This window comes from Centroberyx affinis, unplaced genomic scaffold (assembly GCF_046629955.1).
Source record: "Centroberyx affinis isolate AG114_WGS23_722 - 3 ecotype Tasmania unplaced genomic scaffold, CSIRO-AGI_Caff_v1 ptg000367l_1, whole genome shotgun sequence".
NCBI lineage: Eukaryota > Metazoa > Chordata > Actinopteri > Beryciformes > Berycidae > Centroberyx > Centroberyx affinis.
Genome location: NW_027279038.1, coordinates 1 through 141,090, shown reverse-complemented (window position 1 = coordinate 141,090; position 141,090 = coordinate 1). Strand labels below are relative to the sequence as shown.

Below are 141,090 nucleotides of genomic sequence, written 5' to 3'. Positions count from 1 at the left end.
TTTCACTTGATTCTACAAAATTATTAAATCCATCTTGTAATACAGCTGCATTGGGCACAGTTGAAATTAACTGACCTTATTGACAGATTTTTCACTTGGTTTAAGAAAGTTAACAATTTAGGACTTAATAATAGATTAAATGACTTGTTAAGATGGACTTTTTTGCAGTGTAGACAGATTACAAGGCAATCCTAAAGCATGTCTCATCTTCAAAAGCCAATAGCAAACAACTGCAGGTGATACGCTACAAAGTTAAACAAAAACACCTCAACCCAGCCATCTATCAGTTCCCATAATATTCCTGTGCTGACGAGGCCCAGAGGGCTGTACCAACCCTTCGAACATGGTACTGAGGAGCCGCTTAACAAACACCTGCTCCTCATAGTGGTGGAAACTGGCCAGCTGAGCCCCCAGGGCCTGGCAGAAGAAGTCTGCTTCCACCCAGGAACGCTTCATCAGGACTTTCTCATCGTGGAACACCTAGAAGAACCACACATACTGTCAACTCAGGGTTACTACAGGCCTTCTTCAAACTAGATGAACCACACATCACTTCGGATTAGATGGACCACAGACACTGTCACTAAGGCTGTGGACACACTAGGAGACTTTCCAAACCCTAACTAATTTTGCATCACATACATATTGACAGATTTCACAGATTTATTCTCTCTCAGTCATAAATATGGTCACACTTGATGATCACACTAGATGATCAGGCAAGGATGGGGCATCACACGCTTCACCATGTAACTGAGATTATCCTGCTGACTCCTGAACTGACGTCAGGACTTCTTATCGTGCAGAAAGTCATGCGATCCAACATGAATCAACATGTATTAATATGCACATTGACGCAATGTGCATCACTGGGGGGAAAAAAGCACAGAAAAAACACAAAAAGGGAATTTGGGGAATGCTGTAGCTGGAGGGACCCGGCTTTCAGTGAGAGCTGGAGGTGCAGAAAAAAGGTAATGGTAGTTACGCTAGTAGCTTACATTCATTGTAGGAGTTATTATCCTTGTATTACTATCATTAACATAACTTTTCAATATAATACTGTAAACTCGTCTCTCATTGGTTATTGGTGGTTTCCACTCTTGGAATTCCCCACACACAACCAAAGGACCCGTCCAGATGCCAGGTCGTAAATATCAAAGATGTTTAATATGATCAGAACTGCTCAGATCAGTCTGCCAGTGTATCAGAGTGGTTAATATTGAATCTGTAAATCCTTCACAGCACAGACCATGACTTAGTGAATCCTAGTATTGATTTACTGTCCACATTCTATAGGCTTCTGATCGTTAATAATGATTGCTGCAGCAAGAGGATGACATGAGGGAGGAAGGTGGATAATAGGAAGAGAGATAAGAAGGTTTAAGTAGAGAAATAGACAGACAGACAGACAGACAGACAGATAGATAGATAGATAGATAGATAGATAGATAGATAGATAGATAGATAGATAGATAGATTAAAATCTCTTCCACCCTGCCGGCCCCACTGGTGTGTCTATTATTACAAACGCATGATGTGCAAGCAAGCTTTGTTGAAACGAACAGAACTTTATTTTAAATTCTAGTCAAGATCCCAAGGTTTCCAAAGATACCAAATATGTCACACGGAATTACAGGGAAATGTGTACAAATGTGTTGCAGTCTTTGGAAATGTGTTCACATGATATCTACATTTTTTTCCATTTGATGTAATGGCGCAGCTGTAAAACAAATGTTGACGAAATGACTTGGGCTTTAATATTTCACTCAATATAAGCATGATATAGCTTCAATAAAGCGTTGGAGTGAGCAGATACAGAATAGCTATGTGACATTGTCGTACAGTATGGAAAAAAATATTTTTTATAACTTTGAAGCTACGTAAGGGGAAATTTAAGGGGTAACTCAGAGCGCAAGGGGTTAAGGAGACATGAAGCACAAAAGCTAGATCAGAGCTGTGAGTCAGGACAGAGGAAAGAGATGAGGATAGAGGATGTAGAGACAGTCTGATCTGACCTTGAAGCAGTGCAGCAGCCCAGACTGTGATTCCCAGCCTGGGGGACAGGGGGCGTAGGCGTCGATGTGGTGCTCCGGCAGCTGGACATCCTGGTAACTGCTGATGCTCTGCTTGCACACTGACAAGGCCTTGTGGGAGTTGCAGTCTTTCACCTCCCAGTGACCCAGAGCTGGGCCACCTGTCATGGCAACACAGCCACCAGCACTGACTGGAAGTTGGGGAGGGAAGGAGTAGGCAATAATGGGAAAGGTGATGAAGAGAGGAAAAGATGGATATTAGAGAATACACAGAAAGCACGACCACAGTGTATTTATTCATAGGTAAAGCTCTAACTTTCCTATCCATTGGCTACCTGGCTGGTGTTTGTTCCAGTTGGTGAAGGTGAGTGGCAGAGAGGAGCCGTTGTGACTGAGCCAGCTGTACTCTCCTATCGTCATCTGGTCGTCGAGGGCAATCCAGTAACGCACGCTGCTGTTGGCTCCCCTCTCATTCAGTAAACTGTTGACAAACGCCTGCTCAAACCTGTCAGTATAAGGAGAGGAGAGGAGGGGAGAGGAGAGGAGAGGAGAGGAGAGGAGAGGAGAGGAGAGGAGAGGAGAGGAGAGGAGAGGAGAGGAGAAAACTGAGCTGAACTCAACTGAACACAAAACAGTAGGACAGAATAAGTTGAAATGTTGCCACTCAATTGATCAATAAATCGGTCAGCCAACCTGTTTTCCACAATAAGGAGAGGAGCCTTGCAGTAATATCCCATCAGTGCATCATTGTAGCTCTGTTCATGGCTGGTCACCATGTAGCAGGAGTGACCATGGCGCTTCCAGCCCTACAGGACACAGACAGTGTGTTGAGCAACAGCAAAAAACACAAAAAAAACAAACTTTATCCATCAGTAATATTTTATGAAGTCCGGATTTTCTGTAATTTCCAAGAAAAAATGTTGGCTAATATGTTTTCTCTGCAGACTAAACACAATAAAACACACACATGTGCGTGTGTGTGTGTGTGTGTGTGTGTGTGTGGAGGGGGGACGTTGGGGGGTGTTGGGGGCAACGGTCTAGCCATTCATGTCTAACAAAGCCCATCTGTGAAGCAAAACTCATACTCTATGAGTGTCTGCATATATGTGCGTGGTTATGTGTGTATGTGTGTGTGTATGTGTGTGTGTGTGTGTGTTGGGGGTGGGGGTGGGGGGGTATTGGTTTGGCATGTTTTCACAAGTGGTGTCCATTTGGCCTCCCCAACCCCCCCTGAACTTGGGGACCAGAAGCCTATGCCAAAACTCACATGAAGAAGGAATCCACAGCAAAAAAAACTCTTTTTAAGACTAGAGTAAGAAATGATTCTGTGTGCTGATGGAGTCATTTTATCAACAAAACCAGACTAGAGGAAACACCTTACCGGATCAGATCGCGCACTTTACCAAATCGCACAACATAGAAAATGTAGAAGCTAGAAGTGTAAAATGTAGATATGTAACAAGTAGATCTGCCTCTAAAACCCTGGCAAGACTCCTCAGAGACTGCTTGAACACGTCCACTGATCCTCTGCCTTCCGGGCCATTTTCGCCCCCAAGTGCCAGAGTATTATCAAGTAGCCCTATGAGTCAAGCGTTTGATATTCTTGTAAACAGAGTCAGGGAGCAGCATGAATGCCAGACAAAACGTCAGCAGTCCGGTGAATCAGCTCATTGTGCTTCTGAAGAAAGGATGGGCCGACTCGCCCACAACTTGAACTCCGGCGGGCGCGTGGCTCCTCCTGGTACACGGCCCGATATGTATGGAGCTACTCTAACTGCACAGAACAATTCTGCCCCACAAAGTTAAGCAGCAGTACGTTCAATTTTGGTCCAAAACAGAGTTGGTCATTTTTCTTAATCGCTGTCAGGTCAGAGGACGGTAAAAGAATTACCTCTGACCAAGTCAACAAATCACCACATTTTCAAAGATTGCCTTACAAGTCATTTGGCTCAGCAAAAAACTAAGGGCCATTTTTCTGAGTTTTACTCTGTTTACACTCTGAACAGTTACTGCCTTTTGCCTTTTTAGAGCAGAATTCATGTCAGCATTTTTCACACTAAAACAGCCCCTTAAAAAAAGAATGTATCAAATATAAAGATGGCAGTTTTGTCGTTTCTTGGAAGCAGAGCTATTTTACCAGTCTTATCAGATTATCTTGTAGATTACATGTTACGTAATAATGTAATGTGATTTTTGCTTGCCACCCCCTCTCCTGGGAGGTCAGAGCAAAGGTTCAGCTACAAAACAGCAACCTAACAGCAACTAACCCTGGATGGCAGGGACTCCTTGTCTTGCTCAAGGACATTTCGACAGTTCGGATGCACACAGGCGCTTGGTTATTATAATATTAATAATTTTCTGTATCTCTTTCTATTTTAGTGCATGCGTGTGTGTGTGTGTGTGTGTGTGTGTGTGTGTGTGTGTAGTGGTGTTCCTACCTCAGGACAGCCCTCGTCCCATGCTCCAGCGTGATGATAGGGAGTTTGGCTTTCTTTCCTACACACAGCAGGCAGTCGCTCGTCACATGACGCTAACAGCCAGTTACCTTCCTGTGGAAGAGCTTACATTTTATTCTCAGAGGCACAACACCTGATGGATGCATACACACACATACATACACAGTGTCATGGGATCAATTCAATTTCAATCCACTCGATGGAGGAGGTAAACTCACACTACTGTATCTTTTGTAAGATACTATAATCATTTAATTTCTTGCACCCTGACTTTCCCCTTAAAGTTCCCCTTAATTAACTTCAAAGTTACTTTTTGTGTTTTTCATACTGTACAAAAATGTCACATGGATATTCTGTATTCCAACATTTCGTTGCGGCTATAACATGCTAATTTTGAATGAAATATTCAAACCCGAAATGCCAATTTGTTTACATCAAATGGAAAAAATCTAGATATCTTGAAAATCATTTTATACACATTTCCCTGTAATTCCACATGACATATTTGGTATCTTTGGAAACCTTGGGATCTTGACTAGAATTAAAAACAAAGTTCTGTGGGTTTGAACAAAGCTTGGCCATTCAACATGCACTCTCACCTTCCTGTCTGCCTTGGCACAGAGAGTCCCGTCAGTCAGGTTGTGAGGCGGGTGGTACTGGTGCCAGAGAGTGAGAGTAACTGGCGAGCCATCAGACCACTCCACAGCTGGCGACAATGCCCGTGCCCTCAGACCGATCCACACCTCTGGACTCTCCCCAGAGACTGCAACACATGGATATGCACACGCAATATAGCATTCACACGCACACACACAAAATGGTGTTTAGCATCCACTTGGTGTAAAACACAGAACTTACAGTTAGCCAGGAGGTTGAGCAGCAGTTCCACCTCAGACAGCGAGTGGAGGCTGGTGAGGTTTGCCCCCTGAGAGCCACAAGCCTGGGATGAATCCTCCCAGGATCCTGCCTCTGCCTCTGACAGCACCCGGTAGCAGAAACCATTATGGGCCAACCAGCCCTCTGGACACACCGTACTGTAATATTGCCAGTTCTCTGTAAGAGGATGAGGGGAGAGGAGAGGAGAGGAGAGGAGAGGAGAGGAGAGGAGAGGAGAGGAGAGGAGAGGAGCACATTTTAAAACATGAGCTCCAACAAACATTGTTTTGGTCTAACAGCCAGCAGTGCTGTAGAGAGAAAGGTCAAACGTTCACTCCCCAGGTGCAGTGCAGCTGTTGCGGTCTAAAGCCACAGGAGCTACAAAAAGCCTCTCACACATTCTGCACTTTGACTTATAATTTATTTCCGCTATAATCTAGGACAACTTTGAGGAAGGAGGAAGACTGTCTGGATGTCTAGTGTTCAGACAAAGTGTGTGTTTGCAGCATGTGTGCAGCACCTGTGTGTATGCGTTCTCACCCAGCGGCTCGGCTCTCCGGGTGTCATTGGGTGTCTTCTTGCAGATGTAAGGCAGAGCAGACTCACAGGAGAGGCTCTGCCAGTGACCCTCGAAGGCTGAGTTGTACACTCCACACTGCCTGTTGTCCTGCAGCGGGCTGGGAGACAGAGCTGATGGGAAGACAGCAACAGGAGGGGCTTAGTGTCAGGAGCGGCGCTGCACCTCCACGTTTTATTTTAAAATTGTAAAAAGAGTTTTTTTCTGTATTAGGTCTACATGGACCCGAAATAACAACTTCTGTTGTCATTTGAGTAACTAAAAAAATCAGTCAAGCTGTACCTACAGTCAGGTACAGCTTGTAAATGTGCTGTATAATATTTCTTGGCAAAGAACAAAAAAAAAAAGAAGAAAGAAGCATTTTTTTAATTATTATATATATTACAATATACTGTATTAAACAATTATAATAGTAATGCATGTACATGTATACATTATGCACGCTGTTATGCATGCAGATCTGAATACATCTTTACATACATACAAACAAAGATAAATACATACGCTTACATACATATCCATGTTAAAATGTCATCACATTAAGAGAGCCACCACCCCTCACTCAGCCCTGGAGTGAACAAGTAAAGGCTCGGTACCTGTGGTGAAGTTGACCAGGGACAGAGGTCCTCCATCGGACCACTGCCATCCCCGCCCATCCTTCAGGTGGTTCAGTCCGATCCACACCATCACCCCAACATCAGCCAGTCGATCTGACACAACGTAAATGGTGCAAAAATTGTGTATGAGTTGTGAAAATCAGCTAGGAATGTAACTTCATATCTAATTTCGGAGGCAAATTATTAGCAGGCCTCTAGTGTGCGATAACTTTATTTCATTTTGTTTCTTTTTATATGGAATAGTAAAGACAGAGTGACAGAGAGAGAGAGAGAGAAATTAACATTGTACAACTCCAAATCTCTGCATTGTTCAGAGATTAGTTCATTACTGTAGGTGACAATGACCAAAATCTTGATGTCTCCCCACAGCCTAGAAATGTAAGTGGCAGAAGTCATACTTTCCCACTGAGCAGGAAAAATATCAACAGGAGACTCTGGCATGTACTGTGCCTGCATTACATCAGGTGGACGAGCTGCTTGTATTCTGGTTTGGTGCCTATATGTTGCTCTACCAGCTGGGATGCCTACCTCTGATGTACCTGTGCTCTGCCAGGCTGGTGATGCTCAGCAGGTTTCCACCTTGGGCCTGGCAGGTCGACAGCGCTTGGCTCCAGGTCAGGATGGTGTACAGGTTGAACTGGTAACACGCACGCAGCTCCTGGTTGGAGTCCCAGAATGTCTCACAGCTTGAATCTATAGAGCCAGGAGTTAAGAAGAAAGTAGAGATCTATGTGATAAAGGAGGAGGTAAAATGAATCAATATGTGATACGTGATTCTTTCCAGTGTTCAATCAAATTGCCCCTGAAAAGGACCAAAATGCCCCTAAAAGTCAGATCAAGGGGGAAAAAATACTCTCTGAAAAAAAGGTCAATTTCTTACCCCGGTGTGTGTGTGTGTTTTACCTTGAACTGGACAGAAGCCCCATCTTTCAGCATCATCATAGCGGGTGGTGGTGGCGCACCACTGACGATGGTCCTCGCGCCCCTCGGCTGTGCATTCTGAGTACCACTTGTTGTTGTATTTAAACGGCAAAGCACAGGGCATGCCATGTGCATTCCCCAACAAAGTGTGGATATCTGCATATAAAACACACCCGGAATGATTTTAAATGAAATAAATAGAAAACGATCCCATGGGGAGAAGTCAGACAATAACCAAGGTAGACATTTTGTTGTGGATGAGCGTGTCAAATTCATCGATGAGCTGTTACATGAAAATACAAAAGATACACAGGATTTTTTTCACTGAAATCTGCCTACCGTCATATGGGTATGAGCAGGGCCCCTCTCCAGGTGTGTTGTACCTTCTCCACTGGTGGTACGAGTTTTTCTTCACCACCACCAAACGGCCCGCCACAGCCAGCTTCATCTGGGACGGCCCGTACAGAGAGTTTCCATTGCAGCGCCACCACAGCGTGCGGAGGGCCATGTCGCACTCGAACGTGCTGAGCGGCTGCGTCGCATCGGAGGCGTTGACGCCCAGGCACATGCTGGTGCCCAGGTTGAAGAGGCGGTGGCGGGAGACCCACTTCCACAGCATGCGGCGCGTGGGCAGCTCGCAGTTCTCCAGCACCAGGTTGGAGCGATCCACCGTGACGCAGCGCTTCAGTTGAGAACTCTCCAGGATGAACAGACCCTTTTCTGGAAAGGGATGGACGAGAGACGGGGAGAAGGGAAAGCAGATGAGATGAGGGGAGGGGGGAAGACAGGAGGAGGTTGAGAAACAAGGAGGGGATAAAAAAAAGAGAGGGAGGAAGTGGGGAATTTATGCGTAAATGGAGCTGGGTGATAGATAAAGGGATGAATGGATGGATGGATGGATGTGAGGGGGTTTGTCTTGTGTGAGCAGAGGGATAGATGGATAAATCATGGCATATCACCTCAGTAGGATGTAAACAGCCTGATTTTAAACCATGTAAAGTGAGAATATTTGTACTATCAGCTATCACATAACCATTCAGAACCAGTCGACTATTAGACAGAAAGATATCACCCTTGTTTTAGATGCCTTTCCACCAAAATGGAGTAATGGAGCTTTAGCGAAGGTTCAGTCAGGAAGACTATATTTTGCATGCTTATGCTGTAGTTTCACTTGTCATTCCATACTGCCATTCACTTCTCTCACGCATGCTCACTCATTATTTCCTTGCTGTCTTTTCCCGGGCTGTCAATTGAGATATCAGCTGTTCACATCAGCTGGTCACATCTATCCAATAGCACAGCGACACATCTCTATCGTTAGCCTATCATTTTGCTGCTGTCTTTTTAAATATGTCTCTCTCTCCGCTGTAGTCCATCCATGCTGCTGTTATGCGCACCGCTCCACCTCCCCATCTCCGCCCAGTCTTCGCAGATTCATCAGCTTCATCAGCTTCATCAGCTTCTTCACTCATCAACCTCACCAGCTATCAGTTTCAGCAGAAGTCATCAGCCACCATCACCAGTGTCTGGACTCCACGGGGGGATTTAACTTGCTGCTGCTCAGGGCTGGTGCCCCTCGATTTCAAAATCTCCCTGTAGAGTCTAAGCGCCAAAGACTCTTGTTAAGTCCTAATTCTCACCAAATCATCTGTTATAATAAACTATTATCTTTACTTTATTTACTTGTCTCTCCTGATTGAAATATTGTAGCCAGATGAAAGCCTGGAGGAGAGTGAGGGGCCTTTGTTTTCCGAAGTCAAAGGGGTCTTCGGTGTAACTGGATATACTAACAAAACAAAGGATGTATATATGCTCCGACTGGCTGATTACACATCTGAGGATATAACCTCTTTCTTTATGTCACTCATGCACACCAAAGGGAAAAAAACAGGCTGCATGTTACAGTACTAGATCAAAATTAAATGTTCATGTTGCCTGTTTTGGAAGTTTATACTAGAAGGTATAGCATAGCTGTACAGGACATTAGCAAAGCATTTTGTGTGTGTGTGTGTGTGCGTGTGTGTGTTGTGTGGTTAATCATAAATTATTTCAAAATCGACATATAACTATATTTTAACATATGCTATCTGCAACATATGCAAAATCACTTAAATAATCATATTGATGCTAAACACACTGAACTAGGGCTGGGCAATATATCGATATGGATATCATAATATCGTGATATGGCATAAGTGTCTTTTCCTGGTTTTAAAGGCTGCATTACAGTAAAGTGATGTAATTTTCTGAACATACCAGACTGTTCTAGCTGTTTTATTATTTGCCTTTACCCACTTAGTCAATATATCCACATTACTGATGATTATTTATCAAAAATCTCATTGTGTAAATATTTAGTGAAAGCACCAATAGTCATCCCTACAATATTGTCGCAATATCAATATCGAGGTATTTGGTCAAAAATATTGTGATATTTGATTTTGTCCATATCGCCCAGCCCTACTTACAACTGAACATTTAGCCCACTTCGTAGAAAATACCAAGATATATATCGTGTATCGCTATTCAGCCTAAAAATACCGAGATATGATTTTTGGTCGATATCGCCCAGCCCTGCACTGAACTGCATGGTAATATAAAATATGATAAAACTTTTTTTCAAATAAGATTCCCTAATTTGTTTCAAATCTCATTTTATTACAGATTTTAAGTATGATTTGCTTTTTATCATTAATTTAGACAACAGAATAGTAAATCATGGTAACTCCATATGATTCTATTGAAAGACAGTGATAATATGGTTAGTTATGCACAGTATCCAAATGTTAAATAGGTATAATAGTATAATATGCCCTTAATTTTGCATGACTACGATGATACAGTAACGTTTATAACTCAGGATAACAATTATTTTGAATATCTAATGGAGATACAAAGGGGGGGGGGGGGGGGGTACTTAAGACCCAATGCATTTGTATTTATCCCCAATTTTGTACAAAGAGAATCCGCTTTTACTCAGTTTCTAAGCTGTCCTAATTTCCAGGATAATAGAAATCACCAGCAAAATGAACAGGACATGCAGGACACAAACTGGGGTCCGGGAACCACCAGGGGGCCCTGAGAGGGTTTCACCGGGTCCCCAGCAAAAATGTGGAATAGTTTAATTTCACTGTTACTTCATGCACTAGATATTAGCACAATGGGAGCATGTATTGGAAAGATCATTTTGCTTAGAGGTTTCACTCTCCCCGGGTATCTCCCCACCTACAGTAGAAACAGTTACATAATTCTGCACCGTGTTAAGAGCGTAAAATCGTTGCAGATGGGATTATTTGGGACAAAATCTTATCAAATGGTGTAATATGGATTTATATGGGGTGGGTGGGTGCTTGGCATGAAAAGGTTTGGGGACCTCTGTGCTGCATCAGGAGCCGGATGACTTACTGTAAAACTCCATGAGCTGGTTTTTCTCCAGGACTTCATCTTCCTCATTCACACAGACGCAGCTTTTCGCCAACAACACGGCACAAATAGTCGCCACAACAGCCACGGAATCGATGCAGCGAAACAACTGCATTATCATTTCGACGACGGGATGCAGTATTGTGGTGCAAAGGTCCGCACATTCCGAGATTCTCAAAGTATATTTTCGGGTTGTTGTTTTGCCCTCATAGGAAACTTTCCGCAAAGTTTTTAGAGGGGGAATCGCGACGTCACGTCTGACGGAGCCGCCGCTGCTCTTCGGTCTGCATCTCTGCAGTGAAGAAACACACACTCCTCACTGGTAGAGCCGCACCGAAGCTTTCTGCTTTTCAAAGAAAAAAATATAACGGCTTCAAGTTGTTTTCGGAAAAAAAAAAAGAAAAATAAATATACATACTGCCCATTGTACAAGACTGAGTGAAATGTATTATTTTCATCGTCATTATCTCATGTCCTGATAGAAGTATTCTTGGTACAGAATTTACAGAAATAAAATTATTATTATTAGAAGTGGATAATATGGTTTCGTCGCAAATGGGGTCTAATTTTTGTTAAAATAAAATCCAAACTTGAGTCATTATATTTGACCTTTGAAACACACACACACACACACACACACACACACACACACACACACACACAAAACCCTTTGTAGGGCATCCAGTAGAGTTCCAGGAAGTCCCCATGAAAAAATGTGTAATAGTTAAAATTTACTACTATTTTAGAGTATGGCAAAGAGATAATGTAGAGGGATGACTGCTTTGGTTACAGGTTTTACTGCCCCACCTACAGCACAGACGGTATCTTACAACAAAAATCCAGGGGTTTCTTGGAACTAAATCTTATCGAACTGGGGTGTGTGGTCCAATTCTTATCTATTTGGGGGTCGTTGGCATGAAAAAGTATGGGAAACCTTGGTATAACCTGTAAACTTACAATAAGAGTTGACCCCATAGCAATTAAGCATTGTGCCCCAACACAAAATTAAGCATAAATGCTTAAAGCATTTCAAAATAAGGCAAAGTTCAACTTTATTTATGTGCCATGCAGCTCAAAAAAAAAAAAACACCTCTCAATTATCAACAGTCTCAGTAATCAATGTCCAAGGCTCAGCCTTGCTTTACAATAAAACAAACAGAATATTTAACAAATCATAACCATGGACCTATATATTTACATTAATTAAAAAACAGTTTTCAGTAGTACACCACTCATACTGTAGAGTCTGTTTCCAAGCTGCACCTTACAGTATGTTATTTCAAAACTTGTTGGATCATGCAACAGGAAAATACAGTGTTCAAACTGTGCACTTGCATCACACAGTTGTAGGTGAATAATTCACCTTACAGCAGCAAAATCATCAAAAGTGTATGTCTGTGATTAGTTTCAGGACATTCATAGTGTTGTCTACTGTCTTATAACCTCTCTGACCAACACAGAGATTTGTACAATGTTCATATCTCTTTCTCTGTGTCTCTCTCTCTCTCTCTCTCTCTCTCACACACACACACACACACACACACACACAAACACACACACAAACAAATGCACATATACACATCCAGTGCACTCAGATGGTGGTTTGCATTGCCTCCATAACATGCTGTCACTTTATCGTCAGAAGTGATCCATTGTGATAACCTTTTCTCTCCCTGTGTTCCTATAAGTTACATTTCTGAATGTTGACGTTGAGCTTCTGAACAGAGGGTTGGTTCCCTGAGGAGAGAAGAGACACATGAAGAGGTCAGAGGTCATAATCACTTCCAACCAATAGCCAACTTCGAACGAGAGGACATTTAAAATCCAAGGTGCAAGAAAGAGAAAAGATCTCACCGTCTGCCATTTTGCCTTTGCCCTTTCAGCCTCAAACTTGGCCACCTCCTTCCGATCGTGGACTGATACCAGCAGCTTCCACACACCCAGAACGATCAGGCCAATGCACAGGATGGAGAGGGAGACCCCCAGAATAATCATGGGGATGTTGGGGGGCTCAGGGCAATCTAGGGAGGGAAGGAGGAAGAGAGGAGACAACATAAAAGTGGGAAGTAGATCTCTTTTTAAAACATAAGGGGTTGTACCTGAAACCATAGACTTAACTTTTTTTTCTCTGTTCTCTGTGTTGAGCTTACCATACATCTGGAGATTGTAGGCGGTGGTTAACATGTCACTGGCTACTACAGTGAATGAGATGAGGCAATCATTCTCAGTCTTCAGGGTGCATTGCGTAGACTGGCTCTTGTCATATTCTGAAAGGAAATGTGAACATACATATCTATAAGGAAGGGATGAAGGCATGAATCCATTGTGTATCGCCTTCCCTCTCTGTATTGTGCTAAGAACGTAAGAGGATATACTCGCCTCTGTTTTGCTGTCAGTGTGATTTCCATATCAAAGACTACAATCTGGTGTGTGTGTGTATGTTTTTTTTATGTGTGCATGTGTGTGTGTATGTCCCACACCACTGTCTTTCACATCTGAAGCCTGAAAATCTTCTGTGATAATCAGATATACCTCTCGGCTTGCACAAGTGTAACCGGGTTCAAAATAATCCCCTCTATATAGGAACCCGAGGTCTTTGCCTATTCATTTACACTACAATAGCACTGTCTGTACGACAAGGTAAATAATATGTTCCCCATTGTCTGGTGTTGGCTGAATGGACATGGACGGTGTTCTGTTAGAGAGGGGGCGCGGGCTTCAGAGAGACACCCGAGTCGATGCAGGTCGGCATTCCTCCAAATCTCTGACCCATGGGGAAACTTAGCATGGCCCTCTGTTGATACCTTTATCAAAAGAACTGTGCTGGGAAAACAAACTCCAGCGACATCGAGCATTTACAGTACAGTTAGGTTACAGTTAGGATCATGCTAAGAGCCTGGTCCATGTAGACTTACAGTCAGTCCGCTATGGTAAATCTTTCTACTCTTACTTTCAATGCACATACAGTAAAATCGTAACGTTTTCTATTGTTTTGATCAGGTGGGGTAAAGATTTCCTACTAAAGAAACCTGTAGATTTTGCTAAGAACATAAGGCATTGTTTCAGAGTAAGAAGCTAACTCTATTTCATCATTTCTAAAGAGATGAATCTTATATTTGAAGCTGGCTTGAGATTTATGTGTTGTTGTGCATTGTCCCTGTCTAAATAAACTTAAAAATAATTATAACGATGGTCTCAAATGCCAGTACACAATAAGGTAGGCTTGGGAGGCATTCACCTGTTGTTGTGTTGATGTAAATTTTAGGAATGCTGCACCTTTGGACGCACACCTCAGCGCTGTCCTTCACTTGGAGATGGCACTCTATGCAGGTCCTGGGGAGAAAACAAGCGGACAAACAAACGCTCATTTTTTTCTCTCAGAGTTCTCGTCTCTTGGGAGGGTAAGGTTTGATGAGGCTTTATAATCACTGATACAGAGAAATCAGAGTCTTGGCCACTTATCGGAGTGTTCCCAAGGCTTCACTCGCTCCCTATCACCCGTCTACCCTTTAACAGCGGTGTCAAATGCACCAGCCCTGACAGCTGCTTTACAATGGAGAAAGGAAATCTTTTAGCCCTGTGTTGGGGACATTAGTTGTCTTTTGATGTCACCTGGAATCTGTGGACAAATGTGAACAAGAGGCCCAGAACATGATATGGCCGTACTTAAAAGAACAGACAGATCATGTGGTTTAAGGAGACAACATATTATACCTTTTAGTTAAAAAAAAAACAACAACCCAAGAATGACCAAGGCAAAGCAGACAGAAGCTTCTACATTACAACCTTGTTCACCTTTAAGAGCTGACGATATGAATGTGTTCTCACCTTGCAGAGCTGCAGGTGTCTCCGCATGTGGGACACTTCTCACACTTGTCCCCAAAAGCTCCGGGTACGGAGCACACACACCGGCCGCACTCACATTTCCCCCGGCCGCTGCAGACAGCTCCGTCCTCCGACACACACGCCTCAGTGCTGGTGCTGCAGTTGCAATACTCCCCCGTCCAACCGCTCTGACACACACACTCCCCGCAGTCGCACTGTCCATGTCCTACACACATACACACACACACACACACACACGTTCATACATACATAAGGCTCACAATACACATTGCCAAATACCAAGGGTGGAAGTAACTAATACACTATTTTTTTTAAAGTAATTTTAAAGTAATTTTACTTTTACTTAAGTACATTTTTGCTGAAGTATTGTCACTTCACTACATTTTAAATCACATCCATTACAGAGTACAAATTTTGAGGCTTTCCATAAGCATCAGAAACTAGAAAGTCGTAAATTGGCCAATTGTGGAGCCATTCACAGTGAACGGTCTGTCAGCAAAGAAGAGTGCAATCTGGTTTTGCTTTGTGCACTTTATTTTGTAATTTCAAAATTTTGTAATTAAAATAATCTAGTTAGTCTAGAACTCTGTCCTCTCATCCTTTTAGAATTCCATGGGAAATATCTCATCTAACAATGGTCTCTTTTCTAAAAAGCAACTCAGTAAATTTTACTCCATTTTAAATGAACTACCTTTTTTACTGTTTACTTTCTTTCTTACTGTTTTACTTACACTTCCAGTCAAAAGTTTTCTTTATTTTTTTTTTACTATTTTCCACATTTTAGAATAATAGTAAAGACAAAACTATGAAATAACACAAATGGAATTATGCAGTGACAAAAAAAAGTGTTAAACAAATCAAAACTATCTTATATTTTAGATTCTTTAAAGTAGCTGCCCTTTGCCTTGATGGAAAGGCAAAGGCTTTGGAAAGAAATTCATACATAGGCATCGACTTCACTATTAATATTTGTCTAAGAAACAAATTTCAAGCATTTAAGCTTAAGCCTTTAGATCATGATCAGCCTTTAAGATAATGAAATCAATAGTCAATTCAATCAGGTGTGTCCAGACTTTTGACTGGTAGTGTAAGTAGTTTTTTACCCCGGTAATTTTACTTCACTTACCTATTTCAGCAAGGTAACAGTACTTCTACTTGAGGAGGATGTTTTATTACTCTTTCCACCCCACATGATCAGTAATACTGTGATCCAGGCTCTCACCTCCACAGAGCTCCCCACGGAAGCGAACGCAGGAGTAGTCGTTACACTCGCAGTAGGGTCCGTAGACGCGTCCAAAGCTGGATGCCTGACACACACACTGTCCGCAGAAGCAGTCCCCCTGACCGCTGCAGGACTCGGCCTCCTCTGTGGCACGGCAGTTGCTGCTCAGAGCGCTGTCCTCACTGCATTCACACTGCGGGCCCAGGTACCCCGGCTGACACATGCACACACCGCACTGCAGAGCCCCTCGGCCCTGGGTGCAGAGGCTGCTGTTGGCCTCGGAGGGCCGCCGGCAGTCACAGGAGCACAGGGACTCCAGCTCCACCTCCAGACTGTCCTGGAAGCCCACCGGTTTGAGGAAGAAGCGCCGCGGACCCAGCATGCATTCTGTCAGCTCCACGGACACGTTGAACACTACCTGAGGAGCAAAGAGGCGGTGGGGTCTTTTGTTTGTTTGTTTGATAATCAAATATAATGCACAGCTATCAGTCATGCACTCATTAAAATCATTGAGGACAACACATTAAATTTCCAAAACTTATTTTCAGTGTGGTTTTAAAAGACAAGAAGGCTAAGAAAACATGTCATTGGCTGACCGAGAGTCACAGAACATACCATAAGAAAACACAGATAAATAATTCTATACAAAACAGGCTTGAAAAGAGCTTATTAATTACAATTTTCCATGCAAATATCAACTAAAAATTTGAATAGCTCCCATGAGTGATATTAAATTAGTGATTTACTCTACAATATTGTAAGTCCTTATTGTAAATCCTGGCAACCTATGATTTGTTTTCATAAAGGCAAATTCAATCCACCAGAATTGTCCAATTGTCATTCAATTTAATACCACAGACCAGATAGAGAATACAATATAGAGAGGATTTGGATATCTATATGGATTATTTATATATCTATATTAAAAAAAATGAACAGACCGTGTCTCCAGCTTTGATGTTGGAGCAGCGTTTCAGGCCAGGGAAGACTGTCCCATCCGGGCAGATGGCTGTGAAGGACATCTGGAGTTCCTCTGTGTCTCCGAGGACCTCCAGTTCGATCTCTGAACGCAGTTCCTGGAAAACAGCAGACAGACAGATTGTAGCCCCCTGTAGGAGAATGCAGTTTGAAAAGTAAGGTGTGGTACTGAGCAGAAGTTGCTCCTCCATCATACACTCTAAGACAGCAAAGATCACAAAAACAAAAATCTAAAAACAATATATTGACTTGTTTTATCATTAAGCGGGACCTGTCAGGGCATTTTAGGTGGAATCATCAGACCGCACTGACCTGTAACATGTTGAGACTGTTTGGAAACTCCTATCAAGCTATTTCTGTATAGGTGAGTCATCATCCCAGGTGTGCTGGGGTGTACACAGCACCCGAGGGAAGAGTGACAGCTGACCTCAGCCCAGCTGGAGGATAGACTGCCTGTTTGACTGACTGACTAACTAACTAACTAAATTGACTGGGTGCTAACAGAGGGTTAGCTGTGTGTTTCCCTTCCCATTGTACTGTGTTGCCTATGTTGCTAGGGATGATGTTTAGAGAAAATGGGGAAACGTTTACAGGACACACCCAACTAAAGATTCTGTGGAATTGCAGTACTGCACGCAAAGGTACAATATATATTTAACTCTTCTTCACTGAATATGTTGTATGGTAGTTAAAATAAGGTGCCCAAAATATATATCTACTAAATAACAAACAAAAGTAAGAAATACCAATCAACAATATACCCCTCTGTTTTTTTCTCTTCAGAACAACCACTAACTGCGTTCAGTGCAATAATAATAGGGATTCCCCTTCAGTGTAGTTAACATGGCAGAGCCTAAAAGTGGGTGTAAAGGATGTATCTGATGAAGTGATTAGAGGACTGCAGGCTTGCCACCAGTCACTGCCGCCAGGGGGGATTTAGACAAGAGGAGATGAAGTGCAAGAGCTAGACAGACAGAGGGGGAGAGAGAGAGAGAGGGGGGGGGGGGGATCAAACAACTGGGACAGGCATAGACTTGCTGTTAAACACACTGATGCAAAGGACAGGCCCAGAGCCGGGAAGAAAAAGAGAGAGATAGGAAGAAAGTGTGAAACAGGAAAAGCGAGAGAGTAAGAAAGAATGGAGAAGACAAGGCTGAGTCATATTGGCTCTAATGAAAGAGAAAGAAATGATGTACAGAGGATTGATTCATGTATGTTTGATGTTAATGTGTCACATTTTTGTCTGAAACTCTTTGTTGGGGCTTGCCTAAAAAGAAACAACGTCAATTTCAATTAGATTAGCCTAGTTAAATAAAAAACAAAATAAGAAGGTTATACTGAATCATAATGGCAGCATTTGTTTTTGTCCTACGTCTTACAACCTGCACATACAGCCTGCCCACACATTCAGATTTACTTTGTTTATTTACTTTGTACGCCGTTACAATCAGCTCCAGGATGTTCCGCGAATCTGTCGCCAGGACTCCAACTGTGGCGCCAGGTATGAGATTTGCATAGTTCTATGAGAAAAACACATAACAGCAAAAGCACAGTTAGAAATGCGGGCGGACTTGGCTCAGTCCCGTAGAGGAAAGAATACCTTGGCAAGGAAAGGGGAAGAAAAGAAGGCTTGTTCAAACAGGTCCAATGAGAATGCTGCTCAATGAATCAAATATGCTAACCTCAGTGACGTTGCACTCAGAGAGAAACATTTCCTTTTTTACAGTTCTATAGTTTGAACCTATAGTACTTGCTGCTGGGTTTCCCCAGTGTCAAATGAATACCGCTATGGGAAAGAAGGCTCACCTCATAGTTGTGTTTCTGGTTTTCTGTCACAGCAAATATTAGCAAGATGTTGTTCTCCACCAATTTATCAATCAGCTGTCCAAGAGTTGGGTACTCCTGGAAAATTAGGTAAAATTTCAACAATTAAAAATGGAAGGCAGTGATTTTTCATGCTGAATAATGAAAGAGACATTTGATTATGAGTTAAGGTCAAATGTTTTTTTAATTTTAATTCCACTTGTTTTATACTGTTGTATCCATGCATATGTATTGTATTCACACTTTTGTTTATTTGAGCTTTTCCTTAGCCTTTTGATATGTAAGAATCATTGTTTACTGTACAAATGTGACTTATCTTATGAATATTCCTATTTGTCTTTCATGCTGTGGGCCATGACAAAGTGGTCCTAATTTTTATATTTTTATTGTATCCTGTTTTTAAACTTTGCATTTGTTTTGGATTTATATTGTGTTTTAGTGGGACCCCAGGAAGAATAGCTAACACCCTTGTGTACAGCTAATGGGGATCCTTATCAATCAACAATAAATAATACAAAAGAAAAAAAACAAAAAACATCAAATGAACTATTACTCAGTTGAGGGACATGAGCCTCTGTGAGCTTACCAACATGGTGGACATGGAGTATTCGTTGTTTAAGTCCAGATGACACTGCCCGTCATTGGGAATCACAATGCCAGCCATCTTACTGTCCATCCCAAAGTGTGAGTCAGCATCACTGACGAACACCAGCAAACGCATCGAATCATTCCTCCAGCCGATCTTGTCCTATCAAGAGACATTAGATATCTTTTAAAAGCAGAGCAAACCCAGGAGGGATTTCTGACAACTGACAAGAGGTTAAATGACAAGAGCAGGGTGTTACTCCATGTCCCAACACAAGACAAAATCACAAATTTGCATCCTTAGTTGACAAATTCCTGTTGTTTGTACAGACTGTAAGCAAAATTATAAAACTTTCTGATGCATTGCATGTCTTACCCCACAAACCACTGCCTGCATGATTGCATCAAAGCCACACTCCAGCAAATCAATATTAGCAGACACCCGCTGCTTGGAAATTATCTGGTTGAACTTGTCGGTGCTGCTCGTCAGCGACAGTCCATGTCTGTAGCCAAATGTTGGCGGACAGTCAGAGTCTACACCCCTGTGACACACCAGAGGTCAGGCATGAGCATTCAGAAAATACCATTCTGCAACTGCAACAACTATTGTTACAACCTGACCTTTCAGATTGAGATTCAGAAATAGTTCCATATAACATTGCAACCTCAACCATAAGTCTACAGAGAATGTGGTGGAAGATGAGTCACTGGTTCTGTTTTAATTTTCACAGCTGAATTGCAGCCTACCTGCAGGGGTTGGCCAGGTCTTCCTCTGTGATCTTGATGAAGGGCAGCATGGGTTTCTCCACAAAAGATCCAAAGCCCAGGCGGAACTTACTGGTGAGTTTGGCCATCTCTTTAGACAGAGTGGAGCCCAAGTCCTTGATCATCTCCAGATCATCGATCATGGATGCTGAAAGGTCCATCAGGTAGTAGATATCCACAGGATAGTCCTCTGTCTGTTGAACTCTGACCTGGAAGGTCATCTGACTGCCTGCGCAAAAACAAAATAAACAGCTTATTGCTGTCTGAAAATGAAGAACGGTTTCTGGAGACAAATCATCAAAATGCTTCAGATTGCGTACCAGGCCGTAGCTTGAGAGTCATTTTCTGCGGGGAGATCTGGGTGCTGTTAGTATTATTGTCTGACTTCTTCCCGATCGGGCGATCCTGGAGGATCTGGCCGTGGGAAACAGGGAATTCCAGCCGGTCGCTGACACATCCCTTCTCCCGCAGGCTGTCTGGTGTGTCACATCTCTTACTGACAGAGAACCAGTCGGTGAAATTCTGAGAGATGGAAGAAAAAGTCAAAGGTTTAGCTGTCCACAGATTGAAGACTGAGTTCACTTTTACTGTGCAAAGCTATGAATATTTAGTTACATTATAATATGCAACTGTATTATCGTCCGAATGTGCAACTTTCCAACCATTGTCAGTAAAAGATGTTTTCTCTGTAGTTTATTGCATACCAGCAGTTCAAAATCAAAGTCAATTATTTCTGAATTTATGATCATGGTCATCTTACACATGTGGTTTCATAAAGCCAAATGTAGCTGCCTACCTCCTGCGAGCACCAGGCACAGTGAGGACTGAGCTGGAGACAGTCGTCACAACTCACAGCGCTTCCAACTGAGCATGACCCTGCACGGGAACAGGGAAAAACAGAGGTGACTAAAAAGCAGAACACTGAGATGCGTCGACATCTATAGGGAAGTCTCATCTTAAAGGCTCTCAGTGGAAAATAACTCAATAAAAATGTCTTAAGTTCTTATACCTAATTAAAACATTATGTCTTGTGGTTTGTTTATAATGTGATGCACTGATTAACATCTATGACCCATTTAACTCTCATGATGAAGTGCAGTAAAAAACTTTTAGGCGTCCTTTGGTTCATAATCTAATAAAGGAAGATAACATTGTTTGATAAACAGTGTTATGAGCAATAGGAACACATTAACCAATCACAACTTCCAAGAGGAAATATTTATGGGCCGCACTATGAACGAGAAGCTGTCATTCATTTTTTTCAGACATTGTAAATCTGTTGCCCTTGACTTTTAAATAAAGCAAAGCCAAACAAAACTCTCCTTACCCTCCACGTTGTTGATCCAATACCGGAGAATTAGGCTCAGTAGTACAAGCCCCATTAGTCCGCGCGGTTACTGGTTATGAGGAAAGATAATGTAAACAGTTCAAGGTGTCTCATATTTACAGGAGTCTAAGTGAAATATAAGACAGTGTTAGACCAAAAGCAGGCTAAGAGAGAGAGAGAGAGAGAGAGAGAGAGAGAGAGAGAGAGAGAGAGCGCTCCAGCCTACCTGGACAGGAGGAGGTGAGTGCTGCTTTACCTGTCCTGCCTCTTAAGTTGTGTTCACTTCCGTACAGGTGAGAACACTGGAGGTGCAAACGAGGCGGGCGCGAGGGGTGTCATTTGAAATCGATATCCAATAACTGTATGGGAAAATAAATGTGGCTGCCTCGATTTTTTTATTTTTTATGTAAACGACAATGATTCCATTTTTTTAAGGATTTAAAAAGGGAATAGATAGGCTAGAGAGAAAAATATTTTTCCGTAATTAAATGAATCCAAATTGTAAAAAAAAAAACGGGACAGCAACCTTGAGCTGGGAAAAACTCAGTGGAAAAACAAAACAATGTATTAATGTTAAAGGCCACGGGTCAACTATAACGAAAAATCACCTATTCCTATGACATTCCTTCAGGGATTTATAGTGTGTCTGTACTCAGGTAGTGAGTTTACAGTGACCTTATCGTACTATGGTAGGCTACATTATATTTTATCTGCAATAGTAGGCTATCACCACACTTTTTCTATAATAATCCTATGGGATATAATATAGGCCTATAGTTTGTGATGATTAGTCTCATTCTAAAATGTAGGCTATTATAGGATTACTATAGGTTCGTTTTGGTAAACGGAAGGGAATATCACAAAAACCTACAACTGTTTTATTCTGTGCTTAGATTAATGTTGAATGTAGGTTTCAGTCTAATAAAATGAATTCCTGGACTGTGAGAAAATGTGAAACATAAAATACAGACAGACCACGCCATAAGCAAATATACCCGCGTTACTCAGCATAACAGAAATGTTAATCTTTAACATGGCCAGCATGGATCATTGTTGTAATGTCTCAAGACAGTTTTTCAGCTTGACGATTAACACGAGACGAAATAAACATGGCATGATATGAAAAAAGGAGACTGCTACTTCTTCTATTATACCTGCAAGTGAACATTTCCTGATATAGCCTACTCTCTCAGAAAATCTTTCTGCACTTAACTGTGTAGTAGGCTAGGTATAAAAACGTAGCCTAAACGTAATGAGGATTATGGATTGCACTGTGTGTGTGTGTGTGTGTGTGTGTGTGTGTGTGTGTGTATGTACATCACGGGCAGCGGGTGTGGAGCTGCATGCGTAGGTGTTGAACCACTGACAGCTGCGGTACAAATTTCCCCGCTTGTCCCAACTCAATGGAATCTCCTAATTCAGCACCACACCCCTCTGAATCTCAGTAAGCCCCATCTGTTACCCCAAAACCCCCCTCCACAGCTCTTCTCATCTCTCACACCCCCCTCCCATTTCATTGCCTGTCTAATTTTTTTTATTGACACCCCTCTCCTCAATTCTCTGTATATATGCTAATTCTTTGCACTTAGTACTTGCAGTGCCCGTCTTTGTGAAATTGCCTCTGACTCTTCTACTTTCATTATAATATAATATAATCTCAGTTTAATTCCTCTCATCTTCTGTCCTCAGTCTACCTGTGTTTTCCTCCTCTTTTCCTCCTCCCCTCCCCTCCCCTCTCCTCTCCTCTCCTCCCCTCCCCTCTCCTCTCCTCTCCTCTCCTCTCCTCCCCTCTCCTGTCATCTTTCACAAACCTTCACCTCTCCTTTCTTGACATCTCCTCTTCTCTACTCTGTTCCCTTCCCTTCTCCATCATATTTTCTGAATGAACAACAGCAATATATCAGTACATCTGAGACAATCAAACACAATGAGCCCATCTTTTTTTTTTTTTTTTTTGCATGTCTCATTATTTAAGCGATGTCAGGTTGTGTTATTTCCAGTTTGAGTCTGTGGGTTGGATACTGAAAGTCTAATTAGATGCCATAGTTACATCCCAAAGCTAAAAGATCTCATTTGACTCTAACTACTATTTTGAATTTTAAACTTATATTAAAATTAAATCAAGATTTTCCATAAAAAAAAATCTGTCAACCATGTTATATATTCCCCACTCCATTCTTGTATGCTCATTTGAATGGGATTTCTAAAGGAAGTGAGTCCCATCAATAACCAGCAACTCATAAACTATTCTTTGTGGTCAAATTCTTCCCCAGTACTCCTCAAGACGTTCACATTTACTATCCATGGAAATGGAGGTGTTCCATTAACCCCAGCTCACCTTCAGGGCCGTCCTCTGATACCATGCTGTCCCTTCTGAGTCTCTCTTCCTTGTCATCAAGTGAAAAATGGAGAGAAATGGAGACGCATCAGTCCAGTACCTTCAGTTATATTGTATCCCCGCGGCCAGAGTAACAGTAAACCTACTGTTACACAGCCCTTTATGAAGCATGGCGCTAGGGTGACCCTACTGCCCATGCTCCCCGGCTTGTGTGTGTGTGTGTGTGTGTGTATGTATGTGTGTGTGTATGCGCGTGTGCATTCAAGTGTGTGGGTGTGAGAGTGGGTGAGTGTATGTGGACCCATTTGTACGTGCATATTGGGGTCATGTGTGGGTGTTTGTACAAGCTCCAGCTTGTCTGTCCCTGTGTGGATGTGCATGTTTGTGTGTGTGTGTGTGTGTGTGTGTGTGTGTATGTGTATGTGTATAGGGGGTAGGGGGAGGCTGTGATGATAATGAGTGACAGTAACAACTGCTCGTTGCAAGACCTCTACAGCAGCCAGCTCCTTTATAAAGGAACAGGCAAAGAGACCGGACTGATGTGCTAGTGTTGCGCTCTAGAGGCTAAAGCTGGTGTAAACAGCAATACAACTCTCCTGCCTGCAAATGCTAGTCTTTGTGATTAGTTCTGAGTGTATATGTGTGTATGTGTGTGTGTGTGTGTGTGTGTGTGTGTGTACATGTGTGTACGTGTGTGTATGTGTGTGTGTATTTACTCAAGTTCAGTTAATTTCTCCAGTGAGGAGGAGGCTGGCAAGAAAAGGAGTGTCAGCACAGTAGGCTAATGCAATCTCCTTTCTCCAGTGGTATGGCTGGAATGTGTGTGTACACATGCATGTGTGAGTTTAGGTAACAGAGGATAAATAATTGAATAATTGAAGATTAAAGGTAGACAAATAGAACGAGGGGGATACACAGAATAAAAGGATAAACATGTCATAAGCAGCTTCATCAGTTGTACACATGCACTTAGCCTCCACTGACTGGCATACATACAGTACATAAAGAAGGTTAAATGGATTGATCAGTGAGCACTGTATAATGTGAGACACTTGGAAACTCAATGAAAGATTACAGCAATGCAGCAGTACTACAAATTTATAGTCCTGGTCAAACCAGGTTGTTCTCTTTGTAATGATGCCCTTAAATGTTCAGATGCACCTTGGCTACAAGATTTATTGGCCCTGGCTTAACAACATGTAGCATGCTATTTAGTGCAGTACAGTTTAAATCTGTCTGTTAGCCTGTCCACCTGTCTGCCTTTTTCCTCTTATCAAAGAGTGGCAGAGTGGTTATTTAATATTGAGCATTACCAGTAATAGCAGTCAATATACTTGCATCTTCATGGAGTGTTTTTTTTATCTTCTTATTAGTTGGGGATACAGAAACACATTGAGCATGAACCGCCATTTGCTGTACCGTAATAAATGAATGACATTGGATATTAGAGCAGGCCGCCCCTCCTCAAGTCTGTGGCCCTAATATGACCTTGGACTCTCTCCAGGGATTGTGCCATGTGTCCCCTCAGCTGTGGAGAATTAAAAGAGACTGAGAGGAGGAAGAAGGAGAGGAGGAGGAGGGCAGAGAGAGAGAGAGAGAGAGAGAGAGAGAGAGAGAGAGAGAGAGCTTATGTTCATAGGGTTGATGCCCTCACAACAGGCATTTGATTGACATCTCTGTGTGCACAGAACATGTATGTAGTATATTCCTGGAGGTGGGGATGGGGTGAGTAACAGTGGGTGTGATGGATAATCTTGCACCCCGACCGTTTTGATCCCTTTGACTGGTAGGAAATAGGGGCATGGTGCCTTTATGTCTCCGGGATCAGCTGCGCTAAGTCTCTGAGCTTAAGAAGGAAGATCCGGTATAAGACTGAAACTACAAAGGCTGTGTGCTGGAAATAGTGCCAGAGAGGGCTATAGGTTACAACTCTCATGTTGCACGTGTTGTCTTAATCACTCATCTGATCTTATGTCATGGATTGCATGCATACGATCAAATATAGGGTAATCATACACAAGGATATTCAAACTTGCAAATATGTTCTGATTGAAAATACTGTATGCTGGACAACTTTGAGTCACAGCACCCTCTGCTGTCAACCTAGACACATTTAGAGACTAGACATCAGGCTTGAAATGTGTCTACTGTTGACAGCAGATGTTTTACATGTTGCCAGTTTAACATTTTGCAGTGTGCATGCCTGGAGGTGTGGCCAGCCAGAAAGTCCCAGCCATAATAGTGACACCTAGTCTTGTTAAAAGCACAGTTAATGATAGCAGTGAAAATATGCAACAGTCATAGCAACAGAGTGGGAACAAATGAAGAGACCAGTCATTTACTTCTCTGTTAGCATGAGTCTTTCTTCGTTAAAGTTGACAGGATCCATGTCTGAGATAAACAAGAGTGTTGTCTCAGCACTGTTTATTCCAATGTTTTCAAAGGAAAGAGCAAGGAAAAGATCGATAGAGATTTAGGTGAAAGTGACAGGGAAAACAATGAGGGTAACATGTACAAGAAAAATGTTTTTTTTTCTTCATTTTTACGTTTTTCATCAGCAATAAATGTACACAATGGGGAAGCACATGCAGTAAAAGCCTGGCTATCGTGTGTACTTCCCCAAAGTGAACATTTATTGCTATTATTGGTTTGGGAATGCACCGCGACCTTACAGCTTTCACCCTTTTTTCTTGACTGTGAGGTCTCATCATAGTGTAGATTTCTTACATCAGCCAGACATGTAAAACAAAAAAAAGCAAACATAAAAAGTCACATTTTTTCTCTCTTGGCCATAAATTTATATAATTTACAATTCTTTTTTTTTTTTTTTTCAGTCATCCAACCTTTGAACGACATGCGGTCAGAAACTGCCCCTGTTAAAGTCAATCAACACACATCCACAAAGTAATTGAACTTCTATCAAATTCCCATTGCTGTGTTACTAATGAAATATCACTGTTCTCAAACTACTTCATAAATAAACTTCCTTTCCTTAAATCCTGCATTTATTATACAAGTGGCGAGAATTGAGTGAGAGTAGATTTTCTACTTATTATCTATTATCTATCTAGTAATATTGTTGTTTGGCATTTATTTAAGCTGCAGTATTATCGAAGAAACCAAAAATTCAGATTTGGTTAAATCCCAGCCTTATTTTGTAACTGTAGCAGTGTAACCCAAGATGGTGGCTTTTTGTCATTTTTCTAAAGAAAACAGAGAAGATGTAAGGGACTGTGGTGTCTCACCTAAGATCTGCCTAGGATACCATAGGCAGGAGAATGCACCAAGTAAATCCATTCATTTTTTCATTAATTTTTTCCAAGCACCTTGTAAACAAACTTTATTTTAAGGAGAAGCTAGTTAGTTTTCTTACTTTGGGATCGCTAAAATGGAGCATCACAACAGAACAACACTCAACATGTTAAAAAAAGAAAACAAAACAAAACACTATGAACAGGAGCAATGACAAATAAAGATGAGGCAAAGCACAATGTTTCTTTGAGGACCAAGAAGAGAAATATTGCATGTGGGAGACATAAAAGTCCTATTTAGCCAGCTCCTGAGCATGGCTTTGTTCTGCTTCGTCCACTCTGGTGAAAAGGGCTGTACCTGCAAACCCTGCAGCACCAGCAGACACAGAACCATGAGGTAGATCACTGGTCAAACTGACCTCTAGAGCAAAAACCTCCTAAAAGATGCCCATTCTGTGTAAAACTTGTAATTTCATAAAAGTACGGCTCTTGCTTACTGCCATGTCTTGAAGTAAAAAACAAAAACAAAGAAAAGAGAAAAATATGGAATTACCTTGCTCTGAGCTTGTCGGTTCTCATTTTCTCTGTATTGCAGTTGGACTCTCATTGTCTTTATTGCTACCAGGAGACTAGATAGCATAACACTCCATTGATATCTTCATGATTTCACACACATTGTGATCAATTAATGAAAATATGATACCATGTCAAGATAACGTTCAATGAAAAAGGTAGGAGAATGTTTGATGTGACATAAAGAAGGCACCTTTTCCAATAATAAATTCATTAATTTTCTAATGAAATGGTTGTCTGTATCAGTTGTCAGTGCAGTTGAAAATTAATTGATTATGCAAGCTACTTCATGACAACTTTCAAAACCAAAATGAAGCAATTTTGAAACTTGAAACTTCAGTGCAAGCAAGGTTTTTCATATATCACAAATAAACTAACTATAAAATCATAGAAACCTTGGGGAAAAATATTTCAATCTCATGCATTTTGAATATCACATCACACTTGGGGTTCCTCTGGCATTTGTTTGAGAATCCTTGGAAAAGAGAAAAAGAAGTACATGTTTGTTTCTTATCAAAATAAATCTTGTTTTTTCCATGATTAGCCAACTGCTTGAGTCCATTTACACTGTCCTCATTTTCCACCACAAAAGTTGGGGCTGTGCAAAAAGTTCATGTGTCTGGTCCAATCAGAGAAGGCGATGACTAGTTATCACTGTGATGTCATCGGAAACTGCCCACATCCTCTGGCTCACAGAGGGGTAATCTAGACTGAAAATAAAAACACAGCAAACATAAGTGTCAAAGCAAAGACTACAGACTATTATAACCAGCAACATTCAAATCCTAATATCTCTAACAAATAAATTGCAGCACTACATTCAATGACAAATGTGTTCCATGTGTTCTTAATAAACCTATTAAAAAACCCTCCTTTTTAACAGAGCCTTTCCTTAACTTTGTGTTGATTTTATTTCTTTGTTTTTATGTGTTTGTCTATAAATGTTCCATTTTAACAAGGCCTTTCCTTTGTGTTTAATGGGTCTTTGTTGGTGGTTTATTTGACCAGTTTTTATGCACTCAGTATTTACTCTTTAGCACTTTGAGATTTACTTGTAATGAAAACTCCATTACAAATAAAATGTATTAGTACTATCATGAAATAATTGATAATAACCATGGTTGTTGATATGTCCTCAACATTTATTGCACTTGGTGAAGAAAGTGTTCCAGATTCTGAATAATAAATGATACTATGTGGCAATAATGTTGATGCTGAAATATACAAACTGCTGGCATTTAAGTCAAGATGGCCTACATTCAGAAACTGGAGCATACCTAGGATTACTTGCTGTGTTGACTGTAAGGAGACGAGTTGTTGGATGAATCCACTTGCTGCTGTGTGCCATTTTCCTGAAGAGCAAAACAGCATCTCTCATTTAGAGGCTGATAATGACTATCTTCACTGTTTGCACTATGGTAATTGATAGTTTTACAGGATGAACAGTTCACAAATAAACTCAAAGCCTCTTTAATGGAAGTGTTGGACTGTCATGACATGTAATTTTCTAAAGCAATGAAAATAAATTACTCAGATTCTTTTTTTATAAAGATATGATATGATGTATCATATCATATGGTGTATACTGTATATAACATATGCAAAATGTATCATTTATGCAAGGGGAGGTAGAAGTTGAATGTGGTGGACCTAGAGGAGCGCTCAATATACTTACAGCGGCTGCCTGCATGGGCGGGTACTGGGGCATGTAAGCTCCTTGCACAGCAGGGTTGGCAGCAATATACTGTCAAATTGGGAAAAAATATTTTTTTTTATTCCAAATCAAAAACGATTGCACGTTCATATAGTCTGGACTGAAAGACTACCTTGTTATACATTAATTTTACACTAGGTATAATCAACTTATAGCTTATATTCATACTTCATACATAGGTTGACACAATAAAATATTTTATTCACTGTGAATATCGTGACATTTTGCATCATATTAATTAAATGGCGTTCGGTCCTTATGTGTTTGAGCAATCTCTATGTGTGTATGGTGATCTAGGATATATCCCAGAATGCTCCTCACCGCTCCACTGTTTCCCAATGACAGATGGCCCATCTGCTGAGTAATCATGGCTGTGGGGTGCAGTGACATGGAGGGATCCACAGAGGGAGACATCACAGCAGCCTGCAATAAAAGGGAGCTTAGTTTCTATCATATTTAGACCACAGCCTTGTACAAAGTGAATTACAGTTTGAATCCACACATTCTGACATACACAAATAGCACATACAGTCTGAAAAAACAGTGGCAAGTAGATAAGAGTATAAATATCCCATGACTAGTTTAAAACGTAAGTATGTAGATTCAGCTAGGAAAAATGGAGATTTTCTCATTGAGAGCTTTGACAAAGTGGAATGCTGCTCATGAATAATGCTTTTATAGCACAAACTCTGTGTGATAATATATTAGTCTGAGGTAAAGTATTCTCTAATGCTTCTAGTTTCCAACGATGATGAATGAATGATGAATATGTGAAAAAGTATGAAGCTGTCAGCTCTGGTTCTGTTTTCAAATGGGGTATTCCTTTAAACAAGATGCCCTTTGGGAATATACCATTTCCTAGTCAAAAGTGGGGGAGGGGGGAAATCAGCACAGACACTTGTTCTACTGGAAACCATCTGTTGGAAGAGTCAAACAGCCCAAGAGTCATAAGACTGTCTCTGCTGCAGGCATTTCCTGCTGGATCCAGAGAGGAGAAGGGAGGGGCGGAGGCCAGTGGCTGTGTGACATTTTAGTTGTTCCATTGCTACAGTCTGATGGCACACATGCACAGAAAACACATTCAGTCTCTCTCTCTCTCTCTCTCTCTCTCTCTCTCTCTCTCTCTCTCTCTCTCTCTCGCTCTCTCACAGACACACACACACACACACACACACTGGCAATTTCCTAGAACTCAGCTCTGTCTTCTTCTCCTACGTAGTGGGAAGTTTTGGAAGTTGTTGGTTTAACACTGTCAGCAGAACAGGCTGATTAAAGTAACACTCTCTGCTTTGCTACGAGCCCAGAGCTTCAGCTGTAGCAACAGCAGCACACGCCCATTTCCCTTACACAGAACAGGGGGGGGGGGGGCAGTGCTGTTGTTCCCTTACCGGGTGTTGCATGATATATGGTGGATGTGCGACCCAAGAATGACTCTGTACCTGAAGGGAAAGAAAAAAGACAGAGAGAGATGGGCAGAGAAAAGTAAAATCATTGACTTGTCTTTAATGAAACATCTCACTTAAAAACTACAGAGAGAGAACCTTAAAACTACACTAGGCAAGTTTTTTTTGGTAAAGAAAAACACTGGTCTTATCAGTCAAAATGACAAATTAGGGCTGCAACATCCCATCCCCGTTAATTGAGACCCCACAGATTCGCCCTATTTGCCCAAATTCGTTTCAGGTGTCGGGTATTGTTACTGGTAGGGGAAATCTCCTTGACGCACAGGAAGTGATGAATCGAAATAGCGAAATACAAAACTGTTTCCTAAACAGCAGTGAATAAGTGCACCATTCAGAGAAACCTAGACTCACAAATGATGGCAGAACATGCTGTGAAAAGATTTTTTTTACCCATCTCCACCCCTTCGAGCCACAAAATTTAGGCCTGAGGATTGTGCAGCTTTCTGATGTCGCGTTACATGATTTCTGGATGTAATTAAGTCCTTCAAACTTTTCAGAAAATTCAAACAGTTATCTGCTGCTGCCACTTGGGGCTCGCCAAAGTGCAAAGTTGCCTAGTGCAGCTTTGACTCAGCCAGATAAAACCACCTACTCTTGCATCTACGACACCCGCACAGGCACACACACACACCCACACATGAGCACAAATACAACCACACATACCACCTCAAAGATAACAGAGAGAGAGAGAGAGAGAGAGAGAGAGAGAGAGAGAGAAAGAGAGAAAGAGAGAGGAGAGCGAGCAAGAGAGAGAGAGAGAGAGAGAGAGAGAAAGCGAGAGGGATGGTGATGATTTAACCCCAATTCTAGCTCTCGGACATGTTTACATAAGCACAGTGTAAACAGTGTGACTAGTGTACATAAGTACAGTTGCAGGCCAATGGAGTCCAATTGATTGTGTAAACCAACTTGTTAGAGAAGGGATGTTCCACATTACCTGGTAGGCAGAGACCGGGGACATGTAGGGAGACATGGCAGGCTGCGTAGTCATCATCCGATTGGTCACCGGATAAGGAGAAGGATAGAACCTAACCGACACAGAGGAATTTCACAATAAAGCTTAACATTTGCAAGAAAGAAGTATAACAATCTCTTGATCTGCCATAATCGGTGTGTGACTTACCCATTCTGCATAGCTACTGAGGAGGGGTCATAGGTAAGAGTCATCGCACCCTGAGGTGAGAAGATAGATAATATGGAATTACATATATTATATCATGATACTATTATATTACTGCTGTGTCATAGCCATTGAACCCAGAACCCAGAACAAATCAGTACAATTAAAAATGAATCATCAATTTGTCGGTTATAATCAGTTTCTGTGAGAATGAATTCAGCGTTTGACTTTTCTCAGTGTATTACCTTTTCGTTTCTCATCACAGTATCAAGTACACAGAGAGACCGGCAAGAGATAGGTTACAATAGATGTAAGACGATAGGCAGATACATACTAGTCTCAGATCCCCTTCTCTGTTCCATGTCCGTCCGTTGGGAACAAATGCACTGTGAGCGTGTTTCTTCCTCTGGCCGTCTGCAAACTTACACAACAGGGGCTCAGAGGGAGCTGGGGACGAAGAGCGTGACAGTCATTGTTACTGACATATTAATGATCGTTTTCATCACCACCTCCACAGTCTTCATCACAGAGGAGAGAAAGAATAAATTCATTCCTACCCAGAGCTCCAGAAGCTGTCTTGATAAATTTCCCATTGAAGTGGGAGATCACTGCGTTACACTGCTCTGTTGTGTCCATCCTAGCGGGGGAAGATGCAACAACAGCCATGGCTAAATCATCAAACACGCAGAGACACATTTAAAAGTAGCCACTTTCCACCAGCTAGGCTTCCTGAAGAAATATCGCCACTTGCAGGATTAAGCAATAAGCCACAAGACGCCGAGGTTTACAGTGATTTTAGAACAGGAAAGCAGTATGGTTAGGAACGACACAAAATGGAGTGAAGCCATCTTAGCTACTATTAGCTACTGAATGGCTCCCTAATCATACTTCAGCACATTATGTCAACTGACAATGCAGTTAGACAATAGTCTTTTTAATGCACCCGTCACTTTACCCTATCATTGTACCAGATCTCTTATTATACCTCTAAGATGATCTGCTACTTTGACTTTTGGGGTTTTTATGTCTTTTATCCATGGATGTATGCACTTTCTTATTTATGGGGTGGGATGGGAGGGGGTTCATGTGTTTTTGTCATGTATTTTAACATGTGTCTTTTATGTTATATTATGCCCGAGGTCCTTGTTGTTGATGTTGTTCTGTTATGAGCACACTGAGACAAATTCCTAACAACTAAGTTGGTATGGCAATAAAGTATTGAATTTTGAATCTTGAATCTAGCTCTCCTAAAATCACTGTAAATCTCAGCTTTGAGTAGCTTATTCCTTTTGTAAAACGGCAATAACACACCATTGTAATAAAGAAGAATGCAAATGTTCAGGAAACCCTTTTTTTTTTAATCAATATTAACTGAATTTATATTTTCCCCTGAGCAATACTTCTTGAACAGTAGCTAAACAACATCTGGGTTTAGCGCATTCATATTTAAATGAACATTTATGTGGTCACAGGTGTACGTTTATTTTTCGAAGGTGATTCAGCCAGGCAGAAATGAGGCCCGGAGCGATCCTTTAAACTGTAATTCTCCTTTAACTGACCTGGCGAAGCCCACGCCTCGGCTGTTGCCGCTGTAGTCTCTGAGGACGCGGGTGGAGACGACCTGGCCGAAGGGCTGCAGCATGTTCTCCAGCTCCTTCTCATCCACAGACAGAGGCAGGTTGGAGATGTACAGGTTGGTGGGGTCCTGCTCCTGCTGCTGCTCACATAACAGAGAATGGAGAGGATGAATTAGGGAGATAACTCAATACTATTTTTTATCGTCTTTCAGTGGAATCATATCGTGACGATATGGTGATTTTGGGATATCGTGACACACAATTCTGCTGCCTAAATTGATGATAATAAGCAAATTCTGTTTTAAAAGTCTGACAAAATGAGGTATGTTAGGAATATTACTTGAAAATTTCAGTTTTGTTTGACACCACATTACCATTTAGTTCATTAATTTGATTATTTAACATTTGATTTTGCATACTTGAACCATATCGTGAAATCATAATATAAAATAAAATCCTCATGATTATCGTGACATTGATTTCAACCATATCGATCAGCCCTGAGACGGAATTTAATGAATGCCATGTGTACTACAGTATGTGTTGCATGTGACATCAGCATCAGTGAATGTAATGTAATAGATAACCTGGAATGGAACCACTTATGATGCAAGACCAATTTCTCGGAAATCAGACAAATTTGTATTCTATTGTATCACAGATGAAAGCAGTTTGGATGTTCTCTGTTCCAAATAACGTTACTTTCCGTGGTGCCAGGACTTTGTGGGGTTTGTTTCATACTTTGAAATCAGACATTCATGGTGCCCTGTTTTGATGCTATGCTAATCCTTCATTGGCAAACAGAATGCATGGTACAAACAAAAGACATGACATTTTGATTTACTATGAATCTAGTTAGTCTGATCTGATTTAGGGTGAGAGTCAGGCCAACTAGAGTTATGGGTCAGAAGAAGGTACTGTATTTGGTTTAACAAACATCTTTAATAATCTCTTTTGCACAGACAAACGCACACACACACACACACACACACACACACACCATCGCGCTTCATCTCTACTATGTGCAGTAGATCAGCTCCTCTAAGGCCCTCCCTAGAAACAGCAGGAGGGTAACGTAGCCTAGCTACCACAACACACAAACTGTGTTCTGCTGCGCTTGGTCCAAACAGAGCAGCTCGACACAAGCCTCCAGAGAGCAACCCTTCATCAGTGAACTCTCGCCCATGAATTTAAGCACAGGAACACAGGCAGGGCTGGGAAAGGGACTGAAAGAAATGTGACGATACAGAGAATTTCCTCTATGCACCAGGAGGATGGGCGGGACAAATCACAGAAATAACACTTTTTTTCCTCTACAAAAGATTTGGGGAAAATGAGAAATCAGGCCACTATACTTCATTAAAAATAAGAGGATAGCTCAAAGCACATGATAGTACTTGCTGTAGCGCAGATATGCTAACATCAATTAGCATGATACATACAGCGCTAGTCTGTACTAATCTATATAACCTAATTGGGATGGAGGGATAGTGTGGGAGGCAGGGAGTTGGTGGTCCTGTGTGTAATGTGTAATGTTGACTGACAGGTTACTTGGCAGAGAGAGACGTGACATCTGGTTTCTACAGTGAATGTAAATGGGGTCATGGGAAGAACAGCCAGTCAGCTGAGGCCATGTGACCGGTCCAATGTCTCTCTCTAACTCACACACAGACTCACGGACGCATCGAAAAAAAAAGCACAGGCCCATAGAGACACACACTCACAAACAAAACAAATATGTACACACACACACACGCACACACACACACACACACGGCTACATCAGTCTCACCTTGGCCATCTGGGCTTGTATGCCGCTGGTTTTGAGAGCATGCACTGCCTTTAGAGCTGCTGCTGGGCTGTCAAAGTCCACAAATCCATAACCTGTAGTGGGTAGAACAGTATTCACAAACAGCATCGCTAAATTAGACATGTACCCACTAATGTTACATTTTATCCTGCCGCTATCAATACCAGTCAACAACGGTCAGTGAATGAGTGAATGACCATACTGACCTTTACATTTGTTGGTTGTCTTGTCCAGGATTGCCTTTGCTGACTGGATCTTGCCATACCTGGGCACACATCAACATGTAGATTACTGTCACGGAAATGTTGAAAACTGAGGCTAATTATTTCTCATTTATACCAAATATCACCTCACGGGCCTGCACTATTCCTAATGTATTACAATATCTATAATATCGGTCACATCACAACATTGTTTTATGTGTCAGTCACCTATTCTCTACTGTATATCCCTTTCCACTTCGGGCTACACATTTGTGGAGAGACTACCTTCCCTTATCATGACTAAAAATAGAAAAGGCTGAGCAATAATAGATCATAAAAGCAGAAAAAATGGATTAATAAAAAACGAGCATCTAAAGTCATAATGATACCTGGTAATTTTAGAGACACATACATGTGATGCATGTGAAAACAGCAGATATCTAGTATGAACTACATTTCCCTACATATTTCTATACACTTTGTGTCCAATTTCAATGCTTCAGCCAGTGTTTTATCATTCATACACAAGTTGAACTGTGGTACAAGCACCATTTGCAGAACTGGTATCTGAGTACACACACCATACAGGCTAAATGCCTAGCTTACATCACCATTCAAACCTTGTTGCTATGAAAAGCTCTTTCATTTCTGCTTTGTGCTGGCAAACACCATTGGGAACAGGAACAAAACACAAGCAAACACGACACAAACAGCTGCTGCTGCTGGTTACATGGTTGAATGCCTCTCCCCATATGCTTGTAATTCCGAGGAAAAAGAGAGGAGACAAAAACTCCGCTAATTATGGCACCCACCACACTAACTACTACAGGACGGCAGCCTATAGTGTCAGACATATTCACTGGGCCCCTTTACGTGACTTTGTTATTTCAGAAAACTAACATTTTTACAATCCGTTTCACAATTGGACTATGGCTTTTTACATGCATGTGTCTGTGTGGGGTATTGTGGTTGGTATAATTCATGACAATTCATGTGTGTGAGTGTGTAATAAGGTTCGACTGATATGGGTTTTTGAAGGCAGATACTGATATGTTTATATTGAAGCTGCCAATATTCTTTAAATTTGACAATTTTTATGCCCAAAATTCCAAGTATTCAGGTTTTCCCCCATAATTTAATTCTTGCCATGGTGGAAAAGCCTCAGAAACAGCATTTAGACCGTCATGGGACACTAAAACTCCATTGAAACCCAGACTAATGAAATTCTTCTAGGGTTAGGCAAGGTGACCTACCCCACCTATAAGGTAGGAAACTCTGGGATACATTCCTTCCTTTAAACGAAGAATTGGAGTCCCCATGAAATTAACTCCCATTACTTTTACCTCCTGGAAAACAGAATGTCTTTAATGGCGACCTCATGTCGCACCAGTAGGTGTAAATTTAAATTCCAGCCAATAAAACAACACAGATTTTTGAACAAACCGGCCCCTCTGCTCCTTCTATCAAATAAAACTACCTTTCTGTCCCTGACTGATATCCCATTGGTTAAAAGCTTTTGAATGATCACCTCACTGCGCTATGTCCCGCCCTAGCATCCTGTTTCAATAGGAAATCCTTTAAAGCAACTAAGAAAAGATGTCACTTCATGGGGGCTTTATTTTACAAAAAAACATTACTGAACAATTAAATTACATGTGCAAAGAAAATAACATTTCATTGCAGGTTTTACTGTCTTTATGTAGCTGTGGTCAGGGAGGAACCTTCTTCATATTGGAGGTGGATGACATCGATCGGCCTGTATGAGGTATTTTAGAAAGGCCCGGTATCGGCCTGATATATCGGCAAAGCAATCTATCAGTCTAACCGTAGCGTGTACGCACATGGGCAGTGCTTGTATGTTTACGTGTGTACTCACTGCTGACAGAGTTTGACCAGATCCAGGTCTGTGGTCGCGGGCGGGAGGCCGCGGATGTACAGGTTGGTTTTGCTCAGCTGCTCCCAGCCTGTGCTGCTGCTGTTGCTGCTGCTGCTGGGACTGGACGGAGTCATGGGGTAGGACTGCACACAGGAAAGCGACTGTTAGGGAGTGTATGGACGCCAGATAATCTAATTGAGATTTTTTAGGTCAATACTGATCACAAGAATATCTGATGTGTGTGATCCAAAACACAGAAACACACACACGCGCACACACACACAACACAATTGGACGCATTAAATTTTCAGCATTGTTTATTGTATGTGCTGTATTAGGTCAATACATGCAGGAACTGTTGTATTGTCCTCTTGTTGTTGTCTGAGTGCCCTTCTGAAGGTGATGAGCACGGCACATCAATGATCCACACAACAGTCAACACAGCTTAGGTTTTTCTACAACATTAGACTCTCAGCAGCAGTTTAGTTTTCACTCAAGCTGCTGGCTGCTGTAAAGAAATTATTCCCGATTCCTATGAGCCAAAATACCAGGGAGTTTATTAAACACATTTACGCTTGTGTGTGAGCCATTAAGAATCACCATGTAAATAAATCTGTGTCGACATCTTACTTCCTGTGTGTAGAGTTCATCAGAAACCTAGTCTTGTGCACATTTGACTTCTGAGCCAAACCATGCAGCACTACCCTGCAAAGCATTTCCTTCCCCTTACTCATTCATTAAAATAGCTCCCAGCCACCCAAACCCGCTCCACATCAGATCAGAAGCAAAACAGAACAGCAGAATCACACCATCTGTCCATGACCAAAAAGACAATCCATTTCAAGTCAGTAACACATCAAGTGCCAAAGCCAGAAATGCCTCCATAGCAAAGCCAACAAGAACACTAGAACATTCTTACACAACCGTGTGATGTCGAAATGTTTATACCAGTTCTTTTTCCTTTCCACATGAATTGATCGCTATGGCAGAAACATCTGTGGGGCCTGTACGGCTTAAAGCAGCACCCTCACACTGTTGTTGCTATACATTTACCACGGTGACTTTTTCTGAGTCCAACAGGGTTCACATAAGGCCTCAGAGCCTGTACGCCTACTACATTAGTGAACAGCCAAGGGCAGTTACACTGGTACATTTCAAAGAGACGTCGTCACCATGGCAGACGAAACCATTATTACACCTACTCTACAACCTCATTGACTGCTTCCTTGCAGGCAGAACAAGCCATTATTTGTAGTTAGTTTCAGATCCCTGTCTGCTTGGTGGCAATGTAAGCTGAATCTATTTCCCGATGGTTATTCTTAACCAATACATGAAAAATCTAAGTTAGCTCTGATACTAATGGTGGATATTTGGGTTTATGTGGGCTGCAGGCTCTAAACTGATCCCTCCCTATGGCAGAAACCACAATCCACTTTATCTACAGGAGGAGTAAAGTATATATATATATTTTTTCTCTCATTATGGCTATACCAACAATGGCCTCCTACCTCTGTTCCAGGGTACTACACTTAACATTTCCATCTTGTTTTGGAATCAGAATCAAAGGGGAGTAAAACGGTAAGTAAAGGAGACAGGACCTTGAATTCACATTTTTTTCACCTGAGAGGTCAAAATTCAGGATGCAGCAGTGGTGAACAGTTCACTCCAGCACACTGAAGGAGACCCAGCCTCTGGATCCACTAAGGTGACAGAATGCATTAACCTAAATGGACTACCACAGCCGACATGCATATTAAGAACTGAGGATGAATGACTGGGGGAAAACAAGGTTATAGCCCTATAGACATGGGTCAGCACATACGGTTGGGATCAGCTCTCCATCTAGCCTATCGGTTTATCAGCTACATTCCCGTTTGACCACTAAACCAAGGTGCAATAGGACCAATAGGTCTAATCACAATCTTTTAAGAGTTTTATTCATTTGATATTAGAAGCAATGTTAAAAATATCTAGCCTATTAGCCTACATATATATATAGGCCTATACAGTATATCCCATAGCCGAGAAGGGCTTTCCAATGTCATTTTGGCATGAAGTTATTGCTATGTTATATACAATGTATCGAAAGACTGTTTGAGATGTTTCAAATGCTACCTCAAGTGTAGAGCGAAAAGTAGGTAAACCAATGTGCTTATTTTCTTTTTCGGCCTACCTGCTTACGATTGGCTGTCTTCAGCGGGTTGCCTGTATTTGCAAAGATCATCCTGGAGCTTACAGTTATAGTTTATATCCTAATTGGATCCGAAAATTGTAACACAGAGCCGCTAGAATGAGCAATCCGAATGGAATACAAAATCGCCTATGGGTTTAAAACATCCGCATATTGATCAGGATGGTTAACACTAATGCGAGGCTGTAACGCGCTCCGTCCTCTCCAGCCTACATAGGTACTGACACATCTATACAGTCAGATGCAAACACCCAGGCGATGGACCAACCCTAGCGGTCCGGTTCATTGATCTACGACGTCCTAGACCGCTCCACAGTCCCACCTACTACAGACCAAACCATCTCCGCCACTGCAGGGTGTTTCACATCAAATAAACTGCGTGGCCGCCTCATAAAAAACTCATATTCTTCATTTGTTTATGGCGACAGAGCGGCACAACGACGACTGCTGTCTGTCGCTTTAGGTTTAATCGGACACAGAATGCGTTTGCGCTCGATCTTAGTCGTGCGATCAGTTTGGCTGAACACTGGCCGCCCTTTCATGTTATTATCGTCCGCACATACCAAGCATTCCTCACCCCCCCTCCCCCTCCCCCCGCTTCCCCTCCTCTTCTTCCAACCCTTCCCCCCCCGTCCAACACACTGACATGTCAGAGAATCAGGATGCAATGAAATATAAGCAGGGACTGGCCTGGGCTGGAGGTCACAGGCTCTCTGTGAATCCAAGAGTAGGTGGAATGAGAGAGAATTAGATTTATAAACTAGAAAAGAAAATGAACGTGTCTGTATTTCTGTATTTTTTCCCATTCGGTCTATCTTTGATATAGCTCTGTTCTGATATGGAGCCTGTAACATATGTTCATTAAAGGATAGTCTGTGTATTAATTCATGCAGCCTATATGACAGAGGTTTAAAGGGTATTTTTAAAGTACAAGAACAAAAATGTTAACTCCTAATATGATCTGAACTAATAAATCGAGTGAAGCATTAACATTTTTCTTATTTTTAATGCATTTGTTTTATTCACAGAGATTAAGTCGTTTTTGGCAGATTGTAAGCTATTCAAATAAATATTTTTCAGATAAGGCTCTCAAAGGCATCACAACAAAAGTCACAACCGCTCTGTTGAAGGGAACCTAAATAATAGAAGAGGGACCTCATCATCCCTTTGTTGGCTTCTCTTCACTGGCTCCCAGTGCGATTCAGAATTGATTTTAGGATTCATGTTGTTTGTTTTTATCGAATCTATCTACTATGGATCGGCCTCTTATATTTCTGATTTCCTACATCCTCATTTGACCTCGAGGACCCTCAGGTCGTCAGACACGGGCCTATATGTCTAGGCTCAAGCTTTTGCAGTTGCGGCCCCTAGACTGAGGAACAACCTGCCTCATTGTGTCAGGTCCAACCCCCTCAATGGACTCAATCAAATCTCATGTCTAACCAGTTCTAGGCCTCATGTGTTTGTTTATGTTTGTGCAAAATTATTTTAGTCCTTTTGCTCTGTCTTCCTTGCCTGCCTTTGTTTTTTATATCTCTTGTACAGATAAAAGAGTGCTTCGTAAATAAACTTGGCTTGACAGGATACGATATGATACGATACAATACAATATAAGGTGTGACACCATATGATGATATGTAATGACATAACATGACTTATCTGACCATAATCTGATGGCGACTGGACAATCACACTATTTGGGAACTCCCTTTTCTTGGTCCTGTATATCTTTCTGCCTTGTGACTCCACATTATTTGACCTGTATCTCTTTGCCAACCATATTCCATGTAATGCACTTGGCAAATAAAATCGAACTTTCAACATGGAATGACACAGTCCTTTTGGTGGGCAGTCCACTCAGGTTTAGCATTTTTCAAATTTATTCTGATAGCTGGAAAGAGGAGAGGGAGACAGAGTAGGGGAGGTAGAGGAGAGAAAGTTCTTAGTCTCAGGCCAGAAGGGGCACATATGTGGCCCCAGAGGCAGCGGACCTAATGACTTCACTATCTGGGCACACATTTGGCTTTCACTTTTGTCTAATTACACTCATTTTATATTCACATGCAATCAGACAAAGGCTCACAGCGGTGCTTGCCAGTGGCACCCATCCTGCTGCAGATCCTCCTTGAGATTTATAAAGTGAAGCCAAATCCAAATCCCATCAGGATGCAGGGAGGCTCTTAAAGCATCAAATTTCTCTCCCTTATTTCCTCTGCTGGTAGGATTATGGTTTCAGGGTGGTGTCGTGTTACAAAGCTGCCTCTAATGTTCCTTGAAAAGTGTAATGTTCAATCCCATCTGAATAAGAGGTAATCAGCTGCAACAGTAGCCTTTATCTAGATGATTTGTTGTGCTTGTTACCCAGTGTTGTAGTTAGTGATTAATAAACCTGCACTCCATCAACTCTGTTGCAAACTGGCCCTTTGGTGAAAGGAAAGGTTTCCATACAAATACATATGCACACGTAAGGAAAGTAACCACCAAAAATAATCCTTTATTTTCTTGAAATGTCCATATTTTCATTTAACTCATAAGAGACAAATAGTATTTACAAAGCATATACTATGAATTTATACCAAAAGATATATTGGCTTAAATGTGAGTAAACTATATTTCACAAATTAGCTGGGTATACCTTAAACTTGAGATAAGTAGAGATACATTGGAACAATATAGTGAATAGACTTAAAATTTCATGATATGAATCAAGCCTGTTCTTCAGTCTCGGGGGTTTGCTGAATTCAGTGAATTAGCTCAGTGAGTAATCGTGATTCAGCCAACGGCAAACTCCATCCAGTTTGAAGGAAAAACAATGACACTTTGACTTTAGTTCCTTGTTGTGTATTATGATAACTGACATCAGAATCTTTAGATGTATAATAGCTAATTCTCAATATAGTAAATTGCAATATGCCTATATTTGCAATTACCCAAAAGAAATAGAAGAAACAATGTTTACTAATGCCAAGGAATTTAGAAATAGTGATAATAATCTATATCTCTATTCCTGAATGGCATCCCAATCTGGACCTAGTAGACTATAGAAAATAGTGTATCATCTCTAAGGAATAACATCTTGGCAATGTGTGAAACTATTAGACTGTTGCTCTGTGTATTGGATTGTATTCCCTTATTTAGTAGTGAGGTAAGTGCTGTGGGTGTGGCGGGGGAGGGACCAAGGAGTGAGGAAGATTAGCTGCTTTTCCCTCATCTAATGAGGGATTAGGGAAAACAAAAGTCCAGGTGGGGACCTCAGTTTTCTTGCTGACCTGTCTGCCAGGCAGGCCAACTGCAATGCTAGCTGGACTGATTTTGCCCTGCTGGATGGCTGCTGTCAAGCCGGAATATATGGGACCAAACGGAGAAGCTTCTTCTTCAGCATAGTGATGGAGAAGTTTGACCCAGGGTTTGCAGCTCCTCGGGGAATAATGAAATGCTTGCATGTTGAAATATGAGAAACCACACAGTTAATAAAATCACAGGCGTTTCATTCTTTCCACTTTTTGAAAGAGAAAGCCTGTATATCATTTTTAATACTGTGTTTCATCAAGATGAGGGAGGCACATGCTTGAGGGAAAGTTCTGGGTAATCCTACAATTCAATTTGAAAATGTATGGCTAATCATCTCAAAACTTGGAGATCAACATTCCAGTTACAGTTTATATTAATTGCACCTCTAGCCAATCTGCTCAAAAAAGCAGAATGAACCACTTCCATTCTGATATTTTCAAAATGAATGCACGTTTAGATATGTAGCAAATATGACATAAATGTTTGATGTTTTTTTTATGTACAAGAACAAAAATATCAGCTCTTGATGACATGTGGAAATATATATCCAATGAAGCACTGATATTTCCTTATTTTGAGAGCATTTACTCACAAAAATTAAGCCATTTTTGACAGTTTGTTGGCTATCAAAATAATAATTTATGGATAAGGTTTACACAAGCTTCAAACTGAGAGTCACAATCACTCTATTCAGGGGACCACAAGAAAAGAGATGCTTTGGGTTTTATCTTTTCCAGGTAAAAAAAAAAATACTGGGATGAAATGCTCTCAGAAGACTAAAACAGCATAGATCAATCAAATCCCCACACTGTCCCAATTTCAGTTCCTGGACAGCTCATAGGACAGCCACTATGTAGCAGAACCAGTGTAATAATAATAATAAATAAAATTAAAAGTGAAACTCATTATTCTTATAAAATCCAGCTATAATTTGGAAATATTGAGTGTATCACAGTTTCTAGCTCGAGATACATAAATAATAGCTATACAGATATTTTAGTGTTATTATTATTAGTCCTATTAATGTCCACGCTGCAGCATTACCCAAATATAATGGTTGTGGCGCCCCCCAGCGTATACATTTTGCAAATGCCAAACGGGCTGTAATGAAATACGTCATTTCAGTGCGACGGAAGACATTTTTCAGACTGAATTCTGGCTGATTCATTGTAGCCAGTTGGTCTGACTCGGTAGCGCTCAAGAAATCTGACTGTTCTCACGATCTGAAAGATTTGACAACAGGTAACTGAAGTTAAAATATAGGAAACATAGCTGCATTTTCAACTGAACAGGCAAACACTGTAAAACGGAATGAATGTAAATTATTTGTTGTTGCTTTTGTTATGCTAGCTGATGAAGGCTACCATCAGCAAGCTAATAGCAAGTCACTGCTTCTAGCTAACTTGGCTAGGTAGCGGTAGTAACGTTAAGTTACGATTTAATGTAACGTTAGCTTCAACAAAAAGTTTTACAATTGTCATCACCCAGTAACGTCAACGTTATCTTGCAAGTTATATACAAGGATACTTTGAACCAGAAATTAATGTTCGGGTTTGAATTGTCCTAATGTTTAGCTATGTTGTGTTAACGTGACTGGGTTAACGTTGCTGGCTAAAGTTAACTAATCTAGCTTACTAACCAATTTACGTTAACGTTAGCTAATTTAAGTCATATGCAGTATGGTAGTTAGACAATGTAACGCTAAGCTAATTTATTTTTTTGTGTATGTTTATAACAGAGAGATACCGATATGGACCGGCTGCTGAGGCTTGGAGGCGGAATGCCTGGTCTTGGTCAGGTAGGTTTGGTAGTTGAGACTGTTCGTTTTTCCCTAATGTTTTTATTTTATTGTCAATATTAAGATACCTCTTTGTGTCATTCGTTATAAGCTGTGATATAGTGGTAGATGAAAAGGCAACAGCCATCAATATAAAGAAATAAATTAGTTAGATTTCAGCTTTTAGAAGCTGGATAAACTAAGTACAGGTGAGTTTATGCTCCACAACATCCCTGCCTATTATCCAGTCCACAAACATGTTTGTGCTAAAGTTAGGCTCAGCTTCATAGTATAAAAAAATGAAATATTAATTCCTAGTTGGATTGTAGTTATGGTCCCGCGAAACTATTTGAAAAGCTTGAACTGGTAATTTAACAGCTACTGTGCTTGGTTTGACCACCAGGGCCCCCCTACAGACGCCCCTGCTGTGGACACAGCAGAGCAGGTGTATATCTCGTCTTTGGCTCTTCTCAAGGTAACCGCACTCCAACTGCACTGTGAAAAAATAAGTTATCATATTCATTTTTGCATTGTCAGTTCCTATCCTGTGACATAACTCCATATATGTGTTTGATCCATGTTAGATGCTGAAGCATGGGCGTGCTGGTGTGCCAATGGAGGTCATGGGCTTGATGCTGGGAGAATTCGTTGATGACTACACAGTGCGAGTGATTGATGTGTTTGCCATGCCCCAGTCAGGAACAGTATGTATCTTTCTGATATCAAGGCATGCATCACTGTGGACCGGCTATAGTGAACATTTCAACCTGGTAGCCACCTATGTAGTTAATACAGTTACGGTATTCTCATTTGATATATAGTTAGTAAATACCTGGTTGTATCCTTGATGTAGTTGGCAGTTTTGAAAGAAACTGTGTATTACAACATTTGGGCTTGGCTCGTAATTGCTGACAATTCTCTACCCAACAGGGTGTGAGTGTTGAGGCGGTGGACCCAGTGTTCCAGGCCAAGATGTTGGACATGCTGAAGCAGACTGGCAGGTAAAACTGTTATATACATATCACTAGGGATGCATATTTTGAAGAATTTCTTAGGATCATTGTTTTCCCACATTGACCAAGAAATTCCTGATGTTCATGAATAATTTGGTTCAAAAATCCATCTGAAATCCAACTTTTTAGAAATGCAAATGTGTGCATTTTTCAGAGGCCCTTTTGTGAACCAGAAAAATGATGGCCATAATCAGACAGTAAAAGGGGCTCATTGGAGCTATAGTGTGATCCCTTATATATATCTTTGCGCAATACTCAACTGTGCGTTGTCAAACCAGTTCAGTGGAAGCTAGCTCCTCCTTAACCAACCGTAAACATGTTTCAGTGACAATATTCTTGTTTTAATATTCTTTTAAGATTCTGTTGCGAGATTAGGTTGCATGTATTGTTCATGGAAAATCTGCCCCCCTATGACGAACTGCTTAGACATGACATTTGCAGATGCATAAGTCTTGCATGCGAATAAAGGTATGACCTGGTTAAATCACCTCCAAAGTTGTCAGCAAATGCTGAATTCCTTAAAGCTACAAGGCAGCTTTCAACTACAACTAACTATATAAAAACTATATAGGCCTAAATACAGCACACAATGTTTGCAATAAGCTTCTCTTTCTGAGTGAAACTACTGCCTCCTGCATTAAGCTGTATCACTCCCTCTTCTGTTTATTGCAGATATACTGACTTTTTTTTTCTCAGTAGTACTCAAGGCATACTCCTATGATCTTATCTGCTTTAAATATTCTTTGAATAAATTGAATAAGAAAATGTAGGGTCTTTTGTCTGTAGTAATCGAGCCTCCCGTGGCTCTCTGTCCTCTAAACATGTTCGCTGTCCTCTGCCCATGTCCTTCATCAGGCCTGAGATGGTGGTGGGCTGGTACCACAGTCACCCTGGTTTTGGCTGTTGGCTGTCGGGGGTGGACATCAACACACAGCAGAGCTTCGAGGCCCTGTCAGAGCGAGCTGTCGCAGTGGTGGTCGACCCCATTCAGAGTGTCAAAGGAAAGGTAGGGATGTATGGCTGCTGCAAATAATTATTTGGCTTTATTATATATATATATATCTCTCAATAGTGCTCATCTTTTTACATGCACAATCTGATGGATTAACAATTCATTTTGAATACTGAGTGGATTATATATTTTTCAGTAGCTAAACTGATTTAATGTGAGGCAACTTTATTTTCTACAGGTTGTAATCGATGCCTTCAGATTGATCAATGCCAACATGATGGTGTTGGGCCATGAACCAAGACAAACCACATCAAACCTGGGTCATCTGAACAAGCCCTCTATCCAGGTAACACATTGTTCATGGCGACGCCACTTGGGTCATATGTGAATTTCTTTTAAAACGGCTTAAGAGTGGATTCAGGGTCGGTTGAGTGGTGACGCCGCCCAACTCTGGAACCAGACATCCACTCACACAGGCCTAGGATCGAATCCTGACATGAATCCTTTCCTTCCATCACCTAATTTCCCCATGGGACCATTAAAGTTTCATCCAAAACTTCTGACTGTGAACACCATTTTCACAGGGTGTTTGGGACTCTTCAGAGCTCAGCTGTTCAGCTTTGCTTGATCAGAGAAATGTCACATAGGATTTGAAATACTACTTTAACCAGTTCAGATGATGACCTAAATGCAAAGGATGTAGTTGCTGTGTGTATTGTGTTTAATTTTCTTAACCCCAGGTTTTTATGTTTTCAGGCTCTGATTCACGGACTAAACAGACATTACTACTCCATCACCATCAACTACAGGAAAAACGAGCTGGAGCAAAAGGTTTGAATCATACACCATACATATGGGTTTTCTCTGGTGTGTTCAACTGAACATGTGAAACATGAGTTTCATTATTATTATTTTTAGATGCTGCTGAACTTGCATAAGAAGAGCTGGATGGAGGGCCTGACCCTGCAGGACTACAGCGAGCACTGCAAGCTCAATGAGACCATTGTCAAGGAAATGCTGGAGCTGGCTAAAAACTACAATAAGGTAAACCTGCCGGGCTTCAGGGATTTTACACCTTCTCCAACAAGCTTTTTTTTAGGTCTTTGTAAAGTGGATTTTATTTGTCTCTTTACAAAACTGAAAAGCCTTGAAAGTAATCAAATATGGTGCGCTAGCGCTTTCAAGGTGCTTGTGTGGAGGGGTGGGTGGCGGAGTTTTGCGTGATTGGAGTGAGTGAAATTGTGTTGACTTTAAAAAGACACCGGTTAACACTAAAGTGCTGTGGTAGCACAATGTTGTGACTGAAAGAATCGCTAGGCAAAATATTTCATTGCGGGTTAGGGTTATGCGTTGACTTTGCCGCTATAGTTAGAAAATCACCAAGCTACTTCCTGGTGTGCCGATGTACAGCGCACCAGCTTCGAGTTGGTTGATGCTTGCTTAACTTCTACTGTACTGCCTGGTGTACAAGCACACACTGTATTTCCCTCATGTATAGCTCTTGCAGCTCTGTGTGGCCTAAAAAGTTAATACCGTAACTGCCCAAAGCACTGTGCATGGCAAAATGCGTTGCACACGAATGAACAAATGCACACACAGAGCCCGGCTCTTACAGCGGCGTTCCTCCTGAGCATCTAATAATGAAATACTGGCATCTATCCACCCCAGGCTGTCGAGGAAGAGGACAAAATGACCCCAGAGCAGTTGGCCATCAAGAATGTTGGAAAACAGGTAACAATGAAATTTCAAGTTGCAGCAAAATTTTCATGTATCCTGACTTTTAAAATGTCAATTCCAAGGCCAATGTTTGTGACCCATGTTGACGGTGATTATCTATCAAGACAGAATGCCAGGAATGCCAGTGTGTGCAGACTGACATGCCAGTACAAGCAGAGAATCTGTAGATCAGGGTGCATTTTGTTTGTCATTACAGTTGACTATGTTTGTAGAAATGAAGTTTGTCAAAAGAGTAGTCAAAATGTAATTTTGTATTTGCTTGAAATGTTTACCACAGCCCATACTTACTTTTTCCTTGTCCTTTTCTTTCTCTAATCTTTTGCTCCTCTGTCACTCCTGCAGGATCCCAAGAGGCACTTGGAGGAGCATGTAGACGTTTTAATGACATCCAACATCGTTCAGTGCCTAGCTGCCATGTTGGATACTGTAGTTTTCCAGTGAGGGCCCCATGTGTATAACTGTTAATATTGCAACCCCTGTTTTCTTTTATATAAAGTAAATGTATGTATGAAATGATGACCATTGACTTGTGTCTGGTATGAGTATGTGTGTCATTTCTTACTATCATTACATCATACTACTATTAAGTATCATTTATAGGATTTTTTCATTTTTTCCTTACCGTGAAGTATTTTAGACAAATACTTCATTGTTTTCTGTTTTCTGTTTCCCTGGACACATCCTTGATTTCTAAAAGGGGCGAACTACTTTGTTTTTGTTGAGGAAAATTGTGGATTTGCGTTCTTATCAACATGTTGGACCACTCATTGATGGCTTAATGGTTGACCACAAGGCTGAGTAACTGATTCTTAATGCTCTCACAAATCCTACATGGAGCCAGTTGGTATATTGCTGTCATACCAATTCTGACCACTGTGTGGTGCCCTGTGTGACTAGTTCATGGATTCAGCCAATGTTAAATGGAGAGAAACTTATTTTACAAGCTGAGATCAAGATGGAATACATTGATTCACGGTTAGTACTTTTATACTGAAACAGGCTTGGCAGCTTGAGTTGCAGGTGAAGTCATTTAAAGATGCTATAAAACATGTCAACCCAGTTATTGTTTCAGAGTTAAAGCATCCTAGGCAGACTTTTTATGTTCATTTGGCAGTATGCTGTAGTTGCCAGAGAGATGATAATTGGCAAGGTAAAATGCAGGGATGAGAGACATTAATTCCTCTGCCAAAACAGACCTATTAATGTTTTTTACATCTTTTGTTCTGTGACCTCCACTGTAAACTATATCGCTACTCATCTTTGATGCATATGGTTCATTCTTTCTCCCACTGTCTGTTTACCAGCACACTGTGTGTCTGTCTTTGTCCACATGTGAGTGAGCGGCTGGCTGTCTGAGTATCAAAAAATATGGCAAAAATAGGGTTTCTTCCAATTGCAACTTTTTCTTGAGCTTAGTCACAGACTTTTACCAGAAAAGTCAAAGTTACAAGACGGGAGGCCAGTTCAAAGGCAGCCAGTCATTGAATTCACAAATATGCGTCATAGGTTGGCCCAACAGTGCTGAAAGCAGCTTAACTAACAGAAAGGATTAACTTTTTCCCTTTCTTGCCTGTGTCTGACTTGCGTCTGTCTTTGCAACATACAGTAGACAGGCATCAAATTCAGTATGAAGTCATCAGCAATGAGGAAGTGAAAGAGGAATTCAGTCTAGAATCATATTTCCATTGAACGAAGCATTTCTGAAGACAGCTTCTTTCATCTTTTTTGCTCTCCCAGGACAGGAGGAATAAGGGATAATAAAACATTTCTGGTAGGGTTTGATCCTTGGTTTCTGCCGTAAGAGGTCTTAACTGATGGCCTGTGGTACATTGTGGACACATTTAGGATAGAATCACAGACTTATTTAATATCTGGTTTGCCATGAACAGCACATGCCGTACAAACAATATAGCTGACAAATCCCCTGGTTGATTAAACTTGGATTGAGGAGGAGGACTTTCATCAAGCAGACATTTATCGACTTATTGAGGAAACATTTGCAGAGCATCAACATTATCTTATCCAAAGGGATGTCCTCCTCTTCTAAGGGAGTCGTGTTCTCATAGTGGGAACTTGGCCTAACAGCCAGTTTCACTCTTAGTTTATTACAATATGGTGAAAAAAGGTCTCCATAATGGGTTTACAGGATCTCAGCCAGAGATACCGCTAGTATTGCAGTAACTCAAAAGACACCAGAGAACATGTAGCATATGGTCTTTCTCCACCCTGTCCAATATATACTAACTAGACAGAGTGTTATGACAGACTTGGTCGCCTGCCAATGCATGGACCTTAAGGGTCTTCGAGTTACATAATTTTTGTTCCAAAATCCTTGCAACCCACACAGGAGGAAACTGGCCTTTATCCTTGAGAATACTGCAACAAATGTGAAAGCTTCAGGCTGTGAAATGAAACGCATTCCTTTTGGCTGTTTGGGAAATGTCGACACTGGCCCCACCATAGTCCTTACGGTAAATTCATAACCCAAATGTTCGAGAAATAAGGCCCTTATGGAAAACATTCAGAAGAGAAATGCCAAGAAAAATGTATGTCACTACTGACCCCGCAGTATAGATCATCTCCCTTCAATGTGTTGAACTCCCAGCTTTTTTTTATAATCTTTAAGAAAATCTTCCTATCCCTAGTTTTAAGGAAGGATTGCTGAGATGCTTCTAAAAATCAAATTGGAGTATTTAGTTCAAATAAATGTGTGAACAAGAAAAATGGGAAAATAATTCTGCACACTTAGTTCTTTTGTATATATAGTTTTTATCACTTGCACTTTTAAGTTGAGCACTAGTTTTTCTGAACTAAATTTTTTTTTTTGCCTTGCCTTTTACTTGCAGTGTGCAGAATTATTTTCCCATTTTTCTAGTTGACAATATTTAGATTTTTGCACCTGCATTACAATTGACCTTCATCTGAGTGCAACCAGCATCTTTACTTTTTGTTTTGTTTAAATGTGTGAGCAAGGAAGCTGAGGGATTGTCCAAGTGTTTTACATAATTTAAAAATCGATGTAAAAAGCTTAACTTTTAACATCGTACAAGAAGCGATTGAGGTTACTGTTATGGTGGCCTTACAAGTTAAGTTAGCAAAATAGTGGTTATTTCAAAATGATATATGAAAATAACGGTTTGTAATTTTATTTTGCAAAAGCATACTTATAATCTGCCTCCATGGGTCCATTGTGTGTAACAACTGGAAAAGATCTGAAAGGTGAAGACATGAAGGGGGACAGATTTTTCCAACTGTTTCAAACAGATTTTTCCTTTGTGTGAGCTCAAATTTTCATGCATACTCATGTGTAACCTCCTTTGTGTGTTTAAAGGGCTGAACCAAGATATTTTCATTCTAGCCAGCTGAAACCATGGAGACCTTTGCAGACATGGCCCGTCCTGATAGAAAAGTCAGGAGATGTCTCATGGAGATTACAGACTCAAATGTGTGTGTGTGCATGTCCGCGTGCGTCCTGCATAGAAAGCATATGGGACAGTGATTCACACAATGTTATCGCTGTAGGGCCGTGATAAGAGACTTCCCCTCAGCACACTTCAGTTTAGCACACAAGTCTGAACCAGCTCTCTCCTGCTCTCTCTCTCTCTCTTTCTGCACATGGGAGAAGATTAGACTATGCTTTGTCTACCTTGGATGAGTGTGCATTAATACTGTGGAGGTTTGGTTGGGCAGCTGTGAACACACACAGCTGTAATCTCACTCTCTTATAGCTTCCTCTCTTGCAGCACTCTTTCTATACCAGACTCCAGGTCTACTGTACATCTGAGCCGCTATGGAACATGTGGATGCTGCATACCAAGTTTGTATAAGAGAGTATATGAGTAGACTGATCCACTGGGGATGTAGAGATGGAGACGCATTCCAAGTGATAAATACAGAAAGAAAGTGCTTGGGTCTCTCCTCCACCTCTCCTAATCCAGTGGTTCTCAACCTGGGAGTCGGGACCCCTCAGGGGATCACAAGATAATTTTGAGGAGTCACAAGATGACTTATGAATCGAAAAAAAACCAACATATTTCGAATATATAAATTCATTATGTCTGTTTTTTCTGATTTTGCTAAATTTTTAGTTTTTTCTCATGAAATACTGAATAGTTTTTAACTGCTATAGGTCTCCTCTGATAATCAAATGAAACAGCTTGAAATTTGAAAATCATGATTATGAGATAGGGAAAAGACATATTTCTACTATATGAATTCATTGTTATGTCTATGTTTTCTGATTTCTCTCAAATTTTTGCCTTTTTTCATGAAATACTGAATAGTTTTCAGCCTCTAGGTCTCCTCTGATAATCAAATGAAACAACCTGAAATGGGAAAATTCTTTGGTTGAACTGTTCACCGCTCTGCATATGCAGCCCGTGACGGGGGTCGTGATGAGGCATCACTTTGTTTCAAGGGGTCACGAGCCAAAAAGGTTGAGAACCTCTGTCCTAATTTACCATCCTTTCTTCTCCTCCTGATGCTCAAAGGAGTGTTTTGATGCTTGGGTTAGTGTTCCCCGCCTCCCTCACGTAGCAAACCACTTCCAAGCAGATGAGCTGAAGGGGGACTTTGTAAACAAGATGAGGGCTTTAATAAATGCTGGTGCCGTTTGGTGCGGTGGGAGAGGACAGATCACTCCCATAAAGCCGCAGTCGAGTACACAGCTCTCTGCCCGGCCTCAGTGGATGGGATCCAGAAGATGACATAAGAAAGCTTTGTAGGGATGAGTGCGTGCTCACACGGACACACAGTGAGTGTTATAGGGTGTTATAAAAATGTGGACAATTATTACATGAGACGATTTCTTGTTTTTTGGGAATTGTCAAATACTTAAAATCCTTGGTTGCTGGGACAGATGTTGTGAAATGAGGTAGTGGGACAGCTTGTTCTTTTATTTCCCTGACAGTGTGGAACCCATGATGAATTATCTGAGAAACTCCTTTCTTAGTGTTGTCATGTGGGATATGGACACATCTGCCATCAGAGATCTTTTACCAGTCCAATGGGAGGAACAAGTGTGTGTGTGTGTGTGTACTTGCCTGCATTTGTGAGCAAGTGTTTGCAAAAAAAGCAAGTGCTTTTGCATCTGTATGTGTTTCTGCCTGTCCGTCCATGTGCATGTGTGTGTGCATGTGTGTGTATGTGTGTTTGCATGTGTGCATGGTGGTGAGGGTGCAGAGGAAGAAAGTAACTAAATACATTTACTCAAGTACTTTTTACTCCACTACAGTTATCTGATGGCTGTTACTAGTTACTTTGCAGAATAAGGTTTTACATGCAAAACATACAATGCATTGTTTGAGTTTAAACTCCCCAGCTGTATATGGAGCAGTTAGACCTACAACATTAAAATACTTCTTACAGGTTAATGCATCAATAATTTAACACTCAGAAAGGGACAGTTTTTCAGAATGAGTACTGATACATAAGTACATTTTACTGCTAATACTTCTATACTTATACGTAAGTAAACTTTTGAATGCAGAACTTGTACTTTTAGTGGAGTATTTTTCCATTATGGTATTGCTGCTTTTACTTAAGTAAAGGGTTTGAGCACTTTTTCCACCACTGTCAGGGTGTGTCCTACACATCTGGAGGAGGATCTCTTTGGGGGTATAACCTACTCACCCACCGACCTAGATCTGCTTTCACACAGTCTCCCATGTGCACAATGTTCTGTGCAGCACACTCCTTTTTTCTCTCCCAACTGTTCTTCACCTTTCTTCACTGCCCATTAAATGTGACCAAGCTAAGTTAACGTGGCCCCTTTGGGTATTTTGAGCGTAATGCAATCTGCCAGACAGCTGTGTTATATCAGGTTAGAGCCCCGACTCCCTCTGTGTGCCTTGCTCTATCAGTCAGATTGCCCTAAATGCAGAAGTCTTAACTCTCTCAACACATTGCTTCAGCCAAGAAATAAACAATTCTCCACTCTCCGCTCAGTTCAAGTCATGTTACCCAGCCAGAGCAAGACAGACGGGCAGGGCAGAAGGGTGGTAACTGCAGTGTGTTCTGGCTATTAGTAATGTATACAAGATGTGAAAAATGGTGCCTGCTACTGTAAGAGGGGGCACGGTATCTGTGGTTGAGATATGTGGGATGTGGATTGTATTTGCATTTAGCTCTGAATCAAACACAGAGCCAGACAGAGGTGTTAGATCATTGTTTGAAGAATCACTAATCATCTGCAGACCGAGCCAAGCCCAAACCAAAGTGAGAACATGTTGAATGCATGGATGCAGTGCTGGCAAAATAGTGATGCTGTTTCTTGGACTTTAGCATGCGGGCCTAAGATGGCAAGTCCAACCGCAGTTTCACCTCAGGAAAATTCACCCGTACTTGTGGTATGACTGCATTTGCTCCTTATATGGGTGAATGAAAGAGAGGGTGGATTCATCTGAGCAGCTGTTACCGGGCAGAATATACACCTATTTAACAGGGTAAGGTCAAAAATAAATGAGAAACAATATGAGAAGGAAATGGAGGGTGTGGTGATGGTGATTGATGTTTTTCTTTCTTTTTTTCCCCTTAATTCTTTGATAGGCTTATAACAGTTGATATGGAAAGGTTAAAACATAATTCACAAAGATGAAATGGAATGATTTGTAATGTTTATGTCTGATATACTTCCCGTCCGTTCACTGGAGCTTCCAAACTCTCTCTCTCTCTCTCTCTCCCTCTCCCTTCCTTTCTCTCTCTCTTACATAAATATACACACATCTATGCGCATGCTCGCATAGGCACACACGCAAACAAGTTGTGTTAGCCTCCGATCTGTATTTAGTACACGAAACCCAACATACAGCAGTGTAACAATGGACCCGTTCCCCGGCCTTTCTGTTAAGCAGAGGGTGTAATAGTAGGGGTGTGGAGAGATGAGAGCCTGCTAGTCTCTCTAAGTATGTCCTTATAAGTCAGACTGACCTGTTCTGACCCCCATCCATCAGCACAGTGACTCATAGGTGTAGTCTGTTCTCTAGACTCACTCCTGGCACTGCCTCCCACCTCCTGTCAAAGAACACACACATAGACACACACACACACACACACACACACACATACACACACACACACACACAATGCTATGATTTTATTAATAGTGGTGTTTAAGTGCCTGTGTGTCTGTGTGATACTCTAGAGATGTTAATTTGGGTTAATAATGTGGATGGGGAACTCCTTGTGCTCTGGGCCATGTCACTGATGAAGACTCCATTTCATGTTTTCATGAAAGTGCAAAGCAGAGAGGCTTTTATTGGAAGGCCAAAAGCCAACATCCAAACCTGTTGCCACACAGGGAGTCTGCCGTCCTACCAATTCTTGTAATTAATGAAGTCATTTCCTCCCTGTTTGCCCTCTTCGTTTATGTTATGCAATGGGGCCATATGCTTCCAATCCATGGGAAAGAGTCGAGAGCAAATAAGCACAAGAATTTACCAGAACTTAATCTTCCAAAACACAGATAAACATATCAGTGAGTAGCTAACCCCCCTCAATGTGTTTGTTTAAAGGTGGCTCTTGAGATGTTGGATAGATGAATGATAGAAGCAAAGCATATCATTGCTGTCGGGTGAAAACCACGCATCTCCAAAATGTCAACTTTTCAGGAACTAAGAAAAACACCCTTGTTTTTAGCTTGATGACGATGCATATTTGACATTATCCAGCGGGTTTTGAAAGGGTTTCACAAGGCCAAGAGGTCAGAGCATTTAGAACCGTGTAATCCTTCAATTGAAGTAAAAACATGAAAATTACCAACATTGGAGTTATGACATTTTCCCACAACAGTGATATGATAGCAAACAAATACACAAAGCTACATAGAAAAGACAGGATATAGATAATGGAACAGTTTAAGTCCAAGTTTATCAGAATGATGATGATTTTTACCTTTTCATTATTGTTATTATTAGGATTTATTATTTTCCTTTTTTTCTGTTTTTGTGTTGCAGTGTTTTTGTTTTATTATTTTATTTATTCTTATGTTTTATGGGGCTTGTTTATGGCATGTTGTATGTTTTATGTTATGTATTTTGAATATTGTATGTTGTGTATGTTGTTTTGTCGAGAACAAACAAAAAAAATGAAGAAATACACAAAGCTCATCTGGGCTGTCCCAAATATGGCTTGTTCAGTGTCAGTAATGTTCCCTTCCTTAATGTATCATGAAGCTCAATTTTTGGCAGGGAGAACATTTTGGTAAATAAATTAGTTAGATTTTTTTTTTGCAGAGAGCTGCTTCACTTCTCTTTGCTTTGTGTGTGTGTGTGTGTGTGTGTGTGTGTGTGTGTGTGTATGTGTGTGTGTATCTGTGTGTGTTTCTGTGTCTCAGTATTGTTGCGTTCCACAGCTGTTACAATAATGACAACAACACCATTAGCTGATGTTGTGATGTTGCTTGTTGCCCAGGACTACATTTCCACTCTTCTCTGTAATGTTAGTCAGTGGTCTCGGAATGATGATGTCACCGTCCGCAGAGTTTCCACAGCGGAGGGCCTGTGGAGATGGAGCGAGTGGGTGTGTGTGAGTTTGCGGCTGCGTTTGCATAGGGAAAGAAGACCATGTTGAACAGAACCACAAAAGAGAGGTGCTGTTTTCATTGGTCTAGTCTTCAGGGACTCACCGTCTGGCTCTGTGTTATTTAAGTCAGCAGTGAACTCTGTAACACACTTATGTACACACGTACACGTACACACACACACACACACACTACAAAGTAAGTTGAAAAGCAAAACATGTCGGAGGGAAAACACTACAAACTACACATGTCCATTTCAGAGGAGACTAATATGTTTACTCTTTGTCCTTTCATTGATGGTTATATAAGAGATTCTTCCTCTCACCCTCATGGTAGGAGGGTGGAGAGAGGAAGAGCTGGAGAGATGCATGGTGGGTAGTACATGAGAAATGGAAAAAACTGCAGAAACACTCAAGAGATTGAAATATGCGGGGTATATGGGATTACTTTGCTTTTAAATTCTGTAGTACGCATATAAAGCATATTGTTCAAAAATGTAACTGGGATTATTCAACATTTGGAGAAACCTAGGCCGTTCCTCCAACAGAAATCCCCATAAATTGTTAAAATTTGTTAGACGAAAAACGATTATCTCAGGATAAAAAAGCCCATGCACGGTCTCACTATAGAGTAGATAACTAATAACTACATGTACTGTAATGCCAGTTAGAAAATATTGCTAAAACGTTGAGCCTAACAGATCATCTGACTTGCCTCCACCTCTTTCCTATGATACAAATGGTTGAAGAGCAATGTGCTGAGACACTTAAGGAGAATTTATTAACAAAATATTTCAGCCAAATAATGATGATGTTGAGAAGTCTGAGTCACTGGTCCAGCTAATGAGTCTGATGATCAGGAAAATAAGATGTCTGTGACCTTTGATAGGGCTACTGGACGAAAAAGAAACAATCTCAGACCTGAATGAGGGATTCAAAAAGATAATGGCTCAGAATAAAGTAAACAATATTGAAATACTGTCGCTGTGGCCAAAATATCAGCCAAAGACCTCCCAAAACTGTTTTAAGCCCAGTCACAGACTCTTAAGTGATGAAGAAATCAGTTTTTTCTGAAGCAAGGCATCAGAACATCAGAAATTTACAAATTTCCTCATGTTGCAAGATGCAAGTAGTGTTGTTGTGGAATTCAAATTACACACTTGTACTTTAGGATATGCAGATGCATGAAGCATCTGTAAAATGATAGGCTCCTCAAATATGCATCAAACACAATGTTGTGCACACAATAGCAAAAATCCAACTGCAAATCCAAAAATGAGAAACGCAACATTAAAAACTTTTTTCATCTACTTGTTAAAGACTACTTCCTATTTTCATATTATTCCCAAATTTGCTAAAAAAAAATTAAAAAGTTTAGGCAATCTGATGCCTCGTCAGTGGCTTAACCACAGTAACCTCTCGCCCCTAGACTTCCTCTTGGGCTATAAGACACCGCTGACCAAAGCATCTTCACAACAAGCACACGCTTCGACAAAGCCTTTCACATGTCCATTTCACTCCCACATCGTGTTTGCCAACAGCAGCAGAGTTTGTATTTAGTTGCTGCTGTTAGAACTACTTATGTTAGAGTTCTTACTCATGTTAGAACTACTTACTCAGTTTCATCCTTTAAATCCCTTCTAAAAACACACTTTTATAGACAGGCTTGTATGTGAATTTCGTTGTATAAAATTCCCTGTGCAATAACTCTGCTTAATCTACACATGTAATTTAGCATTTTAGAGACTGTCTTGTTGTAGTACTGTGTTCTGTATATTGTATGTACAGGAAACATTTTTGTACTTCTTGTTTTTGTTTTTTGTACTTGTGTTGTTTTTTATCTTGTGCCCCTGACTGCAAGTCAAGTTTCCCATCTGGGATAATAAAGTGACTGAACTGAACTGAATCTCCATTTTATTTTTAATTTTGTAATTGTGTTTCTCGTTTTATTACTTTTTTTTTTTTTTTTTTTTACTTATTTATGAGTGTCTCTTTAGGAGACAACTTGTATTGACTGGGCATTCATGTGGTTAGGCACAAACTTTTATGTAAAATTCAATCTGTTTTTAGTTTTATCCCTTGTTTGTGTTCTAGTTGTATCTGTGTATCTCTTGTATTACCTTTTATTTCTATTTATTAATTAATTATTTTTTTCCTTTTTATTTGATTTAATTGTGGTACTTGTACATCACTGTCTCTTTGGGTTTTATTGTGTGTAAAGCACTTTGCAAACATTGATTTTAGAAAAGTGCTATACAAATAAAGTTATTATTATTAATATCATTATGAAACTGCTTTGTCCCAAGGTTTCTAAATCCTTTCATGCAGTAGTTAGTTCAGCCATAGTTCAACCTGATATTACTGTATCAACGTAAACATCAGGGTTTTTTTTATCTACAGGTTTTGAAAGGTGTGTAATCACTGACATGTCACTTCCTCTACCTGTATGTGCTTGGGACTTCAAACTTCTGTTCCTGTAGGTGTTTGGTCACCAGTCTGCAGTGAGTCAGATCAAAAGCTTTGAGCAGATCGCACATCCACCATAATGTGTGACATGTGAAATGTTCCATCTACTCACCTTTAAATAAATAACCGGCTTGTGGTCGAAGCACAGTCTGCCACTCTGATGTCATCCGCTGGATACCTTCAGGGGGAGAAGAGCTGTGTAATTATAGGAGGTTAGCAATAGAGCAAAACATCACACACGTGCACATACACATCACCGATGTCACCATTTCATACATATGGCCTAAGAACTGTTTTCATCAACTATTCAGTGTGCTTCAAAGCTGGTTTTGGTGAGGTTTGATTATCCTGAGTTGACAGCGGATGTTCTGCCTGGTTTGTAATTACAAAGTAAGCCAATGTGGAGGTCAGGCATGGGTCAGAAGCTATTGAGAAGGATCGACTGAGTCTTGTGCTGCAGCTCCTTTGTGATCTTCAATATCCTCCTGCTTATTACTCTTTCTTGTAAGCATCGTGCAGCCCACAAAGTTCAGTGACTGGCACAACTGAGTAATGAAGTACAAGTCATATACTGGACTATTCTGGCTTTATTACAGGACTGTTTTGCTTCCAAGAGTTTGAGGGTGTTTTTAATATGCTTGTAACTCTACTCTACAGTGCAGTGCGACTATTATATCGCATGTCCTTTGTGGCTTACCGGGCAGGCTTGGGGGAAGGCACAGCGCAACTCCTTACAGTTTTGTTTTAATGTGTTCTCCATGTAAAAAAACATTATGCTGGGAAATGATTCTAATAGGATCTGTCACTGTGCCCATCCACAGACTGTGAGTCATGGCATAGTCTGGTTATGATTTCTTTGTGCTGTACTGCCATATGTAAGTCACTGCCAACTTTGGGTATTGTTAGAGCCACAGCCAAATGAGTCCTGCAGTTGCTTAGCCCTTTTCCTGGCAAATTTGCATGTGTGTGTGTCTACCTGTCTGTCCTGTGTCTCTCAGTCTGTCTGAGAAGTCGAAGATGTAGTACAGTAAACTGTTAACGGTCACAATCCAAATAGCAAGTACTCTGTAAGCTAAGAGCGGTGTGGTAATAGTGTCTGGCTCTCTGTGGCACAGTCATTAAAATACCCTGGCATTTCCCTCAGAAAACACCACTATGGCAAATGGTCAGAGAAGGGCTGGAAGTAGTCTAAGTCTCACATGGAGCCAAATGGAGAATCATTCAGACTGAAACCAAAAATGGTAGTGGAGAGGTAAAAGGGATGAGGGGGGAGGGAGGGGGATGAAGGGGGAGGGGGGTGAAATGAGAAGAAAAGAAAACAGGGAACGATAATGCAAGACAAGGTGGAATGATATCCTCACCCACGTAAAATTATTCTCTGATGATGTTGATGTGATGTAACTGCTTCCATTTTCTCTTTGCCTGAGGACTATTTTGATCAATGTCAATGAGCTGAAAGGATAAATAAGGTGATTATGGACTTATATATACTTTGTCTCTTACATACCTATAGCACTTGGACCCACAAACAATATTGGCTCCCGGGTCAGCTGTTAGTTGGAACGGTGTGCTCCCGTTGCCTCTTTCTGTGGGCTCCACAGTTGAGTTGAGAGTAAACAGGAAAGTTGAAAGTACATGACACAATTCTGCCATTACTCACACTTTCACTAATCGGGAAATCACAGAACTATTTTTCTTTGCTGCAGCACAGACTGCTGTGGGGTGAAAGTGCGTTACTAACAGCGTGATCTAGCTTTACGGACGGTCAGGTCAGATTGTAAACAATTGCACGAGTTGGGTAGAGTTTGGTAGAAGACTATCCACTGAGTGTAAATGGTATGGTGCTGCTGCTTTCCAGGCTGTGGATATAAATATGTTGGTTGGTGGCCATTTTTTTGAGATATTTCGACAAACCCCATTGGGACTTATTGTTAGCAGCAAGATACTAGCAACAGAGCTCGCCGTTTCAACCGACAGCTGACTTGGGAGCCAATATTCTCTGTGGGTCCAAGTACTACAGGTGTGTAAGAGACAAATTATATACAGGTCCAAAGTCTCCGAACTTGTTACATGCCGTTTTTGCTCTTGCTTGTCTGTCTTTAAAGGAAAGATCCCTGATACAGAGCCCCTCCATCATCACCACCCTGCCACTGCCTACTAAATGGCACCATACCCTTCCTGCTAGCTGCTGGTAGAGTAATTGTCTGGGTGTGAACTGTGAACCAAGCTTTACTCAGCAGCTGAAAGAGACAGAGGCTGCTCATCCACAGCTGGACACGCTCCCACCCAGCCCTGCCCCACCGCCTCACCCTCTAAGTCAACTCTCCCCTGGCATACTGTGCCCACGTTGGCATGACTTGGTATAGAGGGCTGGATATCAGTTCTAGTAGTGGTGTCAAAACAGAATCTTACCACGACTTTGTCTGCAAAATAAGAGAAAGGGAGGGGAAGACTAGGAGTGGGAGGGGGGTATCGAAAAGGATTTGGGGGTGGACACCAAAAAAATGCTGCAAAAAGGATTATATTCACTATTACAATGTTTGGACTTAGATTTATATACAGTATGTTTGCACCTACCTAATAGGATTTTACCCATTGATGAAATATTATTCAAATAGAATTTATTTAGATTTGTTTCATTTACAAGGTCCTGAGTGACATAGACACACACAGGTGGAGTGTGGAGGGTGCGAACAAACATATCACCGTACCTTGCAGACTGTGTTTGCTAAGGTGTCTGTGTGTGTGTGTTTGTGTGTGAGTTTGTGCACATTTCTGTGCATGTGTATGTTTGTGGAGGTGTCTGACTGTGTGCGTGCCGGAGGCCTGTGGTGGTCTGTGATGGTCTGACACACAGCTCCCCGTACTTGAGCGCTTTCACTGCAGGCCTCTGTCAGCACAGCTCCTCTTATTTTAGCTAAGCAGACCTTGTCGGGTTCAGGAGGAAGCCAGTCTGTGGTTCCAAAACATGCATCTCAAATGGCAGAACTTGTTATCTTAGCCTAAATGCTCACCGCGTGGTAACACATAAGGTTTATAGAATCGGTGGAGAGCCAGACCTAGGCTTGTGATGCAATTCCCAAAAAAGACTCACTTCACCTGGTGTGAGGCAGGAGGCAGGTGGACCCCCTCCTCCTTGCAGCCCCAGGTGAACTGGCATGTCTACGTAGTCTAGACGGGAATGAGTGAGTAATGGTGATGCTTACAGCAAGGTACTCAGTTAATGATATTTCCCCTCACTGGTTTGGAAAGTGTGTTTGCATCCCCAAGGCTGTATTGCTGAAGATTTTCTGAGCTAATACTCTCTGAAAGGTGTACAGGAATTGTATTTGTGTGTGTTTGCGTGTGTTTGTGGCACACACAGTGGGGGGGTTATGAACAAAGGATTGCTGCCTTGGCAAGCAAATAGTTTTGTCTTTGGGTCTTAAAAGCAGACATTGGCAGAGGGAGAGAGGAAAGAGGTGGGGAGAGGGCCGACATTTAGAAAAGGCGGGGTGGGAAGGAGGGTGAGATTCAAAATTACATTTTGTTACTTGCTAGGGTCTCGTAAACCTAGATTCTGCTTCTCCTATGGGATCGATATAGTGAAAGTCTGCTTTACATCGACAATGTCATCAAGAAGTTGAGAGTTAGTGCCTTACTAGAATATACCCTCCTTTCTCACTATATGCTGTGGAGAAGTTGGCCTACTGTGGTCTAGTGAAAACAACCTATTGTCTAGCTGCCCCTGTATAAAAAAGGAAGTGAAGCAGAACATAATGGAAACTACTTTCTCAATAAGGCTGGACATTTAAAAAGATGGGGAAAGAAAACAAGTAAACCAGCTAGGGCAGTCACCCAAATTGGCATGTAATTTGTTGGGCACAAACAGCTTTTACTGCAGAATGGAATCTATGTTTATAGTTTACAACAATGTAAGCATTGTGTTTCTGCGTATGTTTAGATCTGCCTTTCTATGTATGCTTATTTGTATTTACCTGTACATTGGACTGTTTCACCTCTCCTAGAGGCCAAGTGAAAGGTCTGCCCACTCAAAGCCCCTCTTTGTCTCCTTCCTCCAGGAGCTTTTGAGGACAGCTTGCTCAGTGAGAGATGATGAGGCAGGTTGTGGTGAGGGGGCGCGCTCAAACGCACGTCTCAGACACACGCCAACAGTGTGAGTAACAAGGCTGACCAGGGTCAAGGCAAAGTGATTCTCTACCACACTTCCTCTGGGGCTTACTGGAAGTCCGCTGGAAAAGTGCCCCGTCTGTGCGAATATCATCACCTTTCCACTGCCAGCATAATCAAGGATTCATTAATGTGATGAATTATGGCTTCTGTTTTATAAGACAATCACTCTTAGTTGGTGTGACAACAGGAAAAGGCACAGACGTTTTCACATGGGTCCCAAATTCTGTGCATGTCTGCGAAGCTCATTTTGCAGTACTAACAAAGCGGCTATTTTTTCACTCCGGCGGGTAAACAAGATGCAGACTTGTCTCCTCTACTTTTCCCATTGCCCTTATTAACCATGGGGACAGTCTGGGGAATGAACTTCATAGGGAAGGGCCAGCTCTTCCTTTCCAATTAGACTGCATTTACCATGGCCAAACCATGGCAAGAGGCACAGAGGCATATGTGCACACACAGTGGCCTTGCCTTAGTGAATGTGTGTTTATACAAAAAAAAACCCGACACATTATCACACAGGCATGTATCACACTCACTTAACTATCAGATCAACCGACCGCTACCACACACATTTCTTCCAATCTCTCTCTCTCTCTCTCTCTCTCTTTCTCTCTCTCACACACACACAAACACACACACACACACACACACACACACACATCACACACAAATAGAAACACAAACACTGTTAAGATCATGCTTATTTACACCCATGGTGACATGGTGTGAAAACACAGACAGGGAGATGGCAGTACAACTAATGTCAAGTCTGACTGGGGAATGCATAAAGCATGACTAAACTGAGGACAAACGGCAGTCTGCAGAGGTGCAGGGCCTGGGTCAGGATTCACAAAGCTTCACAGTAGGAGTGCTGTTCTTGGATCAAGCTGGACTAAAAGGCCAGATGCAGCCTTGTGTTACAGTGAATAAGGTGTCTTTTAAAGTTGGGATTGCACAAACAGTGTAGATTGAAGACCAGAGAGAGAGAGTCAAAGAGAGGAGCAAGAGGGAGAAAGAGAGAGAGAGAGAGACAGACAGACAGACAGAGAGATTGAGAGAGACTGAGAGAGAGAGAGAGAGAGAGAGAGAGACAGAGAGACAGACAGAGAGATAGAGAGAGAGAGAGAGAGAGACAGAGAGAGAGAAATGAAACTGCTGGCCAGAAGAAGTCTTTTCGCTCTCCTTCTGGGCTCCTAAGACTGACGTTACCTCATCACAAGGGTGTGTGTGTGTTGGGTGTGACTCAACATATAATTCAGGCGGCGAAGCCCCTCAGTTGTCAACTCAACCCTTGCTGTCACTCTCCCGCTAGCCCCGCCCATTGTGGTTTCCACAGTAACAATGTATTGTAGCACTTTGTTGTGGAATCTTTGGGAAGCGCTGCGTCAGAGTGCTCGACTCTTTTAGCGACCTATAGCCTTCATCATAACCAAACCAGCAAACGCTCTTCACATCCTGCGCAGAAAGCAGACTGATTCAGACTTGAGCAATGACGAGGACCGGTGAGAATGCTGACACCCTCAAATTATGTTGCTCAACCATTTTTATATTCACCCCGTGGCTGTCTGTCTAAAGTAGCCTATAAACTGCGTGCATAGCTGCATGTTTTATCCCTCATACATGTCTGATCCATTCCTTTATTCATTTTTTTCTGAACATTGACTAAATCGCAAATCGCACCTCTTCTACCACTCCAGTGCTTACTTACAGTTCCCCAGGCAGCGAGCAAACAGCTAGACATGGGTGTGACAGACTGCCATAGTCTCACTGCTGCTCATCCAGCCCTCTCTCTTCCAACCCCCCACTTCTACATCTTTCTCTCACTTCATCCCCACACCTGTCCGCCCCCACCCCCATCCTGGCTTACCCCTCCAGTCCACAGGCCTTCATCCCTGTCATCCAGCTGTGGCCATCTGGCTCTCACTACCCAAACTGCCCATCCACAGTTTGGTGAAGCAGGGGTGGGAAGCCGCAGATTAAAAACAAGCAGTCCCAGGACTCTGCATGTGCTATAACTAAAGTTAGAAACATGTGTGTGCGTGTGTGTGTGTGTGTGTGCAGAAGGGACAGAGATGGCAAAACAACTGACATTTCTGAGGAACAACAGATTCCTACGTTGATTGCTCTGTTCACACCTGATTTAATGTGCTGCAACATTTCTCTTAATCTCATTAAATCATGGTTTTACCTCCAAATGCAAATCATTCGCACCAAGCTGGTCTACAAAAAATCAGTGTGAAAACAGCCAGACTGGGGATAAATGGTCATTCGATATGGATGTTATGTATGGAGAGAGAGAGAGAGAGAGAGAGAGAGAGAGAGAGAGAGAGAGAGAGAGAGAGAGAGAGAGAGAGAGAGAGAGAGAGAGAGAGAGGGTAAGAGAGAGAGAGATGAGGTGAATCATTTTGATCCAAACCAGGCTGCCTTCCAGAGGCTCAGACAGAGAGACAGGTCGTAAATCTGATGGAGGCTCAGAATGCAGCCCAAGGAAATTAAGTCATACTCAAATACTCAAGGGGTCACACCAATCTACTATGGAGTGAATGTCCCTTTGTTCAGAAATATCTATATGTTCTCTTGCACCAATAGTGAACAAATGTACACTTCAGGCAAAAAGGTGTTTCATAACATCAATGAATATAGAAGTAACACTGTTTTATATAAATAATACTTTGGATCCTGCAGTGTGAAACCGCTCTGCGTTTTGACTCTCCACAACTTGGCGCTGTTTCACAAGTGGAAAGTATGTGGAAGCTTTCTCCACACGTGAGAGATTGGTGAGTCAGTTTCTACTTCAAAAACAAGGACAATGTTTTTGCTGTTTTCTTCTGCCGTTTCCTCCAGAACCGACTGCCACTGTTTGTCTCTCCCTCAGCCCTCCGGCCCAACTCGTTTTCACAAGCACAGTGACAGGAACTAGACCACAGCCTCACATACAGAAGCCGCTCTCCAGACCAGACCCATGAGTAAGCCTGGTGGAGCCGTGTAACTTCTGCTCAAAGCTATGTCAGCTACTCACTTTATGCCAACAGCCTACTGCAAGACAGCATACTGTGGCTGGCTTTCCCCTCCTTTCTCTCTTTTCTCGCATTTGAAAATATTATATTCCTGGGCAAAGAAATTAATCAGACATCATAGGGGTTTCAATAAAAAAGACTATATATCTATTTGGGAAAAGAAATCTGAAATTCATCAGTGAATGCTACAAAAACACAGATCCCCTATCCACAAAAACAGCACTATTTCTTCTGATGACTCATAACTTTAACAGTAACTCATAATGTCCTGTACTTTCATACCAGCAATCATTTTGTCAGAGGAACCAACAATTCCTTCAAATGGTGGATATCTCATTTTATAATGAAGTGCTTCATGTTACTTTGTGAAAAATACACAATCACAGACTACCAAATATGACCAATGTTTATAGTGTCTGAGTGAATACTGAATAACATGGAAATATTTGGTGGAAAAATACAGGCCATATGGACATCTATCACCCCCCCCTTTTTTTTCTCTTTCTGTCACACACAGGCACACACAGGCACACACACACAGGCACACACACACACACACACACACACACACATACTGACTCAGGTGAAAGCACACAGACGCCTGGTTGAATCAAACAGATGACAGATGAAGAGAAGAGCTACACCATGATGGATGTATAGCAGTGTGTGTGTGTGTGTGTGTGTGTGTGTGTGTGTGTGTGTTGTGTGTGAGTGTGTGTGTGTGTGTGTGTGTGGGGGGGGGGGGGGGGGTGGATTGAGGTGAGACATGGGTGAGGTGTGAGGGAATAAAGATTACAGTGGTCTGTACTGGGCACTCAGTCAATTAACAAATTCTTGCACAACATCTCAAAAGCATTAAACTGTATATGCTACAAGTCAAAGTGGTATCAGACCATTCCTTCAGCTTAATGTTTAATGTAGGAAGTGATGAAAAACTGCAGCTATAAGCAATGAATCAAGGGAAGTGTTGAAGAAACATGATGAGTGTGTTTTATTTCTCAACATGCAGAAATACATTACAGTGAACTCCCATCTGGACAGTGAACAGTTATAATCTTCCTCATCCATCAACAAATAGTCGTATTAAGCCTGCACATCACTGCTCATTTAGGACACTGCAGCACATGCTACTTTTTGCTTGATTTATCATGGAATAATCATTAGAATTTGACTTTTTTTAATATCACTATAATATTTCTATAATAGGCTATTTCTTTAGGGATTTGTAGTGTGTCTGTGGTACTCAATAAGGGTTTCTAGTGAGCTTAGTGTACTTTATGGTATTTTATCTCCTATATTATCACTATAATATTCCTATGATATTCCTATATGGACACATGTTTTTGCAGTGATATAAGTGTTAAGTTATTAATTTATTACAGGATTATAGTTATTTTTCCCCTAGGGGATAAATAGCCTACAGTGCTTCTTAATTTAAATTTTCGTCATGGTCTGTGTGTCATTTCTCCATCAAAACACGGCAAGTTAAAGTCTTCATGTCTTAAACGGCCGAACAGACTTCAACTGCTCCCTCATCCTCCTGACCTTATCTGGTGGGATGTTTTTTTCATGCCATAACATCTTTTCTTTACTTGCAAGTTAGAGTCGGGTGTCAGCATTGCTCAGACTCGGGTGGGGTCATCCAAGCTCCACGCCCCTCCCCCCTACAACACAGTCGGTGTGTTCAGGTATAAAAACAGTGCGCACCCCTCTCCTCGGTCTGGAGAACCAGCTGCGAGGCGGCCGACAGACTGAACCGCCTGGACAAGCAGCAGCAGGGACAGTTGAATATAAGGGGGAAAAAAACTCGCTCTCTCCAAGCAAAACTTTAGTCCTGCACTCGCTTCATTTTCTACCTTACTTCTTAACCAACTCTTACTTTAATTACCCTCCAAATCTCCGTTATTCGTCTTCAAAATGACTGGTAGCCCAGTGACAGGGTTGCTGGTCGCGCTGTGCGTAAGCAGCGCGGTCCACTGCATGCCAAAGAGCCAAGGGAAGAGCAAAAGACACATTGGGCAGCAGCAAGTTTATCCCGAGCTCGGGGACACAGTGCCTCTTACTCAAGGTATGTACAAGGATTTATATTTTCGTAAAAACGCAATTTCTTGTGCCAATTTATTACCCCGAAACATCTCTATAGGCCTAACATTCCTATAGGGAGTCAGTGTGCTTGTGGAACCTAATAGTGAGTTTATAGTGACTTTATCGTAGCCTACTTTATGGTATGTTTTTAAAAAATATTTTTTTTAATCTCCTATGGGTATCACTTTAATGTAATACCGATATAGGCACTTACTGTGTCTGTGCTTATAGCAACTTTATGCATAGGCTACTTTATTTTTTATACATATATTATACACTATTATTTCTCCTTGTAGCCAGCTGTGATGAAAACGGTCGCACATACAGACTGAACGAGCAGTGGGAGAAAACCTACCGTGGAAGTACACTGTTGTGCACCTGCAACGGAGTAGCAGGGATCAAATGTAAAACTAAACCCGAAGGTTAGTGAGAGAGAGCAATTTAGTCTAGGACTACTAGTATTAAGAAAATACAGTTTATTAAAGAAAAATCCTGAAACAGATGGACATTTTAAGGTGTCGCCAGTGAGCCTTTACGCACCGGTGAGATTCCAACAAGTTCACAGTAACAACTTCTAACCTTCTCCTTGTGTCATCTGTCACGTTTTTTTTTTCAGTGGAGGAGTCCTGTTACGACAAGTACAATGACCAGACGTACCGGGTCGGGGAAACCTACGAGAGGCCGAAGGACGGGATGATGTGGGACTGCACCTGCATTGGTTCCAGTCGGGGCAAGATCAGCTGTACAATCGCAAGTGAGTTTGCCTGATTACTAAACACAATGCAAAAATATCAATCTTAACAAGTCACTGAGTATCGAATCATACAATCTTACTTTTCTTACAAGAAGAGAAAAAAGTCTGCCTTGATGCAAGTGGACTGATCTGCCTTGTTGTTACTTGTTTCTTAAGATATGGTCACTTGGTTCCGGAAAATTCCTTAAACAACTGAGACTGCCTTGGAAACAAGTGGAATTATCTCAGAATTCCACAGAAATATGAGATTTGAAGACTGAATATAAGACTTAATCACTTAAGATGGGCAGTTTTTGTACATCTCTTTAAACCAAAGAAGCTAGAATTAACTGCTAAATTGTTTTATTCTCAGATCGCTGCCATGAAGGTGGAAGGTCCTATAAAATCGGGGATACTTGGCAAAGGCCTCATGACAATGCTGACTACATGCTGGAGTGTGTGTGTCTAGGAAATGGCAAAGGAGAGTGGACCTGCAAACCTGTGGGTGAGTATTTTTACCCATAAACAGGCCAGCAATCCTTGTTTTATTTTAGCTTTTTGTTGTGAAAAGATGGATCAGGGGCACACAGGGGAAAAATGTATGTATAGTATGTAAAATAATAGGGCAGGACGTGATCACATTCCATATGAACTATGGAATACAAGTAAACATTAAATATCATGACTTTAACATGCAATCCTCTGTGTTCAGCCACCACAGCTCCCCCCTCCACACACACACACACACACACACACTGAGGTAATTTCTCAGAAGTAGGTCTGTGTTTGATGTCATTGCAAATATTTGACAGCAGTTCAGACAAACAAGGTCAGAGCAAGAGAGCACGCCTCTCCTCTTTGCCCATCTTACGCCACAACTATTCATTTCCCCTTGGTTTGTTGTACTCTGTATGTCTTGACTTAATACAGTAACAAGTAATAAGCAATCATTTGCCTCCTGACTCTTTTTACTTTGTTTTGTAGATAGTCCCTATTAGGAGGCTTTTGCTACTTATTATTATCACTTGGTTTGTTTCTCATGAAAACTGTAATCCTTGGTGATTTAAATACTGTGAATTCAAGTTAGCTACTTGTGTTGCATAATGAACTGGCAATATTAAGGGTCTCTTGTCTTTTCTGTGTAGCCGAGCGTTGCTATGACAACACTGCTGGATCATCCTACGTTGTGGGAGAGACCTGGGAGAAACCGTACCAAGGCTGGATGATGATTGACTGCACCTGTCTAGGAGAGGGAAATGGGCGCATCACATGTACCTCAAGGAGTAAGTAGGGCACGCACGCACACACACACACACACACACACACTGTATTTTTCAGTGTCAGCCATTGACCATTGCGGTTGTTGTTTTCCGCCCAGACCGTTGCAATGACCAGGAAGTCAGGAGGTCCTACCGTATCGGAGACACATGGACCAAGACCGACGCGAGCGGACACACCCTGCAGTGCCTGTGCACAGGAAACGGCCGTGGAGAGTGGAAGTGCGAAAGACACACTTCCAACGCAGGCCGGGGTGAGACTTAATACTTAAACTTTACACTTTTGTGCAGCATAGTGTTTCCTCTGTGGTTCTGTGGCTTAGTAGGGAGAGCATGATACTAACCAGGGGTGTAAAGAGTAATGGAATGTCCTACTTAAGTAGCAGTACTTTGCTGATATTTTACTCAAGTAGAAGTAAAAGTACTGGTGTAAAAATCTACTGAAGTAAAATGTAGCTCATTTAAAATGTAGCCTACTCAGAGTAAAGGTTACTGAGTTACTTTTTAGAAAAGAGGACTTTAAAAAATACCCCAAAAAACAACTACATGTAGGCTACCCAAAAAAACTCAATTACAGTAACGTGAGTAAATGGAATTAGCTACTTCCACCCTTGGTACTAACACTGCCAGTGAGGGAAATATAGAAATATATCCACTTACTCAAAAGCAGTTTTGATGAAAGTTTTCACTGAATGGCATATGCCTCGGATCCTGTCATCATTCATCCTTTCAAAACTTTTGTCTGTACAGGCACAGGCACAGGCACAGGCACAGGTTCTGTTGTGTTGATCCATCCCCAGCCTCTGCCCCAGCCCGAACCCCCCACCGAGGGAACCTGCCGCACAGACTCAGGAGCCACCTTCTATGACGGCCAGCGCTGGATCAAGAACCAGGGCAACAAGCAGGTTCTCTGCACCTGCTTGGGCAATGGAGTCAGCTGCCAGGACTGGGGTGAGTGCAGGAGGGAGGAACAGAATGGGTCTGAATGAGGGAAAGAGGTGGGAGAGAGGCAGGTAGAGATGCAAGAAGGGAAGGATGGAGGTAAGAGGGGAGGGAATATGTGGTTACTCTGTAGGGCATGGTTTAGATCAGTGGGTCCCAAACTGGGATCCGGGGACCACCAGGGGTCCTTGACATGAAAAAGTTTGTGAATCCCTGATTTAGGTAACAATGCTCAAATATTCATCATTGCTGTGTCTCCATTACGAATGCCCTTTCCCCCCCCCCCTTCTCCCCTTCCCATCTGAGCAGAGACCCGGTCCCAGGTGTACGGCGGCAACTCCAACGGCCAGCCATGTGCGTTCCCATTCGTCTTCATGGGGAAGACCTACTACTCCTGCACCTCGGACGGACGCACAGACGGACAGCTCTGGTGCTCTACCACCTCCGACTATGAGACAGACCAGCAGTACTCTTTCTGCACTGAGAAGAACGGTGAGACACAGGAGAGGAGAGAGGGAGGAGGAAGGGGAGAAGGGAGGGGTGGGTAGGATAGAGAGAAGGGGAAGAGATGAAAAGGGGTCAGACCGATATATTGGTTTCACTGATATATAGGGCTGATATTGGCCTTTTATTAAATACTGGCTATTGCCCAGTCGGTGCCATCCACCACCGATATGACGGGTGTTTCTTCCTGATCACAGCCACAAAAAACAGTCTGTAAAACCTGCAAGGAAATTTTATTTTCTTTGCACATTTGTTCTTTCACTCAATTGTAATTTATCTTTTATGTAAATGAATTCTTCATTTAAAGGCCTAATGTATCTCAGCGTTCCCCTTACTATTGAATAGGTGCAGTGGAGTTTTACTGTCACATGTTGGTCTACGTTCTGCTAAATACTTTTTAATTTTTGACATGGTGAAATTTAAATATATTGAATATTGACATAAAATATCAGCTATTGGTGACTTCACTCTAAAAACATTGGTATCGGCCTTCAACTACCCATATGGGCCAAACCCGAGTGTAGACATAGGCAGTGTGGGAAGATGGACAGCCAGATCAGAGATGTAACCCTTGTGTTGCTCTCTCATCTCCAGCCATGGTGATGACACGAGGCGGAAACTCCAATGGCGCCCTGTGCCACTTCCCCTTCCTCTACAACGGCCGTAACTACACCGACTGCACCTCTGATGGCCGCCGTGACAGCATGAGGTGGTGCGGCACCACCTACAACTACGATGGAGAGCAGCGCTTTGGATTCTGCCCCATGGCTGGTGAGTGTGTGTGTGTGTGTGTGTGTGTCTTGGTGTTGGAGGGGAGGGAGCTGTGGTTGTGGGGCTGTGCTCGTAAGGTTTTTTTTTTAACATACAATACGAGGCAGTTACTTTGAAGCTTGTTAGTTAATGTATCTAAGCCTATTGCTGAGCCCCCGCCACCCAAACTAGTTATTTTTCACACTCAATTATTCACACTCAATAGATTTCTTTCTTTGGCAAGGACATTATCAAGCTAAATGCACTGGACTTTATCTAATCTTGTTCTCATAGCTGCTAATGACTGTTCGGCTGCATGGGTCACTTGCAGTCATTGGGGGACTAAATGGCTGCTCTTTAAAGGAGAGGGAGTTTATGGTCATGGGAGAGTGATGCGTCTTTGAAGGCTGTTACAGACTCATTACACTGGGCTTAACTGGGCTGAGGAGAATGGTCTGTCTTAACAGATACAGAGGCATGTGTGCTACATACACACACACACACACACACACACACACACCTGCACACAGAGGGGTTAATCCAAAGCCTTTCTTACAAAAAATGTTTGGCACAGTTTCAAAGTAGGTCTCTGTCTCTCACTCACACTGACTGTTAAATCTTATTTCTCTCTTTCCGTGTGCAGCCCATGAGGAAGTGTGTACCACCAATGATGGAGTGATGCACCGTGTAGGTGACAAGTGGGACAAACGCCATGATGTCTTGGGGCACATGATGCAGTGCACGTGCCTGGGCAGTGGGCGCGGGGAGTGGAGCTGCATTGCCTACTCTCAGCTGCGAGGTCAGAGGGCTAAATGCTAATTCATCTTAGAGTTTGTCTTGAAGTATATAGCGGTTGTATAATCAGACACGAAGAGTCGTATGTTCACTGCATTCCCTTCCTTTCCTCTCTCCTCCATGTGTCCAGACCAGTGTATTGTTGATGGTCTGACCTACGAGGTAAACCAGGCCTTCTCCAAGCGCCACGACGAGGGCTACATGATGAACTGCACCTGCTTCGGACAGGGACGCGGACGCTGGAAGTGTGACGCTATTGGTGCGTTCATGGCTCGTTGGCTCAGCTGTTAGGGAGTGACACGTTGAGCACATTACAGCCCCGCCCCATTCTCCCATCCCATCACCTCCTCTGTTTTTCTCCCCACCAGACCAGTGTCAGGAGCCAGAAACCAGGGCGTTCCATCAGATCGGAGAGTCGTGGGACAAAGTCATCCACGGCAGCCGCTACCGCTGCTATTGCTATGGCAACGGGATTGGCGAGCTGAGCTGCGAGCCACAGCAGACCTTCGCAGGTAGGAGACATCACTGTGGCAATTTCACCAATTTAATATACATCAAATGAACAGCAAAAGTGATGCAGTGAATGAGCTTGCTGGACTAAACAGAGATGAGCAGGTTTTGAGGCAACAGGCCAACAAATGAGTCTTTGGGCTTCCTCAGTCAGTTCCTGGTCATTCCTCCTTTGCCTCTCAGTCCTTCCCCCTCTTTTTTTTTTACCACTGAATGAGACAACTGCCAGTAACTCATTTGTGTTTGCTGTTCTTTTTTGTCAAGTCACCCACTTGTTATTGACGTCCCTCCACCTCTCACCTTGCCCTAACACCCTATCACACATCGGTCTTTGAAATGAAACGAGGGGGCGGCTTGGCTCACTTGCCAGATTAGCAGGGGGGGGTTGATTGCTTAACTTTGAAGTCTGGCAAATGGAGAAGGGCGGGCCAATCACATCACCCCTGTCTTCCCTTTGGGCTTTGTAGTTTGCTCCCACGCCTGTGTTGTTTTCCTGGCCTGCTAGGGGACAAGGGATGCTTTGGGTGGGGAGGAGGGGTTTAATAACATGTGCACACTTCCTGCCTCTCAGTCACTCCCAACACCACACCTCATACAGTTTTTCCCACTGGATATGTAAAGGCCACGACACGTGATACTTTGTTTTAAACGGTCCGTTAGATGAGAACCTTTTAACTATTTGTTCAATGAACTGATCAAGTTCAGGCAGCACTCCATGGCAGCACACCATGTATTCTGAATAAAACCCAGTAAACCTACTCTTGCCCTCGCTCAGCTGACCCATTTATCCTGCTGTCACCAGCAGCAGAGGAGAGTGTATTTGTCTGTGCAGGTCAATGGACTTCTAACAGTGCACTAAATTACCTTCAGCTGCAGTACACCTGTATAACCTGTGAAAGAGAGTGGGCAGCTGTGTGTGTGTGTGTGTGTGTGTGTGTGTGTATGTTCTAGCGGGCACAGGGACGGACAAGGTACGGTGAATATACTACTCCAATGTTATTTCAGACTGTCAAAAGGGCAGCGGGTGTTTGAGCTGGGCTTAGCGCTCTCTGGCAAATGCAGTGTTTGAGCAGGCCGTCTGGCGGTTTGGTTCTGTCCCAATGAGACGAATCTGTCTGACAGAGCCTCGCCAAAAAGCAGCCGACTTACACCCACTCCCTCTATAGGCAACAGTGTATTGCTTTGGCACTGTGTGACTTGATGTACAACATAAGTGTGTCATGCTTTTTCTCACTCATCAAGAGCCTTATCCTCGTTACTAATAGCAGCTTTGTTCCTTTTCTTCCTACTCTCTCCCCGTCTCTTCCCTCCATCCTCGTACACACGCCACCCTGACTCCCCAGGGGGCCACAGACCGGTCCAGGTGATCATCACAGAGGCCGGGAAACAGCCAGACTCCCACCCCATACAGTGGAACCCCCCTGCCTCTGCCCACATTACCCAATACATCCTCAAATGGAGAGTGGTGAGTGAGCCTTTTGATTTCTAATCCCCAACTTTTTTTTTTATTTTCAAGATTTTGTGATCCACTGCTGTACCATGTGTTATGAGTTAGTCCCTCCTCCTCTTTGGTTAATCAAAGTGCTTACAAATTACCTTTTGTAATTGCAAGTGAACACTCATTTCTTCTCGGAAGGGTTTCTGAAAGGTGATGACCATAACAAATAAATAGTGGAATTTTTTGCTGTTCTGTCTGAATGAGGTCAAATTGTAGTTAGTAATGTTGACTGAGGTTTGAGCATGGACAAACAAGGTGATTACGGGGTGCATGAACTCCCTGTGTATACACACACACACACACACACACACGCACACAAATTGCCTTTTGAGGGAATGAAAGGAAAACGCCCCCCCCTCCCCTTGTTTTTCTTCACGCATCTCTCTCTCTTTGAAGATCTCTAGGTCTGACAAGCTGTTTGAAATATTTATGACCCCTAATTGAAGTCAAACACATTTCCTCTTAAGTGGTTTGTATATTTTGGACTGCAAAGCCACTCTCACTCGTCCCCCCTCTTGCTGAGAAGGTTTATAGTTTTCCGACAGAGTGCAAAGCCAACCTAAATGAAGTTGCAGTGAAAGAGTTTTAGCCAACGTCCAATCCGGGAATATTCATAGACCGGCATCACTACTATACAAAGTGTTAACTTTCTGAATTGATTAATAATTCTACTAAATTCTATGTCCTATAATATTATTATTCAACTTTAGTAGTCAGTGTGACAGTGTAGATTATGCCCTCTTTAATCTATGCTATCCATCACTGAAACATTGAAGAAAAAGCATAAATATAGTCAAATAAATAAAAATGCAAATTAAACAGTTCTTAAGAGCCTATACTTTGTGGGGAAAAAGAAAACGAGAAGAAGGAAACAAAAAAGAGCAGAACAAAATAACAATAATAAACAGAAAAGACAAGTTGAAAAAGTAGATTATGCCCTCTTTAATCTATGCTATCAGTCATTGAAACTTGACGTAAAAGCCTCTAACTCACCCCTCCTGATAGAAAAATACCCGTGCACCCTGGAAGGAGGTCAACGTCCCAGGACACCTGAACTCGTACACCATCTCTGGGCTGCGGCCAGGCATCACCTACGAGGGTCAGCTCATCAGCATCCTGCGCTACGGACGCCGTGAGGTCACACGCTTTGACTTCACCACGACCTATGGCTCTTGTGAGTAGAGTTGGGCAGTAACCAAATCTAAACGAATACTATTAGATGGAAATATCAGCACTGATGGTATTCTAGGCCATTTATGCAGTGACCAAAAAAGTGTAAGGAAAGGCAAAGGCTTTGGAAAGAAATTCATACATAGGCATCAACTTCTATTTATATTTGTCTAAAAAACTAATTTCAATCATAAGCCTTTAAATCACAATGGCTTTAAGATAATGAAAAACATAATACATTCAATCAGGTGTGTCCAAACGTTTGACTGGTAGTGTAATTATGGTGCACGCCACTATTATTAAAATAACATTCACACCCATCACACCCATCTTAATGTCTGTTTTCCCCCCACAACCCCTCTCTTCATCTCTCCAGTGGAAACATCGGAGGGAGAGACCACCCAGCCTCCTCCAGTAGTGGACACTTCAGAGTCAGTGACAGAAATCACCTCCAACAGCTTCGTCATCTCCTGGACGTCAGCCTCTGATACCGTCTCTGGCTTCAGGGTGGAGTACGAGCTCAGCGAGGACGGGACTACGCGTAAAGTACTGGGTGAGCGCCTTTCACCACTGCTGCAACCTCAACTGCGGGTTAAAATTAGTGAGATTGCCTCCATTATACCGTGCATGATAGACTGACTGGGTGGTTTCTCTGCTGAAGCTCTGACTGATGGATCTCAGGGGAAACGGATTTGTTGTTTTATGTGTGAAGTACTGTACATACATAGGATCTAGTGAGAAGGTGTATTAACTAGCGTGCTGCATGCTCCTACAGACCTGCCACAGACAGCCACCTCCGTCAGCATCACTGACCTGCTGCCGGGACGCAGATACAACGTCAACGTCTATGAGCTTCCCACCGACGGAAAAAACCCCACCCTCATCCTCTCCACCACGCAGACTACAGGTAGGAACATCTCTCTCCTCCGGTCTATCTGCACGACTTCCCTGCCCCTACCACAGCACACCATGTATTCCCATTTGCCAGATTTTTGTGTCTGTCATTATTTAGATACTTCTGCTGCTAATGTGGGCTTAAGTCTACAATATTTATTGGGCCAATGAACACAAGTAAGCCTAGCACAATCGTTTTAGGGTGTAACGCAAAACTAATGTAACGAGTAGTGTAACTAATTACTTTTCTCGAGGAGTAATAAGTAAAGTAATTTTTAAGAAAAGTAACGTGCAATGTGCAATTTATTATTTTTTTCCAGTAACAACCCCAACACTGCTCTCTGCTCCATGGAGTAGATCTATGGAGCTTATGAAATTTGTGGATGTAATATTATTATTATTATTATTATTATTATTATTGTTAATAATATGATTTCCATCCCCTTCCTCAGCTCCTGACGCTCCTACTCAGCATTCGATCGGCAAGGTGGGCGAGACCTCCATCCAGATCAGCTGGTCCAGGCCTCAGGCTCCTATTACTGGTAAGAAACTACGATGTATATGTATGTGTGTGTGTAAATGCGTGTGATTCAAATTAGGGATTCAAGTTATTATCCCTGGCTGTGTATAACTGTCCGTTCCCGCCTCCCAGGCTACCGTGTGGTGTACACGCCGTCAGTGGAGGGCAGCAGCACAGAGCTGACGCTGCCAGACACTGAGACCTCAGTGAGGCTGGTGGACCTTCGCCCCGGTCTGCTCTACAACATCAGCATCTACGCTGTGGAGGAGGACCAGGAGAGCGAGCCTGTATTTGTTCAGGTCAACACCGCCGGCTCATCTCTTCCAGGTACGCATGCATGTATTTGTAAAACAGATACTGTGTCATTCAATTTATAAAAAACAACAAAACAGAAATACTCCTGTTACAAAAGGTGGCACAACTTTGCTCTGTATTTGGACAAACATAAACATTTTAAATGAATAGAAATGCCTTTTTAATTTGAGCCCATGTTTGTTTTATTCAACCTTCACATTAAATTATTCTTTCTCTCTACTAGTAAATGGAAAATTTTAAATCATTCTTTGTCTTCTGGCCATCAGTGAGAGCTGTGTGATTGACAGTGAGCAGATTAAGTTAGTACTTGGAGCTGAAGTTTCCTTATAGGGCCAGGGATCTTTGGATAGGGCTTCTCCTGTGTTTCGGGCCAAGACTGAGCTTGTCATAACACTGCTTCATCAAAGTTTGCTTTCACAGCCCTCCATACCATCATAATATTCTTTTTAGAGGGTGTTCATCTTCATCCTGCCCCCAAATGACCTGTCATTAATTCATGCTGGGCTCCAGAGAAACACACACCTATGCACATGCATTATGAACATGCACACACACACACACACACTCGGATTTCCATTTAAGCCTCTTTCCTCCTTGTGCCTGGCACAGCAATTTTATTATGTTCAAAAAGAGCAAAACCAGATGCTCTAGCGAGTGGCACTGAATTTCCCCACCCAAGTCTGGCTTTGGTATTTTATTTCTGTTTTCTGCTACAACTGGGGCGTTATTGTTGATGCCTTACTCAGACTGTAATTTGTCGCTCATAATGAGCTTGTCTGTTTGAATGCATCTTCACTCTCTTGGAATATGTTCTAATGTGGGAAGTTTCAGACTGGACATAGCTCAAGCCTATGTGTCATGCAAATATTTTATGTTTGAGCTACAAACTTTCACAAAACGGACATGACAAAGACAAGCAGGTTTATAGGTTGTTTTACTGTATATTTACTTGGATGACCCTGAGTTGTTTCATTAATCTTGAATCTTGAATAATCTACCTATTACCTGCCAAATGGTTCACTGATTGTACATTACAATATAATGTATAATTACGACAATTAACTATTATATTATTGTGAGTCTTGTAAATTTGTTCTAATTCTGATTATACCCCCTGTCAATCAATCTACCACTTCCTGTCCACAGAGGAGGTCCAGTCCCCCACAGACCTGCAGTTCTATGAGGTTACAGATGTGAAGATCGTCTTCACCTGGACCGGCCCGCCCAGCGAGGTCACGGGTTACAGGGTGACCTTCTCCCCCGTTGCTCCCGACGGCACAGAACAGAGGCTCCTGCAGCTGCCCATGTCACCCAATGCGTACGCTGAGATCACCCACCTGCAGCCCGGCACGCTCTACCGCTTCAACATCTACGCCATCAATGGAGGAGTGGAGAGCGAGCCGCTGGTGGGAGAGAAGTCTACCAGTAAGTATCAGACCAGGGAGCCCAAATCAGACCCGTAAGGATTAGACCGAAACATGAAAGTAGATCAGATCCAGGAATAATGATTGTGTGGAAGCGGTCCCGGAATGAAGAGGGATAAATCTTGAAGGTGGAAATAATGAAAATGAAAATGAAAATGAATTGGAATCGGAATCGGAATCTAAGGAAACAGAATACCACTTGAGAGGTCCCTTTAACATTTTATGATATTCAGTATTGATAATACATTACACTACACACTACATGTAATCTCAGATATGTGGTAAGAAAAAACAAAAGAAATATGGAATTTCACAGAATTTCACTGAATTAAATTCAGCTACCTGAAGTTTCTTGTAGGTTGAATCGGAATTGATGAGCTCATTCATGAATTGACCCCAACCCTGTCTTACATGTGTTGCTTCATGCGCTCCCCCCTCCAGAGCCTGATGCTCCCACCAATGTGCGTTTCACTGACGTCGGCCCCGACAGCGCAATGGTCATCTGGGAGGTCCCCCGCTCCGTCATCACGGGCTACCGTCTCCTGCTGAGCGTGGAGGGCTCCAACCCCACCACCAAGAGGATCCCACAGGACGTCTCCCAGTTCCCTCTCAAGGGCCTGAGCCCAGACACCCACTACACCGTCACCCTGAAGTCTGAGCAGAACAATGTGCTCAGCGAGGGCGTCACTGGATATTTCACCACCAGTGAGTATTAGGAGAAACAGAAAATATCAGTGTTGAGCAGAATTGAATGCCGTAATGAAAATACCTATTTTTTCCCCATTCTTTCCTCCCTCCAGCTCCCCAGATGGGTAATGCTCCTACTTTCAGCACCGAGATCACTGATACCTCCATCATCATTACCTGGATACCTGTCCGCAGGTTCAGCTACAAGGTAGAAACCTGCATCGAAAATCAGTTCATCATCTAGTAAAAACAGTTGTTCATAATTGAAGTTAAAAGTTTTACAGTCTTTTCAGTGATTGTAAATATGTTGATTTTTGACTCATCAACCTTATTGTTAATTTTCATGTAGTTGAGATTGAGTGACAACTTTGTGTGAATATGCAGCAAGTTCTTTTTTTTCTCATTTGTATTTCTGTGCCCGTTTGTTTCTGTGCCCAACGGTATTTAAAAAAAAAAAAGTATAGTTTTAAATTTGTTTTTGACCTCTGATCTCTGCGTGTCTCCTTCTTGCTTTCCAGCTGTCTGTGCGCCCCAGCCAGGAAGGCGAAGCTCCCAGAGACGTGACCTCTGACTCTGGAAGTATTTATGTGTCTGGCCTGACCCCTGGAACCGAGTACATCTACAGTGTTCAGCCCATCTTCAACGGACGTAACCGTGGAAACCCCGTCACCCGCAATGTTGTCACCCGTGAGTGATTTTAGTGATTCAGTTTCTGAGCTTATTTGCCTCAGTGAGAAAAACAGAGCCGTGGCTATGATTGCTAGCCGAAAGCTACTAATGAAGGAGCTGGTTGTCAGACAGTGGGATTTAATTCTGCTTCATTCCATTTTGCATGAGTCTGTATCAGATGTTATTGCTGTATCCATCAATTTTCTCTTTTCAGACTTTCTCTTTTCTGTGTCTGTTCTGGTTTCTCTTCCCTGCAGCCCTGTCTCCTCCCACTGACCTGAGTCTGGACTCCAACCCGGACACAGGAGATCTCACTGTCCAGTGGGTAGGCGTCAAAACACCAGGTAAATATTGACTGTGCTCCCCACGCACCTCTAGCCCATTGGACCGCTGGTTTAGGCAAGTCTAGACCTTGGCCTTCCGATGGTATTTTTCTGCCAGGACAAATGTTACCGTCTCTTCCTCCTCCTGTTGTTTCTCTCTCTTTCTCTCTCTCCTCATTTCTCACACTGACTCGTTGCATAAAGTCCTCACATTATTTTCCACCTCCTCTTCTTCCTGCAGACGTTACAGGCTACAGAGTGACAGGCACGCCGACCAATGGTCAGCGAGGAAACTCCCAGGAGCAGTTCATCCAGCCTGATCAGAACTCATGCACACTGGAGAACCTGAGTCCGGGAGTGGAGTACAACGTCAGCGTGTTCACTGTCAAAGACCATATGGAAAGTGTGCCGGTGTCCACCACGATCACACCAGGTAGGAGCCAGGCCTCGAACACACAACTGTCTCACCTAACATTCATATCGTGAGTGAGACATAGAGAGAGAGAGAGAGAGAGAGAGAGAGAGAGATGAAGAGAGAGAGAGAGAGATGAATTTGCCAGGAAAGGTTGGGTCTGAGTCAATGTGGCACCGACTCCAATATTTCCACCTCCTGCCATTATTTTCTTTATTCCCAACTTCAAGATGTATCCCTCTTCACTCCGAGACTGTTTCCACACAAACATTATTCCTGGAACTGACCTAGTTTCTCATGAAAAAAACTCTTCAAGTTTGAGCAGCTCATCACCCTGCTAAGAGATGCAACATTCAAAACCTCAAAAACATACCACCCTTTCTTAATCATCATAACCTTCAATTGTCTGTTTTGCTGTGATACTGTAATTACACAGTCCTACTAACATGGTCATTGGCTGAATGTTCTTTCAGCCACATGTCTGTCCATGTCTGGTTAACGCACATTTGTCTGACCTACTTATTTGCATGGAGATAATATCACTGTTTATTAATTGGGAAAGTGGATTAATATGTTTGTGAAGAATGCCTAGATCAATAGCATTAATCTTTGCTTGAGATTTATCTTTTAACTAGTTTAAAGGTAATTTTTGAATGTTTTTTGATAATGACAATTTTGTAATGCATCTATCAAGCATGGCTATTGTTACACTCAGTGGTGTTCCTGGGTCTCTGAATGCTTTACTGGGAATTCAATTTTTGTGTTTGACATAATCAATGTAATTATTATAGCTTTTGAGTCTATGTGCTTGTCTCTCTTTCTAATTTTGCCTGCTATTTGCACACGGCTTAACCCTTTCAGACATACCCCCACCAAGTCATGTTGACTTTGTCGACATTACTGATACCACCATTGGCCTGCGTTGGATCCCGTTGAACTATACTGCCATTACTGGTTACCGGATAACGGTGGTAACAGCGGGCGAGAACCTGCCAATCATCCAAGATATGGTGGACATATCTGCCGGTTATTACACGGTTCGCGGTTTGGAGCCTGGCGTGGACTATGTCATCAGTATCTTCACGGTTACAGAGGAGGGGGAGAGCGAGCCGACCACATACACAAAGCAAACACATGCTGGTGATTTAACTCTTTCACTCCATCAGTGGGGAGGGCTTCGGATTTGATATCAGATAAAGAAAACACATAAAAAGCCTCATTTCATTAACTTGCATATTAAACTAAATTTTTACTAAATTTGTGAAAAAAAACATAACGCATATCAAAAAATATATATATAAACCAACTTTTATTTAGTTAACCTCTTAGCAATTATCAAAATAAGGTAGGGACTCATCAAGTCATGTTGATACTCTTGCAATTCATTGGTAAATGTGCAGAAAAATGTTTATCTGGATATATACCTGTAAATTAGTCCTGTCCTATGAAGAATAAAAGCCTGTATTTGCTCTTTCTGTTACTTATAAAGACGTACTGCTTTGTTTTACTATATTGTCTGTCTCTTAAACTTAAAACCCCTCCCTCTCCCAGCCATTCCAGCTCCCACCAACCTGAACTTTGGAGGGGTGGGCCCTGACCACATCAGGGTGACCTGGACGGTGCCTAACGTCCCCACGCCGAGCGACATCTCGCGCTTTGTCATCCGCTACCACCCTGTAGCCACTGATGATGACATCAAGGAGGTTAACGTGGGCGGAGCCACCAACACCTTCCTGCTGCAGAGTAAGACTGATGACATCTTGACTGCACCATACTGAGCTTATGTTTAGCCAAATGTCTGACAGAAAACTGACTTAAAAGTTATAATACAGGCTGGCAGAACAATAATGTAGGAGAGTACTACACCGGAGTGAGAAAAAATGCATTGTTTTTGTTTCTGTCGCTCTCGTCTCAAGCCATTCTGACCATCTGGCTGGATATTTACCTCTCTGTATCTATATAGACCTGCTGCCCAACACAGAATACCATATCAGTGTTGTGTGTGTGTACGGGGAAAGAGAGAGCACACCAGTCACTGGAATTCAGAGAACTAGTGAGTATGATGACTAGTACAAAAAAACCCATCCAAATAGAAACTACGCCTTGTGTTTTTTTTCTGTAGAAATATCATTGCATGTGATTTTAAATGTCTCTCCATCTCTACCAATACCTCTCCTTCCAGCTCTGGACTCTCCTACTGGCTTGGACTTCTCTGACATCCAGACCAACTCCTTCACCGTTCACTGGCTGGCCCCAACTGCCGTTATCACCGGCTACCGGATTCGCTATCAGATGACGAGCGGCGGGCGGGCCAAGGATGAGAGGCTGCCCCCAACCAGGACCTACTACACCTTGACTGGACTGGCACCGGAGACCGAGTACCTGATCTACGTGTATGCTGTCAACAGCGACCAGGAGAGCCAGCCTCTGACTGGCACACAGGCCACCAGTGAGTTTCTATACGGCTGCTGATTGGTTTCTGTAGTCACGTCTACTCTTCCTTCTGGTGCCAACAGACAAACAGGCATTCTTGATTATGATTATGTTCTTTTTCACTGATTTTTCACAATTAAAATGTATCTCCTCTCTTCTCTTCTCCTCTCTTCTGCCCTCTTCTCATCTCCTCTGTTTTATTTGTCTACCCTCTCCCAGTCTCTGATGCTCCCACTGACCTGGAGGTGACGTCATCCACCCCCACAAGCATCAGTATCCGCTGGGACGCCCCCTCTGTCACAGTGAGGTACTACAGGATCACCTACGGAGGGACAGGTCTGTACATCCTGTTGTAGTTTACATTGCCTTCTAGCCTGCGGATAAACCTCTGCCATAGTCTGGGTTTGACTCTTTATTCTTCTCTTCCTCTCTCTCTGTCTCTTTGTGCTAGGCGGTGAGACTCCTCAGGAGTTCACCATCCCAGGCACACAGACCACTGCCACCATCCACAGTCTGAACCCCGGTACTGACTACATCATCACGGTCTACGCTGTTACCGGGAGAGGGGACAGCCCCGCCTCCAGCACCCCTATCTACGTCACACACAAGACCGGTACAGCAACATGACTGTTTCAGAATTGTTCCAGAAACAAAATATACATGTTCCAGGTTGAATTAAAATTATGGCTTGTCATGTGTCCATCTCTGTCTTTCACCCCTGCCTGTAGACATTGAGTCTCCCTCTGACATGACGGTGACTGATGTGAAAGACAATGCCATCACAGTGCGCTGGTCCCCTGCTCAGGGCTCCATCAAAGGCTACAGAGTCACCAGCGTCCCCAAGAACGGCCTGGGACCCTCTTTCTCGGAGGTGGTGGCCCCTGGTAAGAAAGAGCTGTTCATTCAGACTTTCTCTTTTCTTTTTATATATAACTTTCATGTATTTCCAGTATAATACCCTCTGGTGTTTCCTGCATCTGGGTCTTACCCTTACTTCTCCTTCACTTCCCTTTTGCTCTCCTGTTACAGATCAGACAGAGATGACGTTCACAGGTCTGATGCCCACTGTAGAGTATGTCCTGAGTGTCTACGCCCTGGGAACCAATGGAGAGCCCTCTTCCCCTCTGGTGGACAATGCTATCACTGGTTGGTTTGACTCAACTCAATGGAAACGTATCTAAGAATGACTTAACATCTGTCTTTTACTTTAATCTGCCTTTGAAGAAATAGAGAGACTGGTGTGCAGCACGTAAATGAAAACCCCCCTCCTCCTTCCCTGCAGCGATGGACCGTCCTAAAGACCTGACCTTCTCCGATATTGACTCCACCTCCCTACGCATCACTTGGGACAGTCCCGACGGCACGGTGACATCATACCGCGTGCTGTACTCCAGCCCAGAGGAGGTTGAGAGGGAGCTACGTCCAGCACCCAGAGGTGACCAGGACAGCGTGATGCTGACAGGCCTTCGCCCCGGGACAGAGTACACTGTGAAAGTCATTGCCCTCCATGACCGCACACCCAGCACCCCGCTGGTGGGAACACAGGCCACAGGTAGGGACTCACTCCTTAATGAATGATTCCAGCACAGAAAACATCAACACATGCATGGTTCGATTTATATGTATCCTGACTTGTAAGTACAATACACTCAAATTCTAAATGTTTGCTTGCATTTGTATCTCCCTCAGTAATCCCCGCTCCAACCGACCTGCGCCTCACAGAGGTTACTTCCTCCTCCTTCGTTGTGTCATGGCACACTCCCACCTCGCACCTGACAGGCTACCGTGTGGTCGTCAACCCCAAGAACAACAACGGCCCCACCAAGGAGATGAACGTTGCCCCAGACACCACCCGCGTCGTCGTACCAGGACTCATGGTGAACACAGCTCTGCCTGAGTTCTTGTCTCTATATTTACATGGATAACATTCTGTCAGTGGGTTAATATCTATTGTATGTATGTGCATTGTAGGTGGCAACCACATACCAGATACATGTCTATGCTCTGAAGAACTCTGTCACCAGCAGACCGCTGGAGGGAGAAGCTACCACACTGGAGGGTAAGTGGCTGCTTCATAAACCAAACAGCACACACATAATACACCAATTACCAACAATTATTATTCACAACCATCTCTTTTTCTCTCTCCCTCCATGCAGAGGTAAGTCCTCCTAGACGTGTTCGTATCTCTGATGTGAAGGATTCCTCTATCACGCTGACCTGGCGCTCCAAGGTGGAAACCATCACCGGCTTCCTCATCCAGGCCACACCCCTCGGCGGCTCACGGCCCACAATCAAAAAGACTATCCCAGGAGAACAGCGCACCTACACCCTCACAGGTACACTGGACCTGCCTTACCAATACACCTGGTGAAAGGTGGAAAGAGTTTTTCCAGATGTGAAAGAGATATGGATGTGTGTGCGATTGCGTGTGTGTGTGTGTGTGAGAGATTGGTAGTGCGGTCTTGCTTCACCTCATGTCATGTTTGGTTTTTCGCAGGTCTGGAGCCAGGCACCACCTACACCATCCACCTCTTTACCCTGAATGGCAACACAAAGAGCGCTCCCTTCACTCTCACTGCTGAAACAGGTATGTGTATGCACATGTTTAATTTACATTTACACAAGTTTTTCAATGCGATTTTTGGGATCTGATTCTAGACATTGGATGTTATGAGATCACATTGCAGCATGTCCATACTTGGCCTCAACATGGCTGTTGTACTTCTTCTGATGCTGCATTTATTGTCACATTGTGGCACACTGTGTCTGTACTGCATCCAGACTATGTTGACTTACATCCATGCAAGCCTGACACTTCTTGAAGATCTTATAGAAATATGAGCAAAATGATAATGTTGATTAATAAGTCCTGGCTTAACCACCAACTTTTATCATCTCATCCCAGCAGTACCTTTAAGTCACAGGTCTGGACGCACAAAAATAGGATTTTGCTCATATTGCTATTGGAGCTTCAAAAGCATATATGGAGGTGGTCAAGCTCGTGTTGTGATCAGAATTCAGTGAAGTCTGGATGCAATACAGACACAATGTGCATACAAGAAATGTGAAGAGATGGAGAGGAAGAGCGGGGAAAAGTAATACAAACAGATTTAGATAAAGGAGATGCATAACAGTCATTTTCCAAGTGTGGACATAGAGCAATGTGTGCTCATGTTTAGAATCAGATCTCAAAAATCAAGTTGAAATGACAAGTGCAACCGTAGCCATTGAAACAAACCATAACGGTAACCCTAGACATTCACACACGAAGACACACACACCAAGTGACCAGATGATCTAACCCAATATGATTTCTTTGCAGCTAAACCAGTGGTCCAGGCTCCAACCAACATCCAGATCACATCTTTGACCCCCAACTCCATCTCCTTCACCTGGCAGCCCCCTGCCACACGCATCACAGGATATTACATCACCTACGAGGAGTCAGGAGGAGCACCCCGAGAGCTCACCCCGCGCCCACATGCCGGCCAAAACTACGCCACCATATCTGGTAGGTGCCTGTCTTTGAGTCCAAAACTGTCACTTCTGTAGATACCAGGAGGGATTTCCCAGTAAAATCCTTTCACTTACTCTGACTGTAATATGTCTCATTTTTCATTTCCATTTCGATTCAAAAAACAGTTCAGAATTGCGACTCGGTGATTCATGGAAAAATTCAAACCTACCCACAGGCTCATCCTCTCATATGGTAATTTTAAGTGAGTCAGATGTGAGATGTGATAATGATCCCTCTCCGCAGGCCTGAGACCGGCCACAGAGTACATCATCAAGATCATCGCCCTCCAGAATACACAGAGAAGCACTCCTCTGGTGGGCAGAGTCCAGACTCGTGAGTATTTTGAGTCTCTCTCTCTCTCACACACACACACAAATAAGATAACACAGATGAAAAATGTCTGCTTTGTAGAATGACAAAATTGATGGTAAAAGTGATGTGACAGAGTGCAAAAATTCAAATGATTTATGGGAAATATGCAAAACCTTTTACCAAATATAAGGTTTTGAATAACAGCTCTTGTGTGCTCAGCTGCATTAAAGGTATTGCTGTAACAGCCTTGAGGCCTGGAAATAAACTATGCAGTCAACCAACAGTAGGCTCGGCCTTTTAAAACAACAATACAGCTTTTATTTTGAATGCCTTCAGAAAGGTCATTCAAAATATTCCTGGTGTGTTAGTAATACTGCATTATGACACACTTGGCCATGAAGTAGTACAGTAGCAATGCTGCATATTCATCGCCATCTGTTGGCTGAGATATGCTACTGCAGCCCTGCTTTACCCTAACCGTAGTCTAACCTGCTTGCTTTCCTAACCCCGTCTCTCCCGCCTAGACTCGGACTTGCTTACGCTGCCTCTGCCCAGCCGCCCCGGGGACAGGCTGGATGTGCCTGAGACTGATGCGGACAACAGTGTCCAGATAGTGGTCCCCAATGGACAGGATGCGCTTGGCGGTCACGGCCAGCATGTGGAGTACACAGAGTACAACAACAATGGAGACAACGGGTATAACGGGAATAGTGGCAACCCACAGACACCCTATGGGCATGTGCGTGAGCCGCTTGTCTTTGTACCCCTTCCCGACGCAGAGGGCCGTAGACTGCCTATCGTGAAGCTGAACGTGCCTGTCGGCTCTGCGTTTGGTTTCCCCGAGAACGAGACGGGGGTGCCACAGGAGGCGCAGACCCAGACCACCATTTCCTGGCAGCCGTACAGGCAGAGCAACGCCTACTTGGTCTCTTGCAATCCACTCACGCAAATAAATGAGAAGATGTTCCAGGTAAGACCACATTGTCTGAATTCAGTCTTTAACCACTCACGGTTGCCATATTGGATACAATCTCATGTTCAAGTGACTCCTATTCAATGTGTACATGGTCAAACCCTGTCTATCTGTCCCAGATGCGCCTGCCAGGTACCGCCACCAGTGCCACCCTGATAGGGCTGACCTCCGGGGCGTCCTATAATGTGATCGTTGAGGCCCTGAAGGGGGCACTCAAACACAAGATTCTGGAGGAGGTCATCACAGCTGGGAACACTGGTAAGGATACAGCAACTGTAATGCCTGGACTAGGATCAGCTTAGCTACTACCCCCGCCTGAAAATCTGACATAACCTAAAAGAAGTTGCAGTAAATTCTAAAAGGGCAGCAGTCACTTTGCCTCATTGCAGAACACAGTATCTTTGTCTAACTAATGGCTTACAGAACCTTTGCTCATATTCTTCTCTTCTCTCCTCTTCCTTCAGTGAAAGATGGGGCGCCCTCCAATAAGGACTCATGTTATGACACCTTTACTGCAACCTACCATGATGTCGGTACTGAATGGGAGCGCATGTCCGAGACGGGCTTCAAGCTGTGGTGCAGATGCCTGGGACTGGGAAGTGGCCACTTCAGATGTGACTCCTCCAGTAGGCTTTTTTGGTTATTCGCCTGCAATATCGAAATCATATATTTGGAGTTCAGAGTGGAATATATCTAACTCTAACGTTCTCTCTCTACATCTTGCTTTGTCCATCATTAGAGTGGTGCCATGACAACGGCAACAACTATCGTATTGGAGAGAAGTGGGACCGCCGCGCAGAGAACGGTCACATGATGAGCTGCACTTGCCTGGGCAACGGCAAGGGAGAGTTCAAGTGTGAACCACGTAAGACCTCTTAGTTTTCAAGGACTGTGTCTATAAAAAAAAAAAAAAAAAAGGTGTTTTATTGTTTCCCTCTTGAGTTGCATGTAAACTTTAACGTGTGTGTACCCATGCAGATGAATCGGTGTGCTATGATGATGGAAAAACGTACCAGGTTGGCAACCAGTGGCAGAAGGAGTACCTGGGCGCCATCTGCACCTGCACCTGCTTTGGAGGACAACAGGTGGGACAGATTAGCCTCTCTTTTTCTTTGGTTCTGAAAGTCAGTACACAGTTAAGACTGGGTATCGTTAGGATTTTACCAATTGTGGTGCCATTTTTTATTCTTCTTATCGATCCGATTCTTTATCGATTCCTACCGTACACATTTTCAGGGGTAAAAGACTACATACAGCTTTAGTGTAGTTAACTTTGTTTTATTACTCAAGACAGACATTGCTGTGAAGAGTTACTTTAGTCTCAGAATTACTTTTCAAAACAGCTAAGGCACATGTGGCATTAATGCCTTACTTCAGAGAACAAAATACATGAACATGTGAAAAAAATGTAAGTAAATGGAGGTCAACATCACAGAACAACAACAAAATAATTGCCTCTGACTGTATTTACCGCACAGAAAGGGTCAAAAAGTTACTGGAGAAGCATCCAGCTGTTCAAAATGCTTAATGATCGATAAAAGGAATCGTTAGTGCGGTCGCTTTTGGAACGGGGATTAAATCAGAACCTGTTCTCGATACCCAGCCCTATACACGGTACAGAATGACTTGTGACGGTATTCAAGGACTCAAGTGAAACATGGGCAAATGTGTGCGTCTGTGTGTGTGTGTTTGGTCTCGTCAGGGTTGGAGATGTGAGAACTGCCGCAGACCGGGTGCTGAGGTCGATGCCAGCCTGCTGCAGCCTGTCAGATATGGAGACAACACTCTACGCAAATTGGTGAGTGGGATTAAAGTAAAATTATTTTAATATTCATTTTTCTCAGGAGACAAATGATAAATGTGTTTGGTATCAGTACAGAAAAAGACAAGCAAGAGTCTAGTCTTATGAGAATCACAGCATTGCCCTGTTTTAGGTGTTGCATGTGATTGAATCAAAATCTGATGCAGATGTGCAGAATTGTTTCTACCTAAACATCTTGCAAAAACACCCACTCAAATTTTCTCCCCAACTCCTCCTCCAGAACATTCACTGCCCCATCGAGTGCCTTCGACCTGAGCTGCTGGCAGACGCACACGCACCCGTTCCCCAGAATCCTCGGGAGTAAAGGGCCGCTCGTCTCTCATCTGCTTTGCTCCCCCACCGTCCAAACGCTGTACTGCCTCGCCCTATGGGAGCCATCCTGTCTGTGACTGAACTGACCTAACCACCTTGTGCCTTTGTGACACACATTCAACTGAAAATGTTACACTGCCCCGATGCCTTACCAAATTGCTATTGTTTATTGGATACTTTTCAAATGCCAATCTTTTCGTTGTTCATATGTTGACCATCAGTCTATGAATCCATGCTCTATTGGGGATTTACAACTTCTGTCATTTTAATTTCCTTTTCCACATCAAGTAAGATTTCCTGTATTCATGTGGCTTTAAGAGGGTAAGACCCTCCTACTTGTGTGTGTGTGTGGCTCCTATGGGAATTCATTTAGGACTTGTTAACTTTCAGATTTACATATTTACAAAACTGCCGTGTAGTGTTTTGCGTCAAATAATTTTCAATAATTTTTCCTAATCAAACAGCAGAAACTGTCAGAAATTAAGCACTGTGTTAAAAGAATGTCAATGTAGTGATTAACAAGGTTTGTTTGTAATGTCCGTGAAAATGTGCGTTTTTCTTTTCTGTAGCCCCTCTTCTGTCGCTAGGGGTAGCACTGTGTGCGATTGACACTTAACTGAATTCTGATTTTTCTAACTTTGTTTTTCTAATTTATCCCTTTAATCACAATGTGTGAATGCTTGAACTGGGGTGTGTGAATTTGAACTGTTTTATTTTTGTATGTTATTGTTCGTGCCAAAGTTGTTTCTACCTTTGACAAAAAGAATCCCTTATTTTAATAAAGCTGGAGAGAACGTCAAACTTTGCCTTGCTGTATATTGTGTGAATAGTTTTGACCATGTCATTGGTAAATAATATGCAGAAGAAAGACAAGCTCTTGTTCTGCTTTCTACATCATGTACAGTTCTCAAACTCTTTGCTTGTAGAGCATCGACTCAAGGGTCTCAAAGACAGGCTTTTGAATGTGATCATTGTGAATGGAATAAAGGTGAGATAGGTTAAATATTTTTTATATTTCTGGGTCCCACGTTAAGGACCACAGGGAGCTTCCAAGACCCCACTTTCCCAATTTGTAACTTTAAAACTCTTCTTTATTGTATTAGTCCATGGGAATTCACAGTGACAACTCAGCTGTCAATGAAACAGACAAAATACTTGTGAACCGTCAGAAACAGTTTATTTCATACTGAAACGTGACTGACCTTGAATGAACAGTAACAGTTATCTCAGAAGTAGGATCACAAGGAAGGAATGTAATTAATGCGTTAGAAAATAGTGCATTTGTGACCTCTCTACGTTCTTGTGCATCTCATTAGGGTGGGAATGTTTTAGAGTATCAGGAATGTTGTAAAAAGGATGTTAGATTGTTTTCTTAATAATGCTGTGACTTCAGACACAAGGATGCAAAACTGTGAGTTTAGTACCAAGAAAGAGTGGGGCGGTGTTGCGGTGCTCAGTGGTGGAAGAGCCGCAGGTTGGTGTGCACCAGAGTGATGCCCTGCTCATTACAGGCGTTAATCACAATCTCGTCGGCAGTGGAGCCCGCCGGAGCTGCAATATACTCAACACCGCTCTACAGACAGACAGACGGACGGACAGAGACAGGAGGAGGGAAAAGTCAGTAAAGACGGTTAGCAAGCTAGTCACTTCAATCGCCCATTTCAGAGTCAATAGAGCATTGAAACTTTAAGAGTGACTCTAGGAGATTACAGTAGATGTCTGCAGGCCAGATCCATGCAATTTTCCCTGATATTGAGTGCGTATGTACCCATGCTTTATTGGCAGGCGTGCAGTAAGGATGCGTGTGTGTGATATTTACCCGCTTGGCACGATCCACGTTATCTCTGAAGGGGAAGAAGGCGTCAGAGCTGAGAGCCACTGCCTGCAGGGAGCTGATCCAGTTCCTCCTTTCAGTGTCTGACAGAGGCTCAGGAACCTCGTCATACATCGACTTCCACACTGCCAGGTCCGGGCCCTGCCACACAGAACACACTCAGGGTTTCCAAATTCACTTGAGCATCAAATTCAAGGACTTTCAAGGTCTTGTTTGGTGAAATTGAAGGCCTCAAGCATATATGATTATAGCATATTTCGTGATAAGACACGACATTGGTAAAAATCATGAGGACTCAGTTTTTCTCAAGTCAATAAGTAAGAGTGAAATCATTCATTTTAAAACTGCTGCTATATCTGCAATATCTTTATATCTGCTATATCATCAGAACATAAAATGTTGACCCTAGGCCAGAGAGAGGACCAGAGAGTCGAGACATATTGATGAATTTGAGTACTATATTTTCAATAAAATAAATGAATAAAACAGATACTCTCAAGTATCTCATGTTCAAAAACTTTTAAAAGCCATATTTTATTTTCCTCAAATCCACAAGCATTTTCAAGGCCCATGGGAATCCTGCATACTGTTAGACACAGATTATATATTTTTAGGTATGTCAGACAGTCTTAACTTCTTCTTAACAGTCTAACAGTCTTAACTAACTATTCCAATAACTTGCTAAGATGGCCTGTAGTCTTAACGCGTCTGTTGACGTGTGTTGTGACATTGTACCTCTCCAATGGTGCCGCTGACATACTGGTCGATAGCGTTGGCCATCTCCGCCCGCTTCACACCGCTGCGGAACTTCATGCCCAGGACACTTGGGTGGTGCCTCAGCCACCAGTTATCAGCTTTGTCGCCCGCCAGTCGCGTGCAGTGGATACGAGACTGCTGGCCCGCGCCGATGCCAATAACCTGTTCACCACACAAGACAAAAACTGATTATGGCCCATTTTGATTCCTTTATCCTTCCCCTTCTGCTCTCTGTCCTTTCCCCGTAGATTACCTGTCCATCCTTGGCGTAGCAGACAGAGTTGGACTGGGTGTACTTGACAGCGATGCTGGCCACAATGAGGTCACGCACCGCATTCTCCGACAGCTTGTGGACACAGAAGCGATCAAAGGGTTAACACTTGACATTTAGATAAATGGATAAAGGATTGTGAAACAGCAATGATTGTGCTCCGACATCTATAAGATGCAATGCAGAATTATTTAAAATGAAAATCAGCCCAAAATACATTTATACATTTTTATATTTGTGTAGTAAAATAAATAAAAATAAATAAATAAAGTAAATATTAAGTGTGACTCACCGCGCCCTTGGAAACAACGTTGCTGAAGAGCTCCTTATCAATGAGTGCTCCGTTCCTCTTCTGTTTGAGATGGAGACCAAACAACACTCTCACTTCAGCCTCATCAGGCTCATAGTCTGGGTCCATCTGGGAGACAAAGACACACATGGCCACTTCCACAAATGCAAGATCACCCTACTTCACTCAACTCTGATCATAATGATTCTTTTAAAAATCGCTGCTTTACTTTTTCTGGTGCTTCTTACCTGAAGCACGCAGTAGTTGCCATTCTTCTTTTTGGAGAGGATCTTGAGGGCCTCCTCTTCATACCCGGGGGCGATGATACCATCAGACACCTGAGAGCAAACGACCAAAATCGTGGTCAAGCAAAGCAAGTTGCTGCTAAGAAACCCCATTTTCACTGATTTCTTTCCCATTTCATCTGTTCAACTTGTTATATTCTGTCCTTTTACGACACTAGGACAGTGGACACATGATCCTACCTCTCTTGATATGATCTTGGCTGTGGGGACGTCACACACATCTGACACAGCGATGAAGTCTCCAAAAGAAGACATTCTGTCTGAACCTATGGAAGGAGGAAGAGTTCATGACCAAAAAAAAACAAACGACAGAAGACAAGCTAAAGATAAAACTACTCCCAGTGATCCCTACGGTCTATAATTCATACTATCTGACCTCTTGCCCTGGCGTAGGCCGTGGCCAGCGGGGTGAGATCCTTCAGCATGTCGTTCACCATGCACACCTTGGCTTCCTCCTCACTCAGAGGAACTCCTACTGCAGCTCCTTCAGAAGAAAAGGACAGAGATTCATTTATACATGTAAGGTGTCTGCATGTATGTCAGTGTGTGTGTGTGTGTGTAGGTGTTTCTCTTACCAGCAGGGCTGACATGTTTGAAGGAGGTGGCAGCAGCCATGCCCAAGGCGCTCTTAAGCTCTCTGACCAGCTGCCAGGCGTTCAGAGCATCACACAAGTTGATGAAGCCGGGGGAACCATTGACCACTGGTAGTGTGCAGGGAGAGGAATGGAGATGGAAGCAGAAAGCGAGAAAAGAATGGATAAATTTAATAAAAAGGTCATATGACAAAATAGATGTTTAAGCAAAAAAGCTGTTATGGGGGATCAGGGGGATGAGTGATTACATTATTTATGCTACATCTTTAAATAATCCTCTCCTCTTCCATCAGAGGGTTTTCAACACCTCGTCACCTTCTCCCCACTGAATCATATCTCATTTTCTATATATCCATTTTCTCTCAAAAGAAATCCCTTCTCACTCCTTGACTTTTATTTTCCTAGCTCATTTTATGGTGACAGGGACAGAGACTGTTACACTCACAAGTTGCTCTGGATAAGAGCGTCAGCTAAATCCCTAAATAATAAAAATAATCTTATATGTATGGCACTTATCTAAACCAATACAGAAGACGAATCACTAAACATCATCAACACCAAAACATTTCGGTCGGGGGAGATAGCTGTGATGTGCAGGCCATTACCTTTGAGGGGGAGGGCGGGGCGCAGGGTGTAGAGCTGGGCAGGGGCTTGGTGGGGGTTCATGCCGTAGCGCAGGGGCAGCTGGGAAACCCCGCGGCTGTACTGTCCACGGAAGTACTCAGAGATGGCCTCGTCATACTGCGCTGTGTGTGTGAAGGCCTGAGAAGCAAATCACAGAGAATACACTCCAGTCAGAGAAAAAAAAACAGACTGAAAATATTGTCTTGTAATGTGTACCAAAGTCTGAGTTATCAGCTTCAAGGCATTTACAATTTATCACTTGATCAATTTTGGATTTGATACAAATCTGCTGACCACTACAGCAGATTTGTCAAAAATGACTACTAGTTTCATTTACACCAGTTATGCAGATATTTCCCTGATATTTACACTGAGCTTAAAGGGTATCTATTCAATGTGCAGATAGAGGTCAATCTATGGGGTAAATGTTCAAGGGTCATCAGGGAGGTGATAAACTCTCTAACCCAAATATTTCAACAACTGTGATAAAAAGCCAACACTGGACTTTGTCTTGTACTGACCCTCACCCTTAAGCAAACACAACAAAAACAGAACAAATAAGTACAGCGGCCATATTCCCTTGGTGACAATCCGACTGACTCTTGATTACCATCTAATTGAACAGCCTCAATGATGATTTGAGCGAAATTGAGTGATATGATCAGCTTCTTGACTAAGAAGATAGTGAATATAATCAATAAGTTGACTGACCTTTGACTCAGAGACCTACTGCCCTACTGTTCTATTTCATAACAATCTGACTGCATATGGTTGTTATTATGCAACTATACAGCCATCAATATAGGACTGAAGGGTAGAGATAAGAAAAATCACAGCATGATGCATCTCTAATCGCAACAGCTCAGGAAGTCTTTGTTCATAGTTGAGGTTAGATGAGGACAACTCTGAACAGCGACAGGGAGGGTTGTGTGTGTGTGTGTGTGTGTGTGTGTGTGTGTGTGTGAGAGAGTGTGAGTGTGAGAGGAGGAAGAGGTGATAAAAAGCTCAAGGAAGGCTGAGAGTGCAACACTAGCAAATCAAGGCCTTCCATTTCTGAGTTGAAGCAGGACTGAAATGACTCCACTCATTTCAGTATCTCCTTTTATGATAATTCACCTTGGACTACGCTTGAGCAAAACAGGAAATTATTTGTCCCGGTCCTCTTTTCTCTCCTGGTTCGAACTTGTGAACCCATCTGTCTCTGTACTTTAAGAAGGGTATCTGCAGGTTTCAGAGAGCCGAATTAAAAGACCTTTTTAAAGCTACCTGGAATCGAATTTAAGACCAGTTAAAAACAAAGAAACAGCTGGCAATCAAGCCTACTTCCAACAGAAAAGAGTTAATGAATGGCCTGAAACTACATAGGGCACTAAGGACTAACAAGACTTAACTTACTTACTAAGAGACATGATGTCCAAAACATCTTTAAAAAGCGATACAATGGGGGAAATAAACAAACATGTTTCGCATGTTGTATTGCTATCCATATTGTGTATTCATCTAATAGTGGACACATCCAGTGCCAACCTGTCACTACTTGGTGAAAAAAAGACCTTTAACTGTATCTAAGACATTTTATTACTTTAAAGTCTTAAATTTAGATCATTTACTTTTTAAAAGACTACCCAGATATTCTGTTAAAGTAAAGAAAAGTTGCACTGAGGAAGAGGCAAAAAAACACAACAAAAGAAATAAGCAACAGCAAAATGAACAGTGAATCTTTTGTGTGGTTACTTTGAGGGCCAGAGTCCTGCGTGTTTCCAGGGTCGTATCTTTGTCTTCTTTACTCTCCATCTCCGTGGCGACCAGCGGGTAGTCGGCAGGGTCGCACACAATGGTGACTCGGGCGTGATTCTTGGCTGCAGCTCTCAGCAGAGTTACGCCGCCTGGAAAAACAGAAAAGAGCAGTTATGAACAACACATACTCATAATCATGGCCATTTCAATATTGTGAAGCTTGGTAAAAGGTGGAAAACAACAAAGGGCTCCCGAATTTTTCCAAAATACTAAGCAAAATAATGGGATGAGGGAAACCAGAAAGTGCAGAAAGTAAGAAAATGTATGCAAGCATGAAATCACATTTTATTTATTAATTTATAAATTGCGTTGGTGTTCCACAGATTTCCAACAAGATTTTTTTATGTGATATTAAAGTTGAATACATTTTCTTACTTTCTGCATTACAAGTGGTTTCCCTCCTCCCACTGTGTTGCTTAATATTCTGAAGCAACAGTCACACAACGACTCACCGATATCAATCTGCTCCACGGCGTCCTCGACTGTAACATTCGGGCTGGAGATGGTCTTCACAAATGGGTAGAGGTTGCACACCACCACCCTGGATAAGAGCAAGCAAATCAATACACCTCATACTCCCATTATCATCCTTCTCTCTTTGAAGACACACACACACACAGACTTTCAGTAATACTGCATACACATACCTCAAACTCCTACTCATGATCACACTCATTTCCCTTAGTTGTTATTTATGGTATTTTTTACATTTACATAGTATTGGAATTTGTCTCACCTGCAGTTTGTATTTCTTAACCCCCCCTCCCACACACACACACACACACACACACATACACACACACACACACACAATGCTCTCCAATGTCAATAGAATAATTCTATTTCAGGATTTATTTTACCTTCAAAAAAGTACATTTTTGAAAAATTCAGTTTGGCAAGTGGCAACATTTACAGTCATTTCAAAGGTTTTGAACTTGTGAGGAATCCTGAGGATCCATGTGCTCAAAATTACACGAGGAAGTGACCAGCCATTCATAGCTCATTATGTCTTCCGTGCTTATTCCTCCATCCGAACCTGATAATCCTCTTAACTTCTATCCTCCCCATCGCACACGTACACCGATCGCAGCAGCAAAGTTTGTCTGTGAACCAATCAGATTCCTCTACGCCTCAACAATGAGAATCACAAGATGAGCTTGCGGTGGCAGCAGTGTTTCAATTAAACCGTTACTAAATCAGTGACACATGCTTCCTGATGCCACACCACAGCCTGCACTCTAACCTTATTAGCTTGCAATCCACCTAATATACACAGATCACATGTGTTTCTTTGAGTGAACTGGGCTATAGGTCGTTATCTTCTTTTTTGACTCCAGTTAATACACCCCTATTTTCAATGTACACCCAAAACTTCTTAATACGTAGCAGAAGCCTATTCAAAAATGTGGATTGCTGTAAGACAATAGCCTATGTGTAAATCTACATGAGGGAATGGATGGAGTATTACTAGGGGTGGAGGAAACTAATTACACTTACTCTTGCTAAGGTTATTTAGTAGCTTTTTGTGTACTTACTTGTGCTTATGAGTATTTTTTTTAATGTCAGTCATTTGATTTTTACTCAAGTTGAATTGTACTTGGCTGCATTTTAAATTGTGGAGCCATGTGCAGTGAACAATCAGAGAAGAACAACAATCGGAGGACCACAATGGAAATAAGTCTGCGACTTTTTGTGTATTCCTTGATGATTGTAGAATGCATGTATAAGGTACAATGTATTTTAATCAATTGTCAAATAAACTAAACTAAATCAAGAGAAGAGTAATCTGGCGGTACTTTACTATTTATGCACTTTATTTATAGTTTTTCCAAATTAAAAAGAGTCTAGTTTGAACTCAGTACTCTCATCCTTTTAGAATTGCATGGATCACATGTGATAAAGGTCTGTTTTCTAAAAAGTAACTCAGAACTTTTACTCGAGTACATTTTAAATGAACCACTTATTAGCTTTACTTGAGTAGATTTTTACACTGGTAATTTTACTTCTACTTAAGTAAAATTTCAGCAAGGTAATAGTAATTCAACTTGAGTAGGAGGTTTTAGTACTCTTTCCACCCCTGGGTATGGAGATTACCCAGACCACAGTTTTACAGGTAGCATCAGTAATTTTCCCTGCTTCTCTCACCGGACCAGGCTGTAGCCCAGCTTCTCCATGTCTGCCTTGTCTGTGGGGGTTTTCCTGGCCAGTATGCCTCCATGGACCGCAGGGTGCAGAGTCTTCACCCTGCCTCCAAGCATCTCTGGGTGCCCGGTCAGCTCGGACACATCCCTGCCGCACAGGAGACACACTGACGGATTAGGGCATGCCACTGAGAGGTGGCTAGTTAAAGTTCAGTTAAACAAAACTGCACAGAATATTAATGCACCCACCTGACAGCCAGTCCAGCATCGCGCAGGGCTTTGGCTGTGCCACCTGAAGCCACCAGAGACAGTCCCACATTCACCAGCCGTTTAGCAAAGTCCAGCAGTCCGGTCTTGTCCGACACACTCAACAGTGCTACAAGCCAGAGAAAAGACAGACTTTACAAAGTTATTCGCTCATTTCATCCAAAGTCCAGGGAGAAACCATATTTCAGCGAGGTACTGTCAACCACGTTGGCTAATGTTAGCCAGCGAGCTAAGCTAAGTTAGCACCGTGCAGAATAGTATATTACAGCTTACTTATGATGGCAAAACTTCAATAAATGTCAGAGAAACTTACCGAGCTCTGAACAGGCCATGTCCACAGTCACAAGTAGCTACAGTCCGTAACTTGCCTGGATGTCAAGCAGGTTTCTGCTAATTTGTGTCTGAATTTAGCAAGGAGCACTACTTTGCACAGCAAGAGGAGTGTGGGAGGAGAGACAAATTAAAAGAGTTATCATGCTTCATGGGTAGAAAGAGCCGCCCTGCCGGGGTCGACCCGCCCCTGACTGACCCGCGAACGCACCCAAGAGAGCCAGGCGGCGCAAGTAATGCGCATTCTCCCTCTCCAAGACATTTACCATATGCGATAATTCAAAAGAGAACGCAAATATTCAAATATGCGTTAGTTTTTCAATTAATGCAATCCGTTATGTATTGATTTATTTTTTTCCTTTAATTTTTCATTCATATTGTTTCATAGGTGTCAAGGCAAATTAAAAAAGTAGACCTAGATAAAATTAAAGGATATGCAGCTGCTGCTGGTAGGCCTAACCAAATCTCTCTCTCTCTCTCTCTCTCTCTCTCTCTCTCTCTCTCTCTCTCTCTCATCTCTTTTGCAAATGGTCCTCATTCATGCAAGAAACATCATCAAAACTTAATTTTACAACCAGCAATTATCAGCAATCTATTTGACCATCGAAATGTGTATATTCACATATTTTCTTGATGAATTTCACTTGTAGATAGAAAATATAGGCTATCTACTTTTAACCTTTATATTACTGTAACTCGTTATAATTGAACATTGGCTACTGGTGTCTGACTGGTGGATTTTTGAAGGCCGATAGGCTGCTAATATCGATAGGATTGGATTGAATCTGATGATAGCACCTAGCCTATATTCTGTGCTGAAATGTATTCATTAAGTATTTTATGCCCAAAAATGTGCTTTATTAACTGTTAGGTGTTTCCACCAGACTTTTATTCCTTGTCAGGGTGGAAAAGCATTTAGACCATCATGGGACACTACAACTCTCCATTGAAATCCAAAGCCTTTTATGGTAAGCAGTTAGGGGTGACACATCCCATTGATTCAATGGCACAGGAAACTCCTAGGTAGGCTACTGCCTTCAATTAATAATGTGCTAAAACATTATGAAACTACGAAATGCAAAAATAACATGTGCAAATAAAATAAAATGTCAGACTGTTTTGATGTAACTGTAAGAGGAACCGCCGTCATATCTGCAGTGGAAAACATGCAGGTCCATATCTGAAATTTAGCCTAAAAGCCGGTTATCGGCAAACCAGTAGGCTATATCGGTATAACCCTATAACATGCAAGTGTAGTTTACACACAAACAAGTTCAAAGACATTAGGCTGTCCAGTGATTAAACATCAGGTCTGAAGCACAGTTTGAAACGTCGAAGATGAGAGAAAATACAGCAAATCCTACAGAAAATACAGCAAACTATCTACGATGTGTTAGGCTATTTCTTACAGTGTTTGTTCTAGTATTAATTAATGATTCGTGCAAAGGTTTTACTGTTTTATTTGAGAGAAGAGAGAGAGACTGGATGGATAGAAAGGACACTCCCTGGTCTATCTACCTACCATCATCTTTTCACACTCACTGCAATGTTATTTATCTCAAGATATTCACAAGCCTCCGCCTCTCTCTGTCTGTCTGTCTTTTTGTTTGTGTGTCCATGTGTCCATAAATCTCTTCAACTCTCCTAAGAAACGAGGCAGGCAAAGTTTCTTCCTTTGCCACAAGAGGGCAGATCTGGACCACGTCCACTGATGGTCATTCCCTCTCAGTATCTGTATTATATCAAGTCAACTCAGGCTTATTTATATGGCCCTTCATCACAAAAGCATGTCTCCAAGGAATGTACAAAGAAAAAAACCTACCCAAATCTAACTAATCAACAATCAATCACAAAACAAATGATGGAATACAATGTCTAAATGAATGTTTTAAGTGATTACTTCTCTCCCACTTGTTTCTATGGATATTTGTACATTAGACAAGTTTCATAGCTCCATATTTTTCTCCACATAGGCCTATAATCCGTACCTTGGAAAACGTAAAGGACTATAGCCTACCACTGTTATTTGTGTCCCATAGCCTTACAGTTTTGTAGGACTTCATTCCTGTGCATGTTTTGCTGATTCCTAATATTTAAATCCGTTTTCGCTGCACAACTGACGCACTTTAAATAACGCTTTCTTATTATAGCCTAATAAAAAGCCTATAATAAATCCACATTTTTACAAACTTAGACCATTCTCAGGTCTCAAACAATGTTTTTTTGTGCAATAACCTAATCTTTTTTAGATTAAATGAATTTACAGTATAGCCTAAATGCATTTATCAGCTTTTGTTTGCTGCAGGATAAATCTAGTCAGTGGTTTCCTTTCCTGATCACAAACAGGCATCATGAATGTTAGGCTGCACCAAGGAGACAGTGACATTGGGACCGAGAACTTCGTTATGATCATTGCCTCGGTAAACACCTGTAACATACATTTCCTGCAACAATAAATGACGCTCATGAATACATTCCCCGGCCACGCCTTTTCAATAAACTTTATTGGCGAAAACTTGGCCTTTTTCATGCTTTGGAACAGCGTTTTAAGTCGGACAGATGTGAATTTATAGGGCCCCGTCACTCACTCCCTTACTTACCCATTAGTTAAGTGACAGGACAGGGCCGGGGGAAACCTAAACCAATACGTGTGATTACGTTAAAAGATCGGACAATCTGTTCATATTTCCGTAATGAGCCCGACATTTTGCTGATTGATTAAACTACAGGGTGTAAATATTTTAAGGGGTCGTGCCGCTTAAGTTATTGTCCCTGATTTATAATCCAACAAAGTAAAAAAAAGAGGGCGATTTATTTATTTATTTAACTATGAAAATGGGGGGTTTTCTGGTAAACACTTTGTGTTTGAGGACTGCTGACATCTCGGGGGTGACTTGAATGATTGTTACACAGCAATAGATAGTGCAACATTTTTTATAGAAAGACACAGGCTCACTCAATATCGGGTGATTGCATTATTGGTTTAAAAAAAGAAAGAGGTATAAGGCCGTCAGCATTTCCGTCAGGCCGGCTGCTGAGAAAACTGACAGCGTTATCACCAGTAGCTGGAATTTATGCAGAGAATTTTTAATCAGCATGACAGGTGTATTCAGATTAAATTAGAATCGAGAAACGGAATCAATGATCTCCATATATTGCTCCACTGCCTTATCAATTAGCTATGATTTCTGTACTGTGTCAGAAAGGGCCTGAGCCATAAAACAGGCCAAATGGCATTTGTCATACAGCTGACAAGTCACACAACTAAATGAGCTCCTATTGATTCACATGATTTTTCATCAGCCAAATTAAAAGCTGCAGTTTGGTAGGCATTTAGCCTGCAAGCGTAGCCTAGGCTATTATGTATTCAGTTCACCCCTATTAAATCATGGCTAAAAGTTCAGTGAAGACTCCTTTTACGTCCTCTAATTCAAACATATATCCTTGTAACTTTGATTCCGTGGTTTGAACAGGGGATTTGACCCTGTAGTTTGGGTTTGTAAGAGCAGCTTTCTGTCTGCAGGCCTTGACTAGCCTGGATGAAGCTTTTACAGTCACACAAATGGCTGCATGCCACGTTTAGCCCCATATCTCCAATCAAAGTGGTGTCTCCTGACCAGTTGTAATTGTGTGGATTTTGCTTGCCCAGTTCCCATAAATGGTGAGACATGGATTAAGTCCTTGCTCAAGATTTTTTTTTTTTCAATTGAAATTTCCATTGAATTAGACTGCACAGTTGATGATCAAATGTGAAATCAGACAGAAATATGACTTTAATGATGAGAAAATGGATTGTTTCTAACACACAAATTGCTATTTTTATCATTTAAATATTTATAGTGCTCGTAAATTTTTTGCATTTCCACTCAGTTTAATCGAGTGTTTTCACTACAGTCATATACTGTGATGAATATGTGAGTGATTTGATTTGCATGAATTTTCAGTGATTCAAATAATACCACATGTTACATTAAAGACATTGGAAATGTCCACACCTGCAAGAAAACAAGGAAACCTCATAGATCTCACAGATTAGTATGAAACTTGAAATTGGTCAATCAAATATCTTGGAAAAAGTGCATTGCCTGTTTAAGAAATACACTATTCTTGGCTTGATGCCCATGCAGCTATAAATTACACCTGTGAGACAATTCACTATCAGAATCATATATGAAGAAACCTTACTGATAGATACTGACAGATAACCACAGCACAGAATTTACTATAAGCCTGTGTAATGTGGTTCATTCTCTATACTACAAATTCACTTGTCTCCCTTTTCAGCTGTAAATTGATTTGGTCAAGTGAAAGTTATCAATCCTGCTTAAAATCTACATTATTCTGCACATAACAGGTTGATAATTTTTCTCATGGAAATGTGATGACATTATCTGTGAATGAAATACTTGCTAAAATGATTGTTTAGAGTGTTCACATACAAATACATTTATTGAGAAAAATGAATATATTTATATATATATATATTTAATATATCTCATGGTTACAATAGTAACCATGAGAATTCCTTCAGTTCCAAATTGTTGTATGGCAGCATCCACTATAGCATGCAGCGTCTGCCTGCAACTACAGCAAACCCCCCTCTACAAAACACATCAGTGCTTAAAGGCACTTCCAATTATATACAACTCTGTCTTGGTTTCTTTCACAAGACAAGCCAGTGTCTGTCCAGCCAGTTAAGAATACATTTAATCACTATATAAATATGTGGCTGTGGTCTGGGGAGGGGAAAAGTTATACCACATACCGTATGTCCTCCAGTCTGCTATTTAATCACGGCCCTTACATGGGTGCCCAATAAAACGCCCCACTTCGGCTACACACACTCATCATCCTGTTTCTCCTGGAAATTAAAGTGGGCCCGTGTGACATCACCATCAGGTGTTGATTGCTTTACACCCCCTTCATTAACTTAATTATTTGGCTATCAGTAAACCCAACCCAAGTAATTAATATCTGAGAGCCTTGGTCATAAATTAAAACTGTGAACTCAGGGTTTACCATGGATGTGCTGTTGCTTCGCAATCCTCTATCAGAAACAACAAGGTGGCCCTAAAAGCAGATGGGGGAGTTGAAGGAGATTGAGACAAAAAAGACAAAGATTTTCCATTATGTATAAGTGAAAATTTGGGCGAAATTACCATATGAGTGAGATTTCCAGGTGGACCTTTACGCTCTTCCCTTCAATCTCATGTACACAACTCACAAGGTTGTCTTATAGGACATTTTATATGTAATTTTTACATGTTTTTTTTATTTATTTTGTTCTCCCCCTCACACCTCTATTATAGTACCATCCCTCATTTGAAGGAAAAGCATTCAACCTGTCCAAAGAATCTGTCACATTTTTCACCTTGTGGGAGAGTTGGCTTGATCTTGGGTGTCATCAAGCAGTTTGCCCCCTTTTCATGCTGTTTCCCATTATAACTTTTATGTCTTCACGTTATAGTTGTAGCTGTAGTACTACTACTACTTGGCACTGACACTATACTGCAGTGGTAACGAGGAACAATAGTCAAAAAAATACATACATACAAAATGTATACATTTTGCAATTATTTTTTATTTCTTTTTCACTTCCTTTTTATTTCACAGTTACACCACAAATAAGTTCCAGATAAATACATTTACGATTCCCCTTTGCAATCACCTCTTCATTCAAATAAATTAGATGCATTTACATGTTAAGTAACAAGAACAAATCCATAAACGTCATCATCATTGAGAACAAAAACCAACTGAGTCCAACATCACATCAATATTCACATAAAATGCACAAAATAGATAGTTTGTGAGATGTTCTGCAAAGTCTGTGCCCACAAACATCCAGAACAGCTGATGTTACTCGGCGTGTTTTGTTGGTTTCAATCACAGCGTCACACAGTTTGTTCAACTCTTTCACATTTCTGTCCTCATGGCGCAGAACTTTGTCTCTGTTGGGTTCCACTGGTGCAGTGGAGGCCGGCACCTACATTCTCACGCTGTCTGATGCAGAACGCATTACAGTGCGCTTGGCTTATTAGTTCACATCCTTCAGTCATGTATGTCCAAGGGGCGGAGCTTCAGCTGTCAGTGGGCGGAGTCAAGACAAGATGACCCGAAGGTGATGGCATGAAAACAGCTAAATTTGGGGGGAAAAGCAGCACCTTTTTTGTCATGCTATGAAATAAATGTACAGTACTGAGAAATTATATTATTCAGAGACAGTTTATGTATTTATGTGATGATCCTGTGAGTGTGTGAGTGTGTGTGTGTTTGTGTGTAACTGTATAGCTTGCTCTGGGAAATGTAGAGCAAAACAGTGCATTTGGTAGCTATACATAACAATGTAGGTTTGTGATCCTATTACAAATAGGAACAGATTCAACCTTGTCCCAACTGGAACACACAAACATCACATGGCAGACCATCACACATAGTTCACACCAAAGAAAGATCTTTAGGTTTGGAAATTGTCACTTTTTTGTCTTTTCTAGTGAGCACACCAGAGTTTCTTAATGTCCTACAGTGTCTGACACAAAAGGAAAGCAAACCAGCGTTTCCTGGGTGCAAACTGTCTTCTCACAATCCCGCCCCTATCTTCCTGTCACTCCCTACTTGCACCCCCTCCAGCTCATCATCAGAGAAAGGGCTGTGGGGATTGTAACCAAGGTCTGCGGTGCGCTGCAAGAAGTCTGTGGATCGTGGCAACCCGACACCGCCAGCCATAGTAACAGGAAAACCACGCTGGGCCTCCTCCTCCTCCTCCTCCTCTTCCTCTTCGTCTTCCTCCTCCTCTCCCTCCTCCAATTCCAGATCTATCCCTCTGTCGTCTGGATTAACGGGCCGCCTGCTCTCATCTGATTTGTCGGTGGCTGCTTTGCCCCCGCTGCGTTGCCGCTCTGCCTCAGACTGTGCCGAGGCGCTGGCCTGCTCTTTGGCCTTGCGACTGCGCTTCCATTTCATTCTCCGATTCTGGAACCAGATTTTGACCTGGAGAGAGACGAGAGAGCAAAGAAAATGTGGTCAAAAGTTGGTCAGGGCTATAGGATCAATTCAGTGTGTGTGTGTAGATTTGAACACACATTTTCTGCTATTACACCAGCCAAAAAAAACAACAACCTGCAATTTGCAACACAATGCAACACTAGAGCACAAGTCATTCTAAAACCTGCAAGTTTGTTTTGCTTTTTAAATGATTTTTGGTGCCAAGTTACAATTTCTCCTCTCAGCCTTGAAGATTCCCTTTTTTCTTCTCCCATTGGAAGCAAAGCTGGTGTGTTTTTTGTCAGAAGTGCAGACATCTTGTCTCCATTGCTGGCTTGAGTAAAATCCAACTCAAGAAAAAGAGCAGAACCTGCAACTCTTTACATACTGTTCATACTGTATTACACATGCATGCATTAGACATGCATATGATGAACGGCTATAAATAAATGATCTTGAAATTAACTTGAACTTTACTCCAAAATACTTAATAATTAATTTAAAAAGACATTGTTTCTACTCTATTCTATTAAGATTAATGCCTATACACTGCACCTATAATGGGACATCCAGTTATAGAAACACATCCTCCCTATGTCAAAACATTGCACAGATGAAAATATGTGTGAATCCTTTGGTGGTGTGCTGTGAAAAAACCCCAACAACCTATTGCATACAATCTTTACAAATGCATAAACATTTGAAAGTAGATCACTATAATCAAATCCATGGTAAAATAATTCCACATTAGAAACTAACAGAATATTTTGCTTGAACAGAAAATAAACAGAAAAAACTAGCACGTACATTTGCAACAGTGGAACAACATTCAACATCAAATCCTACAACACCAAATTTTAGAGAGTCACAAGAGGAAGGGATGCGCACTGGAGTCCTCAGTCAGTTTTTGGGGAGATAGTCTGGTCAGTTCTTGGCAGAGGCAGAGATTGTTTATATTGCTGCCACTTCTTGGTGGTATTGCTTAATTGATAGAATGTAAAGTGGAGGCATGTGTCTCTTGTTCAAAGTGTACTGCTACAGGACTTCTTTGGTCTTTTACTACTCTAAAGTTCAGACATCCTTGCCTTCGGCGCTCGCTTTGCTGAATCCATATGTAAGCCCACATGGAAATTTAAGCATGTCTGCAACATTTGGTTGAGCAATTAATGAATACTTTCATCCAGTGCAGTTTCCCAGAATAGGGGTTTCTGAATTGAACATCTCACAGTGACACTTCACTGCAGTGCAATGGCCATAAGGTCTGCTACCTCTGGGAGTTATATCCACAAAGGTGCCCTTAGTCATCGGAGGTAAGTCTGAGTTAAAAGCCATTTGTCCAATACAAACATGTTGTTTTGACATTGGGTGGGTGTGTTTTTATTACTTGCTGACCTATATAGTGGCAGTGTATTCACTTTGAGATCAGATGAAGAGGCTAAAGAGGACATAACTTTTTTTTCAGTAAATAAAGGTGTTTTGGAGCATAAAGTGTAATGTTTTCTTGTCTCTATGATTTAAGATTAATTTCACCTTGAAATTAAAACCAGTTGATGGACGATTACTTCCACCTTGAAAAGTGAAACAGCTATGCCTCTGCTCCGACTGTGTCTCCTACCTGTGTTTCAGTCAGCATGAGCGAGGTGGCCACTTCAAAGCGTTTGGGTCTGGACAGGTACTTGTTGAGTTTGAACTGGTTCTCCAGCTCCAGCAGCTGCTGACTAGTGAAGGCGGTCCTGGGTCTCCGGCATTTCCCCAGCAGACCGGACTGAGGGGCGGCTGGAGGAAACAGGAGGGAGGAGAGTGAGACAGCTGGACCTGGATCTGCAGCTTCATGTCCACATGTAAGCGGATAGGCGGCACGGTGGCTCAGTGGTTACTGTGGCACTGTTGCCTCACAGCAAGAAGGTCCTGGGTTTGAACCCCGGTCTGTCCCAGGTCCTTTCTGTGTGGAGTTTGCATGGTCTCCCCGTGTTTGTAACATGTAACATGTAAAAGAACTGGAGTTGGTCCCTGGGCGCTGTACTGCGGCTGCCCACTGCTCCTAGTGTGTGTATAGAATGGGTCAAATGCAGAGGACAAATTTCCCCACAGGGATAATAAAGTATACAAATACAAAAAAAATACAAATACAGTCTTACAGTTATTTTACGACAGCTCAACTCTTTATATATCAACTCTTAGTTGATATATAATGGATTTATCATACTTTGCAAAGCAGTTTCTTCCAATTATATAGAAACTATGCATTGGTTTCTTGGAAATCAGTGTTCTTTTTTTGTCTGGGTAAAAATCTGTGTTTTTCTAAACTACAACCTATTTGGGATGTTGGCCCATTTAGGAAGATAGAAAATTCCCAAGCCTTATGGCAGATGAGCCTCAAAGGGTTTGGTCTGAGACTGTCAATTGTCTTATTTATATATAATACCAAGGACATAGGAAGTTCAATATAATTTTGTGGGAGGGAACACGCACACATATGCCCGCACTCTCTGGCCATCATTAACTATAATAGCTTTACTCCAGTTTATTGTTGACGGGGGGACACGGCAGAAGCGGGCGCGGGGGCCATAAAAACACGGGCATGCCATTAACTTAATGAAAATTCAATGAAGGCTTTTGGGATTTTATTGATGAACTACAGAACGTTTTAGGTGTTTGTTTATAGTTTCTTCGTCACACAAAGACAATTTTCATCGGGTTGGCGTTTATAGAGAAATAAATAGGCCAAAATTAAAACATGACATACAGATAAGCAGTAAACCGAGGCCAGGGTACAGGACAAAGACAAAGTATGCCTCCACATAAAATAGTAAAATATCGCCTGTTTGGCCTTCTCTTTGAATAAAATATTAGAGTAAGCAGGGCTTGGAAAGCCTGCTTCCAAAAATAGGCTATAAATTATAATTATAGCCTAGGCTGTTCAATTATGTCATTTAGACTAGCCTATATATAGGCCTATTGTCACCGAACACTTCGGCTGATTGAAGTATAAAGCTGGTGGAACTTTTTTCAGCATTGTTGACAGGCTAATTTATCTCGGACTCCCTAATCTAGTCATGAGGGAAAAAAAGTATTTCAAATACTAGAAATTAAATAAGGCAAGCTGTAGTCTGTAATTCTGAAGAAAAGGCTACAATATATGATACCTAGGCTATACAAATACTTTAATGAATTTTATTATCTTAGAAAAATTATGATGATGATGATAATAATAATAACAATAATAATAGCCTAGTAGCAAGTCATAATAATAATAATAATAGGCTAATAATAATAATAATAATAAGAATAAGAATAAGAATAAGAATAATAATGATAATAATGATATCTTAATAAAGAATGGCCTGAATGGTCTTTGCATATTCTCAAAATGTATTTGATTGTGGCTAACTCGGGTTCAGTCAAAAATTAACCCAATTTAATTCGTGTATGTGTGTGTGTGTGTGTGTGTGTGTGTGTGTGTGTGTGCACGCGCGCGCGAGTGCGTGTGTGTGTTCAGTGATTTTACAACACCTCGGCGGTATAGTTCTTAAGAAAATGGTCTGATTAGGCTAAACAATCCTCTGTCTTCCTGTAAAAAACGATAAGCTGTCGGAAGATACATTAGGATATTTGTAAGTGATAGGCTTGGGCCTATCTATGGAGAAATAGGCCTAAATATAGTTGCATTATGGAACCAGTTAGATCCAAAGAGGCCAATTTAACTTTGTCACCTGAAATATACCTACATTAATTTTTAAATATTTTTTTATTTGAATGAATAGTTTGAATAACTGTGGCCCCTAAAAAAACGTATTTAATTTTTTTTTAAATAAGACCAATTGGCTACTTACAGCTGTAGTCTGGAAGCCGCGGCATCATGATCCCAGCCCGGATCCAGTGCTCCAGAGGGAGAGATCCTGCCATGGCAGCCGCCTTCAGGTGCTCTGGATACGGCTGTGTTAGTTGTGTGAAACCGGTGTATGCAAAGGCAGGGTGCTGGCCACCCAGAGCCGATAATGGGTACATGGGGGCAGGATACATGCCTGGAATTGCCCCTTGGGGCAGTGAAGCGAGTCCTGGATGCGGGAGATTTAGAAGACCCGGTTTGGGTATTATTCCGGTCTGAAGTTGTGCGGCCCGGGGAGATGGGGTGTCCGCACGCCTGCAGGACACGGGGCTTCCCGCGGGGCTGTCGCTGCTCAGACCCGGAGAGAGGTCTCGGTTGCCCCGGTTGGTCTCATCAGCAAGCAGGGCGTCAATTCTGAAGTTTTTCGATTTCTCCATGACGGCTTTTCTCAGGAGGAGTACAGGAGGAGACTTGCTCAAACAAAACCTTACGGATGCGCACCTGTGCCTTGCGTCAGCGCGCAGAGACAGCGGATCTACCTCCAGTCACGGACTCATATGTCCCTCCTTATCTTCTTATAAACGTCCTGTCTGAACGTATCAGCACAACCCTTATATAGGCTGATAAAATAAGCAATCAGACTAATACATTATCAACTGATAGCGTAACAACTGACACGTTATTCCAAGAAAACATAAGCTAATTTGAACACGCCAAGCCTAATTTATAAGGGGTTTGGATGCTATAGCCTACAACCTTCCATGTAGCCTATTTCCTCGAGTCTATGCTATCTATGGATAGTAACTGGCAGGTTGCAGGATTGCGTCCCTCCTGGTGTTTAATAGTAAGTTAACAAACTACAGAGGTATGTGCTTCACTCCATCAGCCGTCCATTCTCCACCCCTGTCGGCCTGTGTGAGATGGGATTGGCTGGAGCGGAGCTGCTCTGACGGGCCTCTAATCAGCTAATTACTCGCTCGTTTCTCCCCCCAGAAAGCATTCTGAGTGAGGTAATGTCCAACCCTTGTCCCGCCTGCAAACACCTTCAACTGCATCAAAGCTCTGAGGTACATTAGAAGATTAGGCAATTGTATTTTCAGTATCTATCTTATTGCCAGCTCCCCTGTTCTCTCCTGTTACTTACCACAGATTGCAACTACCTTGCAATAAACTAAGAATTATATATGCTGCTTGATTGTCCAAACTAATTATTACTGGTGCAAACAGCCTCCATACCTTAGCACCAAACATTGGCTGTTTTTCAATGCAGGCTTAATGTTATTGGGTTTGTCTGTGACTGACTGGGTGAGGATCAGAAAAAAATATTACAGCCTATATTTAGATCAGTAATATTAATGGCTTGCTTCATTCTCATACCAAGGCCATACTAATGTCATTAAATTTTACGAGCAAGAATTGCACACAAACCATATAAAAGTGTAATGATTTGGCATGGAGGGCTATAAGTTAATTGGCCTTTTGCTTAATGTGAACTTATGGCATTTTCTTATAGACCTTCAGTATAAAAAAGGCTACAGAATGAGCTGAAACAGAATCTCTGACTCTGGCTGCATGCCTGCCAATTGCTTGCAAAGATGAAATGCAAGGTGTGCAAATGCAAGAGGCCTATTGTCTTTCATTGTTGTTTCACTGAACAATGGATAAAGCCTAATAAAGGTGTGTGTAAATCTTTGTGATATAGGATTAGATAATGTTATGTTTGTTTGTTGTATCTTTGTTAAAACGTGAATCAAGAAAATGACGTACAGGATATGGTGCTGTTTGTGATGGCTACACAAACAATTATTCTATCAAACAATTGATTGTTAATTATTAACAATTATCCTATGAAATCATGTCTGTAGAATGTAGAAGTGAACATCTCCAGGGGGCAACAGCCTAATCCAAACTCTAACTCTAGCCCTAATCCAAAAAGCACTAAATTATATCTCAAGAAATTGAAATCCATTCTGAGGAGATGAATAAAACACTTAAATGGGGGGATCTTTTCAAGACCCCCACTCTCGATATGGTGTGTGTGTGTTTGTGTGTGTGTCTGTGTTGTTATGTCTGACCTCGAGAAGATTGGAGCGGTGACACACTCCTGCAGGCCCGCCCCTCTCTCTCTCCCTCCCTATGTCTCTCACCCTCAGCTCCCTATCAGGCAGATTACCGCCTGTCGCTGGCTCTGATATAGAGGTAATTTGCTCCAGGGAAGCCAGTGGTGCTTTCTGCCTGTTTCTCTCAACCTCTTCCCCCCTAGCCTCGTTTCCTTGCCTTTATGATTTGAAAGTAATTTAAGTAGCCAAGCCGTGGGTAAATCCGTCATCCACGCCTGTTGACAGAGGCGCACAAATTAAATTGAATCAATGCCTGAAATTGCTCTGTTGCTTCCAGTGTCAGCTCCCTTGGAGTGAGCAGCGCTTTGCACACTGCCATTCTCCTTGAGTCTGCTTCAGAGATCAAATGGGCGTCAACTGGGTATAGCTAGGCCTATGTGCACTTTGGCCATACCATGGCCTTAGTGAGTCCAAATTTAATCTTGTTTTTATCATTATAATGGAGAGCAAAACGTCTAATATCTAAAAAAACAAATTAAAATCAGGGGAGCTTTTAAGAGCAATGTTCCTAGGATGTTTTCATCTGTGCAAAATAGTTGGGTGACCGACACCTGATTTAGACCGACACCAAATTTAGACTTATATTATGTTGTCAGTCATCAGTCATTGCTCTACTTGTCTCCACATGCACACACACACACACACACACACACACTTAAAACCTTTGCTGAATACAAACACACAAAGCGCAGTGTACACCCTTCGTTCCTTCGTCCTATGGCAAACCTGTGGTGTGAAAAAAATGTATTGTACTGATCCCCTTAGGGACATTTTCTTTTCTCTTGCTCCCCTCCAGAGGTCAGAGGTCAGGTCACCTAGTGCTGCAGTGGTAAATATAAAGTTGGATACACTATGCCAGCCATGACCACCATAAGGTAAATAACCACCCTTAAACAAACTGAATTATAATTTCAGAAAAGCATTAATTTATCCTTAACTCTCGTTACCCCATTCCCTTCCTCTCTTACACACACTCACACACATGCACACACACACACACTTAAAACACACACACACAAAGCGCAGTGTACACCCTTCACAGCAGGACAATTGGATCAAAGAGACCGCAGGCTGTTGCCGTTGCACTACAAAGTCAAAGTTTATCAATAAATTCTGCGTCAGTAAACTTAGTGGCCAACGGGAGTTTACTGAAACATTAAAGGGCTTATCAGCAATTACAGGCATATTTTTCAATCATTACCACAGCTTTGAGACAGCTTGCCCTGTCGTATAACACATCAAGGTGCGTTCTTGAGCTCACTGTGCTCGTCACTGGCCTAGTCAGCACTTTATTGACTCCCTCTGGGTCACAGCGGTTTATTCAACCTACTGATAAGACCCTCCATGTCTTTGATGGGTAAGACTAAGGACCATTCAGGAGCTGAAATTAAAAAAAATGATTTCAGCAGCTTCCGAGAGTTTGTGAGACCGATTGCTCAGATCATGTTAAAACACAACGACACCCTGCAAGACTTGGAACAATGAAACATAAAAACTGTTGTCTGTGGTGTGAAAACCTCCAAACATGTTTTCACTTCAATTGAAGTTTTACATGCTGGAGGTTGGAGAAAATTCTCCCACCTCTTGGGCTTATGAAACCCTTTCAATACCCACTGGATAATGTAAAAAAATAAATAAATGCATTGTCACCAAGCTAAAAACAAGGCTGTTATTATTATTTCCTGAAAAGCTGACATTTTGGAAATTTGTGTTTTTCTCCTGACAGTGATAATAAGGATTATTGATTTATGGTTAAGTGTTCGGTCTGAATTGTTTCCTAACTTGAGAGTGTGTGATAACTGTCCAGACATGGAACACATGTCGATTCCTACAGGTTCTCTTTGCTGTGTGTGTGTGTGTGTGTGTGTGTGTGTGTGTGTGTGTGGTGCGTGCATGTTTTCGTATCCTCTCTTTCTTCAGGCTCTGTGCACCTGTGGCTGTCATGGGACCTGCCGTGGACCTGCACCTGAGTTTTCCCACCAGGCTTGGCGTACAATGTACGGACCATGGCTCTGATAAATGATTTGGGTGCACAATAGGCTTTCTATGAAGTGAAAATCAGCTCTCCATCTCTCCGGTAATTAGACTAATTCTCACACCGTTAGAGGCGGATGATAAATCAGCTTGCTTTCCGCCAGACCTTGAGACTCAAATTAATGTCGGCTCATTAAGGAGATAAAGGTAATTTATTAAGAGTTTCACCTCTCTTCTCAGTTCTCATACCCTGTCCCCATCATTTATTAACTAATATTGAGCTTTGCCATATGACATCTAGCCCACTGCATGTGAATCTCCTTTTGTATGTCCGTGTACTTTGCTTGGTCTCTCTCCCCCTCTCTCTCTCTCTCTCTCTCTGTCTCATCAGGTGTGTATGAAAAGAAAATGCAGTTGCTTGCTGAGAGTAGAAGTCAAGCAATTTGGTCTAATTGAATGCTGTATCATCAAAATGCTCAGGTTAATTTTAACAGTTTATTTCCAAGATGTTTCAATAAACAGGGGGGGGATAATTTAAAAAATATAGAGTTTAGTGGATAACTTAGTAGTTTTTGGAGGGTTATTTTTAATAGCTGCCTTGCATATTTCATATATCAACTCAGCTCATCAAATATGGCAGATTAATGAAGTGGATACAATTGATAAACCACAATAAAGTTAGAACAAAAAACACAGTGTAGGTTCAGAGTCTGCTGAGAAACAATCTATATCTAAATTGGGAAATTCCAACCTTGCGACTTTCCCCTCTCTCACAGTTAAAAGCTCACCTGTTTATTTTTTCCACACTGGTAACAAAAGCTCCCTTTCAACATAATCCAGTCTGGTGTGAGTTTTATGACCATTTAATGGGTCCTTCCATCTAACAGCCCTGTGTTTTACTGTCCCACCATACAAGGGGCCCATTGTGCACAGCCATGGGTGATAGAAGATAAACACGGCTTATCAGCCACAACAAGACATCATTACTTTCACCCTGCTATCTCACCGGCCCTCTCCACCATGCATTATCCGGCCACTTATGAGGATATTCAGAACCATCAAACACTTTGAAGATCTCTGTCAGTCTTTCCCTCTCTCTCTCTCTCTCTTTGATTTACACTACACAGATATGGGCAGATCAATTCAGTTTCAATTTTACATCTTGTTATAAATACACAGTGTCTTTCTGTCTTTCTTTCCCCAGTGAGCCGAACTTCAATCTCTAAATTGACATTTCAATCTGTATCTAATTGCTACTTTGAAGGTGAGGGTTATTGCCCATGATAGCGTGTTTTCTGCCATGTTTTCCGCTGTGAGGAAATCACCCACTGCCATTAGCACTCGGTTAATGTCTTCTTATTGCTCAATTTACCGCTTAACACTAACCAAAGGTTACTAAGGAGAGGGAGACAGACAGAGGGAAGATAGTGAGAGCAAGAAGCAGACAGGTATTTATTTATTTATTTTTTCACTTTTATTCAACCAGATAATATCAGTGATAACATGTTCATTTTTCGAAGTACCAATCTGAAAAAAAGACGCACGCACATACACATACACAAACCAAACACACACACACACACACACACACAGAGGAAGCATGATGATAGTACAGTTTCACTGGCCTTTTTGAAGGATCAACAGCTGTAAGGAGGACAGTTGTGGCCAAACCTGCTGATAAAAGATTGTTGATGCTAGCAACTCTTCAGTTTCCACATCGCTTCCCACCACATTTCAACTGCTGTGCTTGAAGTCTGATCCAGTTATCACTGAGGCTCCCACTGCCCCATGGTATATATGCAATTACCATGGGAATCCTCAGTGATGACATGAGTAGTTGTTGACCCGCCTAGCTCTTTTGGAGTTAATCATATACACACTGACACTGGCACCACACACACACACACACACACACACACACACACACACACACACACACACACACACACACACACAAAAGGCAACCTTGTTTGCACCATTGTTCCATTCCATTGAGAGTTGTAAAGATGGGAACAGATTGGTAGAATCATACATCATACACAATAGAGAAGCTAGAGCTGCAGAGCCACCTGTAATGAGAGGAGAGAGAGAGAGAGAGAGAGAGAGAGAGAGAGAGAGAGAGAGAGAGAGAGAGAGAGAGAAAGAGAGAGGCGGAGGAGGGGTTTGGACTTTTTGGACAAATTCAAGGTAGCTTTGCTCAAATGGTCTAAAGGATATGAATGAAAACTAGAGTTATTGAGAGCAGTATGTGATGGGCCATATAGACTATTACTTTTGGAAAACAACTTAAATCATGCAGTGGACTAATCTTTTAAGCAAATAAATCACTATCTGGTAAATGCTAGTATAGTGCCGCCTACTATCAGGTCATTTCTGTAAGGACACAGAGCCAATATTCCAAAAATTTAAATGAATTGATCAGTCACTAGACTTTGTCAATAGACTAATGGAGTGCTGTTAAGATTTGTCAATCTATGAAATTGTCGAAGAGGTAAATCATAGCATTGTGTCGTATTTTGATGACTTTCAATTGATCAAAATGTCACCAAAGGTGTGACAAAGTGTGGTCACTCTGGCTCCTTGAGCACCAGAGCTCTGATGAAGTGACAAGCAGCCAAAACAGTCAAACACCCTCACATTCACACAAGAGTACATGTGTACACAGATCTTGCTCCTCACTATGCTAAGATGTTTGACTCATCTCAGCATATGATACAGATGACGAGAGGAGCAATTTAGAGCTATGTTAACAATTTAGAACTATGTAATTTAAAGCTAACACTACTTGACTTTCAACAGCTTTTCATTGGTAACATAACAGCTCACATATCACACAATGATATTTACTGTAAAAGGATTTTCTTAAGATCATGATAGCCCATGAGACAGATGTTATGTAGCCTGTGCTTGTTTTTAGCAGGGAAGGTTAAGTGACAAATTTGAAGTGGTTTCAAATACAATCCTCTACCTCATTCACAAATTTTTTCCTCCCTCCTTGTTCATTATATTTCCTCTGTTTACGGGTACAAGGGTATAGAGGTCAAAGAGCTCATCCCTCTTTGTCGTTGTGTCTAATTGGTTCGAATAAGCTGCCCCTCCTCCTGATAAACTAGATGTGCTCAACCTGGTGGGAAGCCTAGATCATTTATTCAGCCTGTCACAAATGACTGGAGAAGCAATGCCATCGACAGACATCTTGGAGTCTTACAGAGGACAAATTTCCCATTGCACTTGGATTAAAATTGCACTGATGTTGAACAAGATGTTGAACAATCAGGTAAACTTTGAGGATAACCTGTGCTCATATAGTGCTGATACAGATGTGCCCATTCTTGAAATTTATTTAGTGTAATTCCATGAAGTACAATTAAAGGTGCTACATACAGCATTTTAACATCAACAAATCATTACCACATTAATTTTTGATACATTAAAGGAATAGTTCACCCAAAAATGACTGTTACTATCTACTCACCCTCATGCCAACTGAAACACAGATGAAGTTTGTTTGTCCACATAACACACAGGGAGGTTGCCAGCACAACTCCATAGCAGCCTTCTCTAAAAACAACTGAAGTCAGTGGGGACCAGTTCTTTAAAGTTCCAAAAAGGGCAAAACATTACCCTAAAATTATTACATTATTACAAAACAACCATTATTTACACCATAATCTTCACTACAGCCATTTTCGAAAATGTGTGCACAATTTCACCTGTGTTTCAGCTGGCATGAGGGTGCGTAGACAATGACAAAATTTACATTTTTGGGTTAACTATTCCTTTAACATAATTACCGTAAAGACCATCGCTGAGAACATTCTTATACTGGCCTTTACACTGCATCTTACATTGTGTCACCAGGTCGCATTTTGCAGGAAATCTGTTGGATTGGTTTACAGCACAAAGTGACATTGCTTTATGGCACAAAACAGGAACCATTTTGCTTTGCAAGTAATACACAATTTTACTCCAGTTCCACTGTTCCAATGGCATAGTTTCAATTTAGCTTCAGAATGCATATTCACTGTTATTAAGGACAGTTATTGGCTCTTCTTCTTGCTCTTCAAAACATAAACAGGGAGGGACAGCTATAGGGCAGACAAGTAGCAACATATGTCTTAATTTTGAGAAACACAAAATGCTATATATATATGGCATATTTAAACAACTTCATATAATACAGTTTATTTCCATTTGTTGTTCAAACACTCCTATTGGCTCTGTCCCTAATATAACCAGCTAGGCTATGCCATTTGCTGTTTTGTGCACTTCTGCATTGAGATGTGCTGTGTTGAGTTTCAGGAAATGTTTCAGAGCTGCCAAGGCGGGATGGGCCCAGAGTGGGCTAACTGAGGAATTAGCAATTCGATAATTGCCCATTCTGTCAGAGGTTCTGACAAGCTGAGAGGCTGAAGCTGCCACTAGGTGATTAATCTGCTGCCCCGTCTCACACTGTGCCCGACACAAAACTTCATTCACTAATTAGACCTCCTATTCTCTCCTCTCTGCAGCCTACACCTTACTCTTCTTCACTCACGTTGTCTATTTATCTCAGATCTTTCATGTTCCCCTTAAAGGGACAGTCTGTAATCTAAACAGAAACAAAAAGAGAGCTCAGCCACTATACCACACACTAGAAATATGAATGTAGAAATATCAGATAGATAGATAGATAGATAGATAGATAGATAGATCAATAGATAGATAGATAGATGGATAGATAGATAGATATGGAAATTGCAGAAAGTTTTTTTCCTGTCTGCAAGTCCTGCCATTCACGTATCAGTATGAATATACCCATAACTGATAGTCAAAAATCCCAGAATGGGGCTTTACTGTCAGCCTCCTTCACTGTCCTCTCCGTTTTCTTGGACCCACTCTGTCTCCTGTGCGCTCCTCTGCTTCCCCCCTCCCTGAGGCTGTGCGCTTGCAGTGACAATGCAGCATTATGGAAATAAATTGTTCCATTAGGTGCATTGTGTTCTGTCATCAGGCCAACCACACTGGGTTATTAATGGACACGGCCTCCGCTTTGATTAAGACAGAAGATTTATGAAAAAACACGCACTGGTGGCGTACCACCCTTCAATACACTTTTGCTCATTGAAGTGTGCTCTCGCAAGTGGGCGTGCACGCACACACACACACACACATACACTGACAAGGAGTGACCTTATGAAGGTTACCAAATTAGGAGGATTCTGCATTATCAGTGGGCCCTCTATAATTTGACAGATACACAAGACAATTTCCTAATTTCTCCTTACGGCTTATTGATATCCACAGTGACAGAAACATACAGTAAGCACCCTTTAAAATGGGAATGACTTTCAGAACCCCCCAGGTGTTGTCATTAAATATTTTACATATACAATTCAAGAATTCACACTGATGTAGTTTGCATAGACATTTGATAATGATATATATTTTTGTTTCTTACATTATCGTGGTCCGACTAGATGGCCAGATAGACAGACCGACAGACAGACAAACAGACAGACAGACAGACAGACAGACAGACAGACAGATAGATAGATAGATAGATAGATAGATATATAGACAGACATACAGTCATACAGTATAGACAGACGGATGGATGGATGGATAAGTGGATGGATGGATAGATGGAGGGATGGATGGATGGATAGATGGATGGATGGATGGATGCCATTGACCAAACTCCCAGTAATATTGAAAACATGAGTGCGGAAATGAGTGCACTTACCAAACTGCTCTGAGAGCAGAGCCAGGTACATCATCTCAAATGTAACGTGAAGGTAGTTTCAAATTTATTGGCAGCCACTCAGTGTCGTGTTGCCAGGCCCCCTTCCTTAAGGTTTCTGACCAATCAAACTCTTAACGAGTGCTCGTTTAGGATTCTTTCAATTCCCATCTCACAAATATAACCTGTGCAAAACTTGATTGTGTGTGTGTGTGTGTGTGTGTGAGAGAGAGAGAGAGAGAGAGAGAGAGAGTGACTGCCAGATGAATGCCTGCAGTGTGCAGACAGAATATGGCATAAATGCATACATCTGTTTCTGTACTATATCTGTGTCTTTGTTAGTATCCTACATGTGTTACTCATTCCTTTTCTACAAGATTTCTATAAGACAGGTGTCTCTGCGTGTGTGTGTGTGTGTGTGTGTGTGTGCGTGAGTGTGTGTGCGGCTGATCCCATTTATCAGGCCAGTTAACCCTTGGCAGCAAGTTGTAATATGGAGCAGGGGACCAGAAGGGGATGCAGGCACTTGCTCTAATTAAACCGCCCCCCCCAGCACACACACACACACACACACACACACACACATAGCAACCCCTCCATGAGCATGGAAGACACTGACCTCCCCCCTCCAGGTTAGCCATCCCCCTGCATCTCCCACTTCAGCTCTGCAAACTGCAAAGAGAGACATGGAAATAGATTTCAGTTCTGTTGCCACTTCCTTCTCGTGGGTTTACACCTCCATCTTTATCTGACAGACTTGAGAAATAAGTTGCTAACCAAAGATTCATACACACTTAGGATCTTTGAATTTTACATAACGGGAGAGTGTGAAGAATCTCTTACTAGCTGACAGCTTTGTGTGGTTGCCCTCACTGGATCAGACACACACTGCTTCATGAAGGACAGTTCTTGCAACTCAGTGCTCATTCCATTCATCCACACCTGTAATCTTGTATGCTTTGTCATATGGAAAGAGAAGAAATGATGGTTACACATTACTTGAAGTAATAGTCATAAGGTATTGTAAGGCATCCTAGGCACACTAATCACAATATGCAGTGCCTCCAGGAGTTGAATATTTTTATATTTGCATGACATTTTCTGATATGATTATAAATATGGAACAGTGAATACATGCTTAGGGTTAACATGTTTATAATATGCTTATAATAGGGTTATGATGCCTCACAGTGTACTTTAAGTAAAGTGTTACGGAAACTATAACTAAACTATGTTGACCCAGTCAGGTATAAGACCATACAGTGCTTTAGAGAGTGGATTACTGCCTTAAGAATCTGCTCCCCTGTTGCACTTTGACGGATGGAATTAACACAAACTATGACCTCAAAGCAACAAACGAACCCATTTTATTCTTCGGAAAACAGGAACACTGTGGTCAACTCTATAATACTCTTCCAACATTGATCTACTTGTGTGATGCAAGGTTTCCTAATTGTATTTGCTTTCCCAGGGTTGTTGAGCTAATCGACATATGATGATGATTCTTTCCCCCTTTTAAGTACGTATGCATTTGCTGAGCTGTTGACCTTTTCTAATCCAGGCTGTTTTCACCGAGTGGCATATGAGCTTAATACTGACTCAAAATAAATGAGCGCTTCCTTCACTTGTTAAGTAATGACAGTGAATAAAGTGGCATTAATGTGAGGAAGTGTTTGCATTGGTATGAAGGCATACAGCTGGCTTTTGTGTGGCATACTGGGTTCAAAGGGGGGTTAAGAGCAGGGCAATCTGTCTGGCTGACAGCATCAAAGAGGCTGGCATCATTAATACAGTCCCAGGCTGAGGCGTAGTCCCAGCGGCTCCATCCATGTTTGCTCCGAAGGTTAGACATGTACTTGCACTACCTGCACGTATGTACATGTACCGGCATTTTTGTGTGCATGCAAATATACACATATTAAAAGGAAAAATCCAACCTAAGCAGTGTGCAAAACAGCTGTTGGCAATGTACCTTGCATTTCTGGGCTCATATTGTGTTAGGTGGTGTATTTTTCTTATTCTCACAGATAACTGACCAAACATAGACCAGGTGACGTCATGCTGAGATACTTGCAGCGCAGCTACAATGGAGTTTAACAGCAAAACAATTTTCAACTATCTAAAAAGTCTGTCTGTCTATCTAGTCGGCCCATGATAATGTAAGAAACAAAAATATATATCATTATCAAATGTATCTATGCAAACTACATCAGTGTGAATTCTTGAATTGTATATGTAAACGTCAGCTTTTGGTGTCAGTCCCTCAGAATTAAAGAGCGAGGTCTTCTTTCTAGACTCACCATTTTGCACCAATGTTCAACAATCATACAGGGAGAAATCCATCGTAGAACAGGCAGATACCTTTTTCTATAGACCAGAATGCAATGCAGCCACCAAGTGTTGCATTTTGAGTAAGGCTGGTGACTCACTTTTTATTGAGAGGAAAAACTCTTGCTCTCTTGCTGTTATTATGCTATTACTATCACTATTGCTCTCTCCACCTACACGTATCGAATGCAACAACTTCAGGCATGTTCTCTGGGTTTTTTTGAAAGGCATTCTGGGAAATGTAGGAAATCACTAACAGAAGTAGAAATAGACAAGGCAGGTTGAGGGAAAGAGGATGCACCAAAAAAGTAAATTACACACATCACGAAAGAATTCCTGGAATACATTGAACATCACAGATTGATATTAATATTATTGAGATTATATTGATATTATATAACAGGGTGAGAGTATCCAAGGGTGGAATTTTCCTTTAGGAGCATCTTAAATTTTGTATTCTGAGATTCTGAGGTCAGGCCCAACTCAAAGGATCTAGTTCAGTGGTTAGAATCGTTCAGGAAGCCCGCTGACCTGATCAGGTGACAACATGTGTTGAAAGAGAGACAGGAGGGCGATACAACCCCTGGCTTTTTATACTTATTTGACACAGGAAAAGACTTGAACTTATTCAAATCTGATCTGTTGCTTTTGCATGCTCTGGATATGCAACCTGCACCAACATTCCTCGTTGACGTGAGGAATTCAGGTCATTTGCAAGATTTGTATTCTGGCTTGTAGGTTATTAGATATTTACATAAAACTACAAAGATACAGTGTGTGTCTCTGTATTCATGCATATAGAGAGGGTCACGTCAACATCTCATTTATGTAATGGCTCCACATTTATCGCGCCCTGACATGACTGACAGGTGGAAATGACATCACTAACATTTCAATCGTTGTCCTTCTCTCTGCAGAGTAATACATCCTAAGTGATGCATATTCCACCAACAGGCCATTTTTACCCTCATCTACTTCATCTTTACTTCTCTCTCCACCTTCCTCAGTTTGTCTCTCTCTCACACACACACGCACACACACTCACACAATTTAATCCCCCTCTCACTTTCTCTCTCCGTTTCGTTTTACTGTCCCCACAACCTTATGGTGTCACTGCAGTATCCAATTGGCATAATTGAGCCGGGTCAGATGATAAAGGGACCTATAACAATCAATACAGGTGAAATAAAAAACAGCTCTCAGTTATTACTTTTGTCCTTTTCCAACGTCAATCAATGCCCCTCCCCAACACACACACACACACACACACACATATACATACATACATTTCAGCTCAACACACATTATTGTAAAAACAACTGGGACCGCTGCATTTGTTTTGAGGAAATTTGATGGTCTGACATCTCAGAAGGAGGGGCGAGGAGACAAAAGGAGGTGAAGGAAGAGGAGGAAGACGAGGAGGAAGAGGAGGCTGGTCAGCAGTATCAGCATGGAGACAGATGAGATGTGACAGGCTGCCACTCTTCTCAACACCTTCTCATCAGCATGACACAGCTGTCACAGCCCTATTTCAGGAAAATTAAACAGCCTTACGGTAAACCGGGCTGCCTGTGGGGGAGGGGCTGGGAGCAGGCAGCGTGGAGGGAGGGAGGGAGGGAGTGTGTGTGTGTGTGTGTGTGTGAAAATGAATAAACTTGTCGTATGCAGATGGGCACGCTGCTCCTCTCCTCCCCCTTATCTGTTCCCCTCCTTTAAGCACCATCCTCTCCTTTTGACATGGTAATGGCTCCAAATTGATGAAGACACTTCACTCATTCAGTGACAACTCTAAACACTTCCCCTACGCCCCTCATCCATCACTCACCAGGCCCCTCCCTGCTGCCTGCCTGGCATTGGCTGGGCGGGGACTTGTTTAATCAGCTAATTCGCTCTTCTTTGGTCGGCGTTAATGACCATGCCACCTCTGGATTATTTTGTCATCCCATTCTCTTAATCTACACTGATGAACTGCTCATCAAACTATTAGCTTGTTGTTGTCTTTGCCATGCTGAGCAAAGGTTAGAGGCCTATGCTTAAGTCTAATCTGTTGGGCCACATTTCTCTCTTTAATTATCAGTCCATGACTATTCTGATCCTGTCTTGTGAGGTGTGGAGAAACAGTTAAAAGGGTGAATTTCCATCTTCCCTTAAATAAAAAAAAATAAGACATCTAAATAGGGAAATAATATTTTTCACTGTGGGTGTCCATGTAGACACCATGTTCTATTTACATACCAGATTTTTTTAATCTAAGGGAAGATGGAAAATTCCCTATCTTTGTGTCTCTAAATGTACAGACTAGGATTAGTTTGCTGATATAGCGGGCCAACATTGGCCTTATATTAAACATCAGATATGGGACAGTCATGTGATCCACTGCTGATATGATGGAGGTTCCTCCTTGACCACAGCTGCATAAAACACTGTGTAAAACCTGCAATGAAATTTTACTCTTTATTAATTTATATTTACTATGCACATTTTATGTGTTCATTTAATTGTTCAAAAATGTTTTTGTAAATTAATTCTTCAGCTTTCCTGCCACTGAATGCGAGGTGGGGCATCCTGCTTTAAGGAGCTGCTAACGCGAAACGAAGTTCATTAGTGTGGGTTTCAGTGGAGAGTTTTAGTGTCCCATGATGATCTAAATGCTGCTTCAGAGACTTTTCCATTCTGACAAGAATCATCTTCTGAGGGAAACACTGAATGTTTGTAATTTTTTGGCTTGAAAATGGAAAAAATCAAAGACATTGAATATGGTGCAAAATAGCAGCTATCAGCAGCTATCAGCAGCTTCAATTAAAAAATATCAGTATGCATAGTGGTGAAACTCTAACTGACACCAGTGAGGAGATAAGCTAAGATAAGAAACCCAAAACATATTCCAGGCTGTAAAAGTATAGCAGTACATATGACCACAGCTTATGTTGGAGTGTGTCCTGTTACCAGTCAAGGCCACAGTGTGGCAGGTTGGTGCACTGGCATGCAGAGGAGGCAAATAGGCAACAACTGGTGCAACATGCTCATCGAAACATCACCAATACATTCTGAGGGAAGATAGATTAGTTTTTTCTTTCACCTTTGCAGATCTGAATAAATTATTTGTGAAAGTAAGACTTTTAATGGATGGCAACTGGTGCGACCCATGCTGGTTGAGACAGAATCCATCTTTCCAGTGTTGTATACAGAATGGGAGGGGAAACATGACGGAATTAAGCGTAGAGTTAATCAACAAAGACAATACTGGAAATGGAGGAATATATCTCCATAGTCCAGCTTGTGTGTGTGTGTGTTTTCCTGTGGAGCTGTGTGCTGATGATCTTGTCCCTGGTTGCCCGTTTATGCCACTTTCTTGCTGCTTCAGCACAGTCATGCAGCTAGGTGAAAGAGTTGTGATGCCTTTAAAAGAATTCATAACACCCAACCTGTACTGACCTTATACAGCAAATAAAAACTATCGATCCTCCCTCACCTTCTCCCCAACTCCCACTTTAAAAGACTTATTGTGGAGCTCCATTTCATCTAATCACTTGGCAAAACAGCCCAGGGTCTAAATAAAGAAGGAATAAATAAAAAAGTCTCTGGGCCAACGTGTTGCTCTCACCTTTGCAGATGAAATTACCCGAAAAGCTGTTACAAATCAATATAATCAATGCAATCAGCTAACTGACACAGGCAATCTCCTGCCAGTAAGTAAAATACCCCCGGCGGAGATCTTTCAATCTCTAGCGCCATAATTGCCCCCGAGGGCGACGTTAGTGTGTAGCATTTTGTACACTTAATTAAATTAGCGAGCTCTGTGGACAGGATAGGTTGCCGATCTCACAGAGAACGGATAGGTCTGGCCCTGTGCCAGTAATTAAGGCAATACCTTTCCTGATTACGCCAATCCCCCTTAATGAACTCATTATGCATTTTAACCCAAACACTCCCCGGAATTAATGAGCACAAAGAAAGCTCCTGGAAGAAAAAACGCCCCAATCATAAGCACAAGCCATAACTCATCCACTCAACGGGGTAGACGCAATGTCCATATTTCTCCCTCTCTCAACGCAGCCAAGGCTAATTTGGACTTGAGTGACAGGAAAAGTTCTAGGTCCTTATGCATAAAGCTTCAGAGAATAGGAGCACTCAGGATCTCTGGTCTGGAAATATAACTACAGAAACTCTTTCCAAGGCCTACTGGTCTCTGATCATCACTCCTGCTCTGACCCATTGGAGGCTTTACTAAAATATCTGAATCTGAATCAATATACAAATATCTAGTACAGTCCTGTTAAACACATACACACCCACACTCACATATGACACGCCACCCAAACACGCACGTGCACACACACATGCGCGTAATGATTTAAAGAGACCTAGGAACACTGCAGGGTGGGAGCAGCTCAGCACTGACCCATAATGCTTGGCTAATTAAATAATTCACTAATTGATTCATCGCCAAATCAATAAAGCCTGCAGATGGCTTATGTTTATGGTGTGAGAGCTGAGGTGTGTTTGTGTTGGGGAGGGTGGCTGGGGTACAATGAAACACACACACACACACACACACACACACACAGCATCCAAATCCCCCTAACTGAATGACAAAGACAAAAGCACATGAAATTGGGTGCTAAAATGTAGGCGAACATTGAGTTGACCTTGCGCTTGTATTGCATGACATCATTTCAGACCCTCACAGGCAGATGATGGTGAATATAAAGGTGGGGGCGATGTGTGTGTGTGTGTACGCTGAACCCATAAACACAGCCCCTCCATCCTAAACCAATCCCATGGGAGTCTGGGGATGTAGGTGGGCCTGGAGAAGAAATCAGTTGGGATATTATTAATTAAAGTGTGATGAATCCTTATAGGGTGTTTGCGTGTGTATCTAAAAGGGCATGTGCTCTGTAAATTTGTGGTGAATATGTTCTGTAAGATTGGTTGTCCGTGTGTGTTTGTGCTTGGTAGGTTAAGAATCACCTTTGAGAATAATTAGGATGAGGAGTGAGGTACGACGTCCCATTGATCTGAGTGAACGCAAGGGGTGTAAATCCAGCCAGTTTCTGATACTGGTTTCCAAGCACGTGCACACAGAGACAGACACACACACCTTAGGAAATTACCATTTGCATTTAACACTGTCAATAGGAGTAACACTGGGCTTGCCTGCCATGGAGGCTGAACCAAAACAACCTCTACATTAAAAAAAAAAAGTACTGTATTTCACTTTCTCATTTAATGTGTCAATGGAAAACAGCAATGAAAAACAAACTTGTCCTTTTTTAAGCTTTGAATTAATGTTGCCCACAAATTATTTAAAGTAGTAAAACCACACCCAAGTTCATTATAATAATATGATTCTTAATACGATCAACTCACTTTATAAATTTACATATGAAGGTACATGTTTCAGTGTATTTGCAAAGTATGAATGTCAAAAAGTCACAACCTTCATTAGCACTCAATGTTGTGTTTTGCTGATCAAGTGCAAGTAATAGTATTTAATTTAATTCAAATAACCTACTTTTCTTGATTCACAATTTTGGATGATAATGTAGTTTTATTCAACAGAAAAATGTATTAAAAACTGTACACAGACTGCTACATATTCAATATTTTGAAGGGTTTATCTAATCAAACATCCCCTTTTCCTGTGCAGTGAGTAACAGATAAACAGAATTTCAACAGAATTTTGCATAATCAAATACAGTAACAACGCAATCTTACTTCTTTATATCTGTGAACTTGACCAGTACAATTATAAATTCGTTAGATTGTTATTGGGCCGATAGCAGTATTGGTTTACCACTAACAACTGCACAAAATTCATAGTGATTTCCAAATGTACCATTAAAACATATTCATGCTTTGTGTCAATAACTGTTCCAACAATAAACAAACTGTGTAAGTCAACTGCCAAGGAAATAAAATGTATTTAGTTTAAGTTCCAATATGGTCCATTATCACCTGGTTATGTCACAAAACAAAGCATTAGTCTTCACAAAACAAAGCTTCACCTAAATGCCCGAAGTATTCTTTTATTTAAAAATAATTTCAAAAGTACCATTCAGATCTTCTGAGATAGACTGCCAGACCTTTTGAGAGAACTAGGTGAACCCTGAGAGAACAAAAACGTGTTATCCTCTTTATAGTCAACGTTCAAACATAACAAATTAAATACACACATTATGCAAAAGCAGTTGGAATGGAAAATACTTGACTGTTTAAAAATACAATGAATACAGTGAAAAGTGAAGTAAAAAGGTTAAACTGCAATAGCAGGATATGACGATGATATCAATTCTCGCTTTAATAAAAGATTTCTAAAAGTGGATCCATTTTACAGGGCCTGACCCTTATTAGAGAGCAGACAGAATAAAACTTTGACATGTTCAAAGTTTTGAATCCCCAATCGGGTCTGTGTGCACCAATAGCACCCCACTATTTTCTTTCTTACATTTCTTTGTAAATAAATACCTGATGTATCTTTGATGTGTTTTACAAAGACCCCATTCACAAATTATCAGCTACACAGACAGAAAGATGAAATTTGCCGCACAACAGGCATGTACAGAAGGGGACTGTGATGGTGGAGCACCTCTGTGTGTTCAAATGCAGCATTGCGGGTGAGGAGCGCTCGGCTTCTCCGCTTTTCCGAGTAGAGGCATACGGTGTGGGTGAAGGTGGGGAGAAAGGTTGAAGGTCAAGTTCTAGTTGGAGCTAAGACGGTTACAGCAGTCAGGTGTGACCCCCAAGATGTTACAGAGACCCAAAAATCAGTGATCAGCGTAAAAATAAAAGAATCCAGTTTGGAAATGGACCCTAATACTGCCTCAAGCCATGTCAACGTCTTGGTAGGGAATGTAATCTGGTCTGTATTGTACTCGGGGAAGCTTCCTTCCATTGGAAAGTTTGGCAATGCTTATTTGGTTTTCCTTTTCTCACCTAAAATGCTGACCACATTATTGGGTTAACAAAAACATAATTCAAACTTTCACTTAAAAAAAATCCTTTCTCTTGTCTATTGATTTCAAGGTGAAGCATAATGCCACTTCATTAACTTAGAAACAACACTAGCCCCAAGTCAGAAGCATCGTAACTCCACATTGGTGCTGGTCTTGCAGACCTGGAACAAATTATATGTAAAGCCTTTCAAATATTTGTATCATTTGGTAAGCCTATCAAGAATCGAAGAGTCCACTGTGATACGCAAGCTTGATCACACAAACTGATAGCTAACCGTTTGCCAAGCTCCCCAAGCTGGATGAAACCATTATATTAGACTTCAATAAATAAAACATACATGTTCAAGCTCAAATAAAGAGATGCTCCATTCAAGTGTGCAAAGTTCTCATTCCAAGGCTGTTTTAACCCATGGGCATCAGGCAGATCAGACCATGTTGGTTTGGGTGTTGGGGCTGCGACTCTGCAGGTCCTGGACCTGGTCGCGAACCCAGTTGATGTCGGGTCTCTCCTGGGGATTGGACACCATTATGGAGCTAAGCAGCATCTGCAGGCCCTCCGAGTAACTGGGCACAAAACAAACACCAAATAGTACTCAGCTTGATCCAGGTAAGAAATTCAGCTTGATCCAGGTAAGAAAAAAACATAGTTATATGATCCTTCACAAGTTATTTGCTGCACAAAAAATTCTACATAATAACTGAATCACAACTAATCATCGGAAACATCAGTAACAGCCACATCAGTCTTACTTCTGTTTATGCTGCACAAAATATTGGTAAGGTTGCCAGGACAGGGCAGAGTTTATGCACAATATATATACACTAATCTAAATAATGTGCACAAATTAATGTTCTTATTTACCATATCTGTTTCATATGCAAGATAAATAAACTCCATTAAATTATTTGCAAGTAAGCTTGTATCATCTTACATGCAGCCTAATAAAGGCTGCCAGTAAATGCAGAGAGAAAAGCGGCGCAAAAGTCTTGTTTTGCAATTGCATGAAATAAAAAAGCATTGGGTATTTATTTTACTTGCTAACAGTGTTAAATACAAATGCTTTAGATAGGTTACTGCAGAAAGTTGCCACCAGAGGGCTCACATGAGGGAAGGGAAGGGGATATGAACTGGATTCAACCCAAGAGTCAAGAATTATGTTCCAACATAAGCTATTGTCTGGGGAAACTTAAGAGGAATATCCTTTCAAAGGGCCTAGATGTTTGTATACCTTTCAAACAATCACAAAAGTGCTTGCCGGCACTCGACCTGAGAGGGCCGATGGCCATTGTGTTCCAAGCTGGCACAAGCTGGTGGTTGCACCCTTGTAGGACACAGAGGGCCAAGGGAAACATGTTGTGTAAGTTGAGAAATGGAAACACCAGCAGTTGTTGTTCATACTACTAGCTGGGGCAGAAATAGAAACCTATCCCACAAAAGGAAACTATAAGATAGACTGATACGTTGCTACACTTTCAGGACTGACCTGCAAGGCTGTGGGATGGACACAGGATTCTGGACAGCCAAGGCAACACTGTCTCCCTTCTGAAATATCAGGTCATACGGCCCCTCCAGCATCATCATGCAGTAAAGCACACAGCCAAGTGACTGAAGGGGAGGAGGGAAGGGGATGGAGAGCAAAAGAGGAAGGTGAGAATAAGAACCAGTCACTAAAAGGTACACAGATGTATGATTTTGACCTGAGGTTTGATAGAGCTATTGTCACACAATGTTACTAGAGAAGACATCATATACAGCGAGTACAAATACAAAACCTTACCCAGATATCAGTGCGCTCATCAATGATGCAGTGGCTCTCTACATTGAAGAGTTCGGGAGCCCTGTAGGAAATGGTACACCGCTGGGCTGCCCAGTCCTGAACGGTCATAGCCTCCCTAGTTCCTCTCACCTATAATCAATTCACAGTCTTTATCAAAATCATCACATATTGATACTCATTTACAGGACCTACTATTCAGGAGATTAGCCCTGACAACATAGATAGCTCTTTGTACCTACATTTATTTGTGTAGCACTTTTGAAAACACAGTTACAAAGCACTTTACAAGAAGTAAGTAAAAGCAAAAAAAAAAATATATATATAAACATAGTAAGAAGCAAACATAGCATAGTAAGCAACAAAGAAACAAAAACAAAGAAACAAAAGCAACATATAAAGAGGGCGTGACAGACAATGACTAATAGATCATTACAGAAGAGTCTATGAAAGTTATTTTTAAAACATAGTACTGATTTAGCCAGCCTTAGCTCCTCCAGCAGGTTGTTTGAAAGTCTTAAGAGCTCTGATCACCAGTCGTTTTCAATCTAGACTTTGGAACAGCGATTGAGGGCCTGCCTGATCTCAGGCTATGATTCAGCTCTTATGGGGTTAACAAGTGTGGGATATAGCTTGGTGCCAGAGCTACAGCATCTATACCTATAAAGTGATCAGTAAAATCTAAAGAACTGTCTAAATGACCTGGCCCCTTACCTCAATCCTGGCTTTATTCATAGAGCCCAGGTCCATCAGAACCGGCCTGTTATCCTCCTCCAGCAGCACATTTGTAGGCTTCAGGTCTCTGACAACAAATCATAACAGAAAATGTTTGTGTGTGTGTTAAGAAAGGCATGTGCATGTTAATATAAAAATGCAGAAAACTTTTTGTTGCCGTTTGGAAAAAATGACTAAATGGTAACATGAATGTTTAAAGTGTGGTCTGTGTTTACAACAAAGACTAATGAGCTACTATAATTTTACTGTTCATAGCTATTTTGGCTTTGTATTTTACTGAAGACGTGGTAGAAATTATGAATGTGTTTTTATGAAGTAGAGCTGCACGATATTGGCAAATAATCATATTGAGATTATTTTGATGAAGTATACAGAAACTGATTTTTTATTATTTAAATTTTTTCAGGAAATATTTTTAATAAAACAACAGATGATGTTGATTAAGATTTGCGCTGTTTGAATACAATGAAAGTTTTTTTTACAATGTGCAATTTAATTTATTGGCCAGAAATTGGGCTCAGCACCACAATATTATGTTTAGGAGTCCATTTTGAGCACATATCACAAAATAATTGCAGCCTTATGCGATTTGGAAATTTAAGAATTTTGTATTGCAATTTTAGATTTTTTTTATTGATTATTAAGAAGCCTTTGTTGGGTTAGGGTTAGGAAAGAGTAGTAGAACAGTAAAGAATGTATTTGTATTTTCGTCAGACATTTCCAATGTGTGCATGTTTGTGAGAGAAGTTCTATGTATGTGTGTGTGTGTGTGTGTGTGTGTGTGGAGGGAGGTACCTGTGTGCATAACCTCTGTCGTGAATGGCCTTGAGGCCGGAGCAGATGCCATGCAAGATGTGCAAAATCTGTCTTTCAGGCATGAAGCTCCCCTTGTCTCTCAGCTTCTCCAGAACTGACCAGAGGCTGCCCTTCTGTTCACACAAACACACCAACATGTCACAACCCCTCCAAAGAGGTCACTTCTGGTAAAAAAAACAAACAAAAACAAAGGGCTGTGCCAACTTACTCTAATATAAGGCAGAAGTAACCAGGCTTCACTCTTGCCCCCGCGGTCTACGAAGGTGTGTGCAGCTAAGCTCAAGATGTTGGGGTGGCTGAACATCTGGTGCATCTCCACCTCTGTCTGGGCCTCCTGACGGCCCTCACGGTCGTGGCACAGGATCCTCTTTAGGGCATAGAAGCGCCCGTCCTGCACCCCCTCTACCAGATCCACATAACTGAACCCACTGATAAGGGGACAGAGAGAGGGAGGGAGAGCATAAGAGGCTATGATGGGTTTGTCTGGGACTGTGACCTGGATTTTGAACCTGCATTGGGCACATGTAATCTTACCCTTCATCTAGTTTCTGGATGAAGTAGTATCTCTTGTTGTCGATGCTGATGGAGCCACGGGAGCATATGCACAGGGTCTGGCCCATCTTGTCTGGTACATTGCTTAACACCAAGCTAATGAGGGACTGACAAAAATAAAATTAAGTCACTTAGAGAGAGAGAGAGAGAGAGAGAGAGAGAGAGAGAGAGAGAGAGAGAGAGAGAGAGAGAGAGAGAGAGAGAGAGAGAGAGAGAGAGCAATGTAGCTATATAACTGGTTAACTTTAGCTAATTAAAAGGTAGCTGTGTTGGGCCAGTCGTTTACACGTTGTTTCTAGTCAGGTGTAACGGCACAGAGTATACCCTGGGTTGTATTTGGTGTCACAAATGGCTAACAAGTAGCCTACCGTAGTGAAGCTGAATAGAGATGCATTTCGTCAACGTCTAGCAGCCTACTTCCGAGCCAATTTACAGCTGCCACAACGCCACATAAATGTCGATATCTATCCCGAATCCCTAACTACATTTAAATATACAATACAATGCCAAACAAGCCAGGACATGTCGATTCTGGATAGGGTGACGTTACCTGTTTGTTGTGTTAGCTTGCTATCATGTTTCCCCACTACTCTTCTTCTTTTCTTGAAAATAGGAGATGACGGCACACACCACTTTAGTTTGAGCACAGCGCTTGGCGAGGACTAGCGGCGGTAACAGGCGTTGGAGCTTGCAAGTAGTATTGAAGAAATCATGGCGGATAATAAGCATCACAGCAAGGGTTACACCGACGATGGAGGTGATATTTGTGCAGTTTTAATGTCTTAAATAATGTTTAGGTATAAACATTATTTAGCTGCTGCTTAGCTAGCAGTAACTTAAGAGGTTGCAAATTATGCAACGCGGAGGAAAAGTTCACAAATCGCAACATCAGTTACAGAGCTAATGTTAGCTACTTCTCGTTGGCTAATGCTAAGTAATGCTGACGTTAACATTATATTAGCTGCTTAGCTAAGGCACAGGGACTGGTCACAACTAGCGGACGTTAACGCTAGCTAAATCAGTAACATAACGGTCGATTCTCATAACAAATGCTGGCATGGTAAATGTCAATGACAAGACACAGTCTTCTTGCTAACGAGCTAGCTAGCGTTACGTTAGCTCACTAACGTTTACGTTAACGTAAGTAGTTTAGCTTAGGTCAGCGTCATTTTGATGAGAATGAATACTCGAGTCTGACCCTCAGTGCCCTCATAGAAGTTATCGTCCAGTGTACACAAACCCTAATATTCTAGCTAGGTGGTTCTTGTACACACAGTCCCGAGTGACGTAAAGTAGTAAATTGTAGTCGAGTTGAATGTACTTTCAGTTCATTGATGGCTTGAAACTCAGCCACTCAGGTAATGGTGATAGCTCATTCTCCATTTCTCAGACAACAGTTGCTCACCTTGGTAAGTTGTCTTGCCTCAAGCAGGGCCGGAGGAGGAGGGAGGCAGAGTGAAAAATAAGCCTGTCTCTTCTAGCACTGTGGGAGGAGGAACGACTGCAGCCAAACGCACAGCCCAACATCTCGCACCTGAAGCTGAGGATGAGTCCTCTGCAGGCCCACCGGCGCCGCTCAAAATCTCCAAGATAGGCTTTAGCATGAGCAGTCAGATGGGGAAGAAGACCAACCCCATCTCCATCAAACTTGGAGCAACAGTGAGTGTAGAAATAGTCATACAAAATAACTACCTAGATAGGTATGATCCTCAAGCAAACAATTTACGAAAGGTGTAACGTTAGTTTCAGTGGTGGTAGTTAAATCTTCAAAGGGATGCTGCTAGGCATAAAAATGATGTCATCATGATAACACCTTGCCCAGAATGACCCAAAAATAGGATATAACCCCAAATCCGTCCCAGTGTTACAACTGGTAAAAGGTAGGCTACTTTGTGAGACTTGCCCTTTTTGTTACTTGAACTTGGATCCATCCCAACATCTAACAGTGTTGAAAACATATACTTGTAACCATTTGGCTAACATAAATGGCACATATTGAAGTAGCTGAGTGAGGGAAGGCTATTTCAGCTTATGAGTTTGGCATATAGGAGCAGTGATACTAGACAGTGTCAACCAAATTGTTCTAACTTGGTTCCTAAGCTCCTACATAACTCAAATGCAGAGATTATACTGAGTTTTTCCTGGCTTTTACATAGGCTCAAGTGGTATCATTGCTGGTAGTCTGGGCTTGGTTTTTATGTGCAGATTTAAAGACCATACAACATTTTCTATGAGCAAAATAAGGCTATTTTAACCCAGTCAGCAGGCTTATGTAAGAAAAAGACAATAATAGAAACCCATTCAGATTTCCTATGCAGTGAATATTTAAAATGTTCCTTAAGGTGAAAAAAAAAACTGGAGTGACAAATAGTAGTATCTGATAAGAAACACTCCAGAGAGCAGGTTGAAGAATTGTGATGCTTCTAGATTTTTATTTATTTATGTTTTTCTAATTTTTTCCTCCCCAACCTGTTCTAGAAACCCAAAGAGCCTGTACCAACGGTTCCTGCTAAAAAGCCAGGGCTGGCCTCTGTTTTTAATGAGGATGATGATGTAAGTGCACACACAGGCCTGAGTGTACAAACACAAATATACACAGGCTTCAAGGCTAACAAGTTTGTCTTGTTATGCAGAGTGAACCTGAGGAGATGCCTCCAGAAGCTAAGATGAGAATGAAGAACATCGGCAGGTATATACACACATACATATACATGATTCACTTTCCAAATATTGCCTCAGCTGCTAATTTGAGCTTCTGAATACTTTTAAATTGATGACAACGTTGAATTATTTAGCCGATGCTCTCAACTAACTACGACCTACTGAAAGGATGGAAGGAACTTTTGTTAGGAAGTTACATTGTCATTCACAGCATTCTCACCATCTTGTGAGAATAAATTTAATTTGAAGTTTGAAATGACTAAACCGCTATCGCTTTCAGGGAGACACCAACATCTGCAGGACCCAACTCCTTCAACAAGGGCAAGCAGGGTTTCTCCGACCACCAAAAACTTTGGGAGAGGAAGCTGAAGGCCCAGTCAGACCAATAGTAAACGACTACCAGAGTTTTTGTCACTATGGGATGGTTTTCTATTGGTTAAACCATGTCAGAGAGATCCACGGAGGCTCAAATGATTCCTAACTGTAGCCCATGTTTCGACAACCTTTGAGTACGTTCTTCCAGAAACTGGTTAGTGTTTTGGACAGGAACTATTTAAGCCTTCTGTGATTTTCAGTGACTGGACTCTTGTTTTACGATTGTAATCACTACCAGCTGACACTAAGTGATAGGAGATGTGCCAGAGAGCCATGGCTCTGGGCTGGGGGTGCAGGGTGGGCATCTCTCTAGCAGAGATGATACAAACAAATTAGCCAGAAAATTGTTTAAACTGTCTAAAATTTGCAATGGCACTGTATAAACTGAGTTATTTTCTGTTAGTCTACCATCAATGTCAAGATTCTACCAAAATAAATCTCGACTTGTTTGCTGGCTAATTTGACAATCTTGCATCTCGAAGCCCCTACACCCCTTTGTTGTGATACATGCTTGTTTCTAGTCGAAGCTGGTTAAGTGTACTGAGCAAGCTCTTTGTTTTGCTTGTTGGCTATTGGTGTAAAAATGTACATAGAATGAACTGTGATAATGTTTTATTTTTAAATTCAAAGCTTGGAGTGTGTGTCTGCGTGTATGTTAATGTGCGTGTGTGGCAAACTATGTGCTAGACAGCCTAGACACAGAAGGATGAAGTTTGTTTTATCTTTTCTCTCAACATTAATGTCCAACCCCAATTTGTTTTTCACCAACTGTGCCACTGCATAGGCTGTTTTTTCTCATTTGTATGAACCTTTTCTGTCAATGTTTCTGGTCTTGCTTACCCAACATGTAATTCCTCCCTGTTCCTGTGAATCTGGCAAAGTTAGAAATGTGGTTGTGCTGTTGATCTTCAAAATGAAAGGACTGATACTGTTTTAGTATCAACGGTCAATAACTCTCCTGTGGAGAACAGCACAGTACAGCTGTGATTTGACTACCAGGATTCTGGTATCTCAGTCATATTTCATGCGTTTTACTGCCTAGAGTTTATGTACCTAGGTTAGTAATGAATGGGCACGTTTACATAACTTTATGCTTTTGATCACTGCCCCTGTCACTTCAGAAAACCCCTCAGCAACATTGACCCGATCCACTGTTTGCTCAGATAATTTGAAAATTGTGGTACCTCACTGACTTCTCCTGTGCCTCAAACTCCTTTTGAAAAACCCTTTGATTGGAAATAAAGACATTGAATTCCTCTGTGGATTGTGTACCTATTGTGTGGAATGCCCGATGAATAATAATAATATCCACTGCAACAGCTTGCTTCATCAAACAGACCTGTGTTGAATACATATTTGATATACAGTGAAATAAGATTTAGAATGATGCGTATTGTGTAAAGCATTTATTGCTTTTATTGCAGTTTCTTGAATTGAAACTGATGTAAGAACACCCTATAAGACCTAATGTTTTCATTTTAATTGTAGTAAACACTGTCCATCTTTCAACAAAAAGCCAGTCGGTGATATAGAAAAATATACAGTATAGATTTACTTTTTTCTGAGTGATGTAATTCTTTTGCATTTTTTACATTTAAGAATTTTCAATGCACAATTACAATTTTTATTTCGAATGCATGCTCCTTGTTGTCTTGTTTTTAGAATGTGGTTATTTTGTGAACAGGTGGAAATTAAAGGTCAGACTACCCACTGCTACCACACACTGACAATAGCATGAATAATGAAATATAATTTTTTTCCGATATATTTGGAAATAACACATTATGACTGCATTCTTCTGTGTGGAAACCCCCTTGAAATCATTTTAGACAGTTATACTTGGCTATCCACATCAATTTGAGTCAAGAGTGCAGTGAACATAAATTAAATTTCTGCCTTATAATTATCTATGGATACATTATGCTGTGCCGCGCACTGAATCAGAAAGAAATGGTGATTAACTCTAATCACTCTGATTCTGTATGTGCGCAGCCTGCTTTACTTTGCACTGTTATAGCTTTCCTTAGAGAGCTCCAGAAGTTGCTGTTGGCTCTTGCTGGTTTCCTTGAAGCCCAGTGCAGAGCAGGCAGCACCTTCAAGGCCCTCCAGACCAGTGGGGGCAGAGGCGGGTCTAGCTGGCCCAGGGAGGCTGCGGTTCCTCTGGTCCATATCAGCAGGAGTTTGAGCTGGGAGCCTTGTAGCAAAGCCTAAAGACACGGACAAAGTATGTTTTGAGGCTGTTGTGGTGAATATTCTTACAAACCAGACACTAGTATTTAGGAGAGGTTATTCTGCTATAACACTGATTATTTTGCCAAAGAAATAAGTGCTATGATAGGCTGTTAGTTCAGTACAAGAAATCAGGGTTTGCAACGTAGTAGTGCACCCTCTGGTTTGACACTATTGTTCAGTCTTCATTGGGAAATGACTTTCCAATAATAAAAAAGGTTGCACAGGTGATGAAATGTACAGGCCTACTCCACCTGGATTCCTGATTCCAGCACAAACAGAGCATTGCTGTTGGAGAGGTAGTCAGCAGACAGGACACAGATCAGCATTCGGCTTCTCTGCAATGCATGTACCACATCTTCTGTGTACGCTGTAACACATAATGGCACATATCAGCAACCTGGACAGTCAAAGATAGTTAACCCCCCCCCCCCCCCCCCCCCCCCCCCCCCCTCTCTGTCTCTCTCAAATTCACTAAACTAAAATTCTAATTTGCTTTATTGGCATGACAAGTATTCTCATATTGCCAAAGCATCAAATTGCGTAATAATTTATGAAACAAAACAAAACAAATGCAATAGTAATAATAGCCTAAGAATAATAAAGAACAACTGAAATGGGAAACAAGCAACTAGACATACAATATTACAAGAGCCAGACAAATAAACGAACATGTCTGGACACGTCAAGAGTCAGCTCATTGCCCCTCCTTTAATGGCAGGCTGCAACATATTTTGCTTCTAATATTAAACATATTTTTTTCCCCGCCTAGGATTGTCTGGACAGTATTGAATAAATATATAAATGTATTGGATTTTTTAATATTTTATCAAATTTTCTGATGTCTTGATATTTGTTGCAGCTGGTCTCTCTCTCTCTCTCTCTCTCTCTCTCTCTCTCTCTCTTTCTCTCTTCTCTCTCTCTCTCTCTCTCTCTCTCTCTCTCTCTCTCTCTCTCTCTCTCTCTCTCTCTCTCTCTCTCTCTGTCTCTCTTTCTCTGTGTGTCTCTCTCTCCCTCTCCCTCTCCTGCTCTGACCTCCTCCAGGTAGCAGGTCCCTGTCCAGCAGACAGAGGCGGTAGCCCCACTGGTCCTCTAGCACCCGGGGCAGCAGCACCTCCAGCGGCCTCTGGGTGGCGTCCCCCTCCTCAGTGTTCAGCTGGTCCATGCTGGATGGAGATGCTGCCAAGAAGATGATTAGGTTCTTTGTTATTATTATCTTATTTTACCACGTAACTGAAACCTGGGTGGAGAAAAAATATTTTCAACGGGTAGGTCTACCTTCCTCATGAGTTTCCGGGCCAGATGGTGAACGCAGGGCCAGACCTGCCACCTGTCCTGAGAGGGGGCTCCACACACACGACAAAAATACATCAAACTCCTTCTCATCTGTTCAGTAACGATGGATGGGAGGGAGAAAAATTGGACATCACAGCATTAG

At 41.9% G+C, this 141,090-nt stretch overlaps 10 protein-coding genes across 16 annotated transcripts in view; 3 read left to right on the top strand and 7 right to left on the bottom strand.

The window, feature by feature from the left end:
- The window catches only part of pla2r1 (phospholipase A2 receptor 1), a 25,147-nt gene extending 13,999 nt beyond the window's left edge, over positions 1–11,148 (bottom strand). Inside the window, exons 1-13 of the mRNA XM_071515719.1 lie at positions 10,886–11,148; positions 7,820–8,200; positions 7,463–7,636; positions 7,088–7,252; positions 6,539–6,652; positions 5,906–6,055; positions 5,348–5,542; positions 5,089–5,252; positions 4,472–4,582; positions 2,727–2,839; positions 2,369–2,538; positions 2,016–2,224; positions 335–480 (exon numbers count right to left, since the gene is read on the bottom strand). Of these exons, the coding sequence (XP_071371820.1) occupies positions 335–480; positions 2,016–2,224; positions 2,369–2,538; positions 2,727–2,839; positions 4,472–4,582; positions 5,089–5,252; positions 5,348–5,542; positions 5,906–6,055; positions 6,539–6,652; positions 7,088–7,252; positions 7,463–7,636; positions 7,820–8,200; positions 10,886–11,024 (2,231 nt within the window). The 5' untranslated portion in view covers positions 11,025–11,148. The remainder of the gene's footprint in view (positions 1–334; positions 481–2,015; positions 2,225–2,368; positions 2,539–2,726; positions 2,840–4,471; positions 4,583–5,088; positions 5,253–5,347; positions 5,543–5,905; positions 6,056–6,538; positions 6,653–7,087; positions 7,253–7,462; positions 7,637–7,819; positions 8,201–10,885) is intronic.
- A 790-nt stretch (positions 11,149–11,938) lies between these two features.
- On the bottom strand, positions 11,939–21,713 carry itgb6 (integrin, beta 6). The gene is made up of 16 exons (XM_071515726.1): positions 21,677–21,713; positions 21,451–21,520; positions 20,920–20,999; positions 20,444–20,645; positions 20,106–20,352; positions 19,735–19,900; positions 19,360–19,521; positions 18,756–18,851; positions 18,380–18,469; positions 16,913–17,047; positions 15,972–16,389; positions 14,732–14,954; positions 14,142–14,236; positions 13,054–13,170; positions 12,758–12,924; positions 11,939–12,640 (listed from the first exon to the last, which is right to left on the bottom strand). The coding sequence occupies exons 2-16, from the start codon at positions 21,503–21,505 to the stop codon at positions 12,542–12,544; spliced, it is 2,352 nt and encodes a 783-aa protein (XP_071371827.1). The 5' UTR covers positions 21,506–21,520; positions 21,677–21,713; the 3' UTR covers positions 11,939–12,541.
- Positions 21,714–26,171: 4,458 nt separating this feature from the next.
- Positions 26,172–39,829, bottom strand: rbms1a (RNA binding motif, single stranded interacting protein 1a). The gene is made up of 14 exons (XM_071515722.1): positions 39,549–39,829; positions 37,376–37,518; positions 35,503–35,561; positions 35,279–35,370; positions 33,469–33,626; positions 32,467–32,546; positions 32,244–32,356; positions 31,913–31,962; positions 31,727–31,817; positions 30,715–30,765; positions 29,648–29,749; positions 29,288–29,356; positions 28,890–28,964; positions 26,172–28,322 (listed from the first exon to the last, which is right to left on the bottom strand). The coding sequence occupies exons 1-13, from the start codon at positions 39,597–39,599 to the stop codon at positions 28,896–28,898; spliced, it is 1,128 nt and encodes a 375-aa protein (XP_071371823.1). The 5' UTR covers positions 39,600–39,829; the 3' UTR covers positions 26,172–28,322; positions 28,890–28,895.
- A 4,175-nt stretch (positions 39,830–44,004) lies between these two features.
- psmd14 (proteasome 26S subunit, non-ATPase 14) lies at positions 44,005–48,858 on the top strand. The gene is made up of 11 exons (XM_071515748.1): positions 44,005–44,099; positions 44,596–44,655; positions 45,038–45,109; positions 45,219–45,338; positions 45,565–45,635; positions 46,503–46,653; positions 46,838–46,945; positions 47,356–47,430; positions 47,518–47,643; positions 48,268–48,330; positions 48,679–48,858. Exons 2-11 carry the CDS (start codon positions 44,608–44,610, stop codon positions 48,775–48,777), a joined length of 933 nt encoding a protein of 310 aa, XP_071371849.1. The 5' UTR covers positions 44,005–44,099; positions 44,596–44,607; the 3' UTR covers positions 48,778–48,858.
- Positions 48,859–68,255: 19,397 nt separating this feature from the next.
- Positions 68,256–92,313, top strand: fn1b (fibronectin 1b). 3 transcript variants are annotated; one of them, XM_071515764.1, is made up of 46 exons: positions 68,256–68,577; positions 68,891–69,016; positions 69,211–69,348; positions 69,701–69,832; positions 70,473–70,610; positions 70,706–70,858; positions 71,355–71,555; positions 71,856–72,038; positions 72,645–72,821; positions 73,444–73,599; positions 73,726–73,854; positions 73,964–74,107; positions 75,449–75,570; positions 76,609–76,777; positions 77,150–77,326; positions 77,549–77,680; positions 78,120–78,209; positions 78,320–78,514; positions 79,649–79,927; positions 80,368–80,631; positions 80,727–80,821; positions 81,132–81,300; positions 81,540–81,626; positions 81,847–82,038; positions 82,879–83,157; positions 83,569–83,760; positions 83,981–84,070; positions 84,200–84,466; positions 84,670–84,786; positions 84,902–85,063; positions 85,179–85,334; positions 85,480–85,596; positions 85,733–86,002; positions 86,140–86,327; positions 86,422–86,509; positions 86,610–86,789; positions 86,951–87,040; positions 87,776–87,964; positions 88,214–88,303; positions 88,807–89,252; positions 89,375–89,513; positions 89,720–89,881; positions 89,995–90,120; positions 90,234–90,340; positions 90,958–91,053; positions 91,298–92,313. In XM_071515764.1, exons 1-46 carry the CDS (start codon positions 68,427–68,429, stop codon positions 91,379–91,381), a joined length of 7,434 nt encoding a protein of 2,477 aa, XP_071371865.1. In that variant the 5' UTR covers positions 68,256–68,426; the 3' UTR covers positions 91,382–92,313. The 3 variants fall into 3 exon arrangements, with proteins under 3 accessions (XP_071371865.1, XP_071371866.1, XP_071371867.1); XM_071515765.1 differs by having other exon boundaries at positions 71,853–72,038; XM_071515766.1 differs by lacking the exon at positions 68,891–69,016.
- Positions 92,314–92,557: 244 nt separating this feature from the next.
- atic (5-aminoimidazole-4-carboxamide ribonucleotide formyltransferase/IMP cyclohydrolase) lies at positions 92,558–100,715 on the bottom strand. Its single transcript, XM_071515753.1, has 15 exons — positions 100,580–100,715; positions 100,249–100,375; positions 100,004–100,147; positions 98,311–98,399; positions 97,796–97,947; positions 96,043–96,199; positions 95,420–95,545; positions 95,221–95,328; positions 95,025–95,110; positions 94,788–94,877; positions 94,543–94,668; positions 94,233–94,325; positions 93,959–94,141; positions 93,209–93,364; positions 92,558–92,962 (listed from the first exon to the last, which is right to left on the bottom strand). Exons 1-15 carry the CDS (start codon positions 100,596–100,598, stop codon positions 92,843–92,845), a joined length of 1,776 nt encoding a protein of 591 aa, XP_071371854.1. The 5' UTR covers positions 100,599–100,715; the 3' UTR covers positions 92,558–92,842.
- Positions 100,716–107,175: 6,460 nt separating this feature from the next.
- On the bottom strand, positions 107,176–111,846 carry mnx2b (motor neuron and pancreas homeobox 2b). Its single transcript, XM_071515767.1, has 3 exons — positions 111,414–111,846; positions 109,196–109,356; positions 107,176–107,586 (listed from the first exon to the last, which is right to left on the bottom strand). The coding sequence occupies exons 1-3, from the start codon at positions 111,844–111,846 to the stop codon at positions 107,176–107,178; spliced, it is 1,005 nt and encodes a 334-aa protein (XP_071371868.1).
- Positions 111,847–128,847: 17,001 nt separating this feature from the next.
- stk16 (serine/threonine kinase 16) lies at positions 128,848–134,980 on the bottom strand. Of its 4 annotated transcripts, none has more exons than XM_071515744.1 (8): positions 134,938–134,980; positions 134,370–134,494; positions 134,044–134,263; positions 133,815–133,948; positions 132,999–133,086; positions 132,288–132,416; positions 131,994–132,115; positions 128,848–131,073 (listed from the first exon to the last, which is right to left on the bottom strand). In XM_071515744.1, exons 2-8 carry the CDS (start codon positions 134,453–134,455, stop codon positions 130,935–130,937), a joined length of 918 nt encoding a protein of 305 aa, XP_071371845.1. In that variant the 5' UTR covers positions 134,456–134,494; positions 134,938–134,980; the 3' UTR covers positions 128,848–130,934. The 4 variants fall into 4 exon arrangements, with proteins under 4 accessions (XP_071371845.1, XP_071371847.1, XP_071371843.1 ...); XM_071515746.1 differs by having other exon boundaries at positions 134,370–134,483; positions 134,938–134,971; XM_071515742.1 differs by lacking the exon at positions 134,938–134,980 and adding an exon at positions 134,756–134,901 and having other exon boundaries at positions 134,370–134,483.
- A 114-nt stretch (positions 134,981–135,094) lies between these two features.
- On the top strand, positions 135,095–137,467 carry LOC139641382 (PEST proteolytic signal-containing nuclear protein-like). Of its 2 annotated transcripts, none has more exons than XM_071515736.1 (5): positions 135,095–135,144; positions 135,820–136,046; positions 136,866–136,940; positions 137,021–137,076; positions 137,329–137,467. In XM_071515736.1, exons 1-5 carry the CDS (start codon positions 135,099–135,101, stop codon positions 137,435–137,437), a joined length of 513 nt encoding a protein of 170 aa, XP_071371837.1. In that variant the 5' UTR covers positions 135,095–135,098; the 3' UTR covers positions 137,438–137,467. The 2 variants fall into 2 exon arrangements, with proteins under 2 accessions (XP_071371837.1, XP_071371838.1); XM_071515737.1 differs by having other exon boundaries at positions 135,096–135,144; positions 135,817–136,046.
- A 1,923-nt stretch (positions 137,468–139,390) lies between these two features.
- Positions 139,391–141,042, bottom strand: LOC139641395 (interleukin-18 receptor accessory protein-like). Its single transcript, XM_071515763.1, has 4 exons — positions 140,931–141,042; positions 140,688–140,831; positions 139,907–140,022; positions 139,391–139,630 (listed from the first exon to the last, which is right to left on the bottom strand). Exons 2-4 carry the CDS (start codon positions 140,815–140,817, stop codon positions 139,391–139,393), a joined length of 486 nt encoding a protein of 161 aa, XP_071371864.1. The 5' UTR covers positions 140,818–140,831; positions 140,931–141,042.
- Between the last annotated feature and the right edge of the window lie 48 nt (positions 141,043–141,090).

What these genes read in the sequence shown, in the direction of transcription:
- LOC139641382 (XM_071515737.1), top strand. Translation starts at nt 135,099, where the DNA reads ATGGCGGATAATAAGCATCACAGCAAGGGTTACACCGACGATGGAG. An exon ending in CCATCAAACTTGGAGCAACA is followed by an intron (nt 136,047 to 136,865) that starts GTGAGTGTAGAA and finishes AACCTGTTCTAG; the next exon opens with AAACCCAAAGAGCCTGTACC. An exon ending in TTTTTAATGAGGATGATGAT is followed by an intron (nt 136,941 to 137,020) that starts GTAAGTGCACAC and finishes CTTGTTATGCAG; the next exon opens with AGTGAACCTGAGGAGATGCC.
- psmd14 (XM_071515748.1), top strand. Translation starts at nt 44,608, where the DNA reads ATGGACCGGCTGCTGAGGCTTGGAGGCGGAATGCCTGGTCTTGGTCAG. An exon ending in TGGCTAAAAACTACAATAAG is followed by an intron (nt 47,644 to 48,267) that starts GTAAACCTGCCG and finishes TATCCACCCCAG; the next exon opens with GCTGTCGAGGAAGAGGACAA. An exon ending in TCAAGAATGTTGGAAAACAG is followed by an intron (nt 48,331 to 48,678) that starts GTAACAATGAAA and finishes TCACTCCTGCAG; the next exon opens with GATCCCAAGAGGCACTTGGA.
- itgb6 (XM_071515726.1), bottom strand. Translation starts at nt 21,505, where the DNA reads ATGGGGCTTGTACTACTGAGCCTAATTCTCCGGTATTGGATCAACAAC. An exon ending in GACTCTCAAGCTACGGCCTG is followed by an intron (nt 20,353 to 20,443) that starts GTACGCAATCTG and finishes GTTTTTGCGCAG; the next exon opens with GCAGTCAGATGACCTTCCAG. An exon ending in TGATTGTAACGGCGTACAAA is followed by an intron (nt 17,048 to 18,379) that starts GTAAATAAACAA and finishes GCTGTTTTCCAG; the next exon opens with GAACTGCGTTCAGAGATCGA.
- LOC139641395 (XM_071515763.1), bottom strand. Translation starts at nt 140,817, where the DNA reads ATGGACCAGCTGAACACTGAGGAGGGGGACGCCACCCAGAGGCCGCTG. An exon ending in GGACCTGCTACCTGGAGGAG is followed by an intron (nt 140,023 to 140,687) that starts GTCAGAGCAGGA and finishes TATGTGTTACAG; the next exon opens with CGTACACAGAAGATGTGGTA. An exon ending in TGCTGGAATCAGGAATCCAG is followed by an intron (nt 139,631 to 139,906) that starts GTGGAGTAGGCC and finishes CCGTGTCTTTAG; the next exon opens with GCTTTGCTACAAGGCTCCCA.
- rbms1a (XM_071515722.1), bottom strand. Translation starts at nt 39,599, where the DNA reads ATGATCTTTGCAAATACAGGCAACCCGCTGAAGACAGCCAATCGTAAG. An exon ending in AGACAGCCAATCGTAAGCAG is followed by an intron (nt 37,519 to 39,548) that starts GTAGGCCGAAAA and finishes TCCTGTGTGCAG; the next exon opens with TCCTACCCCATGACTCCGTC. An exon ending in CTGGTCAAACTCTGTCAGCA is followed by an intron (nt 35,562 to 37,375) that starts GTGAGTACACAC and finishes ATGTGTGCCCAG; the next exon opens with GTATGGCAAGATCCAGTCAG.
- stk16 (XM_071515742.1), bottom strand. Translation starts at nt 134,781, where the DNA reads ATGCATCTCTATTCAGCTTCACTACG. An exon ending in ATCCAGAAACTAGATGAAGG is followed by an intron (nt 134,264 to 134,369) that starts GTAAGATTACAT and finishes TCCCCTTATCAG; the next exon opens with TGGGTTCAGTTATGTGGATC. An exon ending in TACTTCTGCCTTATATTAGA is followed by an intron (nt 133,949 to 134,043) that starts GTAAGTTGGCAC and finishes TTGTGTGAACAG; the next exon opens with AAGGGCAGCCTCTGGTCAGT.
- mnx2b (XM_071515767.1), bottom strand. Translation starts at nt 111,846, where the DNA reads ATGGAGAAATCGAAAAACTTCAGAATTGACGCCCTGCTTGCTGATGAG. An exon ending in GCGGCTTCCAGACTACAGCT is followed by an intron (nt 109,357 to 111,413) that starts GTAAGTAGCCAA and finishes TGTTTCCTCCAG; the next exon opens with CCGCCCCTCAGTCCGGTCTG. An exon ending in TCATGCTGACTGAAACACAG is followed by an intron (nt 107,587 to 109,195) that starts GTAGGAGACACA and finishes GTCTCTCTCCAG; the next exon opens with GTCAAAATCTGGTTCCAGAA.
- atic (XM_071515753.1), bottom strand. An exon ending in CTGGGCTACAGCCTGGTCCG is followed by an intron (nt 98,400 to 100,003) that starts GTGAGAGAAGCA and finishes GCTCTTATCCAG; the next exon opens with GGTGGTGGTGTGCAACCTCT. An exon ending in ACGTGGATCGTGCCAAGCGG is followed by an intron (nt 92,963 to 93,208) that starts GTAAATATCACA and finishes GTCTGTCTGTAG; the next exon opens with AGCGGTGTTGAGTATATTGC.
- fn1b (XM_071515765.1), top strand. Translation starts at nt 68,427, where the DNA reads ATGACTGGTAGCCCAGTGACAGGGTTGCTGGTCGCGCTGTGCGTAAGC. An exon ending in GACTACGCGTAAAGTACTGG is followed by an intron (nt 77,327 to 77,548) that starts GTGAGCGCCTTT and finishes ATGCTCCTACAG; the next exon opens with ACCTGCCACAGACAGCCACC. An exon ending in CACTGGATATTTCACCACCA is followed by an intron (nt 80,632 to 80,726) that starts GTGAGTATTAGG and finishes TCCTCCCTCCAG; the next exon opens with CTCCCCAGATGGGTAATGCT.